This window comes from Hyla sarda, chromosome 6, assembly GCF_029499605.1.
Source record: "Hyla sarda isolate aHylSar1 chromosome 6, aHylSar1.hap1, whole genome shotgun sequence".
Taxonomy (NCBI): domain Eukaryota; kingdom Metazoa; phylum Chordata; class Amphibia; order Anura; family Hylidae; genus Hyla; species Hyla sarda.
Genome location: NC_079194.1, coordinates 135,071,146 through 135,215,324, shown reverse-complemented (window position 1 = coordinate 135,215,324; position 144,179 = coordinate 135,071,146). Strand labels below are relative to the sequence as shown.

The 144,179-nt window shown below is 42.8% G+C and overlaps 3 protein-coding genes across 8 annotated transcripts in view; 2 read left to right on the top strand and 1 right to left on the bottom strand.

Moving 5' to 3' along the window:
* Positions 1–45,214, top strand: part of GRM2 (glutamate metabotropic receptor 2) — a 54,922-nt gene extending 9,708 nt beyond the window's left edge. Inside the window, exons 2-6 of one of the 2 annotated variants that reach the window (XM_056525128.1) lie at positions 18,826–19,446; positions 21,313–22,150; positions 24,692–25,755; positions 27,237–27,405; positions 45,092–45,214. In XM_056525128.1, the coding sequence (XP_056381103.1) occupies positions 18,997–19,446; positions 21,313–22,150; positions 24,692–25,755; positions 27,237–27,405; positions 45,092–45,111 (2,541 nt within the window). In that variant the 5' untranslated portion in view covers positions 18,826–18,996 and the 3' untranslated portion in view covers positions 45,112–45,214. Of the gene's footprint in view, positions 1–18,825; positions 19,447–21,312; positions 22,151–24,691; positions 25,756–27,236; positions 27,406–30,395; positions 31,376–45,091 lie in introns of those variants that run through there. The other variant, XM_056525127.1, reaches the window with a different exon arrangement.
* Positions 45,215–97,008: 51,794 nt separating this feature from the next.
* RRP9 (ribosomal RNA processing 9, U3 small nucleolar RNA binding protein) lies at positions 97,009–109,526 on the bottom strand. The gene is made up of 15 exons (XM_056525124.1): positions 109,317–109,526; positions 107,486–107,568; positions 107,297–107,406; positions 107,152–107,213; positions 107,013–107,054; positions 106,364–106,490; positions 105,399–105,523; positions 105,226–105,318; positions 105,049–105,149; positions 104,803–104,937; positions 104,453–104,515; positions 104,183–104,328; positions 98,751–98,830; positions 97,991–98,064; positions 97,009–97,900 (listed from the first exon to the last, which is right to left on the bottom strand). Exons 1-15 carry the CDS (start codon positions 109,374–109,376, stop codon positions 97,810–97,812), a joined length of 1,392 nt encoding a protein of 463 aa, XP_056381099.1. The 5' UTR covers positions 109,377–109,526; the 3' UTR covers positions 97,009–97,809.
* Positions 109,527–109,536: 10 nt separating this feature from the next.
* Positions 109,537–143,856, top strand: PARP3 (poly(ADP-ribose) polymerase family member 3). 5 transcript variants are annotated; one of them, XM_056525118.1, is made up of 11 exons: positions 109,552–109,673; positions 112,778–112,906; positions 125,843–126,071; positions 126,610–126,744; positions 127,133–127,330; positions 127,601–127,727; positions 127,861–128,243; positions 130,711–130,797; positions 132,271–132,448; positions 133,266–133,412; positions 141,958–143,856. In XM_056525118.1, exons 2-11 carry the CDS (start codon positions 112,881–112,883, stop codon positions 142,125–142,127), a joined length of 1,680 nt encoding a protein of 559 aa, XP_056381093.1. In that variant the 5' UTR covers positions 109,552–109,673; positions 112,778–112,880; the 3' UTR covers positions 142,128–143,856. The 5 variants fall into 5 exon arrangements, with proteins under 5 accessions (XP_056381098.1, XP_056381093.1, XP_056381097.1 ...); XM_056525123.1 differs by lacking the exon at positions 112,778–112,906 and having other exon boundaries at positions 109,537–109,673; XM_056525122.1 differs by lacking the exon at positions 109,552–109,673 and having other exon boundaries at positions 112,743–112,906; positions 125,838–126,071.
* Positions 143,857–144,179: the final 323 nt, after the last annotated feature.

The window sequence follows — 144,179 nt, the reverse complement described above, 5'->3', positions numbered from 1 at the left end:
AGATGGAGGAGGACCCCAGGTACCTTCTTGCATGTGTTCTAGGAATGCAGTTTAATTGTGGGATATTGGTCTATGGTCCAATCTACCAATAAAGAAGGCCTTGCGGTCCATTTAACTCCATTCCATTTCCTCCTAAACATAATAATGAGAAACCTCAGGAACAGCTTTGCCAGGATACTTTTCCACATGTTGACTCCTTGCCTCCTTCCTAAACTAACTATTTAGCATTAGTGATTAATACAATATGGAATTCTTGACTGCTCATTTAGGCAATACATTTAGATGACACCTAGTCCCTTTGGGACACTTTCTGGGAAAACAGAACATATCTTTCCCCCTCTTCCTGCTGGTACAGAGCGCATGGAAGTTCTCCCCCTTATCCCCTTTTTCTTTTAACCTCCTTAAACCTGTTCATATTCTCCTTCTTTTCTTTACTCCCCTTTTTTTCTTCTTTTTTGTTCCCTCATATTTCTACCCCCTCTACTGCTACATCTTATGAGAGGCCCTTTTTACTTTCCCTGCAGGTTGCCATGTGTTGATCCTTGTGTCTACTAAATGATCTCCAGTAGACCATTGTTTTGCCTAGCACATTTATGGGTACCTGTTAAATTGGGGGAGTGCAAAGACTGTGTACTAGCGAAGCTGTGGATTTGTTATGTCTCTGCACTAAAGGCTGTGATACAACTGAAGCTAGTATTGTTTGATATGTGAACTAAAGCTTATTAAGGCATAAACGTGATTAGCTTATTTTGGCATAAACGTGATTAGCTTATTTTATGACGTTCATGGGATACAGGGTAAGAGACCTCTGACACGGAGACTTAAACAATGGTTTGGTCCATATTTTTTAACTGGGCTGCCATTGCTGTTTAATGTTTGTTTATTTTTATAGTTTGTTTATTATTATTATTAATAATAATAATAATGATGATAATATAATTATAAACAAAAACTATGGCACTCTCTGGTAGAGAAAGTGGTCATGGTGAACTCACTTGCAATATTACAGGTAAAAGTCATTAGATTCTGGAAAGGGTCATTGATCCAGGGATTTATTCTGATTGTCAGATGTGGAGTCAGAATGGAATTGTCTTTCTAAGAAGAGGACGATTTGCTTCTACCTCGTTGCTTTTTTTATTGCCTTTTTCTGAATCAACATTGCAGGTTAATGTCTTTATTCAGCATTACAAACTATGTTACCATAAAAAGGGATGAAAAGGGGATTAAGTGGCCATGTAATAGTCAATGCCTGATCCCTGTATCCATAATGCTAATAGCTCCCACACTGTAACATGCTGACCAATACATTGTTGTTGCTGGAAGGGGAAGAGTAGGACCCCAGGGAGTCAAGAGCCTTGAAGCGCATACTTCTTACTTATTTGGTATAGAAGTCATTTACTAATCCCGTTTTTTTACTGTAATTTTTTTTAAGTTTCACAATAAAGTAAAATACAAAATAATTCAAGCCAAACAATAACTGGCACATTAAGTAAATAGCAATGCAAGTAAAATATTAAGGAAAAAGGAAACAAATTACTGATTTATTTCTAAATACAAATTTATGGTCACAGTTCTGTTTTCATGATATAGAGCTCAATATTCCCCCAGAGAGCAACATAATGACATTCTATCAGCCTGCAGCAGCCACTAGAGGGAGCTAACTGCAATATCTGTATACAATGGACACAAAACTAGATCTGTAAACTCCTAACCTTTTCCTAGAGGTAATTGCAGACAAAAAATTATGTAATTTAGCTGTAAATAGCTAAATAAATATAAAAGAAAGAGACCTAACAGAACATAACAATTTTGAATGCACAATTGTCTGTTTTGCGCCAGTCAAATGCACAATGATCATCCTATTAACATGCTATTGGCTCAAGTGGGCCAAGATGTGCAAGATGAGGGTGTCTGGATGTTCTGCCATCCTGTTGCCAGTGTTCCTATAAGTTATGACAGCCACGGTCTCTTAACAGCTGCTGTAGCTTGATCCAGGCAGCAGCTCTGGAATGATGGACAAAAGAGGGAAGTGGAGGGAGTCTGCAGAAAGGCTTCGTCCTCTTCTTACCATAGCTCCATCTTTACTGCTGAGTTGTGAGAGCTCTGCGGGAATGTTAAAAAATGAAATGTGTGTATATGAGATATGCAGGGCTGTTTTTAGGATTCAAAAAGATAAGGGGCATGAGCCCCAAGGCATTTGTTTTGTACTGTACCAAAAAATATTAATGCCATTTAGTATATCTATAAAAACAATAAAACAAATTGTATGATGCAACAGACTTGTCATGAGACCTGTCAACTTAGCACCCTTCACACCATAGTTATGCCCCCACTTGCTAATGGTGTTCTCTTAGTGCCTCCTCCTTAGTACCTCAATTAAATAATAATGCCCCTTAATACCCCCTGAAATGAAGCCCCCTCAGTACCCCAAGCAGTAATAATGCCTCTTAGCACCCCCCCCCCACACACACACACACTTGGTATTTTAGCCCTCTTAGTCTCTCCACTCAGTATCATTGTCCCTTATAATGTCCTTCAGTGCCTCACATAGCAATAATGCCCCCTTTTGCACCCACTTAGTACTGATACCCTCCTTACTTGCCCCACATTGTAATAATGACCCCTAAGTGCCGCCACTGAGTATTGTTGCCTCCTTTGTTCCCCCACCTAATAAGGCTCCTGTCACATCAGGCAGGGATAGAGTGCAGCCCTAAACTTGACCACACCCTTTGTCCCTGCCTACTTGCATGGGTCCCCAACCATGAGGACGGTCCCTACCTAACTACGTGCACGGACTGTCGGAGTCAAAATAATAAAATACAATACTGTAGATGTCGGGAACAGCTGGAGGCACACAAAACTAACAGAAACAAAACCAAACATACACACACAGAAATCGTAGTCACACAGGCTGGTTCAGAAACAGATAGAAAGCAAGGTACATGTGCAATCCTTGAACAGCAGTTTGAGGGTGCATACTGCTGTGCAAGATGTGTGCGAGTTGTTCCTTTGGAATTCTAGATCCTGGATCTAGCGGAGCAACTGGCAAAACTGAGAAGTATTGACAACTTGGAGAGGAGTCTCCTGCTCCCTGAGCAAGTACTCTCGGGGGTAGGGGGGGGGGTGGAGGATAGTGGGATGGAGGTGCAAGACAGTCAGGCAGCTAGCTGGGTTACAGTTAGAAAACAGGGTAGAGGGAAAAGTGTCAGGGAATGCTAGTCCTGATCTGGCACACCCCAACAAGTTTGCCCGGTTGGCAGATGAGGGGGATGCCATTTCAAAGCAAGATACTGCCTCTGACTGCCAGGGGGTGTCTGCTCCCGTAAGGAAAGAAGGAGGAGTGCAGGGCAGGCCAGACAGGCACTGGTAGTGGGGGACTCTATTATTAGGGGGACAGACAGGGCGATCTGTCACAAAGACCGGGATCGCCGAACAGTGTGTTGTCTTCCTGGCCCTAAAGTTTGGCACATTGCGGATCGGGTTGACAGGTTGCTGGGTGGGGCTGGAGAGTACCCAGCAGTCATGGTACATATTGGCACCAATGACAAAGTAAGAGGTAGGTGGATTGTCCTTAAAAATGATTTCAGGGACTTAGGCTGCAAGCTTAAGGCAGGAACCTCCAAGGTAATATTTTCTGAAATATTACCTGTACCACAAGCCACACCAGAGAGGCAGCTAGAGATTAGGGAGGTAAACAACTGTCTCAGAAGCTGGTGTAGGAAGGAGGGGTTTGGGTTCATGGAGAACTGGACCGACTTTTTTGTCGGATACTGGCTCTACCGTAGGGACGGGCTGAACCTCAATGGGGAGGGTGCAGCTGTGCTTGGGGAGAAGAGGGATAGAAGGGTGGAGAAGTGTTTAAACTAGGGAATGGGGCGGAGGGAACCTACAACATAGAGGGGGAAGATAGTGTAGATAGAGAGGGGGGACTTATTAATGTACCTGGGGGTGGAGCAGAGGAAGGGGTTAGAATAGTTAATAGGGATAGGCTTCATAGGAAAAAGAAGCATACACCATTGAATTGCATGTTGACTAATGCCAGAGGTCTGACCAATAAAACTGACGAACTGGAGTTGATAATGTCTGAGAAGAATTATGACATAGTGGGTATAACAGAGATTTGGTTGGATGATACCTGTGACTGGGCGGTCAACATACAGGGTTATAGTCTATTCAGGAAGGATCGGACAAAACGGAAAGGGGGAGGAGTCTGTCTTTATGTAAAGTCCAGTCTGAAGGCCGCACTTCAGGAGGATATACGGGAGGGAAACGATAATGTGAAGTCATTTTGGGTAGAATTACATGGAGATAAAAATAAAAAAAATTCTGATAGGGGTTTGCTGTAAGCCACCAAATATAATGGAAGAGGCAGAAGATCAATTACTGAGGCAAATAAACAAGGCAGCAAATCAGAATGATGTGATAATAATTGGGGACTTTAACTATCCTGATATAAACTGGGAGACTGAGTCCTGTGAATCTCATAAAGGAAACAGGTTTCTGACTATAACTAAAGACAATTATCTGTCCCAAATGGTGCAGGGCCCGACCAGAGGGGGCGCCCTACTAGACTTAATATTAACCAACAGACCTGACAGAGTAACTAATGTGCAAGTAGAAGGACACCTGGGAAATAGTGATCATAATATAATACATTATAACTTGTTCTGCAATAAGGTAATTTATCGAGGGGCCACAAAAATGCTAAACTTTAGGAAGACAAAGTTTGATCAACTCACAGAAGCCCTTAACAATATAAATTGGGATAATGTCCTCAAAAACAAGAATTCTGACACTAAATGGGAGACTTTTAAAAATATCTTAAATTCTCACTGTAAGACCTTATGGGAATAAAAGGGTCAGAAATAAAAGAAAACCAATATGAATGAATAAAAATGTTAAGGGGGCAATAAATGACAAAAATAAAGCATTTAAACTACTAAAACAGGACGGCAGTGAAGAAGCATTAAAAAGATATAGAGAAAAATGTGAAATGTGTAAAAAAGAGATAAAAGCCACAAAAATAGAGACAGAAAGACTCATTGCCAAAGAGAAAAACTAACCACAAAATGTTCTTTAACTATATACATAGTGAAAAGGTCAAAAATGAAAGTGTAGGCCCTTTAAAAAAATGATGAGGAGGAAATTATAAACGGGGATCAGGAAAAGGCAAATATATTAAACAAATTCTTCTCCATTGTATTCACCGAGGAAAATGAAATGCCAGGTGAAATACAGCGAGATAAGGTAAACTCCCCTTTACAGGTCACCTGTCTAACCCAGGAAGAAGTACAGTGCCACCTACAAAAAAATCAAAATAGACAAATCGCCAGGTCCAGATGGCATTCACCCCCGTGTTCTAAAGCAATTAAGTAATGTAATAGACAGACCCCTATTTTTAATATTCAGGGACTCTTTAATGACAGGGAAGGTTCCCCAGGACTGAAGCATGGCAAATGTGGTGCCAATATTTAAAAAGGGGTCAATAGGTGACCCTGGGAATTATAGATCTGTTAGTTTAACCTCTGTTGTATATACATTGTTTGAGGGTTTTCTGAGAGATGCTATTTTGGAGTATCTTGATACAAATAAATGTATGACTCCATATCAGCATGGCTTTATGAGGGATCGGTCCTGTCAATGTTTTGCTATACATATGTTTATTCCCTTTGTGTATATTGGAACTAAGCCAAAAAAGGGAGGGGAAAAAAAAGCAAATTGGACATAATGTCACACCAAACTACTCCAAAAATGGGCTGGACAAAATTATTGTCACCCTTTCAAAATTGTGGAAAAATAAGATTGTTTCAAGCATGTGATGCTCCTTTAAACTCACCTGGGGCAAGTAACAGGTGTGGGAAATATAAAATTTACACTTGAAAGCAGATAAAAAGGAGAGAAGTTCACTTAGTCTTTGCATTGTGTGTCTGTGTGTGCCACACTAAGCATGGACAACAGAAAGAGGAGAAGAGAACTGTCTGAGGACTTGAGAACCAAAATTGTGGAAAAATATCAACAATCTCAAGGTTACAAGTCCATCTCCAGAGATCTAGATTTGCCTTTGTCCACAGAGCGCGACATTATCAAGAAGTTTGCAACCCATGGCACTGCAGCTTATCTCCCTGGGCATGTACGGAAGAGAAAAATTGATAAAAGGTGTCAACGCAGAATAGACTGGATGGTGGATAAACAGCCCCAAACAAGTTCCAAAGATATTCAAGCTGTCCTGCAGGCTCAGGGAGCATCAGTGTCAGCGCATACTATCCGTAGACATTTAAATGAAATGAAACGCTATGGCAGGAGGCCCAGGAGGACCCCACTGCTGACACAGAGACATTTAGAAAGCAAGACTACATTTTGCCAAAATGGTGTGCAACCAAATATTAAATTAAGGGTGCCAATAATTTTGTCCAGCCCATTTTTGGAGTTTGGTGTGACATCATGTCCAATTTGCTTTTTTCCTCCCTTTTTTGGTTTAGTTCCAATACACACAAAGGGAATAAACATGTGTATAGCAAAACATGTGTTATTGCAATCCTTTTCTGTGAGAAATACTTCATTTTCTTGAAATATTTCAGGGGTGCCAACATTTACGGCCATGACTGTAAATGGGAGAACACTTGGGACGACTGACATGGAAAAGGACTTGGGAGTCTTAGTTAACAGTAAATTTAGCTGTAGTGACCAGTGTCGGGCAGCTGCTGCCAAGGCAAATAAAATCATGGTTTGCATCAATAGGGGCATAGATGCCCACGACAAGGAAATAATTCTACCGCTGTACAAATCACTAGTCAGACCACACATGGAATACTGTGTACAGTACTGGGCACCAGTGTACAAGAAAGATATAGGGCAGCTGGAGAGGGTTCAAAGACAGGCAACCAGAGTAATACAGGGAATGGGAGGACTACAGTACCCAGAAAGATTATCAGAATTAGGGTTATTTAGTTTAGAAAAAAGAAGGCTTAGAGGAGACCTAATAACTATGTATAAATATATCAGGGGACAGTACAGAGATCTCTCCCATGATCTATTTATACCCAGGACTGTATCTATAACAAGGGGGCATCCTCTACGTCTAGAGGAAAGAAGGTTTCTACACCAGCACAGACAGGGGTTCTTTACTGTAAGAGCAGTGAGACTGTGGAATTCTCTCCCGGAGGAGGTGGTCATGGTGAACTCCATAAAAGAGTTCAAAAGGGGCTGGATACATTTTTGGAGACTAATAACATCGCTGGTTATGTATACTGGATTTATAGGGACAGAACGTTGATCCAGGGATTTATTCTGATTGCCATATTTGGAGTCGGGAAGGAATTTTTACCTCTAGTATGAGGGTTTTTTGCCTTCCTCTGGATCAACTCAGTAGGGACTCATTAGGGATGTAGGTTGAACTTGATGGACTCTGGTCTTTTTTTAACCTCATGAACTATGTTACTATGTTACCGATACACAGATGCAGAAGAGAGGTCACTAAGCAGAGCCGAGATCAATAGCCAAAAATTCAGAGAACAATAATGCTGGTTACTGGAAACAAGTTTCTTTCACTGGCAACTAAAAACAGAGTGAGGCTGGGTTCACAACATGTTTTTGCAACAGAGTTCGAGTATCAGGTTTTTGATTTAAAAAAAAGGATTCCTCAAAACCTGACTAAACTGTATAAAAACATGTGTACAAATTTTTATCCATATACGGTTTGAAAAATGATGTCCGGTTGCATCCGTTTTTTAAGAAAAAAACGTATATGTTTTTAACTTTTCATTCCATTATGAATAAACTTTCACTTGTTTGATTGAAATTCCAAGAAAAAAACTGTGCAAAGTCAAAAACCATATGGGGAAAACCAGATGGAACCGTACGCACATACGGGTCTGTTTGGTTCCCATTGACTCCCATGTTAAAAAACGTATACGTTTCAATACGGTTTTTCACCCAGACCAAAAACAGTGGTAGGCTACGGTTTTGGGCACAAGAAAAAAACTGACAAAACCATACAGAAGGCAAAACATCTTTTGGCATATGGTTTTCAATGGAGAGTCAATGCATACGGTTTTCAAATTGAAAACGTAGACGGGAACTGTATTGCAAAAACGTGGTGTGAACCAGGCCTGAGCTGGACTTAAAGGGGTACTCCGGTGTTTTTAAATGAACTGGTGGCAGAAAGTTAAACAGATTTGTAAATTACTTCCATAAAAAAAATCTTAATCCTTGCAGTACTTTTAAGGGGCTGTATGCTACAGAGGAAATTTTTACTTTTTGAATTTCTTTTTTGTGTTGTCCACAGTGCTCTCTGCTGACACCTCTGTCCGTGTCAGGAACTGTCCAGAGCAGCATAGGTTTGCTATGGGGATTTTCTCCTGTTCTGGACAGTTCCTGATACGAGCATCAGGTGTCAGCAGAGAGCACTGTGGACAAGACAAAAAAGAAATTCAAAAAGTATAGAATTTCCTCTGTAGCATACAGCTGTTAAAAAGTATTGAAAGGACTAAGATTTTTTTATAGAAGTAATTTATAAATCTGTTTAACTTTCTGGCACCAGTTTATTTAAAAAAAAGTTTTCCACTGGAGTACCCCTTTAAGTAGCAAGCCCACAGGTGCAGGCTCAGCCGGGTAACTGCTCACAGCCCGGATTGGTTAAGGTGTAGCCAAGTAACTAGGCCAAGCCAAAGCTTGGAAAAGGTTAACCCTTCAAGTTCTTACAGCTCCCATTGCTAATATTGCCCCCATGTTGTTCTCCTCCTGGTAATAACCTATGGATAATATGTGAGGTGTAGGATTCTCCTGGGGGTGCTCCTCACTTGAACAAACTTCAACCAGAGATGTAGAGGGCACTCACCCGGTCCTAGAGCGCTATATCCCGGGATCCACGATTGCGAGTCCCGCAGGAAGGAGCAACGGCTTGAACCTTGAACCTCCACCATATTTCACTGTAGGTACTGTGTTATTTTCTTTGTAGGCCTCATTCCATTTTTGGTAAACAGTAGAATGATGTGCTCTACCAAAAAGCTCTATCTTGGTCTCATCTGTCCACAAGAGGTTTTCCCAAAAGGATTTTGGCTTACTTAAGTTCATTTTGGCAAAATGTAATCTTGCTTTTTTATGTCTCTGTGTCAGCAGTGGGGTCCTCCTGGGTCTTCTGCTATAGCGTTTCATTTCATTTAAATGTTGACAGATAGTTCGTGCTGGGTTGCAAACTGTCACAGCAAGCGCTCCAGTCATCGCCTCCGGACCGGAGCGCCTGCTGCCTCAGTCCTCAGCCCCGGGGTCCCGGCGTCTCTCGGTCAATCGCGCTGACCGGGAGCGCGGGTTCCTCAGCTTCAGAAACGCGGCTGGTGTGGCGGCTGGTCCCCGCTCACGCGCTGCATCCCTGCCCGGCTCACCTGGTTCTCGGCGCGCTGCTCCCTGCGCTCCTGCATCCCGGCGCGTGCGGCCCCGCTCTCTAGGGTGCACGCGCGCCGGCTTCAGTAAATTTCAAGGGCCAGTGCACCGGTAATTGGTGCGCTGGTTCCTCACCTCCTACTGTGTCCTCCTTATATAAACTACCTCCCCTTCCTGCCTTGCTGGATCTTTGTGCCTTGTGCCTCTGAGAAAGCGTTCCTTACTGTGTTATTGCCTTGCCAGTTGCCGAACCCGTTGCTACCGTATACTCGCCTGTGAACCCTTGCCGCCTGCCCTGACCTCTGCTACGTCTGACTACGCTCTTGCCTACTCCCTGTGTACCACGCTATATCAGCTGCCAGAGAGGTTGTGTTGTTACTGGGGGATGCGACCTGGTAGTTACCACCGCAGCAAATCCATCCCGCTTTGCGGCGGGCTCTGGTGAAGACCAATAACTGCTTAGAACTGGTCCTCCAGTACAACCCGCCTCATCGCCTCTCTGGTCCAGAGGATCCACAACCTGTCCTGCAGGTTTGTGACAGTAAGATCCGGCCATGGATCCCGCTGATGTTCCCCTGCCAAGTCTAGTTGACCTCACCACCATTGTGGCCCAGCAGGGTCAACAGCTGGCCCAGTTGACTACTATGTTGCAGCAGCTCCTGCCTTCTCAGCAATAGCCAGCTCCTCCGTCTGCAACTGCTGCATCACCTCCGCCTGCAGTTGCCACTGGTTCCAGAATCCGTTTGTTCCTACCAGACAAATACGACGGAGATCCTAAGTTGTGTCGAGGGTTCCTGTCTCAGTACTCTCTTCACCTCGAGCTACTGTCTGACCAGTTTCCGTCTGAGCGAGCCAAGGTAGCCTTCATCCTCAGTCTGCTCTCCGGGAGGGCCCTGGCCTGGGCTACACCGCTGTGGGACTGCGCTGATCCAGCCACCGCATCTGTCCAGAGTTTTTGTCAGGAGTTTCGTAATGTTTTCGAGGAACCTGCCCGGGTCACCTCTGCAGAGACTGCTTTGCTGAACTTGTCCCAAGGAAGTTCCACCGTGGGTGACTATGCCATCCAGTTCCGCATCCTTGCCTCGGAGCTGAACTGGAACAATGAAGCTCTTTGTGAAACTTTTAAGAAGGGACTTAACTGTGACATTAAGGACGTCCTTGCTGCACGTGACCTGCCTACTACCCTGAGTGACCTCATCTTGCTGGCCACAAGGATCGATAAACGTTTCTCCGAAAGACAAGAGGAACTCCATCTTGAGAAGGAAAAAGCTTGTCCTAAACGCTGCCCTCGTCTGGCTCCTGCGTTCCAGCGTCCACCTCTACCTGTCTATGGGTCTTCCGCTGTGGAGGCCATGCAGGTGGACCGGTCTCGCCTGACCCCGCAAGAATGGAGCCGCCGTAGAGACGAGAACCTGTGTTTGTACTGTGCTAGTACCTAGCACTTCCTTAAGGACTGTCCTCCACATTCGGGAAACGCTCGCACCTAGTGAATGTGGGAGAGGCATTACTAGGTGTGGATTCTTCCTCTCCACATCTCATTATATCCGTGCAGTTGTTCCTTTCGTCCAAGTCCTTCTTCTCTGCTGCAGCCTTCCTGGACTCCACGCCTCCTTGGTCGACAAGTATCAAATTCCTATTGTCCGTCTGCCCAAGCCTTTCCTCATTTCTACGGTCAACGGGGAGAGACTCTCTGCTACGGTACAATACCGTACCCAGCCCCTGCGGATGGACATTGGGATGTTCCATACAGAGACTCTGGAATTTCTTGTTCTTCCTTTTTGCTCTTCCGAACTAATGTTGGGTTTACTGTGGTTGCAACGCCATTGTCCTGTCTTGAATTGGTCCACCGGTGAGATTCTGCATTGGGGCCCTTTCTGCTCTGACCGGTGCCTCAAGCCTCCTCCTATCAAACGGGACCTGACAGTTCCTCCGCCACCAGGTCTCCCCAAGCCTTACCACCATTTTGCGGATGTCTTCTGTAAAAAGCAAGCGGAGACTCTTCCTCCTCACAGGCCTTATGATTGTCTTATTGACCTGTTACCTGGCTCTACTCCTCCTCGGGGCAGAATTTATCCTCTCTCCCCTCTGGAGACTCAGGCCATGTCTGACTATGTACGTGAGAATTTACAGAGAGGGTTTATTAGGAAGTCTTCTTCTCCTGCTGGAGCCAGTTTTTTCTTTGTGTCTAAAAAGGATGCCTCTCTCCGACCCTGCATTGATTATAGAGGACTAAATAAAATTACCATTAAAAACCGTTACCCTCTGCCTCTAATCTCTGAGCTGTTGGACCGTCTTAGAGGAGTCAAGATTTTTACCAAGTTGAATCTCCGCGGGGCCTATAATTTGATTCGTATTCGGAAGGGAGACGAGTGGAAGACCACTTTCAACACCCGGGACGGTCACTTTGAATACTTAATGATGCCTTTTGGACTATGTAACGCACCTCCAATCTTCCAGGAGTTTGTTAACGACATCTTCCGAGGCCTTCTTTACACTTGTGTAGTAGTATACCTGGATGATATCCTTATTTTTTCCCCTAATTTGGAGCAACATCGAGTCCATGTCCGACAAGTTCTCACCCATCTCGGAAGCAACCGCCTCTATGCCAAGATTGAGAAATGTCTGTTTGAGCGTTCCTCCTTGCCCTTCCTGGGGTACATCATCTCAGCCCAAGGACTTCAAATGGATCCTGCCAAACTTTCTGCGGTTCTGAACTGGCCACGCCTCTCTGGGTTTTGCCAATTACTACAGACAATGTATTCCTCATTATTCCACCCTGGTGGCTCCTCTTGTGGCTTTGACTAGTAAGGATGCTAATCCTAAAATCTGGCCTCCTCACGCTGAAGAGGCCTTCCAGTCCCTGAAAGCCGCCTTTGCTTCCGCATCTGTTCTTTCCCGGACAGATTCTTCCAAGCCATTTTATCTTGAAGTGGATGCATCCTCAGTGGGAGCTGGAGCTGTGCTAATTCAGAAGTCATCCAGAGGCAAGACCTTAACTTGTGGCTTCTTCTCTAAAACCTTTTCTTCCGCCGAGAAGAATTATACTATTGGGGACAGAGAACTGTTGGCAATTAAATTAGCCTTGGAGGAGTGGAGACATCTTCTCGAGGGTGCTTCTCACCCTGTGACCATTTTCTCGGACCATAAGAACCTAGCCTACCTCCAGTCTGCTCAGAGACTAAATCCCTGTCAAGCCCGTTGGTCCATCTTCTTCGCCCGCTTCAATTTCCAGATTTATTTCCACCCCGCTGCCAAGAACATCAGGGCAGATGCCCTTTCTCGCTCTTCTGATGTGGTGGGCGACACACCTACTCCTCAACACATTATCCCACCAGAATGTCTCATCTCGGTTGCACCTGTGGACTTGCGGCTTCTTCCCCCGGGTAAGACCTATGTTCCCCCTCGGCAGCGGTTACAAGTTCTCAAGCGGGGTCACGCTTCCCTCTTTTCTGGTCATCCTGGGGTTAAGAAGTCTCTTCAATTAATTTCCCAAAGATATTGGTGGTTTTCACTGGAGAGAGACGTCACAGAATTCGTCCAGTCCTGTGCGATCTGCGCCCGTGACAAGACTCCTTGTCAAAAACCTGCGGGTCTTCTTCTGCCGCTTCCTGTTCCAGAAACCCCTTGGTCACACATCGCCATGGACTTTATCACTGATCTTCCCTCCTCCTATGGTATGACGGTCATTTGGGTCATGGTGGACCGATTTTCGAAGATGGCTCACTTTGTGTCCCTGCCTGGTCTCAAGTCCGCGCCTCAGTTGGCCAAACAGTTTTTTCTACACATCTTCCGCCTCCACGGCCTTCCCAGTCACATCGTCTCTGATCGTGGGGTGCAATTAGTTTCCAGATTTTGGAGGGCTCTCTGTGGTCAGCTCGGAGTCAAGCTGGACTTTTCTTCCTCGTATCACCCTCAGTTCAATGGCCAAGTAGAACGTGTGAACCAGATTCTGGGAGATTATCTACGCCATTTTGTGTCCTCCCGTCAAGATGATTGGTCTGACTTACTCCCTTGGGCAGAGTTCTCTTATAATTACAAACAATCTTCCGCCACCAATAATTCTCCATTTTTTGTGGTTTATGGTCGTCATCCTCTGCCACTTCTGCCGCGGACCTCCGTCCCCCTCTTCAGTACGAGCTGTAGAGGACCTCCTTCAAGACTTCTCTTCTATTTGGCGAGAAACCCACTCAGCCCTCCTCAAGGCCTCGGCCCATATGAAGTTCCAGGCCGATAAAAGTCATAGTGCTCATCCAGAATTCTGTCCTGGTGACAAGGTGTGGCTCTTCTCGAAGTACATCAGATTTAAGGTACCAAGTTACAAGCTGGGCCCTCGTTGCTTGGGTCCCTTCAGAGTTAAGAGCCGCATTAATCCGGTGTCCTACCAGCTCTATCTTCCTCCCTCCCTCAGAATTCATAACTCTTTCCATGTCTGCCTTCTCAAACCTGCTATCTTTAATTGCTTCTCTCCTAAACTTCCTTCTCCCACCCCTGTCACTGGTACCTCAGATATTTTTTCAGTTAAAGAAATCCTAGCTACCAAGGTCGTTTGGGGGGAAAAGATTTTTTTTTGGTCGACTGGGAGGGTTGTGGTCCTGAGGAGAGGTCTTGGGAGCCTAAGAATAACATCTTGGACCGCAGTCTCATCCTCAACTTTCTTGGTGCCAAAAAGAGGGGGAGACCTAAGGGGGGGGGGGGGGGGTACTGTCACAGCGAGCACTCCAGTCATCGCCTCCAGACCGGAGCGCCCGCTGCCTCAGTCCTCAGCCCCGGGGTCCCGGCATTTCTCGGTCAGTCACGCTGACCGGGAGCGCGGGTTCCTCGGCTTCAGAGATGCGGCTGGCGAGGCGGCTGGTCCCCGCTCACGTGCCGCGTCCCTGCCCGGCTCACCTGGTTCTCGGCGCGCAGCCCTGCTCTCTAGGGCGCGCACGCGCCGGCTTCAGTAAATTTAAAGGGCCAGCGCTCCGGTAATTGGTGTGCTGGTTCCTCACCTCCTACTGTGTCCTCCTTATATAAACTACCTCCCCCTTCCTGCCTTGCCGGATCTATGTGCCTTGTGCCTCTGAGAAAGCGTTCCCTACTGTGTTATTGCCTTGCCAGTTGCCGAACCCGTTGCTACCGTATACTCGCCTGTGAACCCTTGCCGCCTGCCCTGACCTCTGCTACGTCTGACTACGCTCTTGCCTACTCCCTGTGTACCATGCTATATCAGCTGCCAGAGAGGTCGAGTTGTTACTGGGGGACATGACCTGGTAGTTACCGCCGCAGCAAATCCATCCCGCTTTGCGGCGGGCTCTGGTGAAGACCAGTAACTGCTTAGAACCGGTCCTCCAGTACAACCCGCGTCATCGCCTCTCTGGTCCAGAGGATCCACTACCCGTCCTGCCGCTTCTTGATCATGTTGCGCACTGTGGACAAAGGCAAATCTAGATTTCTGGAGATGGACTTGTAACCTTGAGATTGTTGATATTCTTCCACAATTTTGGTTATCATGTCCTCAGACAGTTCTCTTCTCCTCTTTCTGTTGTCCATGCTTAGTGTGACACACACAGACACACAATGCAAAGACTAAGTGAACTTCTCTCCTTTTTTTATCTGAGTTCAGGTGTTATTTTTTTTATATTGCCCACACCTGTTATTTGCCCCAGGTGAGTTTAAAGGAGCATCACATGCTTGAAACAATCTTATTTTTCCACAATTTCGAAAAGGCGCCAATAATTTTGTCCAGCCCATTTTTGGAGTTTGGTGTGACATTGTGGCCAATTTGCTTTTTTTCCTCCCTTTTTTGGTTTAGTTCCAATACACACAAAGGGAATAAACATGTGTATAGCAAAAATTGTGTTACTGCAATCCTTTTCTGTGAGAAATACTTCATTTTCTTGAAAAAATTTCAGGGGTGCCAACATTTACGGCCATAACTATATATATATATATATATATATATATATATATATATATATATATATATGAATAATACTCAATTAGCTCTGCTCCCACAATGAACAAAGCTCCTGTATCCCCAGGCCTGCAGTCTATAAAATTCTGGGAAGGTTCCTTCGGCAGCTGTAGTGGCATCATAGGATCATGTCGGCCTGGGCTGAAATCCTAACCAAGCTTCTTATAAGCTGCAGGCTAATGAGAGTGAGTGGAGGAGAAGGAGTCTGACAGCTCCCAGCTCCGCTGTTTTTAAGTACATCTGTGTCTGGAGAACCCATATACAATTGAAGGTGGAGGTCACCCGGATGCTCGTTGCTAGATGTCCCTAGTGTGATGTGTATATATGTGTATGTAATGTGTCTGGTATGTAAATTCATATGTGTGTAATGTGAATGTAAATGTGTAATCAAGGACGCACATAACATAGTAGCAGACCATGCGGCTGCTATGGGGCACTTGGAGAGAGGGTTCATCCCATTCCTTTTTCTATTGGAAAGAAACTGTACAGAACTCCTTTCTCCATGGAACTGCATTAATGGATGGGGTATTAACCAACGGGTAATGGAGAGCAAGGGAAAATAAACAGCAGAGGACCATCTTGATATTTGCTAGGGGCCTTACTATACTTGTGTGCAGTATGGTAGTAATATGTTTACGTAAGATATAGAAATACTCTGAATGTATTTGGTATGGTGGTATGTTGATAAGTTTAAGGTGTATATGTGTGCGCATGTATACACAGTAGGGTAGGAAACACTGAATCTATGCCTTGGGTGAAGGAATGTCTAGCTACAACTCTGGTGTGACGCTAAGACGTTACGAGTCACAGCAATCCTGTCACATATAACAAATTCAGATATGAGGAAATATACACAGGAGACAAGTGATGGAGCGAATGGGGGGCAGGGATTGTCAGCCAGATGGATGTGAGGTAAATAAAGAGAGCAGCAGATTACAGCGCAGTATATACAGTAGAGTCTTCTGTGAATGGTTGCTCTATACTGTGCAGGACAAAGGTTTCCAGGCTGCCAGTGTCCCTGGGTGAAGGTCTGGCCTCAAAAGCATTGCAGGGCATCCTTGGGAATTTTAGCTGAACCTAGAAGCAATGTGTGGGAGTCAGAGAAAAGAAGGGGAAGCTGAGTCCTTTCACTATATGGGATTTATGCCAAACACTGCACAAATGTGGATAAAGTCAGTAACCTGTTCATAGGAAAAAATCACCCAGGGACACCCAAGCTGCTCAGTCCTTTGATCGGAGGACCCCATCACTATGTTGGTGTGCCTCTCACTCACTATCACGCACGTCTACAAGAAAGTTTGTAGCCTCTCATGTCCTTCTACAAGTCTGACCCAACATTTGAATGTACTTGCCGTGGTGACTTATAGCCCTGGTTAGTGTTATGGTACTGGTTAGTGTTTCAGCAGATGGGTTTGCTCATCTTATTAGAAGCCTAGAAACAGTGTTTAAAGGGGTACTCCAGTGACCCAGCGTTCGGAACATTTTATTAAGATGTCACGTCACACCCCCTCAATGCAAGTCTATGGGAGGGGGCATGGTGGCTGACACGTCCCCTCCCATAGACTTACATTGAGGGGGCGTGACATGACCTCACAAGGGGCAACGTCATCCTCCAGGCAGTCTACAGTGTTTGTACTATATTATACTATATGTTGTATTCAGTGGGGGGGGGGGGGGGGGGGGGGGGGCTGAATGATCACAAGTCATCTGTTTGCCAAGTTTGGTTGGAGGAAAACATTCAGTTTATATCTCTTCCGACTCACATGAGACAGGTCAGCAGATAGTGAAGCCTGTTTGTTCATTGTGGGAACAGAGGCCACAATACATGGGAAGAGAGCACTGGGGAAGGGAGGCATTATTACCAAGTGAAGGGCAACATGGGGGATATCATTGTAAATGGGAGCATGGGAGCCTTATTAAGTGGGGGAACCAAGGGGCCTTATTACTAAGTGTGCACCCACAGAGTACTGATGCCCCCTAACTTTCCCCAGGGGCATTACTGCTATGTGGGGCACAAAGGAGCATTATCACTAAGAGGTGCATTAAAGGACATTATAGCTGAGGGGTGAGCACTAAGGGTGTCCTATTACTGAGTGGGGGCACTAAGAGGGCTCCAATACTAAGTTGGGGGGGCACAAAGGGAGAGAGATTGACTAAAGGAAGCAGAGCTGAGTGTGCAGGACCCATTATTTATATCTAGTGTGGGACGAGATTATGCTGTATTATTTTTAGTTTCATTTTGCTGTTATTTTATGTACTATCTGTCATAATTGATGCCCTGTGCATTCACCTATACGCATTCCCATGTGACAACAAAGTGACCATTATCAGTGCTTAGATGTCATTGTAAGCAATGTAGGCATTGAAAGTACTGCTTCTCTGTCTATAAGCAGTATTCCCTTTTGTTTATTGGTTGTCAGCTGTGGTAACAATGAAAGTATACTTATTTGATATGCCAGGTTTTTGTGGATTGTTAAAGAGGGTTATCTAGAATTAGAAACACAAAACTGATTTATTCGTATAACAGCACCACACCTTTTCAAATGTTGTATGTGGTATTGCAGCTCAGTTGCATTGAAGTGAATCGAGCCACGTTTTAATACCACACAAACCTGAGGACAGGTGTGGTGCTGTTTTTGGAAGAAATAAGTTCTATTTTTCTATGCCTGGATAACCCCTTTTCTTTTATGCATCTGAATGTGAGCAGGAATGCTATGCACATACATTTGCCCATAAGTATAGGCTGGGTTAAACCCTAGAAGGTGGGATATCTCTTGCTTAAACCCAGTCTTTCTCTCCCCTGAGGAAGCATAGAGTAGCCTGTGGAAGTGGGTGGAGCAACTTAGCTCCCCCTTCTTTAAGTAGGCCTCAGACCACTGGGTATACTTAGTGCTGATGCCCCTGTGAAGTATTGAAAATACCAAGGTCACTCTGTTCACTTCTAAAGGGATACTACAAAGAAAGAGTAATAAAGCATCCGTCTAACCACTTGGTATAAGCTGAACAGAAGACTTATTGCAAGTCTACGATCCATAGGGATTCAGGCTGGGCCAAGGCTATAGGTGTAGGTGTAGCTCCGTGTCTATAGAAGCTACACCTCTATTTACCTGCATCCTATAGATGTAGTTATGTGTTGGTCACACCCTATTGGATGGCACTTGGTCTGATGCAGTGCTCGCGAAAGGGATTCATTCCAAGTAGGTAGAAGAAAGTTTCGGGACACACTTCTCTACAATGCTTTGTTTTTTTAGTATAGATCAAAAAAGATAGACACAGCATGCCTTTTGCTGGAAAGCCTTTGTCAGCTGCAGCTGTCTATGTAATTTGATTTATACTATTAAAGATAAAGTAGTCTAAAGAAGCGCTCTTCCCACACACCCTATATTTGCTTCCATTATAATATATGAGATAAAGAAATCACAATTTTTCTTGTGTTCTTCACCTCTCATCACCTGTATCTTTATCTGTCTCACTCTCTCTTTCTCTCCACTCAGGATAAAGGCTCAGAAGTCTTCCTCTGGGTTCTCTATGCCTCCCCTATTCCTGCCTATTGCTCTGTCTGGTCATTTCACACAGTCCCCTGGGTGCCACGTTCTTTTCTACAGCAACCCTTGAAGTGACTTTTCATTATCTGGTTCTTACATCAGATCAACTTGGTTAAGCCAATGGCTAATCTCTTCTGGACGCTGTTCTTGCTTCCCATCTATACCACTGAGAAAAGCAGCAAATCTCTCAGACCAGAGATCCGTGTTGAAGGTGATCTGGTTATAGGAGGTCTCTTCCCGGTCCATGAGAAAGGGGGCCCTGGATATGAGTGTGGACGTATGAATGAGCACCGAGGTTTGCAGCGGTTGGAGGCCATGCTTTTTGCTTTAGATGCCATTAACAAGGACCCAAAAATTCTTCCAGGAGTTAAACTGGGAGCTCACATCCTGGACACCTGCTCAAAAGATACTTATGCTCTGGAGCAAGCCTTGGAGTTGGTGCGAGGATCTTTGACTCGGGGTGATGGACCTCAGTACCTTTGCCCAGATGGATCCTATGCTATCCATGGGGAGACACTCACAGCGATCAGTGGAGTAATTGGAGGGTCTTATAGTGATGTCTCTATACAGGTAACAGTATGGAAGAACATATGCGCTGACACATTCCATTAGGCAGGGGCTCAGAGAGATCTCTTCATTGTCTGCTAAACCTATAGTCAAAGTCTATCATTGAGGACCCTCATTTAATAGCCAGAGTACAGAGTAGAGTAGGGAGCAACTATCGAGGATGCCTCTGGTACATGCATAAATAAAGGGACAGGCCACTATTTCCAATAGACACCATGTAATACTTAATTTTTTTTCACAGATTATGGCTTATTATTGGGTTTGCAGCAGAACACTGGGTGGTCACCTTTCATCTGGGAAACCTTTTAACTAACATAAATGACCCATAGTTGAAAACCCCCTTTAATATGGAAAAAAATCCTTTCATTCTACTTCATACAGTTGAACTTCCAGGTTAATACTTATAAGTTCAATACAATCGTTAAAACATGACACGAGGGAGTGTAGTGGGAAGATCCCCCTGACACTGAGCTTCTACACTCATCTTTGTCAATGTCTTCATTTTTTTTTTTTTAATCTTGGGATTTATTTAAGGTCTAGAGAAAAGTCTTAAATGAAAATCCATAGAAATGCAATTTGCGGTGAAATTCACTTTCCTCATCAATGACATGATCAGCATTGAATTTGTATTTGAGAGTTTTTTAACAGACATATTTATTCATCAATGTAAACAAGGGATACATGACTTATTTACGCAGATGGAAAGAATTTGTCTTTTTGATATATATATATATATATATATATATATATATATATATATATTGTGTTCACAGACAACTAGTTTTTCATAGACTTACATAGAGCACATTAATATTATAAAGACAGAGATATAGTTTCTGCGATTTTACAGACACATTTTTATGAAATGAAATATGCAATTATTTTAAATAAAATATAAAACATGTGATTGAAGCACGGTCTTATCAATTATTTGTCATGTACCAGTAATTAGTGGACCTGTCCTAGAGGTTTGGGTGATCTGTTTATATATTTTCTAGTGTAAGCATGCCCCCTCAGCTCTCTTCACCACTTCCTAAGCAGACGGAGCAGTGCAATGATACAGGCCAAGCCCAGGCTGTCAATCACACTGAGGGGGCATGGTTACAGACAAAGAAGACGGGACTAGGTGAGTATAGCTCCCTGGCCTGGTGACTACTTTTGGGCCGGCAGGGGAGACTTTCTAACTTCACATCCTCACCATACCTGCTGGCAAAAATATTTCCCGGGGATGGTGAGGAAGAAGATTTTACCAAATATAATGCATTGCCACGCGTTATATATGGTAAAATCTATTGATAGGTTCCCTTTAATCAGAAACAACCTCTCCTTTTTTGTGGCAGTAGTACTATAGTGACAGACAGGAGTGGTAGATCCAAAACATAGATCCCACAGAGGCTTAGAGGGTATTCTATACAGGGTGCAGAGAAAGCAGCCTTGGCCTAGTACCTGAGGGGACAAAAATCTCCACTGCTGCTTAAGAAAACATTAGTATTATAAATGCCCAGTAGAACAGTAAATGGGGGCATGTTACGGATTTTGCATTATAACCCTAGAGCTTCAAGATATGTCTCTACAAATGTTCCCCACTTACATAAACATAAACAATTACAATAAACATAAAGCTGAAATCAGGTCTTCTTTTGTGGCTACGTAAGCTGTATATGAAGAGTAACCGCCCTTGCCCATGGATTGGCAATACTTAGGTTGATTTCTTTCCACTTTCTCCATAGAAAGGCACAAAATAATATTTATATGATTATATAGGCCACAGGATATGACATAACCAATCCTTATGACATCTAACCTCTTTAATGATATATCTTACCTCTATGTTATAAATCGTACCTCATATTTTCTCCATTCTCCTAGGTTGCCAACCTTTTGAGGCTTTTCCAGATCCCACAGATCAGTTATGCCTCTACAAGTGCCAAGCTGAGTGATAAGACCCGCTATGATTTTTTTGCCCGCACTGTGCCTCCTGACTTTTACCAAGCCAAGGCTATGGCAGAGATCCTACGATTTTTCAACTGGACTTATGTGTCTACTGTGGCATCTGAAGGGGATTATGGTGAAACTGGCATTGAGGCCTTTGAGCAGGAAGCAAGGGCTCGTAATATTTGCATAGCTACCTCTGAAAAGGTTGGACGCTCCATGACCAAGAAAACATTTGCCAGTGTCATCAGAGCCCTCCAGCAGAAACCTAGTGCCCGGGTGGTCGTGCTCTTCACCAAAATTGAGGATGCCCGGGAACTTTTGGCTGCTGCCCAGCAACTCAACGTTTCCTTTATGTGGGTGGCAAGTGATGGCTGGGGAGCACTGGAAAGTGTTGTATCAGGTAGTGAAGAGGTAGCTGAAGGGGCCATTACTATTGAGTTGGCATCTTACCCATTGTTTGAGTTCTCAAGATATTTCCAACTTTTACACCCCTTCAATAACACACGAAATCCATTCTTCAGAGAATTTTGGGAAAATAAGTTTCATTGTCGGCTTAATTCTTCTGACTGTACTAAGCATTCCCTGCAAGATGTGAAGTTTGAACAAGAATCCAAGATTATGTTTGTGGTGAATGCTGTTTTTGCCATGGCTCATGCACTGCACGACATGCAGCAGAACCTGTGTCCTAATGCCAGCAGTCTCTGTCCTGCTATGAACCCAATAAATGGACGTCGCTTCTACCGTGACTACATCTTGAATGTGAAATTTGATGGTGAGTTGATTATATTCTAGGAAACTGTTTTAATTCAAAGGGGTTATATGATCACAAAAATAAGTTTATACATTGCTCAAAAAAAATAAAGGGAACACTAAGATAACACATCCGAGATCTGAATGAATGAACTAATCGTATGAAATACTTTCGTCTTTACATAGTTGAATGTGCTGACAACAAAATCACACAAAAATTATCAATGGAATTCAAGTTTATCAACCCATGGAGGTCTGGATATGGAGTCACTCAAAATCAAAGTGGAAAACCACACTACAGGCTGATCCAACTTTGATGTAATGTCCTTAAAACAAGTCAAAATGAGGCTCAGTAGTGTGTGTGGCCTCCACGTGCCCGTATGACCTCCCTACAATGCCTGGGCATGCTCCTTATGAGGTGGTGGATGTCCTCCCAGAACTGGACTAAAGCATCCGACAACTCCTGGACAGTCTGTTGTGCAACGTGGTGTTGGTGGATGGAGCGAGACTTGATGTCCCAGATGTGCTTAATTTGATTCAGTTCTGGGGCATGGGTGGGCTAGTCCATAGCATCAATGCCTTCCTCTTGCAGGAACTGCTGACACACTCCAGCCATATGAGGTCTAGTATTGTCTTGCATTAGGAGGAACCCAGGACCAACCGCACCAGCATATGGTCTCACAAGGGGTCTGAGGATCTCATCTTGGTACCTAATGGTCGTCAGGCTACCTCTGGCTAGCACTTGGAGGGATGTGCGGCCCCCCTAAGAAATGCCACCCCACACCATGACTGACCCACTGCCAAACCGGTCATGCTGGAGGATGTTGCAGGCAGCAGAACGTTCTCCACAGCGTCTACAGACTCTGTCATGTCTGTCACATGTGCTCAGTGTGAACCTGCTTTCATCTGTGAAGAGCACAGGGCGCCAGTGGCAAATTTGCCAATCTTGGTGTTCTCTGGCAAGTGTCAAACATCCTGCACAGGGTTGGGCTGTAAGCACATCCCCACCCTGTGGACGTTGGGCTCTCATACCACCCTCATGGAGTCTGTTTCTGACCGTTTGAGTGGACACATGCACATTTGTGGCCTACTGGAGGTCATTTTGCAGGGCTCTGGCAGTGCTCCTCCTTCTCCTCCTTGCACAAAGGCAGAGGTAGCGGTCCTACTGCTGGGTTGTTGCCCTCCTACAGCGTCCTCCACATCTCCTGATGTACTGGCCTGTCTCCTGGTAGTGCCTCCATGCTCTGGACACTATGCTGACAATCACAGCAAACCTTCTTGCCACAGCGTGCATTGATGTGCCATCCTGGATGAGCTGCACTACCTGAGCCACTTGTGTGGGTTGTAGACTCCGTCTCATGCTACCACTAGAGTGAAAGCACCGCCAGCATTCACAAGTGACCAAAACATCAGCCAGGAAGCATAGGAACTGAGAAGTGGTCTTTGGTCAACACCGACAGAACCACTCCTTTATTGGGGGTGTCTTGCTAATTGCCAATAATTTCCACCTGCTGTCTGTTCCATTTGCACAACAGCATGTGAAATTGATTGTCAATCAGTGTTGCTTCCTGAGTGGACAGTGTGATTTCATAGAAGTGTGATTGACTTGGAGTTACATTGTGTTAAGTGTTCCCTTTATATTTTTTTTGAGCAGTGTATTTGAACCTGGCATGAAAAAAATAAAAACATACTCACCTACTTTAGTACCTTGCAGCTCCTGGTATGGCTGCATCTAGTCCACTACTCATCATGCTACTGCCCACTTCAGGACTCAATTACTGACTGAAGCGAGGGTCTACCTAAGTCAGTGACTGGTTGAGCAGGCCATAACTTCAAGACAAGTAGCAGGGTGAGCGGAGGACTAAATAACATCACACTAGGGCAAAGACTGAGGTAGGTGTTTGCAGAAAAACCTCTGAGAATATCAACCAAAATTGCATTGAAAAGTGGTCTTCTAAAAAAAAAAAAAAAAATGGGCACTATGCATAATGCATGTATTATAAGGACATGAAGCACTGAGGGGGGAATAAATAAAAACAGTTTGAGGCAAAAACAAATTTTCCCATAGCAACCAATCACAGCTCAGCCTTTCAAAATGCGCTGTTAACTTAGAAGCTGAGCTCTGATTGGTTGCTATGGGCAACAAATCAGACAGTTTTTATCTCAAGTTCTTTAAGATGTTTTTATGTATGACAGCAAAGTGCAATGTTGGAATGCACTACTACTATGGCATTACTCCTCCAGCACATCTTCAGTAGAGAGTTCTTTAACCCGTGACTCCCCAGCTGTTGCAAATGTATCACGTCCTGTATACCTTGACAACCTGCAGCTGTCAGGAGATGTTATAGTTTTGCAACAGCTGGGGGGTCACAGGTTGGAGAATATTGTCCTGGGAAGTATTGTGAAGTGCAGACTATTCAGCTGCTGTGACATCATAGACCTGTCTTAGTATTGGGAATCTGATCATTGCATATTGTATCTCTAGATCACACCTAGTTTCTAGTTCAGATCCTAATTGGCAATTGCAATATGGATTTCTAATTATTCTTCCTTTTGCCTTTAGCTCCTTTCCCTCCCCCAGACACTCGGAGCATTGTGAGATTCGACAAGTTTGGTGATGGAATAGGTCGTTACAACATTTTCACCTTCCTGAAAACAAATGGACTTTACCACTACCAGAAAGTTGGATACTGGGCTGAAGAGCTGACGCTCAATACCAGCCTGATTCCATGGGCACGCAGTTCGGTGCCTGTGTCTCAGTGTAGTGACCCATGCAAGAAAAATGAGGTAAAGAGCATGCAGCCTGGAGACGTTTGTTGCTGGATCTGCATACCCTGCCAGCCACATGAGTACCTTCTTGATGAGTTCACTTGTAAAGACTGTGGTCTGGGATATTGGCCCAATGTGGACCTTAAGGACTGTTTCGAGCTTCCTCAGGAGTACATCCGCTGGAGTGATGCCTGGGCTCTGGGTCCCGTGTGCCTCTCCTGCCTGGGTCTACTTTCCACCCTGTTTGTCATCTGGGTGTTTGTTCAGAACAATAATACACCGATTGTGAAGGCCTCAGGCCGTGAGCTCTGTTACATCCTGCTGATTGGAGTGCTGCTCTGCTATGCTATGACCTTCATCTTCATTGCCAAGCCATCCACTGGGGTTTGCACCCTTCGTCGTCTAGGCCTTGGCACATCCTTTGCTATTTGCTACTCAGCATTATTAACTAAGACCAACCGAATTGCTCGTATCTTCAATGGTGCACGAGATGGGGTCCAGAGACCTCGGTTTATAAGTCCGGCCTCCCAGGTTGGGATTTGCATTGCTCTCATCTCCTGCCAGCTCCTTGTAGTGTTGGTTTGGCTTCTCCTAGAGCCTGCTGGGACTCGTAAGGACACGGCCCCAGATAAGCGATACGTGGTGACACTGAAGTGTAACAGTCCTGATGGAAGCATGCTGGTGTCCCTTTCATACAACGTTCTTCTAGTTCTGTTGTGCACCCTGTATGCATTTAAGACAAGAAAGTGTCCTGAGAACTTTAATGAAGCCAAATTCATTGGTTTTACCATGTACACCACCTGCATCATCTGGCTGGCCTTCCTGCCCATCTTCTATGTCACCTCAAGTGATTACAGGGTGAGAACCAAGCTCTTATTTCAGGGGGCAGGGCGGCATTTGAGATATGAGATACAAATGGCAAATCTTTACAGGAATTGTCATTTTATTACTGTATAGCATGTGATATCACTGAAAGATGCTGGACCCAGTTACAAAATCTATAACAGCCCATCCTCTTACCTTATGTCATTGATTATACTGATGTTACAAAGGAGACCCCTTAGCCAAAGGGTCCAACTCTATCATCTGTTATGGTGATAGAATATTTATAAGATGCCTTGTTTGAAACACGCAAGGATGTGCTACTTCCTAGGGGTCTCCACACAACAGGTTGGGAAGGGGGGGGGGGGGGGTCACATAGTCTAAGTTATAGCAATAAAAGTGTCTTGAATGTGAGAATATGATCCCTTTTAAAAAAAACAGCTGAAGGAACCATGCTAGTCAGCATAAAGGCCCTGATTTACTAAAAGTGTTGGGTTTTTATTGTTTCGGACTTGCAGGATTCTTTACTATGGGGACACCCAAGTCGGGAGATTTCTAACCAGCGTTTTCTTGGTGGGAATTTCCAGCTATTAGCTCATACTGCTAAAACGTGAACTTCCTCTTCATCTTCAGCCTGAACGTTTTGTGCCAAAATTGGCTGGTATTTATATTTGTTCATATTTCCCTCCAACCTGTAAAGGCCCCGGTCCCAGCTATTAAATAAAAAAAATAAAAATAAAAACTCCCCAAAGCATGATGCTGCCACCACCAGGCTTCACTTTAGGTATAGTGTTCTTTGGGTGATGTGCACAAATCCACTATCCAAAGGATAGGGGATAAGATGTATGATTGCAGGGGTCCCGCCGCTGGGGACCACCGCCATCTCGGTGCAGCCCCAGGCATTCTGTGACCGGCACTGCTTCCGAGACGAGGATGCCCCTTAGAGACGTCACGCCATGCCCCCTCCATTCATGTCTATGGGGCTGCACCGAGATTGCAGGGGTCCCCAGCGGCGGGACCCCTGTGATCATACATCTTATCCCTTATCCTTTGCATAGGGGATAAGATGTATAAGCCCGGAATACCCCTTTAATTCTGCACACAGCTATATCCCCAGTTATAATAGTTTGTGCAAGCATACAACCAGGTTATAGTGTGTTATTATTTTTCTTTCCCCCTCAAAGATTTTAGTTTGTTTTGCAATTGATTTGTTCACATTGTAGGTCACAGTAAAGGTTGACAAAGTTCCGACATGATTCATATTTCTCTCAATTTTTTTTAACATCACAAGAACCTGGCATTTTGAAGGGTGTGTAGACTTTTTATATCCACTGTAGGTGGGAGAACTGTGCAAAGTTTATTTTTATATTTCTTGCTTATAGGTCTTTTATTTGGTTTATACCGGTAGTTTACTCTTCTGTATGATACTAGGAGGATTATAAAAGTTTTATATGTATCTGTTATAATCAGAATGACCAGAGTCCCCTGACTTTCCTCCATATTTTCGTTGATTTCAGGTTCAGACAACCACCCTGTGCGTGTCAGTCAGTCTCAGTGGCTCTGTGGTCCTAGGATGTCTCTTTACTCCTAAACTCCATGTCATCATGTTTCAGCCACAGAAAAATGTTACAAGCCACCGCAGTGCCACCAACCGCTTCAGTGCCACAGGGGCAGGAGGGTCACAAGGTAAGTATGAGGGCTGAGCATTCACAAAGCTGATTAAGTTTAAATCCTGAATTTTGACAGAGAACCCAAAATTATTGAAGACCCCAGATTTGACCCAAAATGCAGACCCCATAATTTATTCCTCAGACCATACTCTATAATTCAGACACCAAATCCTGTAATTCATATCCCAGCCAAGACCCCAATATTTAGACCTCACACCATTTTCCAGACTGGACCCCTATATTAGGACACCAGACTCAATAATTCAGACCTCAGATCCCAGAATTTAGTACATATTTCGGAACGCTTTACTAAGAGATCAATCTGTATATTCTGTAAAGGGGAAAGAGGGGACACTATCAAAACCTTTAAAGGGGTACTCCGGCGCTAAGACATCTTATCCCCTATCCAAAGGATAGGGGATAAGATGCCTGACCGCGGGGGTCCCTCCGCTGGGGACCCCCGTGATCTTCCACGCCGCACGCCGTTAGCATCAGCCCCCAGAGCGTGCTCTCTCCGGGTCTGATTACTAGCGATCACAAGGACGGAGCACAGTGATGTCACACGGGGGCGGAGCCGTGACGTCACTATGCTCTATCCCTGTGATCGCTAGTAATCAGACCCGGAGCGAGCACGCTCCGGGGGCTGATGCTAACTGGGTGCGGCGTGGAAGATCACGGGGGTCCCCAGCGGCGGGACCCCCGCGGTCAGGCATCTTATCCCCTATCCTTTGGATAGGGGATAAGATGTCTTAGCGCCAGAGTACCCCTTTAAATATGTTTAAGTGTTAAGGTTCAGAAGGAAGGTGTTTTTAACAAAAAATAAGAACAAGGGGTGAAAATCTGTGGAGGAAGATGCATACACAATGCAAGAAAATGTCATTTTACTGTAGGACATGCTTGAAACTAATTTTCAGCAGATGTGATTGGTAAATCCACAGTATGTCAATATTCACCTCCCTGGGATAAACACATATCCATCCTAAGATAAAAATAATGGGCAGATTTGATGGACCAGGTGTTTTGTTTTTTGTTACTGTTACTCTACAGTCTTCATTATTTCTATACACTGTTGTGCATTCTAATATAGGCAAAAATCTGCCAGCTCTTTCCAGCACTCTGCGGGACCTCCAGTGACTATAGGGGGCCAGCCCCACACTAAGGCCCAGACACCACTCACCCAGTCACCTCTGGGGTTGCCACCTTTCATGCAAAAAAAATAGAATCCATGCAAATTTGCATAATTAATTATATATGTGTAACATCTCAGGATACACATATGCGGGGGAAATTTTGTCCTATTCTGACCCCTATAACTTCTTTATTTCTCCTTATATGGGCCTGTATGAGGGATCCTTTTTGCCCCCCCCCCCCCCGATCTGTAGTTTTTAACAGTACCATTTTTGTTTTGATGTGACTTTTTGATAGCTTTTTTTTTAAATTAAATTTGGGAGTTGCAGTTTGTTACTTACTACAACTCCCAGCATGCCCTGATACAGCCTGTGGCTCAGCAGCTGCCCCAAACGAAAACTACAACTCCCAGCGTGTTGGACTATATAGTAGTATATAGTATAAGTCAGTGTTTCCCAACCAGGGGTGCCTCCAGCTGTTGCAAAATACAACTCCCAGTATGCCCGGACAGCCAACGGCTGTCCGGGCATGCTGTGAGTTGTAATTTTGCAACAGCTGGAGTCGCTCTGGTTGGGAAACACTGGTAGAGGTTATGGTGCAACATTCCGGGAGTTGGAAGATTGGTTGGATAAATACCGGCCATTGCATTGCTGGTGTTTTTAATATAAAAATACTGGCAGTGTGGCCAAAATACCGGCCGTGCCTGTAAAATCCCGGCCAGGTGGCAACCCTAGTCACCTCTAGCAGAGTATCTATAGAACTTGCTGTATACAGAGGCCAGAGTTAGGGTGCATTCACACCACAGAGGGAGAATTTAGGGGTCGGGAAGGAATTTTTCCTCTTTCATAGGGCAATTGGTATCAGCCTTATGTGTTTTTTTTTCCTTCCTCTGGAACAACACAGTAGGGTTTTAGGTTGAACTTGATATTGATCTTTTTTTTAACCTTACAAACTATGTATGTATGAATATATCAGCCCTAAAGCCATGCTGTTCACATACTATTTTACTATACTATTACAGTTGCTTGGCTCCCTACATGGCAGTTGTCACCCAGCTTTTCATAGACCTTGAAAGGCATGGATATACACATATATATATATATATATATATATATATATATATATGGAGATACATTGCTGCCAGATATTTGTGACCTGAATTTGAAACTTTATGTTTTGAACATAAGATGTTTTGGATCCTTGCAGGCAGATTGGGAATTAGGTGTTGGTAGCAGGGCATGCTGAGACTAGTGGTGACAAAACAACTAGGGACACAGTTTTGCCTGAGCTTGTCTTAATGAATCACTTGAATGGGAGACATGACAATTGAATAGGATGAGTCGCTCCCCCCCCCCCCCCACACCTCCCCCACCCATCACCCCACTTACCCGTGAATACACTGCATTAGCTCTTACCAGGAAAAAGCTGAAAGCGCTTCATTATTCAGTTAGTGAGCAGAGAGAGAATCACTATAGAAAAGTTCCCATATGTTGCTGCCATTAACTACAGTTCAGAGTGAAGAAATGCAGACTGAGGACCACAAGCCCCTTTCCTATTGTCATATGCTCTCTGCTCCTCCTGCCCATGATGCCCCAGGGGCTCTTTTAATGGGTTGATTTAAAGTCATGTCCCTACATAAGCCGCTGGCGTCCCATTAACCTGCAGAGACTTAGAATCATCTCTAACAAGGGAGTTAACAAACTGCTCATTAATGCTGCTCCTACCCCCTACAGTAGAACTTGTGAGCCCCTGCACCCCAACAGTAACCAAGCGAACCTGTAAAAAAAACCATAGAAAATGTATAAAAACACTGGTCAACCCCCATAAAAACTCTGGAGAGGGTCCTGGGTCACAGGAATAATTGAGTTGTATTTGCAGGTTCCACTATACAGTATGTCCCCACAGTGTGCAATGGGCGTGAAGTAGTTGACTCTACAACTTCATCCCTCTGATGAGAGAAGGCTGGAGCTGATGATGTAATGATGACATCATGGAAGATCAGGCCTCATCTGGATCCTACAAGAGGTGTCTAAGGAGGCATCTGTAGTGACCATCAGGAATGGTTGCTCAGATTTATTGGTCTTGTAGGACTCAACACCCTCTCCTTATATCTTCTTGCACAAAACTTTTTTTGTTGGCTATAAAACTACACAGGCCATGAGACAAATAAGGGCCATAAGGACATCCTCAGAACTATGGCCTCCCAGCCAATTAAGGAGAAGATGAGGCCACAAGAAAGCATCCAGCTCCTTACAATGGAAATATGTACAGAACAAATAGTGGCTGAGACGTTCCAAAGGAGGGGGAGCACTAGACATGTAAAGTGTGTATCTACAACAACGGAAGTATATGGTAGAACTCCATATGTGGCCACCAACTGGTGCAAGCAATCTTTCTAGGTGACATGGGGGTGACTACCAGAGCAGGTGAAGCAGCTGAGGTGCACCAATGATCACTGAGAAATGGCAGAAGACTCTCGAGGCCACAGGAAGGAAAAGACACTGGAAAATGAGTGGAGACCATCATATCCAGAAAATTTTTATGTGCTAAACTCGCTCACTGCCAATGCTAATCATGGTGGAGAGGGCCCCAATGTAAGGCCCCTTTCACACTATAAAACTCATCTGTTAAAATTTCCGTTATAAACGTCTGTTAGAAAAGCTTTAAAAATGGATGTTAAACGTCTGTTACAAAATCCCTTTCAAGTCTATGGGATTTTTTGATTATCCGTTATGACCCGTTATAGCCCGTCATGAATAATGGACATTAGTTGTGATGGAAGAAAAAAAGGCACATGCACAAATTTTTCTTCTGTCACAAAAAACTGGTAAATTAACGGCCGTTATTTTTAACATTGAAATCTACAGATGATCCTTTATGTCATCCGTTTGCACCTGGTTTATAATATCTGTTATTACTTCTGAGCATGCTCAGAAGAGGTGACATCAGCAGACTCCTGCAGTGCTGAGGGACTACCACTACTACTACTCCCATCGTGGAACAGACTTGTTTCCATGATGGAAGTAGTAATTCCCCGGCTGCGGGAGTCTCCCGGTGGCTGGGGAGGCAACATTAGTGTTTGTACTACAACCCCAATCATGCAACATACTCTGTTCCATGTACAGGGGCTGAGGGATTGATTGCGCTGGGTCTCACTTCTGAGACCCGATGCGATTAGAAGTTATTAAACAGGGGAGCGGGCGGCATGCTCTACTCCCCTGCGATGTACAATGTATTTGCTTTCATTTTTAAATCCCCTGCCAGGAGCCCTGAATGGCCGATACTGAGGAGCCATTCAGGGCTCCTGGTGGGGCTTTCAAATTGAAGCGCTGTGGTGGGGAAAGATATATAGAATCGCTGGGTGGGGGGTATATGTCTGGCCCCCACAGTGCTTCTATATATCTTGCCCCACGCAGAGCATTTATATATGGTCCCCCTGCAGCACTGTCATAAGCCCCCTGCAGCGCTATGAATGAAAAGTATTCTACAGCAGCCCATCTGGCCGGCGGGATGTGCTGCTGAAAGAATACTTGTCATTCATAGCGCTGCAGCGGCATCTGTATATAGATGCGCTGCAGGGGTCAGACATATATCCATACGTCTGGCCCCCACAGCGCTTCTATAATCATATGCCTTCGCAGCGCATATGGCTGGCGCGATGCGCTGCTGAAAGAATACTTTTCATTCATAGCGCTGCAATGGCATACGATTATAGAAGCGCTGTGGGGGCCAGACATATGGATATATGTCTGTCCCCTGCAGCGCATTTATATACAGGTTCCGCTGCAGCGCTATGAATGACAACTATTCTTTCAGCAGCGCATCGTGCCGGCCAGATACGCTGCTGTAGAATACTTTTCATTCATAGCGCTGCCGTGGGGCTTATGATAGCGCTGCGGAGGGAACATATATAAATGCGCTGTGGTGGGAACATATATAAATGCGCTGCAGGGAGAACATATATAAATGCGCTGCAGGGGGCAAGATATATAGAAGCGCTGTGGGGGCCAGATATATTACCCCCCCCCCCCACGATTCTATATATCTTTCCCCACTGCAGCGCTTCTATTTGAAAACTCCTCAGTAACGGCCATTCAGGGCTCCCAGCGGGGAATTTAAATGAAAGTAAATACATCGTACATCGCAGGGGAGTGGAGCATGCCACCCACTCCCATGTTTAATAACTTCTAATCACATCGGGTCTCAGAAGTGAGACCCGGTGCGATCAATCCCTCAGCGACTGTACTACAACCCCCATCATGGAACAGAGTCTGTTCAATGATGGGGGTTGTAGTACAAGCCCTAATGTAGCCTCCCCAGCCACCGGCAGACTACCGCAGCTACAAATTTGTTCCATGATGGGAGTAGTAGTAGTCCTGGCTGTGGGAGTCTTTAGGCAGAGGTGTTAAAATGGCCATACAGTGGGGATCAAAAGTTTGGGCACCCCAGGTAAAAATTTGTATTGATGTGCATAAAGAAGTTACAGATTAGACATTCTTATAATATGTCAACAAAAGTTAGATTTTATTTCCATCCTTTACAATTTCAAAATAACAGAAAACAAAAAAATGGTGTCTGCAAAAGTTTGGGCACCCTGCAGAGTTAATATCTTGTACTGCCCCCTTTGGCAAGTATCACAGTCTGTAAACGCTTTTTGCAGCCAGCCAAGAGTCTTTCAATTCCTGTTTGAGGTATCTTTGCCCATTCTTCCTTACAAAAGTCTTCCAGTTCTTTGACATTTCTAGGCTGTCTGTCACGTTGTTACGCCGAGCGCTCCGGGTCCCCGCTCCTCCCCGGAGCGCTCGCTACACTCTCTCCGCTGCAGCGCTCCGGTCAGATCCACTGACCCGGGGCGCTGCGATTCTGCTGCCAGCCGGGATGCGATTCACGATGCGGGTAGCGCCCGCTCGCGATGCGCACCCCGGCTCCCATACCTGACTCGCTCTCCCTCGGTCCTGTCCCGGCGCGCGCGGCCCCGCTCCCTAGGGCGCGCGCGCGCTGGGTCTTTGCGATTTAAAGGGCCACTGCGCCGCTGATTGGCGCAGTGATTCCAATTAGTGTCTTCACCTGTGCACTTCCCTATATCACCTCACTTCCCCTGCACTTCCCTGCCGGATCTTGTTGCCATTGTGCCAGTGAAAGCGTTCCTTGTATGTTCCTAGCCTGTGTTCCAGACCTCCTGCCGTTGCCCCTGACTACGATCCTTGCTGCCTGCCCCGACCTTCTGCTACGTCCGACCTTGCTTCTGTCTACTCCCTTGTACCGCGCCTATCTTCAGCAGCCAGAGAGGTTGAGCCGTTGCTAGTGGATACGACCTGGTCACTACCGCCGCAGCAAGACCATCCCGCTTTGCGGCGGGCTCTGGTGAAAACCAGTAGTGACTTAGAACCGATCCACTAGCACGGTCCACGCCAATCCCTCTCTGGCACAGAGGATCCACTACCTGCCAGCCGGCATCGTGACAGTAGATCCGGCCATGGATCCCGCTGAAGTTCCTCTGCCAGTTGTCGCTGACCTCACCACGGTGGTCGCCCAGCAGTCACAACAGATAGCGCAACAAGGCCAACAGCTGTCTCAACTGACCGTTATGCTACAACAGTTACTACCACAGCTTCAGCAGTCATCTCCTCCGCCAGCTCCTGCACCTCCTCCGCAGCGAGTGGCCGCTCCTGGGCTACGCCTATCCTTGCCGGATAAATTTGACGGGGACTCTAAGTTTTGCCGTGGCTTTCTTTCCCAATGTTCCCTGCATCTGGAGATGATGTCGGACCTGTTTCCCACTGAAAGGTCTAAGGTGGCTTTCGTAGTCAGCCTTCTGTCCGGAAAAGCCCTGTCATGGGCCACACCGCTCTGGGACCGCAATGATCCTGTCACTGCCTCTGTACACTCCTTCTTCTCGGAAGTCCGAAGTGTCTTTGAGGAACCTGCCCGAGCCTCTTCTGCTGAGACTGCCCTGTTGAACCTGGTCCAGGGTAATTCTTCCGTTGGCGAGTATGCCGTACAATTCCGTACTCTTGCTTCAGAATTGTCCTGGAATAATGAGGCCCTCTGCGCGACCTTTAAAAAAGGCCTATCCAGCAACATTAAAGATGTTCTGGCCGCACGAGAAATTCCTGCTAATCTACATGAACTTATTCACCTAGCCACTCGCATTGACATGCGTTTTTCCGAAAGGCGTCAGGAGCTCCGCCAAGATATGGACTCTGTTCGCACGAGGCGTTTCTTCTCCTCGGCTCCTTTCTCCTCTGGTCCCCTGCAATCTGTTCCTGTGCCTCCCGCCGTGGAGGCTATGCAGGTCGACCGGTCTCGCCTGACACCTCAAGAGAGGACACGACGCCGCATGGAGAACCTCTGCCTGTACTGTGCTAGTACCGAACACTTCCTGAGGGATTGTCCTATCCGTCCTCCCCGCCTGGAAAGACGTCCGCTGACTCCGCACAAAGGAGAGACAGTCCTTGATGTCTACTCTGCTTCTCCACGTCTTACTGTGCCTGTGCGGATGTCTGCCTCTGCCTTCTCCTTCTCTACCGTGGCCTTCTTGGACTCTGGATCTGCAGGAAATTTTATTTTGGCCTCTCTCGTCAACAGGTTCAACATCCCAGTGACCAGTCTCGCCAGACCCCTTTACATCAATTGTGTAAACAATGAAAGATTGGACTGTACCATACGCTTCCGCACGGAGCCCCTTCTAATGAGCATCGGATCTCATCACGAGAGGATTGAACTTTTGGTCCTCCCCAATTGCACCTCGGAAATTCTCCTTGGACTTCCCTGGCTTCAACTTCATTCCCCAACCCTGGATTGGTCCACTGGGGAGATCAAGAGTTGGGGGCCCTCTTGTTCCAAGGACTGTCTAAGACCGGTTCCCAGTAACCCTTGCCGTGACTCTGTGGTTCCCTCAGTAACCGGTCTCCCTAAGGCCTATATGGACTTCGCGGATGTTTTCTGCAAAAAACAAGCTGAGACTCTACCTCCTCACAGGCCTTATGATTGCCCTATCGACCTCCTCCCGGGTACTACTCCACCCCGGGGCAGAATTTATCCTCTCTCTGCCCCAGAGACTCTTGCCATGTCTGAGTATGTGTTACGCCGAGCGCTCCGGGTCCCCGCTCCTCCCCGGAGCGCTCGCTTCACTCCCTCCGCTGCAGCGCTCCGGTCACGTCCTCTGACCCGGGGCGCTGCGATCCTGCTGCCAGCCGGGATGCGATTCGCGATGCGGGTAGCGCCCGCTCGCGATGCGCACCCCGGCTCCCCTACCTGACTCGCTCCCCGTCTGTTCTGTCCCGGCGCGCGCGGCCCCGCTCCCTAGGGCGCGCGCGCGCCGGGTCTCTGCGATTTAAAGGGCCACTGCGCCGCTGATTGGCGCAGTGGTTCCAATTAGGGTTTTCACCTGTGCACTTCCCTATATTACCTCACTTCCCTTGCACTCCCTTGCCGGATCTTGTTGCCTTAGTGCCAGTGAAAGCGTTCCTTGTGTGTTCCTTGCCTGTGTTTCCAGACCTTCTGCCGTTGCCCCTGACTACGATCCTTGCTGCCTGCCCCGACCTTCTGCTACGTCCGACCTTGCTTCTGCCTACTCCCTTGTACCGCGCCTATCTTCAGCAGCCAGAGAGGTGAGCCGTTGCTAGTGGATACGACCTGGTCACTACCGCCGCAGCAAGACCATCCCGCTTTGCGGCGGGCTCTGGTGAAAACCAGTAGTGGCTTAGAACCGGTCCACTAGCACGGTCCACGCCAATCCCTCTCTGGCACAGAGGGTCCACTACCTGCCAGCCGGCATCGTGACAGTAGATCCGGCCATGGATCCCGCTGAAGTTCCTCTGCCAGTTGTCGCTGACCTCACCACGGTGGTCGCCCAGCAGTCACAACAGATAGCGCAACAAGGCCAACAGCTGTCTCAACTGACCGTTATGCTACAACAGTTGCTACCACAGCTTCAGCAGTCATCTCCTCCGCCAGCTCCTGCACCTCCTCCGCAGCGAGTGGCCGCTCCTGGGATACGCTTATCCTTGCCGGATAAATTTGATGGGGACTCTAAGTTTTGCCGTGGCTTTCTTTCCCAATGTTCCCTGCATCTGGAGATGATGTCGGACCTGTTTCCCACTGAAAGGTCTAAGGTGGCTTTCGTAGTCAGTCTTCTGTCCGGAAAAGCCCTGTCATGGGCCACACCGCTCTGGGACCGCAATGACCCCGTCACTGCCTCTGTACACTCCTTCTTCTCGGAAATCCGAAGTGTCTTTGAGGAACCTGCCCGAGCCTCTTCTGCTGAGACTGCCCTGTTGAACCTGGTCCAGGGTAATTCTTCCGTTGGCGAGTATGCCGTACAATTCCGTACACTTGCTTCAGAATTGTCCTGGAATAATGAGGCCCTCTGCGCGACCTTCAAAAAAGGCCTATCCAGCAACATTAAAGATGTTCTGGCCGCACGAGAAATTCCTGCTAATCTACATGAACTTATTCACCTAGCCACTCGCATTGACATGCGTTTTTCTGAAAGGCGTCAGGAACTCCACCCCGGGGCAGAATTTATCCTCTCTCTGCCCCAGAGACTCTTGCCATGTCCGAATACGTCCAGGAGAATCTAAAAAAGGGCTTTATCCGTAAATCCTCCTCTCCTGCCGGAGCCGGATTTTTCTTTGTGTCCAAAAAAGATGGCTCCCTACGTCCTTGCATTGACTACCGCGGTCTTAATAAAATCACGGTTAAGAACCGCTACCCCTTACCCCTCATCTCTGAACTCTTTGATCGCCTCCAAGGTGCCCACATCTTCACTAAATTGGACTTAAGAGGCGCCTATAACCTCATCCGCATCAGAGAGGGGGACGAGTGGAAAACGGCATTTAACACCAGAGATGGACACTTTGAGTATCTGGTCATGCCCTTTGGACTGTGCAATGCCCCTGCCGTCTTCCAAGACTTTGTCAATGAAATTTTTCGTGATCTGTTATACTCCTGTGTTGTGGTATATCTGGACGATATCCTAATTTTTTCTGCCAATCTAGAAGAACACCGCCAGCATGTCCGTATGGTTCTTCAGAGACTTCGTGACAACCAACTCTATGCCAAAATTGAGAAATGTCTGTTTGAATGCCAATCTCTTCCTTTTCTAGGATATTTGGTCTCTGGCCAGGGACTACAGATGGATCCAGACAAACTCTCTGCCGTCTTAAATTGGCCACGCCCCTCCGGACTCCGTGCTATCCAACGCTTTTTGGGGTTCGCCAATTATTACAGGCAATTTATTCCACATTTTTCTACCATTGTGGCTCCTATCGTGGCTTTAACCAAGAAAAATGCTGATCCCAAGTCCTGGCCTCCTCAAGCAGAAGACTCCTTTAAACGACTCAAGTCTGCCTTTTCTTCGGCTCCCGTGCTCTCCAGACCTGACCCTTCCAAACCCTTCCTATTGGAGGTTGATGCCTCCTCAGTAGGAGCTGGAGCTGTTCTTCTACAAAAAAATCCTTCCGGGCATGCTGTCACTTGTGGTTTTTTCTCTAGGACCTTCTCTCCAGCGGAGAGGAACTACTCCATCGGGGATCGAGAGCTTCTAGCCATTAAATTAGCACTTGAGGAATGGAGGCATCTGCTGGAGGGATCAAGATTTCCTGTTATTATCTACACCGACCACAAGAACCTCTCCTACCTCCAGTCGGCCCAACGGCTGAATCCTCGCCAGGCCCGGTGGTCTCTGTTCTTTGCCCGATTTAATTTTGAGATTCACTTTCGTCCTGCCGATAAGAACATTAGGGCCGATGCTCTCTCTCGTTCCTCGGATGCCTCAGAAGTTGATCTCCCTCCGCAACACATCATTCCACCTGACTGCCTGATCTCCACTTCTCCTGCCTCCATCAGGCAGACTCCTCCAGGAAAGACCTTTGTTTCTCCACGCCAACGCCTCGGAATCCTCAAATGGGGTCACTCCTCCCATCTCGCAGGTCATGCGGGCATCAAGAAATCTGTGCAACTCATCTCCCGCTTCTATTGGTGGCCGACTCTGGAGACGGATGTTGGGGACTTTGTGCGAGCCTGCACTATCTGTGCCCGGGATAAGACTCCTCGCCAGAAGCCCGCTGGTTTTCTTCATCCTCTGCCTGTCCCCGAACAGCCTTGGTCTCTGATTGGTATGGATTTTATTACTGATTTACCCCCTTCCCGTGGCAACACCGTTATTTGGGTGGTCGTTGATCGATTCTCCAAAATGGCACATTTCATCCCTCTTCCTGGTCTTCCTTCTGCGCCTCAGTTGGCTAAACAATTTTTTGTACACATTTTTCGTCTTCACGGGTTGCCTACGCAGATTGTCTCGGATAGAGGGGTCCAATTCGTGTCTAAATTCTGGAGGGCTCTCTGTAAACAACTCAAGATTAAATTAAATTTTTCCTCTGCATATCATCCCCAGTCCAATGGACAAGTAGAAAGAATTAACCAGATCCTGGGTGATTATTTGCGACATTTTGTTTCCTCCCGCCAGGATGACTGGGCAGATCTCCTTCCATGGGCCGAATTTTCGTATAACTTCAGGGTCTCTGAATCTTCCTCCAAATCCCCATTTTTCGTGGTGTACGGCCGTCACCCTCTTCCCCCCCTCCCTACCCCCTTGCCCTCTGGTCTGCCCGCTGTGGATGAAATTTCTCGTGACCTTTCCATTATATGGAGAGAGACCCAAAATTCTCTCTTACAGGCTTCTTCACGCATGAAGAGGTTCGCGGATAAGAAAAGAAGAGCTCCCCCCGTTTTTTCCCCTGGAGACAAGGTATGGCTCTCCGCTAAATATGTCCGCTTCCGTGTCCCTAGCTACAAGTTGGGACCACGCTATCTTGGTCCTTTCAAAATTTTGTGTCAAATTAATCCTGTCTCTTATAAACTTCTTCTTCCTCCTTCTCTTCGTATCCCTAATGCCTTTCACGTCTCTCTTCTCAAACCACTCATCCTCAACCGTTTTTCTCCCAAATCTGTTCCTCCCACTCCTGTTTCCGGCTCCTCGGACGTCTTCTCGGTCAAGGAAATTTTGGCTGCCAAAAAGGTCAGAGGAAAAAATTTTTTTTTAGTAGACTGGGAGGGTTGTGGTCCTGAAGAGAGATCCTGGGAACCTGAGGACAACATCCTTGACAAAAGTCTGCTCCTCAGGTTCTCAGGCTCCAAGAAGAGGGGGAGACCCAAGGGGGGGGGTACTGTTACGCCGAGCGCTCCGGGTCCCCGCTCCTCCCCGGAGCGCTCGCTTCACTCCCTCCGCTGCAGCGCTCCGGTCACGTCCTCTGACCCGGGGCGCTGCGATCCTGCTGCCAGCCGGGATGCGATTCGCGATGCGGGTAGCGCCCGCTCGCGATGCGCACCCCGGCTCCCCTACCTGACTCGCTCCCCGTCTGTTCTGTCCCGGCGCGCGCGGCCCCGCTCCCTAGGGCGCGCGCGCGCCGGGTCTCTGCGATTTAAAGGGCCACTGCGCCGCTGATTGGCGCAGTGGTTCCAATTAGGGTTTTCACCTGTGCACTTCCCTATATTACCTCACTTCCCTTGCACTCCCTTGCCGGATCTTGTTGCCTTAGTGCCAGTGAAAGCGTTCCTTGTGTGTTCCTTGCCTGTGTTTCCAGACCTTCTGCCGTTGCCCCTGACTACGATCCTTGCTGCCTGCCCCGACCTTCTGCTACGTCCGACCTTGCTTCTGCCTACTCCCTTGTACCGCGCCTATCTTCAGCAGCCAGAGAGGTGAGCCGTTGCTAGTGGATACGACCTGGTCACTACCGCCGCAGCAAGACCATCCCGCTTTGCGGCGGGCTCTGGTGAAAACCAGTAGTGGCTTAGAACCGGTCCACTAGCACGGTCCACGCCAATCCCTCTCTGGCACAGAGGGTCCACTACCTGCCAGCCGGCATCGTGACAGTATGTCCAGGAAAATTTAAAAAAGGGCTTTATCCGTAAATCCTCCTCTCCTGCCGGAGCTGGATTTTTCTTTGTGTCCAAAAAAGATGGCTCCCTACGTCCTTGCATTGACTACCGCGGTCTTAATAAAATCACGGTTAAGAACCGCTACCCCCTACCCCTCATCTCTGAACTCTTTGATCGCCTCCAAGGTGCCCACATCTTTACTAAATTGGACTTAAGAGGCGCCTATAACCTCATCCGCATCAGAGAGGGGGATGAGTGGAAAACGGCGTTTAACACCAGAGATGGACACTTTGAGTATCTGGTCATGCCCTTTGGCCTGTGCAACGCCCCTGCTGTCTTCCAAGACTTTGTCAATGAAATTTTTCGTGATCTGTTATACTCCTGTGTTGTTGTATATCTGGACGATATCCTAATTTTTTCTGCCAATCTAGAAGAACACCGCCAGCATGTCCGTATGGTTCTTCAGAGACTTCGTGACAATCAACTCTATGCCAAAATTGAGAAATGTCTGTTTGAATGCCAATCTCTTCCTTTTCTAGGATATTTGGTCTCTGGCCAGGGACTACAAATGGATCCAGACAAACTCTCTGCCGTCTTAGATTGGCCACGCCCCTCCGGACTCCGTGCTATCCAACGCTTTTTGGGGTTCGCCAATTATTACAGGCAATTTATTCCACATTTTTCTACCGTTGTGGCTCCTATCGTGGCTTTAACCAAAAAAAATGCCGATCCCAAGTCGTGGCCTCCTCAAGCGGAAGACGCCTTTAAACGACTCAAGTCTGCCTTTTCTTCGGCTCCCGTGCTCTCCAGACCTGACCCTTCCAAACCCTTCCTATTGGAGGTTGATGCCTCCTCAGTGGGAGCTGGAGCTGTTCTTTTACAAAAAAATTCTTCCGGGCATGCTGTCACTTGTGGTTTTTTTTCTAGGACCTTCTCTCCGGCGGAGAGGAACTACTCCATCGGGGATCGAGAGCTTCTAGCCATTAAATTAGCACTTGAGGAATGGAGGCATCTGCTGGAGGGATCAAGATTTCCAGTTATTATTTACACCGACCACAAGAACCTCTCCTACCTCCAGTCTGCCCAACGGCTGAATCCTCGCCAGGCCCGGTGGTCTCTGTTCTTTGCCCGATTTAATTTTGAGATTCACTTTCGTCCTGCCGATAAGAACATTAGGGCCGATGCTCTCTCTCGTTCCTCGGATACCTCAGAAGTTGAACTCTCTCCGCAACACATCATTCCACCTGACTGCCTGATCTCCACTTCTCCAGCCTCCATCAGGCAAACTCCTCCAGGAAAGACCTTTGTTTCTCCACGCCAACGCCTCGGAATCCTCAAATGGGGTCACTCCTCCCATCTCGCTGGTCATGGGGGCATCAAGAAATCTGTGCAACTCATCTCCCGCTTCTATTGGTGGCCGACTCTGGAGACGGATGTTGTGGACTTTGTGCGAGCCTGCACTATCTGTGCCCGGGATAAGACTCCTCGCCAGAAGCCCGCTGGTTTTCTTCATCCCCTGCCTGTCCCCGAACAGCCTTGGTCTCTGATTGGTATGGATTTTATTACTGATTTACCCCCTTCCCGTGGCAACACTGTTATTTGGGTGGTCGTTGATCGATTCTCCAAAATGGCACATTTCATCCCTCTTCCTGGTCTTCCTTCAGCGCCTCAGTTGGCTAAACAATTTTTTGTACACATTTTTCGTCTTCACGGGTTGCCTACGCAGATCGTCTCGGATAGAGGCGTCCAATTTGTGTCTAAATTCTGGAGGGCTCTCTGTAAACAACTCAAGATTAAATTAAATTTTTCTTCTGCATATCATCCCCAGTCCAATGGACAAGTAGAAAGAATTAACCAAGTCTTGGGTGATTATTTGCGACATTTTGTTTCCTCCCGCCAGGATGACTGGGCAGATCTCCTTCCATGGGCCGAATTCTCGTATAACTTCAGAGTCTCTGAATCTTCCTCCAAATCCCCATTTTTCGTGGTGTACGGCCGTCACCCTCTTCCCCCCCTCCCTACCCCCTTGCCCTCTGGTCTGCCCGCTGTGGATGAAATTTCTCGTGACCTTTCCATTATATGGAGAGAGACCCAAAATTCTCTCTTACAGGCTTCTTCACGCATGAAGAGGTTCGCGGATAAGAAAAGAAGAGCTCCTCCCGTTTTTTCCCCTGGAGACAAGGTATGGCTCTCCGCTAAATATGTCCGCTTCCGTGTCCCTAGCTACAAGTTGGGACCACGCTATCTTGGTCCTTTCAAAATTTTGTGTCAAATTAATCCTGTCTCTTACAAACTTCTTCTTCCTCCTTCTCTTCGTATCCCTAATGCCTTTCACGTCTCTCTTCTTAAACCACTCATCCTCAACCGTTTTTCTCCCAAATCTGTTCCTCCCACTCCTGTTTCCGGCTCCTCGGACATCTTCTCTGTCAAAGAGATCTTAGCCTCTAAAAAGGTCAGAGGGAAAACTTTTTTTTTAGTGGACTGGGAGGGTTGTGGTCCTGAAGAGAGATCCTGGGAACCTGAGGACAACATCCTAGATAAAAGTCTGCTCCTCAGGTTCTCAGGCCCTAAAAAGAGGGGGAGACCCAAGGGGGGGGGTACTGTTACGCCGAGCGCTCCGGGTCCCCGCTCCTCCCCGGAGCGCTCGCTACACTCTCTCCACTGCAGCGCTCCGGTCAGATCCACTGACCCGGGGCGCTGCGATTCTGCTGCCAGCCGGGATGCGATTCACGATGCGGGTAGCGCCCGCTCGCGATGCGCACCCCGGCTCCCGTACCTGACTCGCTCTCCCTCGGTCCTGTCCCGGCGCGCGCGGCCCCGCTCCCTAGGGCGCGCGCGCGCTGGGTCTTTGCGATTTAAAGGGCCACTTCGCCGCTGATTGGCGCAGTGATTCCAATTAGTGTCTTCACCTGTGCACTTCCCTATATCACCTCACTTCCCCTGCACTTCCCTGCCGGATCTTGTTGCCATTGTGCCAGTGAAAGCGTTCCTTGTATGTTCCTAGCCTGTGTTCCAGACCTCCTGCCGTTGCCCCTGACTACGATCCTTGCTGCCTGCCCCGACCTTCTGCTACGTCCGACCTTGCTTCTGTCTACTCCCTTGTACCGCGCCTATCTTCAGCAGCCAGAGAGGTTGAGCCGTTGCTAGTGGATACGACCTGGTCACTACCGCCGCAGCAAGACCATCCCGCTTTGCGGCGGGCTCTGGTGAAAACCAGTAGTGACTTAGAACCGATCCACTAGCACGGTCCACGCCAATCCCTCTCTGGCACAGAGGATCCACTACCTGCCAGCCGGCATCGTGACACACGTACTGCTCTTTTAAGGTCTATCCATAGTTTTTCAATTATGTTGAGGTCAGGAGATTGTGAAGGCCATGGCAAAACCTTCAGTTTACGCCTCTTGATGTAATCCCCCGTGGATTTCAAGGTTTGTTTAGGATAATTATCCATTTGTAGAAGCCATCCTCTCTTTAACTTCAGCTTTTTCACAGATGGCATCAAGTTAGCATCCAAAATTTGCTGACATTTTATTGAATCCATTTTTCCTTCTACTCGTGAGATGTTCCCTATGCCACTGGCTGCAATACAACCCCAAAGCATGATTGATCCACCCCCCATGCTTAACAGTTGGACAGAGGTTCTTTTCATTAAATTCTGTTCCCCTTCTTCTCCAAACGTACCTTTGCTCATTCTGGCCAAAAAGATCAATTTTAACCTCATCGGTCCACAGAAGTTTCCAAAATGCATCGGGCTTGTCTATATACTCATTTGCAAAGTTCAAACGCAGATTTTTGTGGTGAGAACGTAAAAGAGGTTTTCTTCTGACGACTCTTCCATGAAGACCATATTTGTACAAGTATCTCTTTATAGTGGAATAGTGTACCACAACTCCAGTGTCTGCCAGATCTTTCTGGAGGGATTGTGCAGTCAAACGTGGGTTTTGAATAGTTTTTCTCACAATCCTGCGAGCTGTTCTGTCTGATCTTCTTATAGCCTTCTCCAGCTTTGTGAGCGTCAACTATTTTCAGTTTCAGATTTCTAGACAACTGCTTAGAACCCATGGTGCTGATTGTTGGGGCAAGGTCAGATGAGTCTGGGCATTTAAAACCTTTGAGATTGACATCATCTGGTCTTCCCAAATGATGATTGAGAACAATCCATGACACTGGCAGGTCTCAGATTTGCAAAGGGGGCAGTGCATGCTATAAATTCTGCAGGGTGCCCAAACTTTTGCAGACGCCATATTTTTGTTTTCTGTTATTTTGAAAGTGTAAATGATGGAAATAAAATCTAACTTTTGTTGACATATTATAAGAATGTCTAATCTGTAATTTGATGCCTTTTGGTGATTTTTCCATCTTTCCTTGTCTTCTTTATGCACATTAATACAAATTTGTACCTGGGGTGTCCAAATTTTGATCCCCACTGTACATAAGGCATGTTATAACGGGTCTTAAGGGATGAATATGCCCGTAATTTTGACGGACATTATTCAGCCGTTAGCACCCATTCTTTCATCCGTTATTGCAAAGAAAACGGATGTTTAAGAACAGATGAATGCTCATAGTGTGAAAGGAGCCTAAGCTGTGTGGCCCCAAGGTGACTCATTAGGCCCCCGCTCAGTGAGACACGCTGCAGATAATGTTTGATAATGAGACAATGTATTTTCCCCTTTTCTTTATTGCACTAGATCAAAGAGATCAGAATTAACTGATGAACTGTAAAGGCCAACAAGGAGAAGCGCAGGACGAAACCTTCTCCATGTACCAGATGTAACCATCAGTGTTATGTAAATAAAATGTCTATTAATCGACTTAGTAATTTCTGCCTTTCACATACCCAGACTCTTGTGTCACATGGGGTTCTTCAGGACTGAATACCGGATGGCCCATTCTTAGGGCCCTTCTACAAGGCCGATTGTTGGGCAAATGAATGTTTCTAGGAGCACTCATTCTGGATAGTCGGTCCAGGTAAAAAGACCAACAATTAGCCGGAAACGCTCATTTGTCGGCTAATAAAAGTGCGGCCAATGAAATCAATGCTATCGGCTGCACATCGCTCTGTGTAAAACCACATAATTGATCGAGTCTTGTGATGGCTCAGTAAGCCGAGAGCAGCAAACATTTTCATGTAAAAGGGCCTTTAGGATAGGTTATCAATACATGGTTTCTAGTCTGCCTACCAGCTGAATGAAGGGGCTGTGGCACCCCTTACTTTCAGTACAGGACAGGCCTGCTATTACAGCTCATTGCTATTAACTTAAATAAGAATGAGTAATATTAGTCACTTACACTACTAAAAGTATAAAACTATGCCTGATACAGTGACCCCTCGACCTACGATGGCCCCCACATACGATAATTTCAACATGCGATGGCCTCTCAGAGGCCATCACATGTTGAAGGCAGCATCAACATACAATGCTTTTTTTATGTCGGGGCCATCGCATAAACGGCTATCCGGCAGCGCAGACTGCTTCAGCTGCCACCAGATAGCCGTTTACGGTGCCCCATGTGCTGCGGTGATGGTCACTCACCTGTCCACGGGGCTCTGGCGCGTCCTCTTCGGGATCCCCTGCATCGTCGGCGCTCTCCATCGACGCCGTCACATCGCTGCGCACGCCGTCCTGTCATCCAATAGGAGCGGCGTGCGTAGCAACGTGATGGCGGCGACGGAGAGCACGGTTGCCGTGGAAGCAGAGGCCTTGCAGGAGCGTCGGGGACACCCCGGTGACGCGGCGACAGCAATGGAACACGACATCCCGGGCAACGGTGACGAGCGGTGACAGTCCGGAGCAGCGGGGACAGGTAAGTACAACTTTCTCTAACAGTGGTCTACAACCTGCGGACCTCTAGATGTTGCAAAACTACAACTCCCAGCATGCCCGGACAGCCAACGGCTGGGTGTTGTAGTTTTGCAACATCTGGAGGTCTGCAGGTTGTAGACCACTGTCCTATACTTTACATTGCACAGATCCCTCAACATACGATGGTTTCAACAAACGATGGTCTGTTTGGAACGGATTACCATCGTATGATGAGGGACCACTGTATTGAATATAATTAAGGAGTTAAGAGTTGGATCCTGAGTAGTCTGACCACTTCTAAGGTCCAGGAAAACCCTGTTTGATATAGCTTCACCCTGGCACCCAATTATACAGGTGACAGATCACATGAATGTCCGTAACAGTGGAGTCACTGGCCCAGATTTATCAAACTGTGTGAGAGAAATAATAGAGTGATTTTACAGCAGCAACCAATCACAGCTCAGGTTTCACTTTACCACAGCTCGTTAGCTGAGCTGTGATTGGTTGCTGTGGGGAAATCACTCTATTATTTCTCTCACACAGTTTGATAAATCTGGGCCACTGTGTACTTATATAAATAATTTACTTTTACTGATCCTGAGCTATGGCCTATATGATACTTCAGAGCTGCGCGTTCGCTATTCTTTTGTTAGCCATTGGGGGAGACTTATCATAACTTGTGCAAAAGAACAGTAGCACAGTTTTCACTTTTTATTTGTCTGAGGCCTTCATAAAAATCAAAGAAGTAATCTTTGTGGTTGCTATGGGCAACCACTCCACCGTTTCTCTAGACAAGGTTGATAAATCTGTGTTTAGATATTGCATTATTTATCCTCTACTGATCCTGAGTTACATCATGGATAATACTTCAGAGCAGCACTCGCTATTCTGCTGGTGGTGTTATTGTGCATATATATAACTTATTATGTACTGATTCTGAGTTACAGTCTGGATTACGATCACCTACAGGTAGAAGACTTAGGTTAGTTGCACCACAAGTTTGATACGCTACAGGTGATCAGTCAGTATTTCACAATTTTGATAGAGGACTCTTATGAAGCAGAGCTGTGTTATGGCCATGGTGTCTCATAGCTCCTGTATGGCCGGGATCAGCCTCTGGATCATGTTCTCTATCTGGGTCCCTGATGTAGGTCAGAGCTGCAAAATCTTCATCTTGTGCAGAGGAGATGGTCGCTGCCGGGTGCTTGTCCCTCACTCAGTAGTTGGAGGTCAAACTGTAGCTGGAAGCAGAACTCAGCTCATCCTACTCATAAAACAGCAGAGGTTGCACAGCCCAACAGCCATTAGATAAGACATACTATCTTCCTACATATTTAAAAAATAATAATAATAATATATATATATATATATATATATCTTTATAATCCTTCCCCACTCTAATGTGACACTGACTTAATATTAGAAAAAATAAAAATAAAAACAGGCAAATACAAAATGCAGTGTTTAAATTATTTTCATGCTGTTTAGACTTATCTGACCCCATGTGAAAAAGTTATTGCCCGCCCCCCCCCTTAGCTTAGCTATCAACCAGTTACCATATTGACTTGACAATTGGGTTAATTTCACAAGACCCATCCAGGCATAATTCCTGCCTAATTAGAAAAAAGAAAAACCAGCTCACCACCCTGTAGATTTCTTTTAAAGAGGAACTTCAGATATCCTGTATGAAGCACGGAACTAATCCAAACCGCATACTTGGTGTGAACAGATCCTAGGAAAATTAGTAGATTCCAGCTCCCAAAAAATTATATGGAAATTAAAAGTCCAAAATTTATTTCACATGATTAAAATCTAGAAAAAATGAAAACCAATAAGGTGAATTATAAAAGCATAGAAGAAACGCCGACGCGTTTCGAACCATATGGTTTGAAATGCGTCAGAATTTCTGCTAAGCTTTTATAATTTACCTTATTGGTTTTCATTTTTCCTACATTTTAATCATGTGAAATAAATTTGGGACTTTTAATCTCCATATAATTTTTTGGGGAGCTGGAATCTACTAATTTTCTTAGGATTCCTGCCTGTTGGACCTGTTGAATCATATAAGGGGAGATTCATCATTGCATTTAGAGTTTTTTTTTTTCCCTTACGGTTGCACAAAATGTTGCACATTCGCCTGAGCGAAGCTTTTTTTGGGGGACTTTTGTAGGTACACAGAAAGTACCAAACAGCCTTACCTAAGCAACTTTCAGTTTTCACTTTGCTGTGGTCTCGAATTTATGAACTGTGAATGTCACATTTAGGCATAAAAAGAAAAAATTGCAAACCCCTCCAAAAAGTCGTAAACCTAAGCCAGGCCAGACCTGGCTTACAAAACTGCCTTTGAAGGGAACTTTTAAAAAGTCACGAAAAAAATTGTCTAAGAAGAGAGGAGGAACCTCAACAAAATGATGTTATGAAATGATTTATTGCGACAAATTTATCAACCTCCCTTGATAGTATGATAAATGTGCATGAATGTATAGCTAATTCACATCAATGGAATTCCTGCAGCGGACATTCTGCTGTGTGAATGGGACAGCAGAATCCCATTTAACACGTACCTGTCGTAGTGCAAAAAAAAAAAAGAAAAAAAGTGAAATGTTACTCAAGACCCAATCCTGATCATGTGCATATAATTTTTATGTGTCTCGGACCTATATATCCAGAGATATAAGCATTTATCTGCTGGTGAGTTACTTTTTCATTGTGCAGGCTGGAGGGGGCGTGTCAGTCTGTCTCCCTCACAGGAGCAAGCCTGGGCAGTCAGCCAATCCGTACTCTCTATTCTGTAACGCTTTCCTCTCTGTTTTCATGCTGTACATGTTAAACAGAGGAAGATACTTGGAGCTTGCCTGCAGTAATCAGAAGACATTATGGTGAATTCATCACAGGATAAAATGTATAAATATAAGAATAGATCTTTATAAAATTAGTGCAAAATTAGATTTTTTTGATAAAAGTACAGCATTTTTCTGAATACATGTTCTATCTATTTTATCTTCTCCTAGTAAAGCTGGATGCTAATCAGCATAGCTGTCACTATGTGTGTCATTCATCTTTCACAGACTCCTGAATGTCTGATCAACTTCTTTGTCATTCAGGAGTCCGAGAAAGCTTTGACTATTTCAGCATGCTGGGAGTTGTAGTTTAGTAACAACTGAAGCTGCAGTGTTTGAAAATAACTGTGTTAGAGCAGTGTTGCCTCCAGCTCTTGTAAAACTACAGCTCCCAGCATGTCCACACATCCTTTATCTGTAGTTTTGCATACACTCAATAGAAATCTCCTATACTGGATACCGGTATGCTTTACAGCCGGTATCCAGTATGCTGTAAAATCTAGACTAGTCTGTCTGGCTAAAAGACAGGCAACCCCTAGTGGCAGCTATTTTGAGCTTGAATTTCAGGTGAAAATTTAAATTTTTTTTAACAGGTGTATATTGTGAAATGTCATATAATAATGAGTCCTGCAATATAGGAAAAGTTTTTAACAATGACAGTGCCTTTAAGTGTATTGGCTATAAATTCATGCCGAATTTTCATGCAGAATTCCATGCAGAATTCTGTACAGAAATTATGTTGTGTAAACATAACACATAACCTAAGGAAGACACCGAGCACTAATGACATCCATAGAAGATTCGCAAGGCACAAAATACTGCGGACCAAAATGAACCCAAAGGTTTGTCATGTATTTGCCAGAAAAACATCTAGATGACCCCAGGACTTTTGGGACAATATTGTTTGGTAAAAAGCTTCCACAATAAGGACATCATTGCAACAGCCAGACATAGTGGTGGTAATATAATGGTCTGGGGCTGCCTTGCTTCTGCAAGACCCAGACAACTTGTCATAATGGAGGGAACAACGAATTCTGCTCTGTCAGATGATCCTGAAGAAAATATCCACCCATCTGCTCGGGTGTAGTTAGGTAATGCAGCAGGAGAAAAATCTGAAGCATTTAAAGCAAGTACAACTCTGAAAGGCTAAAAACAAACAAAATTGAGGTTATCGAGCGGCTGAGTCATCCTGCCACAGTATCCCATTGAGGTGCTGTGGCAGGACATTCATCAGAGAGTTAATGCTCTAAAACTCTCCAATACAGGGTGATTTAAAAAGAATGGTACAAAAGTAAAGATCTGTAGTGAAAGGGGTACTGCAGTGGAAACAAATGTTTTTAAATCAACTGGTGCCAGAAAGATAAACAGATTTGTAAATTACTTCTATTTAAAAAAAAATCTTAATCCTTCCAGTACTTATCAGCTGCTGTATACTACAGAGGAAGTTGTTTATCTGTTTAACTTTCTGGCACCAGTTGATTAAAAAATATTTTTTTCAACAGAATACCCCTTTAAATAGGCACTGTCAGATTCAAAAACGTTTTCTATGTTGTGCATCTTGGCAAAACATTAACTTTTCTAAAATACTTCATAAGAAAATTGTATTTCCTTTTTATAGAAATCACAGCTTTGTCCATGCTTAAGCACAGGCATGGGAAAAGTCAAGGAAATGAGGGTGGGCTAGCACTCCTCTGTTCTCTCCCCTGTCTTATAGTACTTCTCTGTGCTGTCTCCTGTCTGATAGAACTTCTCTGTGCTGTCTCCTGTCTGATAGCACTCCTCTGTGCTCTCTCCTGTCTGATAACACTCCTCTGTGTTCTCTCTTGTCTTTTAGTACTCCTTTGTGCTCTCCCCTGTCTCATAGTACTCCCCTGTGCTCTCCCCTGTCTCTTAGCACTTCTCTGTACTCTCTCCTGTCTGATAGGATTCCTCTGTGCTCTCTCCTGTCTGATGGGACTCCTCTGTGCTCTCTCCTGTCTGATAGTACTCCTCTGTGCTCTCTCCTGTCTGATAGCACTCCTCTGTGCTTTCTCCTGTCTGATAGGACTCCTCTGTGCTTTCTCCTGTCTGATAGCACTCCTCTGTGCTCTCTTCTGTCCTATCAGACAGAAGAGAGCACAGAGGAGTGCTAGCCCATCCTTTGTCCATGCCTGTGCTTCAGCTTGGACAAAGCCAGGATTTTATCAGCCATGATTTCTATAAAAAGGAAATAACATTTTCTTATGAAGTATATAAGATGTACAACATATAAAAAGTTTTTTTTTATCTGACAATGCCATTTAAAGTAACATCATTAGTAAATAAACGGATCCCTCCAAGGAACAGCCCAGGATAGAGGCAGCGCACAAGACTTCAAAGGTAAAATGGTTTATTTACCCAGCATGCAACGCGTTTCGCTGGATAACCAGCTTCATCAGGCATGGATCCGTTTATTTGCTTCGCCTGTGTGTCCAGGAGCAGCTGCCGTTCTTCGCCCGTTGCAGGGTCACTTCACGCCTTCACCATAGTTGTACTTGGTCGCAGTACAACTATACTTGGTGAGCAAGTTTTCTTGTTTGTTCATATTCTCTTTGCACTACGGTATCACACTAGGAGCGCTCTCCTTGTTTGTACATCATTAGTAAATGACCAGTGACTGGAAATCAAAGAAAAACAAAGGACCTGACTTTCTGTCAGGAGCAGGTGCCGCAGGAGGCTCCATTTATTTCTATGGAAGCACCGAAAAGACTTGAGTATACGGTGTCCATTTTAGGACATCGTCAGACGTACCTCCGTCCTCCATCAGGCAAAACAGCGTCCCGCCTCCTCCCTCGGACCAGTCTTCGTCAGGCGTCAGCCGTAACTCCTTCCTCCCTCCTTTTTCATCCTAAAGGCCCTCATCCAAAACTCTTTCATCCCTCAGACGAAAAACCTTCCTGCCATGTAGCAGAGCCGAGTCAGTGTCGGCTCTCTGCTATACGGGTTCTGCTGTACATGCTATTCAATGTCTGCTCTGCTATACAGTGCTGTGCAATGTCGGCTCTGCTATGCGGCAGGAAGTTGCGTCTGAGGGAGATTCGTCTGAGGCATGACAGTGTTTTGGATGAGGGACTTTCGGATGAGGGAGTTGCGGCTGAAGACTGACGGCGATTGGTCCTAGGGAGGAGGCAGGACGCTGCTTTGCCTGACGGAGGACGGAGTTGCGGCTGACGACTGACGGCGATTGGTCTGAGGGAGGAGGTGGGACACCGTTTCACCTGAGGGAGGACAGAGTTGCAGCTGACGACTGACGGCAATTGGTCCGAGGGAGGAGGCAGGACGGCGTTTCACCTGACGACTGACGATGTCCTAAAATGGACAACATACGAGTACAGCACTTGGTCATCTCCGGCGCTCCCATGGAAATTAATGGAGCATGCGCCATCTACCGGTAGACGACACGTGCTCCTTCACTGACAAACGGGGTCCTGTTCCACAGATCGCAGGGGATCTGACTGCTGTGACAGGGGATAAGTTAGTTTTGGCTGGAGTTCTCCTTTAAGTCTATATGGATCCTGTTTTGATTACTTTGGACACTGCAGACTGACTGTCAAACATTTATCAGCTTCTTCACTTAGTGCAGGTCAGGTGTAATCTCACAACAAACTAATAGACATAAAGTGTCATGAAAACTTTATAGGCTCCTCTTTCTCACCATTTTCAAGATTTTTCCTTGTTGTCAGTAAAAGGTGTTAGCCTCTGGACAGAAGTGTTTCCATTCTCTGATAGCAGGCAGAGATCTTGAAAATGGTGAGGCACTGAAACACAACGACTTTTGAGAAAGATGCAGAACATTTTTTTTTTGTGTGTGAATTAGTCCCTAACAAAGTTGCAGCAAACAATATTTTTGCTACTTTTTCAGCAGTTTGTACTCATCACTGCATTTATATGAACCCTAGAAGCTTTTTTTTTTTCAGTGGCCATTGATTTATTCAGCATAAATGGACCACAATATTTCCAGTCATCATTACCACTGATGCTTTTGCATACAAATTATGAAAGGCCATGTGACTTTTTAATAAATTATTCCCCGCCATGTCAAATACACCACAAGGAAAAAACATGTACATCACACACACTATGATAAATTCCCACCCCCATCATATTACATTAAACACCAGTCAGAAGATACCATGTGATAACTATAGTGGGGGTCACACCCCGCCCCCTCCCATAGACTTGCATTACGGGGGCGGGGTGTGATGTCACACAGGGGCGGAGTCGTGACGTCATGATACTCCGGCCCTGTAGTCGTAACCCGGCAGACTCCGAGACTGTAGCGCTGCATGCAGCTCCCAGAGGTGGGTGCTGCATGCGAGATAGGGGGACCCCCACGATCAGACATCTTGTCCCCCATCCTTTGGATAGGGGATAAGATGTCTTATGGCCCAAATACCCCTTTAACTTTTAAATGTGGTTGAAAATCTCTATGATTACAAATGGAGATCTCTAGTGGATAAGAAGGAGCATAGCAACTTCTACGTAATGATGGCAAACTGGTATCAGCCTCACACTACAATTCAGATGAAGAAGCAGCACTCGCAGAGATAAAAGCAGACATGGTTTAATTTATTCGACTAGTGTCATAGAAATGCAATGTTCCTGCAGATCATTGGAGTAATTTTCAAGGCATGTGGAGACATCTATTGGACGCATTGGAAAACAGTCACTTCTACCATAATGATGGGAAACTGATAGCAATCTGCCACATGCCTCACTGCTTCCCTTTTTAGATGCCACACTGTCTCTCCTACTACCCTTTCAGATACCTCACTGTCCCTCCTGCTACCTTTCTACCTAGCAGGGATTTTGTCTATACAAATAAGTGTTTGTGTGTGTGTGTGTGTGTGTGTGTGTGTGTGTGAGCGAGGGAGGGGGGTGGGGGGTCCCAACTACATAATGGGGAGGCTGTATCTACCCAAGTAAAAATAGTGTAATGGGGGCATTATTAAATGGGAAGGAAGACCCACATGTAGGTAACTGTGCAAATTTATATACACCATATAAAAATATAAATTTTGTAGTATCTGTCAAAAAAAAAAAACAATACACAAAGATCCTCAATTTCTACTGGGTGAACAAAAAGAAATAGACTCAGCTGGCAGAAGATGACAGATGCACACTTAAAGGAGTATTCCAGGACTGGAAAAACATATCCCCTATTCTAAGGATAGGGGATAAGTTTCAGATCGCGGGGGGTCTGACTGCTGAGGCCGCCTGCGATCTCTCATACAGGGCCCCGGCAGTCTGTGGGAAGGGGGTGTGTCGACCACAGCACGAAGCAGCAGCTGACACACCTCCTCAATACAACTCTATGGGTGAGCCGGAGCGTTGCCTTCAGCAATCTCCGGCTCTGCCATAGCGTTGTATTGAGGGGGTGTGTCAGCCGCCGCTTTGTGCTGTGGTCAACAACGCTATCTCGCCGGAGAGCCGGGCCCCCATATGGGAGATCGCTGGGGGTCCCAGCGGTTGGACCCCCCGCGATCTGAAACTTATCCCCTATCCTTAGGATAGGGGATATGTTTTTCAATACTGGACTACCCCTTTAAGACATGAGGCTTATAAACCTGGGTTTCCCAAATCATTGCATGATGTGGTTGATCTGACTGGTCTTTGCAAAGTGGAGTAACAAATGGTAAAGGTATGTGCACATGTTCAGGTATTAAATTGCAGTTACTAAATACACAGCCAGGAACAGATCACAAATGAAGGGCACCAATAAAGGAAAGATTGAGACTTCATCCCTTTAAAATTCATATCTGGCTTTGTATTCAATAACTTTATTGAATACACACTAAACACACACACTAAAAGACATGGGTCCTGATTCAGGAGAACTGACTGAATCTCATCCTTTTCTTAGTTAGGAGGCCGCATGGCTGGCATCTACAGCCGCCACGCGCTCCTTCATTCATGTATATGGGAGGAGGCGTGGCGGCTACGTACTAGCCATCACGCCCCCTCCCATAGACATGAATGGAGGGGGCGTGTCATGGAGTCACGTCACGAACACGGAAACTCCAAGCTTCCGTGTTCCAGATGCCGCCGCCGCCACTGCCAGCCAGCGACGGGACCTCTGCGATTAGACATCTTATTCCCTTTTCCTTCGGATAGGGGATAAGATGTTTTTCGGCAAAGTACCCCTTTAAGGACACATTTGATTTTATTTTTGCATTTTGTTTTTTTCATCCTCGCTTTTAAAAATCATAACTCTTTTATACTTTCATCCACAGACCAATATGAGGGCTTGTTTTTTGTGTGACCAATTGTCCTTTGTAATGACATCACTCGTTTTACCATAAAACCAACAAATCCGCAATTTAGCAAATTTTGGAATGTTTCGTTTTCACGCTGTACACGGTAAAAATAACATATTTTCTTTATTCCTTGGGCCAATACGATCAAAATGATACCTATGTTTAGTTACATTTCTATTATTGTACTACTTAAAAAAAAAAAAAAAAAACAATGTAACGTTTTTTTTACAACATAAATATATGTTGACAATTTCCCGAATTTGACCACCTATAAATCTCTAATTTTTCTGTATACAGGGCGGTATGAGGGCTCATTTTTTGCATTGCGATCTATAGTTTTTATCGGTACCATATATGGGACTTTTGAATCTCTGTTGGAATGTGATAAGACAAAAAGCAACAATTTTGGACATTTTTTTTACGTTTATGCCGTTCACCATACGGGATCATTAACATTATATTTTGATAGTTCAGACATTTACAATGGGAAAAAGGGGCCATTTAAATTATAACTGTGGGAGGAGCTTTTACACATTTTTTTTAAACTTTTTTTTTACTATTTATTTTACAGTTTTTATGTCCCTATATGCGACTATTTATAGCAATCATTAAATTACTAATACTGTTCAGTACTATGGATAGGCATAGCAATGATCAGTATTATCGGCGATCTTCTCTGGTCTGCTAGAAGGCAGACCTGAGAAGAAGACCCCGGGATGACAACTGGAGCAGGTGAGGGGACCTCTGTCTGCCATCTGGGATGATTGGATACCTGCAGGCCATCCGATCATCCATTAGATTGCCTGCACTGCCACAGATGCTGTGATCTGTGTTGATCACGGCATCTGAGGGGTTAATGGCGGACATCAGTGCGATCGGTGATGTCTGCCATTACTGGCGGGTCCCTGACTGCTGATAGCAGCCGGACCTGCCGTGCATCATGCGAGCACCGCTCCATGCTCGTGTTATGTATAGGACGTAAATGTACGTCCTGGTGCATTGAAGGGGTACTCCACTGGAAACCATTTTTTTTCAACTGGGGCCAGAAAGTTAAACAGATTTGTAAATGAGAAGAAAAGGAAAAAAGGGGTGCAAGTGCAGCTCACAATTAATGTGTAGGCACTGCCTGAGGTCAACAGGGCATGCAACTATACCACAGCTGCAAAAAATAACAAAATATGTATAGAAAAATATTGCCCGGACCTTCCAAGGTAGTGTGATTTGATTGAATAAACAATAGATAACTGGGTCGTACTCCAATAATAATTCAATGGTTATTTATTTAAAATGTATAGTGCATTACTCCTCACAGGGCCCTTGTGAGAAAAAACACATATAATAGATATACAAAATTAGATATACAAGATTAGACGATCTTGAAATGTAAAAATATTATAAAAATATATCACTGGCATATAAAATAGCTCTATATAGACAAATTCATATAACGTCTTTAGGATATTGTAAAGGTATGGTATAAATGTCCTTTTATGTGGCAATTATAAATCAAAGTGGATACTCTGTTACCGGTCCTGAATGATGTGGCTCTGTCAGCTCCCGTGCCCAGATAGCGGTCAGCGATCTTAGATAGTGCTGTGGCTTTAACTCTCAAGGTCCAGGTGTTATGCGGTAGTGGTCGTCCCAGGCTGGTGGCACTGGCAGGCGCCGATGGTGAATTCGCCGGGAGGCCGTGCGCTAGCAAGCGCCGATGGAAGATTTGTCAGGAGACCAAGCGCTGGCAGGCGCTGATGGTATCGATCTCCTCACCGCTGGACTTGGAAGCCGGAGACTACACGCTGGGTAGATGGAGCTTGCCTCGTGTAGATGGCGTGTGACGTCAACTTGAGCCGGAGCTGACCAGGTAAAATCAGGACCGGACACTAGTCAAGATCGACTAATGCGTAGGAGATCCACAATGTGATGTATTTGCTCCGTGAGCTAGAGCTTAAGTTCATGGGGAGCATAAATGCCAGTGAGCAAGATTAGTGCATAAGACTAGACGCGTTTCAGGGTTCTCAAATACGACCCTTTCCTCAGTAGTCATGATGGTTAAAAACAATGCTTGTCAATTTATAGGAGTACGAATCCCATGATTCAACAGTATTCTAAGTGATAACAAAAACATGAAATGGATAATCAAAAAGAATTACCTAGAGAGCAAAAGTATATGTGAATACCGTCAGAAGACGGGAAATGGACATATTGGATTACGTGTATGGGTGAAACTGACTAAACTATTTGTAGAATTGCAATTGAATGTCTTTCCCACAATTGCAATGAAAGTAAACATTATTAATAGAATGGAAATGTAAATAAAATATAAAAATAAAAATAAAAGTGAGGGTAAAATTAAAAATAAAAATGAGAATAAAAATAAAATAAAAATATAAAGATAAAAAATAAAAAAGAAATTAGATAAAATTGAATGAAAACTAAAAGATAAATAAATGAATCAATGATAATAAAATGAATATAAATGGAAATAAAAAATAATAAAAAATAATACTAAAAAAATAATAATAAAAAATAAATAAAAATATAAGTGCGAAATAAAAAGAAAATGTGATGAAGTGAAAATTAAAATGTATAGGTAAGATGTCATTGTAGAGGATGGAGTCAGTCCATGGGGCACCCCCCCAAAAACACTACAGGGGTGATCCCATGGGCCAAGTGCATCCCCTACAGAAATCCAAATAGTTCAAAACTGGAGTTGAGTCCCCCTGGTTCTAAAGTAGCAAATTCAAAGATCTTCTTACTTTCAGCCTTGGACATCTTAAGCAGATAACTGCCACCACGCCAATCTTGTTTGACTAGTTGGAAACCAGTGAAGGAGAGAGAAGACATATCGCTGTTATGGATGGTAGAAAAGTGAGCTGATAACGGATGTTTTAAGTTTTTATTTTTGATGTTATTGAGGTGTTCAGCTATCCTCATCTTAAGGGCCCTTTTGGTACGACCCACATACTGCTTTTTACAGCCGCATTCGATTATATATAGTACACCTTTTGAATTACAGGTAATTAGCTCTTCTATTTTCCATTTGAACGTGTTAATTTTAGAACAAATCTCTAGAACTTTTTTAGGGCCCTTAATTTTTATACAATTAGCACATGTTCCACACCTTACAAATCCCTTTGTGTTTAACCAGGTAGTGTTCTGTTTCCTTGGGGGAGCTTTTATGGATGGTGCAACGGTAAGGCCCAAATTTGGGGCCCGAGTATATACTATCGGGGGACGTGATGGTAAGAGTGCCCCCACCTCACGGTCTTGTTGTAACAAATGCCAGTGTTTCCGTATTATTTTTTCTACTTTTTTATAGGAATTGTTAAAGGGAATTACCAATTTTCCTCCAAAATCGGCTTCTTTTTTTTCCCTAGTGTTTTCAAAAAAAGTGGTTCTGTCTAATAGTTTAATATTTTCAAGAGATTGTTCCAGGAGCTGATCGGGATAGTGTTTCTCCTTAAATTGATTTGTAAGGAGGTTGGCCTCGACCAAAAATTGGTCATCTGAGGTACAATTTCTTTTTAACCTTCGATATTGTCCCTTTGGGACGTTCATTAGCCACCTAGGTAGGTGGCAACTCGAAAACCCTATATAGCTATTTTTAGCCGTTGGTTTATAATAAGTCTTGCAAGTAAGACCATCCCGATCAGCGCTGATAACAATATCCAAAAAATTGATGGATTCCCTGCTAATTGTGGATGTGAAGTGTAAATTATAATCTTGTGTGTTTAAACCTAAGATGAAGTGCTCTAAACTAATCTTGTCACCCTCCCAAATTAAAATAATATCATCAATGTACCGCTTCCAGAGCACCAGGCCTGCGCCAAGATGGGGTATGATGTTACTTTCCTCCCAAGCTGCCATAAAGAGATTGGCATAACTTGGCGCAAACCTGGTGCCCATAGCGGTACCAATTAATTGTAAATAATAATCCCCTTCAAAATAAAAATAATTATGTGTCAAAATAAATCGGATGGCTGAAGTGATAAAATTAATCTGTGATGATTTAATGTGCCCATGTTTCAAAAAGTGTTCGACTGCTGCTATTCCTAAGTCATGTCGAATAATCGTATAAAGTGAAGAAACGTCCAAAGTGGCTAATATGTATTTATTGGACCACTCAAATTTTTCAATGATGTCAACAACTTGAGTGGTGTCCTTAAGGTATGTGTGAGTTTTTTGCACAAATGGTTGAAGGAATCTGTCTACATATTGGGACAGGTTCGAGGTGATTGAGCCTATCCCTGACACAATGGGACGCCCAGGGGGATTGATCAGGCACTTATGTGTCTTCGGGAGACAGTAAAAAATCGGCAAACGGTCTAGGGTCCCTATTATAAATTGATGTTCCTTCTCATTGAGGATACCATCTTCCACTGCCTCCTTACAAAGTAACTGTAATTGTTGACTAAATTCCTGAGTGGGATCGTGTTTTAGTTTTTGGTATGTGCTAGAATCATTTAACTGTTTTTTACATTCTCGTATGTAATCTGTAGTATTGAGAATGACAACTGCACCCCCTTTGTCGGCGGGGCAGATTGTAACTGTGTCTAATGATTGTAATTCTTTCAAAGCTACTCTTTCTTTCTGAGAAATATTATCCTTCGGGTATTTAGTCTTTTGTATTTTTCTCAAATCATTTTCTACTAATTTTTTAAAAGTGGTAACATCGGGGCCCATAAGGTGTTTAGGATAGAACCATGATTTAGGTCTACACTCGGTATGTATATACTCTGTCTCAGTCGTTAATCGTTGTAGTGGTGTTTTTAGAAAATGTTTTTTTAAACAAATGTTACGAATGTATTTTTCCAAACCAATATAGGTCTGGAACTTGTCCAGTGTGTGGGATGGGGCATATTTCAATCCCTTGTTCAAAAGAGTTTCTTGTGCCGAAGTTAATGTATGGTTACTCAGATTTATAATGGGTGTATTCCCTGATGGGGTTTGACTATTTTTTGTGGAGGTAGAATGGCATGGTCTAGCTCTATATCTTCTACGTAACCTCTTTTTTTGTTTGGGGTCCCTAGTGTTTGTTGTGTGGGAGGGGCTTGATGCACTTCTGCTGATACTGTATGAGTCTTTAATGGAACTTTGATTGGTTGAGTTTCCCTGTGTGTTATTTGATGTTTTTGTTGATACCTGTTTTGATATGATTGGTGTTTGTAATAATTTGGACGGAAATTGTAAGGACTGTTTGTGTGATTTGTATATGGTCTGTAGTTGTTTCCCTGAGGGGGATTCCTGTAATATGATTCTTCCCTTGTATGGTGTGGTTTCTTGTAATGTGGGTTTGCCTCTAAAAAATCACCACTCTCCAAGAGAGGAGCGTAGTGGTTCCTCACAGGCACGTTATATTGATCATTATATGTGGTAGCATTTTGTTTTTGAGTCTGCCAATGTAATTTCTTATTTTTTCTATTCATTATTTCCATCTCTAATTTGTCTAATTTTTTGCAAATATATTCCTGTTGTTTGAAATACTCTGCGTTCTGCTCGAACTTGTCTATTTCAATTTTTAACTGGCTTATTTGTAAGTCACAGTTGTTTAAAAGTTCGTGTCTTCGTTCTATGACAAGTTGGACCAGACCTCTAGAGTATTCCTTTAGGGTTTTATTCCATTTATTGTTAAAAGTCTCTCCTTCAAGGTCACCTGCGGGAGTTTTTGATAAAGTAAGTCCTTTAGGAACAATGCCTAATTCTAACAAATGAGACAAACTTTTAATCTCCCATTGGTTCCTTAAACGCTTGGACATGGTCAACTCCAATTTTTTGAACATCTGGATTAATGCTAAATCATTTTGTTCACTTGGTGATTCAAATTGTGAATTATTAAAATTATATCTATCAATGGATTCTTTTTTGCTCTCTAGGTGTGTCCATATATTCATACTGAGAATTATGATTGGAGCACGTTCACTATTTTGGTATATAAAATCAGAAGAAAAGGAAAAAAGGGGTGCAAGTGCAGCTCACAATTAATGTGTAGGCACTGCCTGAGGTCAACAGGGCATGCAACTATACCACAGCTGCAAAAAATAACAAAATATGTATAGAAAAATATTGCCCGGACCTTCCAAGGTAGTGTGATTTGATTGAATAAACAATAGATAACTGGGTCGTACTCCAATAATAATTCAATGGTTATTTATTTAAAATGTATAGTGCATTACTCCTCACAGGGCCCTTGTGAGAAAAAACACATATAATAGATATACAAAATTAGATATACAAGATTAGACGATCTTGAAATGTAAAAATATTATAAAAATATATCACTGGCATATAAAATAGCTCTATATAGACAAATTCATATAACGTCTTTAGGATATTGTAAAGGTATGGTATAAATGTCCTTTTATGTGGCAATTATAAATCAAAGTGGATACTCTGTTACCGGTCCTGAATGATGTGGCTCTGTCAGCTCCCGTGCCCAGATAGCGGTCAGCGATCTTAGATAGTGCTGTGGCTTTAACTCTCAAGGTCCAGGTGTTATGCGGTAGTGGTCGTCCCAGGCTGGTGGCACTGGCAGGCGCCGATGGTGAATTCGCCGGGAGGCCGTGCGCTAGCAAGCGCCGATGGAAGATTTGTCAGGAGACCAAGCGCTGGCAGGCGCTGATGGTATCGATCTCCTCACCGCTGGACTTGGAAGCCGGAGACTACACGCTGGGTAGATGGAGCTTGCCTCGTGTAGATGGCGTGTGACGTCAACTTGAGCCGGAGCTGACCAGGTAAAATCAGGACCGGACACTAGTCAAGATCGACTAATGCGTAGGAGATCCACAATGTGATGTATTTGCTCCGTGAGCTAGAGCTTAAGTTCATGGGGAGCATAAATGCCAGTGAGCAAGATTAGTGCATAAGACTAGACGCGTTTCAGGGTTCTCAAATACGACCCTTTCCTCAGTAGTCATGATGGTTAAAAACAATGCTTGTCAATTTATAGGAGTACGAATCCCATGATTCAACAGTATTCTAAGTGATAACAAAAACATGAAATGGATAATCAAAAAGAATTACCTAGAGAGCAAAAGTATATGTGAATACCGTCAGAAGACGGGAAATGGACATATTGGATTACGTGTATGGGTGAAACTGACTAAACTATTTGTAGAATTGCAATTGAATGTCTTTCCCACAATTGCAATGAAAGTAAACATTATTAATAGAATGGAAATGTAAATAAAATATAAAAATAAAAATAAAAGTGAGGGTAAAATTAAAAATAAAAATGAGAATAAAAATAAAATAAAAATATAAAGATAAAAAATAAAAAAGAAATTAGATAAAATTGAATGAAAACTAAAAGATAAATAAATGAATCAATGATAATAAAATGAATATAAATGGAAATAAAAAATAATAAAAAATAATACTAAAAAAATAATAATAAAAAATAAATAAAAATATAAGTGCGAAATAAAAAGAAAATGTGATGAAGTGAAAATTAAAATGTATAGGTAAGATGTCATTGTAGAGGATGGAGTCAGTCCATGGGGCACCCCCCCAAAAACACTACAGGGGTGATCCCATGGGCCAAGTGCATCCCCTACAGAAATCCAAATAGTTCAAAACTGGAGTTGAGTCCCCCTGGTTCTAAAGTAGCAAATTCAAAGATCTTCTTACTTTCAGCCTTGGACATCTTAAGCAGATAACTGCCACCACGCCAATCTTGTTTGACTAGTTGGAAACCAGTGAAGGAGAGAGAAGACATATCGCTGTTATGGATGGTAGAAAAGTGAGCTGATAACGGATGTTTTAAGTTTTTATTTTTGATGTTATTGAGGTGTTCAGCTATCCTCATCTTAAGGGCCCTTTTGGTACGACCCACATACTGCTTTTTACAGCCGCATTCGATTATATATAGTACACCTTTTGAATTACAGGTAATTAGCTCTTCTATTTTCCATTTGAACGTGTTAATTTTAGAACAAATCTCTAGAACTTTTTTAGGGCCCTTAATTTTTATACAATTAGCACATGTTCCACACCTTACAAATCCCTTTGTGTTTAACCAGGTAGTGTTCTGTTTCCTTGGGGGAGCTTTTATGGATGGTGCAACGGTAAGGCCCAAATTTGGGGCCCGAGTATATACTATCGGGGGACGTGATGGTAAGAGTGCCCCCACCTCACGGTCTTGTTGTAACAAATGCCAGTGTTTCCGTATTATTTTTTCTACTTTTTTATAGGAATTGTTAAAGGGAATTACCAATTTTCCTCCAAAATCGGCTTCTTTTTTTTCCCTAGTGTTTTCAAAAAAAGTGGTTCTGTCTAATAGTTTAATATTTTCAAGAGATTGTTCCAGGAGCTGATCGGGATAGTGTTTCTCCTTAAATTGATTTGTAAGGAGGTTGGCCTCGACCAAAAATTGGTCATCTGAGGTACAATTTCTTTTTAACCTTCGATATTGTCCCTTTGGGACGTTCATTAGCCACCTAGGTAGGTGGCAACTCGAAAACCCTATATAGCTATTTTTAGCCGTTGGTTTATAATAAGTCTTGCAAGTAAGACCATCCCGATCAGCGCTGATAACAATATCCAAAAAATTGATGGATTCCCTGCTAATTGTGGATGTGAAGTGTAAATTATAATCTTGTGTGTTTAAACCTAAGATGAAGTGCTCTAAACTAATCTTGTCACCCTCCCAAATTAAAATAATATCATCAATGTACCGCTTCCAGAGCACCAGGCCTGCGCCAAGATGGGGTATGATGTTACTTTCCTCCCAAGCTGCCATAAAGAGATTGGCATAACTTGGCGCAAACCTGGTGCCCATAGCGGTACCAATTAATTGTAAATAATAATCCCCTTCAAAATAAAAATAATTATGTGTCAAAATAAATCGGATGGCTGAAGTGATAAAATTAATCTGTGATGATTTAATGTGCCCATGTTTCAAAAAGTGTTCGACTGCTGCTATTCCTAAGTCATGTCGAATAATCGTATAAAGTGAAGAAACGTCCAAAGTGGCTAATATGTATTTATTGGACCACTCAAATTTTTCAATGATGTCAACAACTTGAGTGGTGTCCTTAAGGTATGTGTGAGTTTTTTGCACAAATGGTTGAAGGAATCTGTCTACATATTGGGACAGGTTCGAGGTGATTGAGCCTATCCCTGACACAATGGGACGCCCAGGGGGATTGATCAGGCACTTATGTGTCTTCGGGAGACAGTAAAAAATCGGCAAACGGTCTAGGGTCCCTATTATAAATTGATGTTCCTTCTCATTGAGGATACCATCTTCCACTGCCTCCTTACAAAGTAACTGTAATTGTTGACTAAATTCCTGAGTGGGATCGTGTTTTAGTTTTTGGTATGTGCTAGAATCATTTAACTGTTTTTTACATTCTCGTATGTAATCTGTAGTATTGAGAATGACAACTGCACCCCCTTTGTCGGCGGGGCAGATTGTAACTGTGTCTAATGATTGTAATTCTTTCAAAGCTACTCTTTCTTTCTGAGAAATATTATCCTTCGGGTATTTAGTCTTTTGTATTTTTCTCAAATCATTTTCTACTAATTTTTTAAAAGTGGTAACATCGGGGCCCATAAGGTGTTTAGGATAGAACCATGATTTAGGTCTACACTCGGTATGTATATACTCTGTCTCAGTCGTTAATCGTTGTAGTGGTGTTTTTAGAAAATGTTTTTTTAAACAAATGTTACGAATGTATTTTTCCAAACCAATATAGGTCTGGAACTTGTCCAGTGTGTGGGATGGGGCATATTTCAATCCCTTGTTCAAAAGAGTTTCTTGTGCCGAAGTTAATGTATGGTTACTCAGATTTATAATGGGTGTATTCCCTGATGGGGTTTGACTATTTTTTGTGGAGGTAGAATGGCATGGTCTAGCTCTATATCTTCTACGTAACCTCTTTTTTTGTTTGGGGTCCCTAGTGTTTGTTGTGTGGGAGGGGCTTGATGCACTTCTGCTGATACTGTATGAGTCTTTAATGGAACTTTGATTGGTTGAGTTTCCCTGTGTGTTATTTGATGTTTTTGTTGATACCTGTTTTGATATGATTGGTGTTTGTAATAATTTGGACGGAAATTGTAAGGACTGTTTGTGTGATTTGTATATGGTCTGTAGTTGTTTCCCTGAGGGGGATTCCTGTAATATGATTCTTCCCTTGTATGGTGTGGTTTCTTGTAATGTGGGTTTGCCTCTAAAAAATCACCACTCTCCAAGAGAGGAGCGTAGTGGTTCCTCACAGGCACGTTATATTGATCATTATATGTGGTAGCATTTTGTTTTTGAGTCTGCCAATGTAATTTCTTATTTTTTCTATTCATTATTTCCATCTCTAATTTGTCTAATTTTTTGCAAATATATTCCTGTTGTTTGAAATACTCTGCGTTCTGCTCGAACTTGTCTATTTCAATTTTTAACTGGCTTATTTGTAAGTCACAGTTGTTTAAAAGTTCGTGTCTTCGTTCTATGACAAGTTGGACCAGACCTCTAGAGTATTCCTTTAGGGTTTTATTCCATTTATTGTTAAAAGTCTCTCCTTCAAGGTCACCTGCGGGAGTTTTTGATAAAGTAAGTCCTTTAGGAACAATGCCTAATTCTAACAAATGAGACAAACTTTTAATCTCCCATTGGTTCCTTAAACGCTTGGACATGGTCAACTCCAATTTTTTGAACATCTGGATTAATGCTAAATCATTTTGTTCACTTGGTGATTCAAATTGTGAATTATTAAAATTATATCTATCAATGGATTCTTTTTTGCTCTCTAGGTGTGTCCATATATTCATACTGAGAATTATGATTGGAGCACGTTCACTATTTTGGTATATAAAATCAGAAGAAAAGGAAAAAAGGGGTGCAAGTGCAGCTCACAATTAATGTGTAGGCACTGCCTGAGGTCAACAGGGCATGCAACTATACCACAGCTGCAAAAAATAACAAAATATGTATAGAAAAATATTGCCCGGACCTTCCAAGGTAGTGTGATTTGATTGAATAAACAATAGATAACTGGGTCGTACTCCAATAATAATTCAATGGTTATTTATTTAAAATGTATAGTGCATTACTCCTCACAGGGCCCTTGTGAGAAAAAACACATATAATAGATATACAAAATTAGATATACAGGATTAGACGATCTTGAAATGTAAAAATATTATAAAAATATATCACTGGCATATAAAATAGCTCTATATAGACAAATTCATATAACGTCTTTAGGATATTGTAAAGGTATGGTATAAATGTCCTTTTATGTGGCAATTATAAATCAAAGTGGATACTCTGTTACCGGTCCTGAATGATGTGGCTCTGTCAGCTCCCGTGCCCAGATAGCGGTCAGCGATCTTAGATAGTGCTGTGGCTTTAACTCTCAAGGTCCAGGTGTTATGCGGTAGTGGTCGTCCCAGGCTGGTGGCACTGGCAGGCGCCGATGGTGAATTCGCCGGGAGGCCGTGCGCTAGCAAGCGCCGATGGAAGATTTGTCAGGAGACCAAGCGCTGGCAGGCGCTGATGGTATCGATCTCCTCACCGCTGGACTTGGAAGCCGGAGACTACACGCTGGGTAGATGGAGCTTGCCTCGTGTAGATGGCGTGTGACGTCAACTTGAGCCGGAGCTGACCAGGTAAAATCAGGACCGGACACTAGTCAAGATCGACTAATGCGTAGGAGATCCACAATGTGATGTATTTGCTCCGTGAGCTAGAGCTTAAGTTCATGGGGAGCATAAATGCCAGTGAGCAAGATTAGTGCATAAGACTAGACGCGTTTCAGGGTTCTCAAATACGACCCTTTCCTCAGTAGTCATGATGGTTAAAAACAATGCTTGTCAATTTATAGGAGTACGAATCCCATGATTCAACAGTATTCTAAGTGATAACAAAAACATGAAATGGATAATCAAAAAGAATTACCTAGAGAGCAAAAGTATATGTGAATACCGTCAGAAGACGGGAAATGGACATATTGGATTACGTGTATGGGTGAAACTGACTAAACTATTTGTAGAATTGCAATTGAATGTCTTTCCCACAATTGCAATGAAAGTAAACATTATTAATAGAATGGAAATGTAAATAAAATATAAAAATAAAAATAAAAGTGAGGGTAAAATTAAAAATAAAAATGAGAATAAAAATAAAATAAAAATATAAAGATAAAAAATAAAAAAGAAATTAGATAAAATTGAATGAAAACTAAAAGATAAATAAATGAATCAATGATAATAAAATGAATATAAATGGAAATAAAAAATAATAAAAAATAATACTAAAAAAATAATAATAAAAAATAAATAAAAATATAAGTGCGAAATAAAAAGAAAATGTGATGAAGTGAAAATTAAAATGTATAGGTAAGATGTCATTGTAGAGGATGGAGTCAGTCCATGGGGCACCCCCCCAAAAACACTACAGGGGTGATCCCATGGGCCAAGTGCATCCCCTACAGAAATCCAAATAGTTCAAAACTGGAGTTGAGTCCCCCTGGTTCTAAAGTAGCAAATTCAAAGATCTTCTTACTTTCAGCCTTGGACATCTTAAGCAGATAACTGCCACCACGCCAATCTTGTTTGACTAGTTGGAAACCAGTGAAGGAGAGAGAAGACATATCGCTGTTATGGATGGTAGAAAAGTGAGCTGATAACGGATGTTTTAAGTTTTTATTTTTGATGTTATTGAGGTGTTCAGCTATCCTCATCTTAAGGGCCCTTTTGGTACGACCCACATACTGCTTTTTACAGCCGCATTCGATTATATATAGTACACCTTTTGAATTACAGGTAATTAGCTCTTCTATTTTCCATTTGAACGTGTTAATTTTAGAACAAATCTCTAGAACTTTTTTAGGGCCCTTAATTTTTATACAATTAGCACATGTTCCACACCTTACAAATCCCTTTGTGTTTAACCAGGTAGTGTTCTGTTTCCTTGGGGGAGCTTTTATGGATGGTGCAACGGTAAGGCCCAAATTTGGGGCCCGAGTATATACTATCGGGGGACGTGATGGTAAGAGTGCCCCCACCTCACGGTCTTGTTGTAACAAATGCCAGTGTTTCCGTATTATTTTTTCTACTTTTTTATAGGAATTGTTAAAGGGAATTACCAATTTTCCTCCAAAATCGGCTTCTTTTTTTTCCCTAGTGTTTTCAAAAAAAGTGGTTCTGTCTAATAGTTTAATATTTTCAAGAGATTGTTCCAGGAGCTGATCGGGATAGTGTTTCTCCTTAAATTGATTTGTAAGGAGGTTGGCCTCGACCAAAAATTGGTCATCTGAGGTACAATTTCTTTTTAACCTTCGATATTGTCCCTTTGGGACGTTCATTAGCCACCTAGGTAGGTGGCAACTCGAAAACCCTATATAGCTATTTTTAGCCGTTGGTTTATAATAAGTCTTGCAAGTAAGACCATCCCGATCAGCGCTGATAACAATATCCAAAAAATTGATGGATTCCCTGCTAATTGTGGATGTGAAGTGTAAATTATAATCTTGTGTGTTTAAACCTAAGATGAAGTGCTCTAAACTAATCTTGTCACCCTCCCAAATTAAAATAATATCATCAATGTACCGCTTCCAGAGCACCAGGCCTGCGCCAAGATGGGGTATGATGTTACTTTCCTCCCAAGCTGCCATAAAGAGATTGGCATAACTTGGCGCAAACCTGGTGCCCATAGCGGTACCAATTAATTGTAAATAATAATCCCCTTCAAAATAAAAATAATTATGTGTCAAAATAAATCGGATGGCTGAAGTGATAAAATTAATCTGTGATGATTTAATGTGCCCATGTTTCAAAAAGTGTTCGACTGCTGCTATTCCTAAGTCATGTCGAATAATCGTATAAAGTGAAGAAACGTCCAAAGTGGCTAATATGTATTTATTGGACCACTCAAATTTTTCAATGATGTCAACAACTTGAGTGGTGTCCTTAAGGTATGTGTGAGTTTTTTGCACAAATGGTTGAAGGAATCTGTCTACATATTGGGACAGGTTCGAGGTGATTGAGCCTATCCCTGACACAATGGGACGCCCAGGGGGATTGATCAGGCACTTATGTGTCTTCGGGAGACAGTAAAAAATCGGCAAACGGTCTAGGGTCCCTATTATAAATTGATGTTCCTTCTCATTGAGGATACCATCTTCCACTGCCTCCTTACAAAGTAACTGTAATTGTTGACTAAATTCCTGAGTGGGATCGTGTTTTAGTTTTTGGTATGTGCTAGAATCATTTAACTGTTTTTTACATTCTCGTATGTAATCTGTAGTATTGAGAATGACAACTGCACCCCCTTTGTCGGCGGGGCAGATTGTAACTGTGTCTAATGATTGTAATTCTTTCAAAGCTACTCTTTCTTTCTGAGAAATATTATCCTTCGGGTATTTAGTCTTTTGTATTTTTCTCAAATCATTTTCTACTAATTTTTTAAAAGTGGTAACATCGGGGCCCATAAGGTGTTTAGGATAGAACCATGATTTAGGTCTACACTCGGTATGTATATACTCTGTCTCAGTCGTTAATCGTTGTAGTGGTGTTTTTAGAAAATGTTTTTTTAAACAAATGTTACGAATGTATTTTTCCAAACCAATATAGGTCTGGAACTTGTCCAGTGTGTGGGATGGGGCATATTTCAATCCCTTGTTCAAAAGAGTTTCTTGTGCCGAAGTTAATGTATGGTTACTCAGATTTATAATGGGTGTATTCCCTGATGGGGTTTGACTATTTTTTGTGGAGGTAGAATGGCATGGTCTAGCTCTATATCTTCTACGTAACCTCTTTTTTTGTTTGGGGTCCCTAGTGTTTGTTGTGTGGGAGGGGCTTGATGCACTTCTGCTGATACTGTATGAGTCTTTAATGGAACTTTGATTGGTTGAGTTTCCCTGTGTGTTATTTGATGTTTTTGTTGATACCTGTTTTGATATGATTGGTGTTTGTAATAATTTGGACGGAAATTGTAAGGACTGTTTGTGTGATTTGTATATGGTCTGTAGTTGTTTCCCTGAGGGGGATTCCTGTAATATGATTCTTCCCTTGTATGGTGTGGTTTCTTGTAATGTGGGTTTGCCTCTAAAAAATCACCACTCTCCAAGAGAGGAGCGTAGTGGTTCCTCACAGGCACGTTATATTGATCATTATATGTGGTAGCATTTTGTTTTTGAGTCTGCCAATGTAATTTCTTATTTTTTCTATTCATTATTTCCATCTCTAATTTGTCTAATTTTTTGCAAATATATTCCTGTTGTTTGAAATACTCTGCGTTCTGCTCGAACTTGTCTATTTCAATTTTTAACTGGCTTATTTGTAAGTCACAGTTGTTTAAAAGTTCGTGTCTTCGTTCTATGACAAGTTGGACCAGACCTCTAGAGTATTCCTTTAGGGTTTTATTCCATTTATTGTTAAAAGTCTCTCCTTCAAGGTCACCTGCGGGAGTTTTTGATAAAGTAAGTCCTTTAGGAACAATGCCTAATTCTAACAAATGAGACAAACTTTTAATCTCCCATTGGTTCCTTAAACGCTTGGACATGGTCAACTCCAATTTTTTGAACATCTGGATTAATGCTAAATCATTTTGTTCACTTGGTGATTCAAATTGTGAATTATTAAAATTATATCTATCAATGGATTCTTTTTTGCTCTCTAGGTGTGTCCATATATTCATACTGAGAATTATGATTGGAGCACGTTCACTATTTTGGTATATAAAATCAGAAGAAAAGGAAAAAAGGGGTGCAAGTGCAGCTCACAATTAATGTGTAGGCACTGCCTGAGGTCAACAGGGCATGCAACTATACCACAGCTGCAAAAAATAACAAAATATGTATAGAAAAATATTGCCCGGACCTTCCAAGGTAGTGTGATTTGATTGAATAAACAATAGATAACTGGGTCGTACTCCAATAATAATTCAATGGTTATTTATTTAAAATGTATAGTGCATTACTCCTCACAGGGCCCTTGTGAGAAAAAACACATATAATAGATATACAAAATTAGATATACAGGATTAGACGATCTTGAAATGTAAAAATATTATAAAAATATATCACTGGCATATAAAATAGCTCTATATAGACAAATTCATATAACGTCTTTAGGATATTGTAAAGGTATGGTATAAATGTCCTTTTATGTGGCAATTATAAATCAAAGTGGATACTCTGTTACCGGTCCTGAATGATGTGGCTCTGTCAGCTCCCGTGCCCAGATAGCGGTCAGCGATCTTAGATAGTGCTGTGGCTTTAACTCTCAAGGTCCAGGTGTTATGCGGTAGTGGTCGTCCCAGGCTGGTGGCACTGGCAGGCGCCGATGGTGAATTCGCCGGGAGGCCGTGCGCTAGCAAGCGCCGATGGAAGATTTGTCAGGAGACCAAGCGCTGGCAGGCGCTGATGGTATCGATCTCCTCACCGCTGGACTTGGAAGCCGGAGACTACACGCTGGGTAGATGGAGCTTGCCTCGTGTAGATGGCGTGTGACGTCAACTTGAGCCGGAGCTGACCAGGTAAAATCAGGACCGGACACTAGTCAAGATCGACTAATGCGTAGGAGATCCACAATGTGATGTATTTGCTCCGTGAGCTAGAGCTTAAGTTCATGGGGAGCATAAATGCCAGTGAGCAAGATTAGTGCATAAGACTAGACGCGTTTCAGGGTTCTCAAATACGACCCTTTCCTCAGTAGTCATGATGGTTAAAAACAATGCTTGTCAATTTATAGGAGTACGAATCCCATGATTCAACAGTATTCTAAGTGATAACAAAAACATGAAATGGATAATCAAAAAGAATTACCTAGAGAGCAAAAGTATATGTGAATACCGTCAGAAGACGGGAAATGGACATATTGGATTACGTGTATGGGTGAAACTGACTAAACTATTTGTAGAATTGCAATTGAATGTCTTTCCCACAATTGCAATGAAAGTAAACATTATTAATAGAATGGAAATGTAAATAAAATATAAAAATAAAAATAAAAGTGAGGGTAAAATTAAAAATAAAAATGAGAATAAAAATAAAATAAAAATATAAAGATAAAAAATAAAAAAGAAATTAGATAAAATTGAATGAAAACTAAAAGATAAATAAATGAATCAATGATAATAAAATGAATATAAATGGAAATAAAAAATAATAAAAAATAATAATAAAAAAATAATAATAAAAAATAAATAAAAATATAAGTGCGAAATAAAAAGAAAATGTGATGAAGTGAAAATTTGATGAAGTGAAAATTAAAAAATCTTACCTATACATTTTAATTTTCACTTCATCACATTTTCTTTTTATTTCGCACTTATATTTTTATTTATTTTTTATTATTATTTTTTTATTATTATTTTTTATTATTTTTTATTTCCATTTATATTCATTTTATTATCATTGATTCATTTATTTATCTTTTAGTTTTCATTCAATTTTATCTAATTTCTTTTTTATTTTTTATCTTTATATTTTTATTTTATTTTTATTCTCATTTTTATTTTTAATTTTACCCTCACTTTTATTTTTATTTTTATATTTTATTTACATTTCCATTCTATTAATAATGTTTACTTTCATTGCAATTGTGGGAAAGACATTCAATTGCAATTCTACAAATAGTTTAGTCAGTTTCACCCATACACGTAATCCAATATGTCCATTTCCCGTCTTCTGACGGTATTCACATATACTTTTGCTCTCTAGGTAATTCTTTTTGATTATCCATTTCATGTTTTTGTTATCACTTAGAATACTGTTGAATCATGGGATTCGTACTCCTATAAATTGACAAGCATTGTTTTTAACCATCATGACTACTGAGGAAAGGGTCGTATTTGAGAACCCTGAAACGCGTCTAGTCTTATGCACTAATCTTGCTCACTGGCATTTATGCTCCCCATGAACTTAAGCTCTAGCTCACGGAGCAAATACATCACATTGTGGATCTCCTACGCATTAGTCGATCTTGACTAGTGTCCGGTCCTGATTTTACCTGGTCAGCTCCGGCTCAAGTTGACGTCACACGCCATCTACACGAGGCAAGCTCCATCTACCCAGCGTGTAGTCTCCGGCTTCCAAGTCCAGCGGTGAGGAGATCGATACCATCAGCGCCTGCCAGCGCTTGGTCTCCTGACAAATCTTCCATCGGCGCTTGCTAGCGCACGGCCTCCCGGCGAATTCACCATCGGCGCCTGCCAGTGCCACCAGCCTGGGACGACCACTACCGCATAACACCTGGACCTTGAGAGTTAAAGCCACAGCACTATCTAAGATCGCTGACCGCTATCTGGGCACGGGAGCTGACAGAGCCACATCATTCAGGACCGGTAACAGAGTATCCACTTTGATTTATAATTGCCACATAAAAGGACATTTATACCATACCTTTACAATATCCTAAAGACGTTATATGAATTTGTCTATATAGAGCTATTTTATATGCCAGTGATATATTTTTATAATATTTTTACATTTCAAGATCGTCTAATCTTGTATATCTAATTTTGTATATCTTTTATATGTGTTTTTTCTCACAAGGGCCCTGTGAGGAGTAATGCACTATACATTTTAAATAAATAACCATTGAATTATTATTGGAGTACGACCCAGTTATCTATTGTTTATTCAATCAAATCACACTACCTTGGAAGGTCCGGGCAATATTTTTCTATACAGATTTGTAAATGACTTCTATTTAAAAATCTTAATCCTTCCAGTACTTATCAGCTGCTGTATGTTCCAGAGGAAGTTCCTTTCTTTTTGAATTTCCTTTCTGTCTGAGCACAGTGTTCTCTGCTGACACATCTGTCCATTTTAGAAACTGTCCAGAGTAGAAGCAAATCCCCATAGCAAACCTCTCCTGCTCTGGACAGTTCCTAAAATGGACAGAGGTGTCAGCAGAGAGCACGGTGGTCAGACAGAAAGGAATTTAAAAAAGAAAATAACTTCCTCTGTAGCACATCCCTAATGATAAGGATTTATGTCCTTTGTGTTTCCCTGAAAACAAAATAGAGAGGGCCTAAAAAGAAGGATGACATAATAAGGCTAGAAATCCACTCAGCCACAAATGCACAGAAAAATGCCCATTCTGCCGCACAGCGTTTTTTCATTGAAAATAATGTATTTTAATTATGTGTTTTACGAAGTGTGTTTGATTTTTACTACTTTTAAACTTTTCTCTTTATTTTAGACATTATTTAGGTATTACTACTACTCCCAGCATGGAACAGACTGTTACATGCTGGGAGCTGTAGTACCTGCACTAACAGACAGATTGCAATGGGCTTCACTCCTGACCCCCGTTGGGATCGTCCTTTATAATCCAGAGAAGTGGGCTGCCGGCTGCAGTTCTCCGCTCACCTGCCTGGCACCTACAGACTCTTCACATCACAGATACATATTTGGTGCTGAGAGATGTGATTGGCCAATGGAAGTTCAACATGGCACCTGAGGGCAAAGAACTCTTTGGGGATCTGAAAAAAACGAAATCTTGATCCAGCACTGAAAAAATGTCCACGCTTATTGGAATCCTTTAAAACAAAATGTAATGGATACAACAAACCACCGTGCTACACACACCTAAGCTAGAATGGAGGCATTTGCACTCCTGATCCCCCTGAGTGAACCCGTTGGGCAGAAGTTGCTGCTGGAGGGACAGAGGAGAGGAGGAGGCAGGGCAGCTGAGTTTAAAGGGGTACTCCACTGGAAAACATTTTTTTTTAATCAACTGGTGCCAGAAAGTTAAACAGATTTATAAATGACTTCTATTTGAAAATATTAATCCTTCCAGTACTTATAAGCTACTGTATAATACAGAGGAAGTTATTTTCTTTTTTTCATTTCCTTCCTGCCTGACCACAGTGCTCTCTGCTGACACCTACAGACGCTAATAAGTACTGGAAGGATTAAGATTTTTAAATAGAAGTAATTTACAAATCTTTTTAACTTTATGACACCAGTTGATAAAAAATAAATAAAAATGTTTTCCAGTGGAGTACCCCTTGAAAGAAACTCTGGAGGGGTGAGAGGGGCTCAGCACCAAACTAGAACTCATATGCAAAAAGGTGTATAATTACCTTTAATTTGTACATGTGAGATATAGGCTCATTATTGGGTTCCTATTATTGCACTATTATCACAGTATTGAGGCCCCTGCATTGGACTGTTGCTATTGACTTTCAATGACTTTTCACTATTCCGGTTTAAATGCTTCTATAGATTCTCTGCTATAACTTAATTGCTGCTACAAATCATTTGTTGCCATAAAGTGTTGAGGTTCTTGCCTTTAGTAGTCAATTGTTACTATCGGTTTTGTGAGCTATTAGGGTTCTTCTCTATTATAATCTAACCGCTGCTATTGTACTAAGGTTTTTTTGTTAGTGGGAAACAAATGCTGCTATCGATTTTGCAGGCTACTCATGTTTTCTACTACTATGTACCAATTGCTGCTATTATATTAAGGTCTTTTGCTATTGTAAAGTAACTGCTGCTATTGATCCTTTTAGCTACTATGGTTTACAACTATTACAAAAGAATTGTGGTTACTGGGTTAAGATCTACTGCAATTGTAACTATTTCCATCCTGTAACATATTATTATATATTATCCTGCTATTATTAATAGCTGGTATTGTACTAAGGTTTCCTGTTTTTGTGAGGGCCTTCTGTGAATATACATTAAGCACTGCTAAGGATATCATAAAGTTCTGTGATCATATTCTAATGGCTGTTACGTGCATTGCAAATTAGTATTGTATCCTGGGTGGTGGCTGTATAGTACAGAGAGTATTTGGGGACTCCTGTTATTGTAATGGGGGGTAGTAGAGGTGTAGGATCAAGGGAGTTGAGGTAGGAAAAGGCAGCAGGACAAAGGTTGGAAGGGAAAATGTCCGTCCAAAAGAGAAATTGGAGGGAACTCCGGTGGAAAATAAATTTTTTCTGCTGGCAAAAAGTTAAACAGATTTGTAAATACATTTTATTTAAAGGGTACCTCTCATCAAAAAAAACTTTTGATATATTATAGATTAATGTATGCAGAATAACTTTACGATTGCATGTTATTAAAAAATATGCTTCTTTCTATTTAATTTTCCACTTTGAAGAAATGACCACTAGGGGTCTCCCTACCAGTCCTGGCAGCAAGCATTTCAGACTCATGCTGGAGTCCTAAACACTACGAGCTGCCAGTCTGCTTTGTTCACAAAGGAGAACACTCAGAGCTGCCAGCCTGCTTTGTTCACAGCCTGTTTGGCTGTGAACAAAGCAGGCTGGCAGCTCTGAGTGTTTAGGACTCCAGCATGAGTCAGAAATGCTTGCTGACAGGACTGATCGGGAAAGATGCAATAGAAAGAAGCATATTTTTCATTAACATGCTATTGGAAAGTTATTCAACATTCATTATTCTAAAATATATCAAAAGTTTATTTGATGAGAGGTACCCTTTAAAAATATAAATCTTTCCAGTACTTATCAGCTGCTGTATACTCCAGAGGAAGTTGTATAGTTCTTTTCTGTCTGACCACAGTGCTCTCTGCTGACACCTCTGTCCATGTCAGGAACTGTCCATAGCAGTAGAGGTTTGTTATGGGGGTTTGCTCTGGACAGTTCCTGACATGAACAGAGGTGTCAGCATAGAGCACTGTGGTCAGACTGAAAAGAACTATACAACTTACAAAAATTGTTTTTATGGTATAAATGTAATCAGCCCAAAAAAAGTATGTACATTTGCTATTGCCATAATCATCGACCTGCAGAGTAAGGGTGACATGCCATTTATACCGCACGAAGAACAATGTTAAAAAAAAAATGTTTCCAAGACAGCCACAGAATTGGTTTTGTTTACTACTACCACCACATCAGTGTCACATGTACCCCAGAATGGTACCAATGAAAATGTCAACTTGCCTCCCAAAAATATTTTGGCACCCAAAAACTTCTGAAACGTACAATACCAACAACATAGCCTAACAAAAAGGAGGCCACAAAATCCACACTGTACTCCTTCATGTCTGAGGCCAGTGTGGGAGTCACATAGCACAGAAGGACCACATATGGGATATTTCTAAATATGTCACAATTACAGGAATATGTATTGAAAGAATTACATTTTTAAATTCCGCCTCCACTTTGCTTTCATTTCTGTGAAATGCCTAAATGTCATTCAGAATACTTTGAGGGGTGTAGTTTTTAAAATAGGGTAATTTATGGAGTTAAATAACCTACAGGCCCCTCAAATCCACTTCAAACTGAACTGGTCCCTAAAATTTCAGATTTAAAACTTTTCCTGAAAACATGGAAAATTGCTGCTAAATTTATGAACCTTCTAACATCCTTTAAAAGTAAAAGTATGTTTAACAAATGATGCCAACATAAAGGAGACATATTGTAGATGTGAATTAACAATTGATTTATTTGGCATGATTATTTCTCGCACAAGCAGAAAATGTTAAATCTACAAAAATGAAAATGTTTAAATTTTTCCCAAATTTTGTAGTTTAAAAAAAAAAAAAAAACTACAGGATGTATCAACCAAAATTTACCACTAATATAAGGATCAAATTCTTAATCACCGAAATTTCTTCTTTCATTGAGTCACGAGGCACACTGGGGTTAATCTTTTTCCTTTTCTCCTACTGGACAGAAGAATGAACCATTAATCACAATTAATTAAGCAAACACCTGGATAGACCAGCCCCCTTTAGGGCATAGATACCCCCAAAGAACAGAGAAACAACGTGTGGTAAGCAGCAATACTAATTTTACTAGGGACTTATGGAAAGAAGACATTTCGGAGAGTAAATTTAATGCTTCTAATTCTTCCCTCGGCAGCAAACAAAGGGATATACAAAGCAATGAAAATAAAGGGAGGTATAAAGTTGTTGCAACTCCCAACACTTTTCTGCCAAAGGATGCCTCTCTGTTGGGTACAATATCCAGCTTGCAATGCTTGATAAAGGTGTCTGCGATGCCCAAGTCGCTGCTCTGCAAATTTGACCGGTAAAACTTGAGCGAGGTTAACCCATGAAGTAGAAACTGTTCTAGTGAAATGAGCTCAAACTTCCACCGCACATTGTTAACCTAGGATGAAGAAGGCAAGAGTTGTCGTGAAAGTGGAGAAAATGTGAAAGAAGAGTGAAAAAAAGTCAGAGGGAAAAACTATTTGGGTTTGGCACCAACTAACATCGGGTTGCGGCATTTGTTGCCATGCAGCGAATAAGGCAGGTTTCCTTTCTGCTTCTGCTTGGCAGTGTTTTGGAAAATTACCCTTACAGTTCCAGAATCCACTTCTGGCTTTAGCTTAAAAACTGTAGTGGAAGTTTTCCAAAAAGTGGAATAATAATCATACCAAATAAATTAATAATTAACTCACATCTACAATATGTCTCCTTTATGTAGGCATCATTTGTTAAACATCCTTTTACTTTTTAAAGGAGATCTGCAGCCATAGACACTTATATATGTGTTTGATCGCAGGGGGTCCAAACGCTGGGGACCTGGCTCTCGTGTGCAGGAAGCGTGTTGGCCTACATGCCCCCTCTATGTATCTCTATGGGAGAGACGGAGATGCAGAGTTCGTGCATCCCCACCTCTCCCATAGAGCTGTATGGAGGGGGCGTGTCTGCCGACCTCAAATAAAGTTCAAAATCTGAACTTTTTAGGGACCAGTTCAGTTTCACATGGATTTGAAAGGCCTGTAGGTTAGATAACTCCATAAATTACTCCATAAAAAAAAATGCATCCCTCTCTCTAACCAGGAAAACTTTAACCCTTCTGGATTATTATCATGGCAATCGGCCCATGTGGAAAAAGTTCCAAGTGGAAAAATGCACTGCTATTATAGGTTTTACTATTTTGGATAGAAAGCATTCAGAAAACAATAATTCTTTGTATGTTTTTGTAATTTCTCTGGTGATGTCATTGGGCTCATGCCAAAGTCCTGAGCAGCTCCAGCTTAAAAGTAACGGGGCAAGGAGTCAATGGCTGCTTCATCATAGCCTTCAATTGCATGGTGTTCTAAGGATGCACCTACACTTATTTCCCATGGGATATGGGGAAATTGTCCTTTATTCCACTAAGTCAACGATCACCAGGCTGGGTAGACTGTGGCAACCAAGGCAAATGCCTGTCCGTGGCCCCGGTCCTGGGGACACCATACAGTTAAAAAGTGCAGAAGGGGGGAGTAGACTCTCTTGTGTATGTCCCTGGAAAGGTATGTGATAAGGGGAATCCTTGTTGCTGAAGTATATTGCTATTTTCCAGAAGTCAGAACTATTAGAAGTCAAGGACTTCACCCCAAAACCCAACCCCCGCATCAGATATTTAGTTTTTTTTATGACTTATCCTATCAAGATCCCATCACTGTTGTCTTAATAAGCCTGTATGGTTGTCTCTAAAGGTAATTGCCACATTTCATATGACAGCCTCATAGTGTGCTGACTGATGGAGTCATTGAATGTTACTATACGGCGGATATAAACCATTTCACTAATCTTTAACTTCCCAGGTGCAGAATGATTAAGGGTTTCATTCTTTATAAATGTGCATTTTCAGAATCATTCAGTTCGTTTTTCCTCTGGGATTGGAGCCAAGCTAGGTAAATTGTTATTTTAGTACTTCTTTATACTTTATTTTGTAAACCTTTACCTTATCTCTTACACTTTTATGCTGCAATAAATCTTTCATTCATCTTTGCAGTGGCTTGGTTTTGAGGTATTGATTTATTATGGTCATTGAGAACCATTCAGTGTTATAATACTCAAGAGCTGCAATGGGGGAGATTTATCAAAACCTGTGCGGAGAAAAAGTTGACCAGTTGCCCATAAAAACAAATCAGATCCAGTCTTGTATTTTTCAGAGACCTTTTTAACCCCTTCAAGACCAAGCCCATTTTATTTTAGCATTTTCATTTTTTTCCTCCTCGCCTTCTAAAAATCATAACTATCTTATATTTCCATGCACAGACCCATATGAGGGCTTGTTTTTTGTGTGACCAATTGTACTTTGCAATGATATCACTCATTTTACCATAAAATGTATGGTCCAACCAAAAAAATATTATTTATTTGGGAAAATTGAAAAGAAAACCGCAGTTTAGGGAATTTTGGATGGTTTAATTTTACGCTGTATACTTTTTGGTAAAAATGAAGTTTTTATTATTCTGTGGGTCAATACGATTAAAATGATACCCATGTTACATGCTTTTCTATTATTGTAATGCTTTTAAAAAATCTCAAACTTTTTTAACAAAATTAGTATGTTTAAAATTGCCCGACTTTATTGGTTCTTCCACTTATCCTTATATTTAACTTTTTAATTGCTTTTAATTATTTTTTGGGGGAATACAATGTGACAAAAAAAAAAGCTGCAATTTTGGACCCATTTTTTTTTTTGTTTATGTTCACGCCATTCACCGTACGGGATCTTTTACATTATATTTTGATAGTTCGGACATTTACGCATGGGGCGATACCAAATATGTTTTTTAATTAATTTTGTAAATAAAATAGGAAAAAGCATCCATTTACATTTTTATTGGGGAGTGCCTGTTTTAAATGTATGTGAACTTTTTTTTTTCACTATTTTTCTTTTACACTTTTATAGTCCCCATGGGGGACTATCTATAGCAATCACTAGATTGCAGATACTGAACTGATACTGATAGCAGGTAAGGAGAACTCCGGCCGCCATGTTGGATGATCGGATCCCTGCGGCAACGCTGTGGGTGATCTAATCATCCATTTAAATGTCTGCATTGCCGCAGATGCCATGATCTGTACTGATCACAGCACCTGAGGGGTTAATGGTGGACATCACCGCAATCACTGATGTCCACCATTATCGGTGGGTCCCTGGCTGCTGACAGCAGCCAGGACCTGCCATGCATGATGCGAGCATCGGTTCGGTGCTCGCGTCATGTACAGGATGTAAATGTATGTCCTGGTGTGTTAAGTACCAGCGCATCAGGACATACATTTATGTCCATTGTCCTTTAAGGGGTTAAAAATTAAAGAAGCAGGCTGATTGGTTGTTATCGGCAACTTGGCAACTTTTCCTCTGCACAGTTCTTGATAAATCTCCCCCAATATTCTGTTGGTGGAGCTCTATGTACATACATCAGATTATTTATCCTGTACTGGTACCGAGTTATTTTCTGTAGTTCCTTTATTTAACAACTTGGGGATGCAGGGCGTACACGTATGCCCCAGTTCCCTAGTCCTTAAGGACTTAGGGTGTACCTGTGTACCTATACGCCTTGAGTCGCCTTAAAGCGTTCTCACGAGCGGAGAGCGCTTCAAACCCCATGGGTCCCGTCTGCTATCAGCAACACAGACCCAGGGTTAATGCCGGGCACCACCGATCGAGCCGATGCCCGGCATTAACCCTTTAGACTCCGCTGTCAAAGTTCATTGTGGCGTCTAAAATTAAAGTAAAAGTGTGCCAGCTGCTCAGCAGAGCTGATCGGGACTATCTCGATGAAATCGCAATGTCCCGATCAGCTAAGAGGACAGTGGGAGGGTACTTTCCTCCATTCTCGCTGTCCAATCGGTTCTCTATTGCTCCAAGCCTGCGATGCAGGCTGGAGCAGCAGAGCACTGATAACACTGATCAATGCTATGCTATGGCATAGCATTGATAAGAATATGCAATCAGAAGACTGCATGGTCTAGCCCCCTATGGGGGCTAAAAAAAAAATTAAAAAGTGGGAATTTTTTTTTTTTTTATAAATGTGAATAAGCCCCTCCCCTAATAAAAGTTTGAATCCCCCCATTTCCCATTTTTAAAATATAATAAAAATAATCATATGTGGTACCACTGCGTGTGTAAATGTCCGAACTATTAAAATATAAGGGTAGCTAAACTGAACGGTCGATGGCGTACACGTAAAAAAAATACCAAAGTCTAAATTGTGCATTTTTGGTTACTTCATATACCATAGAAATATTAATAAAAAGTGATCAAAAAGTTCCATCAAAACAAAAATGGTACCAATAAAAACTGAGCCCTAATATAGCCCTGTATGAAGAAAAAAAAAAAAGGTATAAGGATCAGAATATGACAATTGAAAAAAAAAAAAAAAATTTTGGTGCATGTATTTATAATTTTAAGTAGTAAAATAAAACCTTCATAAATTAGGTATCCTTGTGACCGTATGGACCTACAGAATAATGTCATTTTTTAACGAAAAGTGCACTGCATAGAAACGGAAGCTCTAAAAAGTAGCATAATGGCGTTTTTTTTTTTTATTTCACCCCACAAACATTTTTGTTTCGCCGCATATTATGTTATAAAATAAGTGATGTCATTACAAAGTACAATTGGTGACGCAAAAAACAAGCCCTTATATGTGTTGAATCTGTTATGATTTTTAGAAGGGAAGGAGGAAAAAACAAAAGTGCAAAAACGAAAAAAAAATTTGAGTCCTTAAGGTGAAAATGGGTCCTTAAGGGGTTAAAAATATAAAAAAACATTACATAACAACAAACATTAACATAACAATAAAACAAACATATGGGACAACATGACAGTTTGGTGTAACATGGTGTCCCCCCCTATAATCTATAATCCAATACAGTGGTCCCTCAACAAACGATATTAATTGGTACCAGGAGGACCATTGTATGTTGAAACCATCATATGAGTACATATATCTATGGGAAAACTGGTATTTGGTTCCGGGACGACCATTGTATGTTGAGTGTGTATAGGTCCATACGATTAAAATGATACCCAACTTATATAGGTTTGATTTTGTTTTACTTCTGTTAAACAATTATAACTGTTTGCACTAAAATTAGTATGCTTAAAAATGTCATCTTCTGACCCCTATAACTTTTTATATTTTTCTGTATACGGGGATGTGTGAGGGCTGATATTTGGCGCTGTAGTCTGTGGTTTTTATTAGTACCATTTTTGTTTTGATCAGACTTTTTGATTGCTTTTTATAAAGTTCAGACATTTGCGCACGCAGCGTTACCACATATGTTTATTTTTATTATGTTTACATATTTTTTATCTGGAATTTAGGAAAAGGGGGTTGATTAAAACTTTTAATAAGGAAGGCATTAATGTGTTTTTTTTTTTTGTTTTTTTTTTTTTACACTTTATTAGTCCCCTTAGGGGACTTTTAGGAGGAATCATTAGATTGCATAGAACTGCATTGGTTTGTGTGCTCTGTGCTCATTTGGCTGACCAAAAAGAAAATATGGAGTCATTTCAGTACTTTATAAAAATTTATATTTTTAACATATCCTATTAAAAACATTAAACAGTACATTAAATACACAAGGGAAAAACTCCCACTGGGGAGACAGACAAGAAAGGGTGACACAACCTGCTCACACATATAACTAATCAAAGTTCTTGTTATATCAGGGATAACCAATACCTATATTCTCCATTAATATCAAGAGTGATAACACTTCGTCCAGGACGAAGGACCGTACCGCAACGTATGTTGGGGTGGCACCGCTCCTTCTCCACAAGTCTGTTAAGTGTTATCCTCTCTTTGGTATGTATAACCTTACCTAGTCCCCTCTCTTTTATTATCCATGTGAAGTGTTATCACTCTTGATATTAATGGAGAATATAGGTATTGGTTATCCCTAATAATAGTCCCTTTGATTAGTTATATGTGTGAGCAGGTTGTGTTGCCCTTTCTTGTCTGTCTCCCTAGTGGGAGTTTTTCCCTTGTGTTTTTAATGTACTGTTTAATGTTTTAATATAATATAATAAAAATATGAAATTTCATAATGTACTGAAATGACTCTACAGTTTCTTTGAGGTGTTCCATATATAGGAGTTCATATATGAAGCCTTCCCAGAGTTATAGCTTAGTATAATATCATTAGCATTTGCTTTTATATAATCTAGATGCATAACTCTGGACATTTTGCTTTGTGCTCATTTGGTTGAGCCTAGTCCAGCCAGGCTCAATCAAATGAAAAGCCACGGACCAGCATGGAAGCAGTGGTAAGCCCTCCGGCTACCTCCACAGTGGATCACCCCCCTGCACCACTGGACCACCAGGGAGTGTTTTAAGGTCCCTTAAGATGCCGCTGCCAGCTTTGACAGCGGCGATCTAAAGGGTTAATAGCCGGCCGTAGCAATCACCGCGTGTCGGCTATTAACCCCGGTCCCCAGCCACAGGAATCAGATGAGGGCCGGCCGGTTAAATGGCTATTCGGTGGCTGCTGAAGCTACGGATAGCTGTTTTAGTGATGGCTCCAACACACAGCAGCATCGTATGTTGATGCTGCCTTCAACATACGATGGGCTATGAGAGGCCATCGTATGTTGAAACTATAGTATGTCGGGGCCATCGTATGTCGGGGGACCACTGAATATACAAAATTCGTCCAGAAGCTAATTGACAAGTTAAGCCTTATTCTTTTTTTGTCCATCCTGCATTAAAGTGGTACTCCGGCAGAAAGTTAAACAGATTTTAAAATTACATCTATTAATAAATCTAAATCCTTCCAGTACTGCTGCTGTATAATACAAAGGAATTTATTTTCTGTCTGTCCACGGTGCTCTCTGCTGACACCTCTGTCCATGTCAGCAACTGTCCAGAGCAGGATAGGTTTGCTATGGGGAATTCTTCTTGCTCTGGACAGTTCCTGACATGGACAGAGGTGTCAGCAGAGAGCACTATGGACAGACAGAAAAGAAAGCCCAAAAGAAATTAACTTCCTCTGTATTATACAGAAGCTGATAAGTACTGGAAGAATTAGATTTGTCAATGACTTCTATTTAAAAATCTTGTTTAACTTTCTGGCACCAGTTAATTAAAAAAAAAATCTTTTCCACTGGAGTACCCCTTTAAGTTGCATACAGACAACTTTTTCGGTCAACATCAGGCTGTCTTTCAGCAAAATGTAAAAAAAAAAGAGATGGTGAAGTACAGAACAATGCAATGAAGGACCCATACACTTGACTAGGCTGGATGCAGTGTAATTGCGACTATCTTCAGCCCATTTCCTGAATGTATAGACTATCTGTGTGAGACTCGAGTCAAAAACACTACCAAAGCTATTTAAAAAAACTGAAGTTGAGCTCTTGACGGATGGGTTTGTTTCTATGGGCATCTAAAACAGTTTTTCTTTTAGAAAGGGCTTACTAATTCTGTTTAGACAAAGTAAATTTAGCCCAGCAACTCTAAAAATGAGGCTCATTTAGGGTACGTTCCCACACGGCGTATTTTGCTGCGTATTTGCTGCGTATTTTCCTACCCATTGACTTCAACAGAGAAAATAAAATGCGCAGCAGCAAATACGCAGCAAATACGCCATGTGGGAATGTACCCTTAATCTGTAAATTCTGTGGTCTAGCTTTAAATGTATGAGTTGGCTTACTTTATGCCAATATTTAGTACCAAAATTTTAGCACACAGAATTGTTTTAAAAGTTATGCCCCTCCCAGAATCTGGTGACTGTTGGTGACTTTTCAGTTTCAGACATATGATATGATACCTGGAAAGAATGAATGCACGACTTTAGTGCAAAACCAAATCTGGCAGCTACTAGGAGCCATAAACACAGATTCATAGATTCCTCTTTCAATAATATTAAGAATGTGCAAGAAATACCATCCCAAAAATGGGAATAGAACCATAGTAGCAAACATTGAGGTAGGCAATTTAGGTAAAAGGTAAACCAGAGAACCAAGCCGTGTACAGACTTCTTATACATCCGTACACTGCATGATCTGCTCTTAAACAAAAAAAAAAAAAAAGAAATTGTACAACATGCACACAAGTCATACAAGGCTGCAGGGTTCTTCCTTTTGTTTGGGCAGGGTTTGCCATTGCCTTCTTGTAGCCCATAGTCTAATAACTATAGTCAGTCCTCAGATGGGATGATAACAGTAGTTATAAGGTGGCTTAATGGAGTTAAGAGGTTGTGGTTACTAATGCAAAGGGTTCAGTAGTCTAAAATCAAGACAAACATTCCCAAGATTTGCCCAGTAGAATAAAAAAAAATAAAAAAAAGAACTATATTTAGTACCTTGTCATGTTATAAAAAAAAATATGTTCTGTGAGGCCACACTGCCATCTTTTCCAATCACACATCCATATTTCAGAGAGAGTAAACGCTTCACGGAGCTCTGCCTCCATCCAGAACACAAAGTTGGATTGAATAGAAAATATGATATTTCTATGGATAAGTTGATAGGTGCCAACAATCTTTGTGTTCTACTGTGACCAGTTGTGTTAACTCTGAAGCTGGCCCAGGTTGGAAATAGACTGTGGCTGTAATACACAATCATCACATAGTAGTCTCTCAACCATGTTACCATCTCTTCTGCATCCAGGACCTGGAAGACTTCATTTTTCTCTGTGCAGCCAGTCTTCCCCTGACACCTCCGGAATCACTGTTTTGGGCAGTTATCCTGATTGGGATTGAACAGAAGGGTTTTCTGTTACTCCTTGTTTAACTACTCCATTTGTGGGGTCTTGTCTATAAACCATCTGTTCCAGAATCTAAGCCAGTTGTGGATGGAATACTAAGAAGAACAGAAGACACTTGTCTTCTTTCACTTGACCATGAATTCAGCCATAAGACCAGCTGTTACATAATTTTTCTTTATAAAATTATAAAAAAAAAAAAAAAATATATATATATATATATATATATATATATATATTAATATTACTCCCAGTTAAAGGGAACTTGTCAAGTCAATTAAGCCCTTAAATGGGCACTGTCATTTTATATTATTATTATTTTTTGCATATGGTTCAGCAGGTAAAATAAATAAGATTTGTAATTTACTCTGTGTAAAAAAAATTATTTTTCTGTCACTTTCATGGCTGTATAAATCTGGCCACTAGGGGTCTTCCTTCTGGTCCAGACCACATTCCACCTGCTCAAAAGCACAGACAGCTGGACTGGCAGGAGACCAAACTCAGGAAGTGCGGTCTAGCCATAGGCAGTGAATAACACTTGCACTCTGCCTGTGTATGAAACAGGGAAAGCGAGTGCTATTCACTGCCTATGGCCAGACAGCACTTCCTGAGTTTAGTTAAGTAGGGCCACCACCTCTACAAAGAGTCCTGGTTGTTACAATTTTCTTCCATTAAAGAATCATATCGGCCACTGCGCTCTTGGGAACATGCATAGTAGCAGAAAATCTTTGTACCTTTCTCCAGATCTGTGCCTCCACACAATACATTCTCAAAGCTCTACAGGTAGTTCTGTCCCCCTCATGGCTTGATTTTTGCTCTGATATACATTGTCAGCTGTGAGACCTTATACAGACAGGGTGTTTCATTCCATATCACGTCCAATCATCTGAATTTACCACAGGTGACTCCAATCAATGTGATGATGAGTAAAAGAAATGGGAGTCCCCCAGAGCTAAATGTCAAGTGTCCTAGCAAAGGGTCTGAATACTCATGTCCATGTGAAATTATAGTTTTTCCTATTAACAAATTTGCAAAACTTCCTAAAATTTCTATTTTCACATTCCTATTATGAGGTATTAGGTCACAACAAAATGTCACAACAAAATGTAAAAATAAAGGTGCTTCAATAGGTAGTTTCCCCATCATCTACAGTAGGTGCTCAAGTAGGTTTATTCCCAGTATACAGGTATCCCAGTAGATGTTACCCGTGTAGATGAGACACATCACCAAAATAAAAAAAAAATAAAAGAAAAATACCTTGTCCCAGCGCTCTCACAGTAAAATGCATTTTCTCATTCCTTCTTTTTAGTAGCTGGTAGTTTCATGCCTGTAGCCACTAGAAGCTTTGAATGTTTTTCCTGGGAAAGCAGACACATGGAATGAGTGATCATACGCAAGTGCGTCCTGAGGGGAAAGACACTCCAGGCCTCTAGTGGTTGCAGGATAGAAGCTGCCTACGACCTAGAAGATAAGTGATTACGGTAGTATTTTAATTGTAAGCATATCCTTATGCACTTATAGTCAAAAGTGCTGCTCACCCATATAGTATTCCATAACCAGCAGCACAAGTGAGGTGTTTCTTCTCTGTGGAGCTAGCAGGACAGGTGGAATATTACTGAATAAATTCTGAGCCAAATATTTTGAAATAAAGTTTTTTTTAAATTGTTTTCTAATACAAAATCCAGTAATCCAGAGTGACAGTAAAACAGGCATGCGTATTGCAGTAGCGACTTACATATTAACACCAGATGAATTGTTACGAGTGTCTTCAGCAACAAGTGACTCGCTATCGAAGTACCAGGCAAATAAACAGACTCTAGAAATGGTGGACAGCTTAGTCCAAGTACTTAATGAAGGAGTCCTAGGGACTCCTAAAGACAGAAGCAGTGTCCTTAGGCTATCAAACAAGTAGATAAACAATCAAACAGAGAACGAACCAGACAAAAGCACAAACAGACACCGCACTGGTGTCCAAGTTAGTGAGGTAATATCCAGGATTGATATACTATGAAGATGGAATGTGTGCGGGGGTAAGGATGAAGGAAGGGGGGATTCCCAGCTGAACTCCTCAAGGAACCTTCAGAGCTCCTAATGATCCTGCTAAAGATTCTAGAGCGTACCACTGTGTGCTAACAAATGGACGCATTATAGTGATCCGGTCTACCTGGGTATAATAATGAGTGAGAAATAGTTTCCATTTAACAATGAATTTTTTCCCCATTCGTTCCTAATATAAAAGGACTTCCCATTTTTCTAAAGTGAACAGATGCTTTAAGGTCTCTTTCAATTGGGAGAGGGTGGGTAGCGTGGGAGACAACCATTCACGGAGAAGGCCTAATTTTGCTAGTATGAAAGCTGAGTGAGCAATCGGGGGGAGATGTGAATATGAGTAGGCACTCTGTAACCCAGAAACCATGATATGAAATAGCGTTTCATAGTGCGACAAGTCGCCCCTAAACGTTCTTATTTTATTAATATGGGTCGAGTCTTGGTGCCAGTAGTGTAGTACTCGTGGACACTGCCAGATGCTGTGGTAAAGGTTCGCCTTAGGAACACTACATTTTGGGCATTTATCTATTCTATGAGGGTTGCCAGGTGAAGGGGGTAAAGTAAATGTGTAAATTGCGTTATGTATTAGTTTCAACTGAGTCTCACGCCATCGCTCATTACCAACACGAGTCCTAAAATCAATCACCACACCCAGCCATGACCAACTTACATTATCAAAAGCCTTTTCGGCATCTAGTGTTAATAAGGCAGGACAATCAGGTTGGCTGGGGCGGTGATGGACCGCATCAAGGACTGTTAGCACCGTGCAGAGATTTAATACTGACAAGAGGTTCTTAATAAATCCAAAACAATTCTAAACAATAAATGGGAGCTCAACATAAAACATGTATTACCAAGCCGAGGATACTGTGTTGCACATAAACCCAATGTGCCAAAAGGATAACCAACAATAAATATAGGAAAACTAGTATTCCATCCTACTAGGCTAGGGATGAAGGTAAAAATATAAGAATGTAAAAGAGAATAAGAGGAATAAAAGAGAGTAAGAATGAAGTAAAGAGATGGTGTCCAATGAAAAAATAATATTTAATAGGTACATGCACAGTCTTCAGCAGGGCCCTTGCCTCAGACTGTCAATAAATAAAAATGCTATAAAATAAGCTAAAAGATTAATGCCAAAATATTTATACTGTATTTCTCATATAAGAATGTTTATGCAATACTAGGGGCTACCCCTTGGGACAGGTCAGGGAAAACAGGACATTCGGCAATTTAGGCAATTAAAGTGCTGCAGGTGCTGGAGTTAGTATAGTCTTTCCACAATTAAAAGTCACTTGGTATAGTCATTGTTTCATCTGCAAAGACAGCTGTGTGTCTGGATTGTAATAATATCAGTTGAAAGTATTTGGTGGCAGAATTTTTGCAGAGCTGGAGGCCCCCTTTTTGAGCCCACTTTACCCTGTCAGCACAGGGCTAGGTGTAAGCAGTCTCAAAGCTGGGGGTTTACTGTTGTATAATCGGATGCTCTGTTTAATAGCCTCAGAACCTCGCTACCACCGACGGCGCGGGGACCAATGTGCGGGGTTCTGAGCGCAATGATGTTGGACACAATAACACAGAGAGTTCACAATTTGTAATCCTTCGGAACCTCGCTAGTGCCCGGCGGCATGGGGACAAGTGCGTGGGGTTCCGAATGAGCTCTGATGTGGCACTATGTGCCTCTTACCGGCTTCTTCGCTGTAGCTAGCCAGCGGAGCGGGGGATGGTTCCTGATGAATTTTGGAATCCGTGCAGAAGATTCCTAGGTTCAAAGTCCTCCTTTGTGTCCACAAGTAGGGGTGAGGGTAAGAGTGTTCTCGGGCTAGACGCGTTTCAGGGAGCCTTGTCCCCTTTTTCAATAGCAGTGAGAACTGAAAGTCTTAGTAAGAATAACCGGGAAATTGAGGTGTTTTATAACATGTGAGGTGATTACATCATTAAGGTAATAGGTAAACCCTGGATGGGATTTCTGTGAGCTTGATAACATCTATGGGTATATTGTCATTGATCAAAACCTGGAAAATGTAGACAGCAGCAATGGATAAAAGTACTAAGACATAGAGAAAAGATACAGATGCAGATAGATAAATAAGTAGAAATGAATATAGAAGTAAGAGATAACAAATGAACATAGGGATAAAGGGATTTGAAAGTGTGAATTGTAATAAAAATATAAGATATTTACTAAAATCAGTGATTAGTATGTTGTGTGCAGTCTGTGAGGTGTTAAACTGCAAACAAAAAAATAAAAATAAAAAAAAATGTAAAAATAAAAAAAACGGATGGTAGAATGCTGTGTTAGATATTGATTTCTATATTTGCCACTCCAGATGTAGTTTTTAATATAAATATTGTGAGTGAAGAATATGGACCTGATGGTGGATAATACAGTGGTCCCTCGAGTTACGATGGCCCCGAAATACGTTTTTTTCGACATACGATGGCCTCTCAGAGGCCATCGTATGTTGAAGTAAGTATCGACATAGGAAACTTTTTGCGTATTTTAACACCATTGTTTTTTGGCAGGAATTATTACAATGTCAGTGTTAAAAATTCAAAATTTGCCTTTTTTCACAAATGCATCATTTGTGGGGCATATTTTTTGTACATCACTTCTGATATTGCAAGAAATGCACCCTATATTTTATTGAGCTGCTCGGCCCGTGTTTGGAAATACGGCTTAGGCCATATTTGGTTCCTTGGCCGCGTGGTAGGACCCTAAAGGAGAGAAGCCCCCTTTGGCTTTCAGGGCATCATTATACGAATAGTCCCCATTCATACTGCGTTTCTGCAGTATCGGTGTCCGTTGTCATGTCAAAAAAGGGATGCCGATGTATACTGTAGCAGCCAGAAATGACTGGAGCTGCTACAGTATACGTCAGCATCACTCTTTTTGACATGATGCTGACGGATACCTCTAGCACTGCGGAAACGCAGTATGAATGGGACGCAGTGTAGGGTCACATAGAGCGCATACGCAGCATATTTCACACCGCGGATGCCCCGGCAGTCACAAGGGCGAGATCACTGCTGTGGCTGGGTAGCTCAGTGTGTCTGCTCATGACTGCCGGCGGAAAATTCCGCCGCTATTAGTGGACACACAAAGCTACCCAGCCGCAGCAGAGAGCTCATTATTGTGACTGTTGGCCGGCATCCGCAGCATGTAATATGCTGCGGATGTGTGCTGTGTGATCCTACACATTATACATTTTTATTTTTTACTATATTTATTTAATAAATTTTTTTTTTATTTTTACACTTTTTGCACACTTTTTTTTATACTTCTTGTTTTTATACACTTTTATTCATTTGATTTATTTTTTCCCTTTTTTTTATGCTTTGGAATACTTAGTATTCCAAAGCATTGCAGATATATGCTGCCTGCTAGTCTTACACTAGCAGGCAGCATATGAGGACCTGCCTCTGGCACGTCCTCACAGGCAATAACCGGGGCAGACCTGGGGGTCCTTGTAAAGACCCCCGGCTGCCCAGGTAAGCAGCAGCACCCTCCCTCTGTCAAAACTCCTTACAGCTCGCGGTCGCTTCCGACCGCGGCTGTAAGGGTTAAACTCTCCCCCTACTGTTTTTTTCAGAATCGGATCTGCCAGAATTTGGGATGTGAGTGAAGAGAAAAAAATCCAAATTATGTGCGTTAGGGCCGTAAATGTTATATATATGAAGAGTGCCACTACGTGAGTCGAGCAGCAATGAATGCAGCCGATGATCAGAGTCATGATCGGAATGTAGGACTGTGTGCCGAAGATGTTTGCTGAGTAGAGTACTGACACCAGCTTTCCTTTCAATAGATGGTGAGCCCAGAACAGCGCCAACCCACAATTTTTCATACTCACATTTTGGCAGATGCGTCTCCTGTAACAGCCCTACATCATCTTTCAATTCACGTAAATGGCGTAACACCATCATACGTTTTTGTGGGGAGCGTAACCCTTTAACATTACATGAGATAACTCTCATAAAGAGAATAGTGTGAAAGATGCAATACCTCCCGGCAAAAAAAATTTAGAAAAGTTACAGGAGGACTAGGTGCATTTACCCAGTATATTAAAATAACATCAAACTAGATAGATGAAGAGAGTGCTAACCACTTGCATATCATGAGCCAAATATCACTCAAACATGAGAACAGTGTCCCTTACTAGAGTACAGGGATCAGGAGAGACCATGACACATGCCAATCAAAATAAACATATAGCAGACTATCACGGTCAAGTAGGTGGTTTCTGTGCAGCTCGATCACAGGCAATGGAGGAGAACGAATTGGAAGCATCTTGTGACTATCCTGTAGGAAGCCACTGGAAGGAAGGTGGGTTAGCTAGGAAGGAGGACTTGTTGCGTCTGCGTCATTTCTTTTCCGGACTGACAAAAGCAGGAGGCTGATATAGGGTCCATCAGAGCAGAGTCATCCTCAGAGGGGACAACAATGTCTCCAGGTAAGCGTAGTAGAGAGGCCGCTTCCGATGGTGTTTGAAATGTCCCTGTAGAACCATCTGGCAGGTAAACATGTAGAATTGCTGGATACTGTAAGCGGAACTTGACCCCTTGCTTAAATAGAGGTACAAATAGATCCAAATGCCCTTCTTTTCTTCATGACTTCCATCGAGAATAGGATCACTTTGTAGCCTCTGATCAATAAAAGCTCTCTGCGGGTTGTGAAGGTGCGCAATATTTCTTCTTTATCATTGTAATCCAGGTAGCGCATAATAACCTGCCGTGGGTGCAGATCAGATTGGGAGCGTTGGTCCACAGGTTGTTTGAGGGGGGCCTACTCTGTGGGCCCTCTCGACTCTCATCGGGTGCTTTAGACCTAGTGTCTCCGGGAGCTCAGATTCGCACAGTTGCTGGGATTTAATGGACTCTGGAAGCCCCACCAGATGCAGCTTATTGCGCCTGGATCTATTTTCCAGGTCTCGCAGCATAGCATTGTCTTTTAGCAAAAACATAAAGGCAGGCACGGATGCCGTGGTGGTGTCCTCCACAGACTGTACCCTATTTTCTAGGTCAGATACTTTTTGTGTGGTGTCCGTGACCTCCTTCTGGAGGGCTTGTAAGGTCTAAATTCTGGTTTCCTGCAAGCTTGGGAACTCTGCGACTATAATGGCCAGTTGTTTAAAGTCAACAGAGTCCACTGTATGCATAGAAATACCTCCCATGCCCGAGGGCTGGTTGTCAGTACATCATCCGGAGACAACTGGGTAAGTCAGAACATCTCCAGAGTAGTGGGGAGTGTAACCTCCATCTCCACAGGGGGTAGCGCTGGCATGGATGGTGCCTGCGGGGGGAGGGGAGCACCTTCTCCTTCTTGCTCCCTCACAGCAGTCGCCATCTTGGATACTGCAGTATCTATGGGAGCTTGCGAGGCCGTAGTTAACTGAGGAAATTTTTACCTGCGGGTCTTGTTCTTTTTGCAAGTTCAATGGCAAGCACAAATAAGCAAAACTAGGAGGTTATGATATTAACATCAATTAGTAGTTCACATGCAGAACCTCATTTGTTGTGTACTGCCTCATATGTACCTGTGGATATTTCTACATAGGGAAAACAATACGGCCCCTTTTCCATCGAGTGAGAGGGCATCTGAGATCCCTTAGAACAGGGATAGGAGCTCCACGTCTCATTTTCCATATGTAAGAGATCCACAACAATAACCCTGAGGCATAAAAATTCTTTGCTCTAGAAAGGATAGAAACTCCAGAGCATGGCAATACCAGACACCAAGAATTGCTAAGAAAGGAGACACGCTGGATCCTCCGAACAAATGCCACTGGCCCGCTCAGCTTAAATGACAAGTTTGAACTTAGTGCCCTTATTTAAATAACATCTTCTATAATCTAGTAGATAGAGGTAATATATAAGTAATTCCCTATGTACCTTATCAAGGATAGATTCGCAAGTAAGAGGTTTGGTTTTAAATGTGTTTTATGTACTGACTTCTTGTCTGTATATATACGGTTTTGCACGTCAGTTAAGGTGTCTACGGTTTGTTGATAGCTGTATCCATAACAACCCTTACCTGTTATAAAAAAAAAAACCTCTTCCCCCACGTCATCAAGCCTGGCCTGACGAAGCGCTCCGGCGCGCGATCGGTCAGTCTCCAGCTTGCTTACCCCCGCGTCTGATCCATCTGCTCCCTTGCATGTTACCCGATTGTATACTTCAAGAAGCCACTGATCTGCATACCTGGTGAGTGCTCCGCATTCTTCTTGTACGTTGTTAGGCCCCTTTTACACTAAAGGTCTCATCCTGCTTTTTTACTGCCGTTATTTTACGATAACTGGTAATAACGGATGACCATCATCCGTTATTTTTAATGGTTATTCTCTTTAAAAACCTGATGTTGTTCATCCGTTATTACCAGTTACATCCGGGTTTTTATCAGGTTTTTAACCCCTTTATTGTAAATCTGTACTGAGCATGCTCAGTACAAAAAAACGGATGTTAAAAGACCTGACAATAACTGATGATGTTTTTTTGAACATTCGGTTCCCATAGACATCAATGTTAAATTTTAACGTCCGGTTTTTCACAAAAAATTTTTGCCAGACCAAAAATTAGTGCATGCACCGTCTTTGTGCCAGCAAAAATAACTGACATTAGTAAAAACGGACATGCCTGATGCAAAAGGATGTTCAAATAATCCCAGTTGATTTAAAAAATAAATACATTTTTTTTTCCATTGGAGTACCTCTTTAACCCCTTAAGGACGCAGGACGTAAATGTACGTCCTGGTGAGGTGGTACTTAACACACCAGGACGAACATTTACGTCCTAAGCATAACCACGGGCATCGGAGCGATGCCCGTGTCATGCGCGGCTGATCCCGGCTGCTGATCGCAGCCAGGGACCCGTCGGCAATGGCCGACGCCCGCGATCTCGCGGGCATCCGCCATTAACCCCTCAGGTGCCGGGATCAATACAGATCCCGGCATCTGCGGCAGTTCGCCATTTAAATGAACGATCGGATCGCCCGCAGCGCTGCTGCGGGGATCCGATCATTCATAACGCCGCACGGAGGTCCCCTCTCCTTCCTCCGTGCGGCTCCCGGCGTCTCCTGCTCTGGTCTGTGATCGAGCAGACCAGAGCAGGAGATGACCGATAATACTGATCTGTTCTATGTCCTATACATAGAACAGATCAGTATTAGCAATCATGGTATTGCTATGAATAGTCCCCTATGGGGACTATTCAAGTGTAAAAAAAAAAATGTAAAAAAATGTAAAAGTTAAAAAAAAGTGAAAAATCCCCTCCCCCAATAAAAAAGTAAAACGTCCGTTTTTTCCTATTTTACCCCCAAAAAGCTAAAAAACATTTATAGACATATTTGGTATCGCCGCATGCGTAAATGTCCGAACTATTAAAATAAAATGTTAATGATCCCGTACGGTGAACGGCGTGAACGAAAAAAAATTAAAAAAGTCCAAAATTCCTACTTTAATACATTTTATAAAAAAAAAAAATTATAAAAAATGTATTAAAAGTTTTTTATATGCAAATGTGGTATCAAAAAAAAGTACAGATCATGGCGCAAAAAATGAGCCCCCATACCGCCACTTATACGGAAAAATTAAAAAGTTAGAGGTCATCAAAATAAAGGGATTATAAACGTACTAATTTGGTTAAAAAGTTTGTGATTTTTTTTAAGCGCAACAATAATATAAAAGTATATAATAATGGGTATCATTTTAATCGTATTGACCCTCAGAATAAAGAACACATGTCATTTTTACCATAAATTGTACGGCGTGAAAACAAAACCTTCCAAAATTAGCAAAATTGCGTTTTTCGTTTTAATTTCCCCACAAAAATAGTGTTTTTTGGTTGCGCCATACATTTTATGATATAATGAGTGATGTCATTACAAAGGACAACTGGTCGCGCAAAAAACAAGCCCTCATACTAGTCTGTGGATGAAAATATAAAAGTTATGATTTTTAGAAGGCGAGGAGGAAAAAATGAAAACGTAAAAATTAAATTGTCTGAGTCCTTAAGGCCAAAATGGGCTGAGTCCTTAAGGGGTTAAACAGGTGAATTTGTATCTCTGGCGCTCCCATAAACAATGCATGGAACGGATTCTAATCCCATTGATCCATGAACAGGGAGAGCCAGGGCTCTCAGTCTGACACAGGCTGTAACTATGAATCAGGGCCAAAAAAAAAAAAAGTAAACACATTTATAAAAATGATGTATGTGAAATTGTATCCGTAAGTTAACAATCCCTTTAACTTGTCTGTAAGATAAAAGTTGTAATAATGTAACAAGTTTATTGTACATTTTAAATACATAGAAACTTGGTTCTGAAAATGAACACACAGAGACTGAATGTGTTGAAAGAGTTTTCTGGGATAAGATTATTGATGGCCTATACTAGAGTTTTCCAATTAGGGTGCCTCTAGCTGTTGCAAAACTACAACTTGCTGCATTTCCGAACAGCCAGTATGCTGGGAAATGTACTTTTGCAACACCTGGAGGCAGCCGGGTTGGGAAAGACTTTGGCTCTCCACAGGACACTGGACATCCTACCGATCAGCTGTTGAGGCGCCAGAAGTAAACGATGTATCGGAGCCCGAATCCTCAGCTCTGTACACTGGGGTAGTGGTAGCCAAGCTTACTGCAGTAAAACTCCCATTATAGAATGGGAGCTGCTTGTAATAACCTAGCATCACCACTACACAGTGAACAAATCCAAGACCTCCGGTTCCCGTACCTAGTTAACTGCCTGCGTCGCTGGCTTGTCAGGTGATGTCACTCTGGCGATCAGCTATTGGTGGCTAATCCTCAGGCTAGGCCATTAATAATTGTACCCTGGAAAACACTTAATCATTAGGGAAAGCCATGAAGGACCCTACTGCATAGGTGTATGGTCTGGCTTAACCCCAAGAGAAGCAGGCCTACCCATAACGCATCAGGGTGCCACTTAGCTAATGAACACATAACTTAAATCCTGATGGTAATAGTTAGAAACATCAACTTTTATCAGTCTTAGATTTACATATATATAAAAAATTTGAATATGAAACAAAAGTCACAAGAGTCGGTCAGTAGCTGAAGAATAGATGGCAGGGGACTCAGGAGCCTTCAGCAAGTGTCTGCTTCTTTTTGAATGGAATTATGTACAGTCCATTCTTTGCTTCTTTTATTCTCCACCAGCGCCCGAGTCTTAAAGTGAAAAACAAAAAAAAACCACACATTTATGTATGTAAAGGAAAATGAGTGACAATTTATTAATGTAAATGTCCCAGATCTCACCTGTGTTCTTGTCCTACTCCAGCAATTAGAAAATCAGCTGAGCTTGAAAACTGTAAACTGTTCACAAACCCGACCTGCTCAGGACACAGAATGCGAGAATGTAACCTACACAAAGGATAAGCAGCGATTTCCCTAGCAACAGCCACTAAGCACAACTTTATTTTGTAGAGGATGCAGACTGAACCTCAATGGGGGCAAAACTGTACAAAGGTCTACGGTTCATACAGGAAGAGAACCTTTAAAAGGGATTGTACATGATGGCTGCTATCTTCCAAAAGTAATGCCGCGCCCCCCCCCCCCCCGCCTCTCCACAGGGTACAGCCCCATATGGTAAAGGTTTTCTAAGCCTGGACAACCACAATATGTTCAAAAAAAAAAAAATAAATAACCTTTCTTGATTTTAGGAGCAGTTTATTAACATGGTTTTCCATCATTCATCACCAGAGGCGCACTGCTGAGTCCGTAACATTATAATGGTGATGAAGTCCTGTCATTTCTGCTGGGATGGAGAAGAGTCTGAACAGAGCAGCAGTTGTGTATATATTGCCATCTCTCTATTTGAGTGCACTCAGACACTGAAGGGAGCACCAGGGTGCATGCTGGACCACAGCTCCATTCAGACTTCTCCTTACTGTGGTCACACAATGAGGAGTAACATAAGTCCACGGATCCACATACTATTGATTGGCAAGAGTCTCAATGATCAAATAGTTCTCATCTATTGTGGGTTTCACAGAGACCTCAAAAACAAACCACTCACCAGGGGAATTGTGCAGAGGGGCTGCAGACCCCGAAAGCCTTGTGCACACTGCCAGAGCCGCACGTTGCCATCATGTGACCCTAGAGAACAAAAGGACCAATCTTAATAGAGAAAGTCTAGATAACATGTAATATTACACAAAAATTATTGCACAGCTATCAGCCATAACATTAAAGGGGAAGTGCACTACTTAAAAGTTTATCCCCTATCCACAGAATAAGGAAAAAGTGATTGATCAACGGGGTGGCGGGGTCTGACTGATGGGACCCCAGAGATCTCCTGCCCGACGCCCATGCTTGAAGCAGTGATCAACACACCCCCTCCATGCATCTCTATGGGAGAACCTGACACAGCGCTCATGTAACTCCTGCTATGTGATACAGATGCATAAAAAGAGGCATGACAACAACCGCTCCATGCCTGGGGAGAGCGCGATAGCGAGCGAACGAGAGCGAGAGAGCAAAAACGAGAGAGAGCGAGAGAGCAAAAACGAGAGAGCGAGAGAGCAAAAACGAGAGAGCGAGAGAGAATGCACATGATCTGCAGCAATGTTTATGCAATTGGTACAAATTAGAGGTAACATCCACAAAAATTAGGACCCAATGATTTTGCAAAGACCTAAAGTCCCTGCTCTGTGCAGCTGAGCGAGATGCAGGGATGAGGAGACTGTTGTGTGCGAGAAAACAAAGATACACAACTGCACAGTCCGCATCTACCTCCCTGAACCCTAGAGGAGTAGGAAACTGAATGATTATGGGATTTTCATGCCATTTCCATGTTTCTGGCTGGGGTGATATATGGAGGTCACATTACAGGTGATATAACCGCAATAAATTTCTTCCTCAGCAGTTTGCTTGCTAATGGCCATGGGGTATTGCAGGGGAACAGTCCATTCAAATAAACTGCTTCTAGCTAAAGTTAGTTTGTAAATCGCAGGGACTTACAAGTCTGGGTATTTTTGGCTACTTGGTGGCCACTCTTTTGGGATTACACCCTGAGAGAAGTTGCCAGGTGGCGACGGAACAAGTGGGATCCTCTGTGGCCCCGGTCCTTAGTTTGACAACAACTATCACGGATTCCTCCAGTCTGGGACACTTGCCTCTTGCAGGGATTAGTATTTGGCAGAACCAAATGGATCGAGTGATTACTTTTCAGACACTGCACTTTATATTGGGGGACTGCAATTCTTTTGTTTATATCCAATATATTTTTTTACGATTATTATTCTTTAGGGATGTGTGCAATTATTGTGTTATCTGCACTGGTCAATCACCCCATTAGTGTATTATATGCTCACTCATATCTGCTTGCCTACATGTTTTTCTTTGTTTGGTCTTTATACTGGCTGGAGTGTCTAGATTCACATATACAGATCTTCTAAGGGCGGGTGCTTATCTTTAGGGGAAGGGGTTCATGGCCTCTCTCCTGAGTTGTGCTTTGGCTCTCATGGGCCAGTTTTAACTGTTTTTAAAACACATCCAATAGATTAAATTACAATGTATTTAAAATATACTAAGATGCAGGGCCCTTGCATCAGACATAAGTTAAAAATAAAAACTAAAGTAATAAAAAAAGGTGTACTAAAAATGATAATATGCAGACTTGTTAAAATTGCTTGCAGAAATTACTTATTTGGCATACAGTCTTACTGGGAGGGCTTAGAGACTCTCCACTTGATATTAGTTTATTGTACGGATACAGTAATGGGATGATGATTTTCTCCGCACTATGATGTTATACAGTGATAAACCATTGTGATGGCTCGGGCGGCGCCGTGCTGTGTTAGGAACCGAAAGTAAAGTTAGTGGCTGCCAGAATGTGCGCTCAGCAGTGCTGCAGTACCCCTATTTCCATCCCACTCTACCCTGATGGTGAAGGGCTATGTGCAGTTGTGTATTTGAGTGGGATGGGAATTAGGTAAACGTGCCAGTCAGGTGCGCTATGCAGCCTTGGAGTCCCCCTGATGCTCTCCCACTTTACCCTGACAGCACAGGGATAATGTGATACAGGCTCCAAGTGGGGTAGGGGGTTGGCACCAGGTGCTTCTTACCGGTATCAGGTAACTCCCCCCCCAGATGCGTTTCACTGTTGGCTGGTCATCGGAGTAGATGAAGTCTGTGGAGTGCGCGCTCAGCTGTCCATAGACTTCATCTACTGACCAGCCAACACTAAAGCGCATCCAGAGGAGACTTACCTGATACCGGTAAGAGGCACCTGGTGCCAACCCCAAGTCTGCATATTATTATCATTTTACCACTTTATTTTTAACCCCTCAAGGACGCAGGGTTTTTTACGATTTTGCATTTTCACTTCGCACCACCTTCTAAAAATAAGAACGCTTTCCCTTTTGCACCTAATATTCCATATTATGGCTTATTTTTTTGGCGCCACCAATTCTACTTTGCAAAATATCAAAATATCCATGGCAAAGCTGTAAAAAAAAATCATTGTGCGACAAAATTGAAGAAAAAATTCCATTTTGTAAATTTTGGGGGTTTCCGTTTCTACGCAGTGCATATTTCGGTAAAAATTACATCTTATCTTCATTCTGTAGGTCCATACGGTTAAAATGATACCCTACTTATATAGGTTTGATTTTGTATTGCTTCTAAAAAAAAAAAAAAAAAAAATCATGACTACATGCAGGAAAATGTATACGTTTAAAATTGTCATCTTCTGACCCCTATAAGTTTAACCCCTTAAGGACCAAGGACGTACCGGTACGTCCTTGGTCCTGCTCTCCTGATATAACGCGGGGTTACACGGTAACCCCGCATCATATCACGGCGGGCCCGGCGTCGTAGTGAAGCCGGGACCCGCCGCTAATAGCGCGCAGCGCCGATCGCGGCGCCGCACGCTATTAACCCTGTAGCCGCGCGCTCAGAGCTGAGCCGCGCGGCTAAAACTGAAAGCTGCCGGTTAACTCAGTGGGCTGTTCGGGATAGCCGCGGCGAAATCGCGGCATCCCGAACAGCTTACAGGACAGCGGGAGGGCCCCTACCTGCCTCCTCGCTGTCCGATCGCCGAATGACTGCTCAGTGCCTGAGATCCAGGCATGAGCAGTCATGCGGCAGAATCGTCGATCACTGGTTTCCTATGAGAAACCAGTGATCAATGATGAAGATCAGTGTGTGCAGTGTTATAGGTCCCTATGGGAGCTATAACGCTGCAAAGGAAAAAAGTGAAAAAGAAAGTGAATGAATATCATTTAACCCCTCCCCTATTAAAAGTTTGAATCACCCCTTTTCCCATAAAAAAAAAAAAAAAAAAAAAAATGTGTAAATAAAAACAAACATATATGTATCACCGCGTGCGGAAATGTCCGAATTATCAAAATATATCATTCATTAAACCGCTCGGTCAATGGCGTGCGCGCAAAAAAATTCCAAAGTCCAAAATAGTGCATTTTTGGTCACTTTTTATATCATTTAAAAATGAATAAAAAGCAATCAATAAGTCCCATCAATGCAAAAATGGTACCGTTAAAAACTTCAGATCACAGCGCAAAAAATTAGCCCTCATACCGCCCCATACACGGAAAAATAAAAAAAAGTTATAGGGGTCAGAAGATGACAATTTTAAACTTATTAATTTTCCTGCATGTAGTTATGATTTTTTCCAGAAGTCCGACAAAATCAAACCTATATAAGTAGGGTATCATTTTAATCGTATGGACCTACAGAATAAATATCAGGTGTCATTTTTACCGAAAAATTTACTACGTAGAAACAGAAGCCCCCAAAACTTAGAAAACGGCGGGTTTTTTTTACATTTTGTCGCACAATGATTTTTTTTTCCGTTTCACCGTAGATTTTTGGGCAAAATGACTGAAGTCATTACAAAGTAGAATTGGTGGTGCAAAAAATAAGCCATCATATGGATTTTTAGGTGCAAAATTGAAAGAGTTGTGATTTTTTAAAAGCAAGGAGCAAAAAACGAAAATGCAAAAACGGAAAACCCCCGGTCCTTAAGGGGTTAATTTTTCCACGTACGGGCCGATATGATGGCTAATTTTTTTGCGCCGTGATCTGAAGTTTTTAGCGGTACCATTTTTATATTGATTGGACATTTTGATCGCTTTTTATTCATTTTTTCATGATATAAAAAAGTGACCAAAAATACCCTATTTTGGACTTTGGAATTTTTTGCACGTACGCCATTTACCGTGTGGTTTAATTAACAATATATTTTTATAGTTCGGACATTTCTGCATGCGGCGATACCACATGTTTATTTCTATTTACACAGTTTTTTTTTTTATGGGAAAAGGGGGGTGATTCTTACTTTTAATTAGGGATAGGGGTTCAATGATCTTTATTAACTTTTTTTTTTCCACACTTTTTGCAGTGGTATAGCTCCCCTAGTGGCTATTACACTGAACATACTGATCTCATACACAGATCATTGCCGGCAAAGATCAGTGTTATTAGGGGCCGATTGCTCAAGCAGGAATTTCAGGCTTGGAACAATCAACCGCCGAACGGACGTGACAGAGGCAAGTAAGGGGACCTCCGCTCGTGCTCTAGCTGATCGGGACATCGCGATGGTCTCGATCAGCCCGACTGAGCTGTCGGGAAGCCTTTACTTTCATTTTAGACACGGCGATCAACTTTGAACACCGCGTCTAAAGGGTTAATAGTGCACGGCAGAACGATCGGTGCCGCATGCTATTAGCCACCGGGACCGACCTGGTATGACTGTGTGACCCCACGTTATATACCAGGGCAGGGCGCAGCTCGCACAGGTACGCCCTGCATCCTTAAGAGGTTAACTTATGTCTGATGCAAGGGCCATGCAAAAGACATCATAGTAGATTTTAAATAAATTGTAATTTAATCTATTGGACATATTTCCCCATGCCTTTTCTTTCTTCCTTCCATTTTCATATCCTTAACCTAGCAGGACTTTTGTAACCCGAATTTTTTCTCTTTTGTCCTGGGCACATAGGGTAATGTGTATCACAGTATCCTTGGTTTAGGATGCTCTTTATGTAGAGCTCCCAATACATTGTTTCTTTGTTTTTCAACACCCTCTGTGTTTGTGTTTAGTATATAAGAATTTAGTTCAATAAAGATCACTTGAATTGGATATTATTGGTGTGCTATTATACTTCATTGTTGCTTTCTGTCCATTCTTTTGGGATGTGACCGGGCGTGAACGTGTAAATTCAGACTAATGGGATGATGTGAACGTATGAATTAAGACCAAGACTAGGTTTCCACAGGTTTTTCTCTGGCATTTTCTGAAAAGCTGCCACTGCAATTTTTGAGCCACAGGCAGAAGTGTATTCAGAAGGGATATGAAATATAAGGGAAGAACTTCTACTTCTCCTGTCTGCTGGATCCACTTTTGACTTTGGCTCAAAAACTGAAGTGGCAAACTAGCCTTAAAGTTATGACATAAAAAAATGATTTAAAATATTTATAACATACCTGATACAACCACATCACTATTCAAGGCTGCAGCCACAGCTGACACCCAGTATGGCTGCTCCAGACCTGCCTCTCCATTTCTGCCATGGGCAGCCTTTATCCGTGCAAGAGGTTTCTTTTTAGACACATTCCATATCGCCAGAGACCTGTGCAAAGAGTGAAAGATTTACATTGCCGTTATCATCTAAAGCAGGGTCCAGTTACAGCTATCAGGAACCTCCCCAATGGAATGGAACCTAGTTGTCTTTCGCACCTTCAAGGGGAACTCACCCGTCATCTGCTCCAGACACCATATGCTCTTCATTTATGAGCCGTATGCAATCTATCGATCCACTGGAGGAATAAAACCATGTAACAAACAATTAAATAATCCAACCTCTACCTATAGAACATCTTTCATATGCTACAAAACAGAATACAATTTCTGAGCTAGAAGTAGTGGTAGCCAACCTGTGGCTCTTAAGCTGTGGTGAAACTACAATTACCAGCATGTCCTGACAACCAGAGAGCGGTTGGAGACTACAGAGATTAAAATATTCTGTGCATCAAAACGTGCACACCCCAAAAACGCAACTACAATTCCTGACATCACTCACATCCATACGCACAGCTCTACTCACTCATGTCCGCTGAACACAAGCTGTGTCTCCTCAGCAATCTTCCACACTCTTACTGTTCCGTCCCTGCCCCCAGATGTGACACAACGTTCTCGACTTAGACTGTCCAGACCAGTGATACAATCCTGGTGGCCAAAACTGAGGAATAAGAAAAGTGGTCACACAAGTATTTACTGACATGTAATATATAGAGGTCCCCTCTTCATATGTCACAATCACTGTCATACAATGATTTAAGTATGGACTCACAGCGTCTCTATATAGGAGTTCTCGGCAACATTCCAAACCTTGACTGAACGATCGTGGGAAACACTGAAAAGCTGGTATGTTCCCTTTTGGAAGGAGAGCCCCTGTAAGGATACAAATGATGAACAGATGAGTAAAGGCAAAGAAAAACCTAATAAAAGAAAAGAAGAACAGACTTACAGACACAGCGTCCCGGTGCCCCTGGAACTTATGGAGGTTTTCACAGGTCTCTGCATTCCAGATAAAGATTAGTTTATTCCGATCTCCTGACGCCTGGAGGGGAATACAGACACAGGGGTCACAACTAGTCATAACCTCTCACTGCTTATGCTACAGCAACCTCTGGACCTCACCAGGTATTTCCCATCTGACGACAGCGCCATACACAGAACATGGGTAGTATGCCCTACATGTCGGTCCTCGCAGCCCTTCCGACCCCCTGGGATCTTATGGACCTTTTTTCCATCAGATATGGACCCTACAGGGCACAAGATGTTCCAATGATATTATATTTATTCAGTGTATTATTTATGGGTCTAAGCAGAATAAAGTGCATCTCTGGAGTATAAAATAGAAAGTAATTCAGGATCATTAGAAGATAAGCAATAAATATTTATGAACACTTATTGACAAAAATAAATGCACCCAGACCCACTCAGCATGCAGTTATGTAAATGATTAAGGTGTGGTCTGAATTGAAACTAGGTCTTGCTGCAAGAAGGCCGAAAGGGATACTACGCCCCTAGAAATCTTATCCCCTATCCAAAGTATAGGGGATAAGATGTCTGATCGCAGGGGTCCTGCCGCTGGGGATCTCCGTGCTGCACCCGCCATTCATTTAGAGAGTCGTGTGAAACGCCGAAGGCTCGTGACATCACGGCCACGTCCCCTCAACGCAAGTATATGGGAGGGGGCGTGACGGCCGATGGCCGTAACATCACGAGCTGGGTGTGACCGTGAGGTCACGAGCATCCGCCCCACATCATCAGTCATCTGACACAAAGCTAAGTTCGCTCCATGCAATGGATTTCTGGAGTGCCACAGCCGAGATCACGGGGGGGACCCTCGCGATCAGGCATCTTATACCCTGTCCTATGGATAGGGAATAAGATGTCTAGGGGCGTAGTACCCCTCTAAAAGTGCTTTCACTGAAGCCCTATAAAAAAGGGCTACTTTTGGGTACCTCTTGTTAAGAGATAGTCGACTGCTAGACATGCATCTACAATGCACATAAACTCCCCCTTTAGTGATTAATCCTTTCAGGAGCACAGTTTTCCCAGTAAACGTATCCTTTTACTCTAATATTGTAATAACTCACATTTAATAATGGAGCAGTCTTTGGATCCCGAGAAGACATGTTTATCATCTGGTGTGATAACTAGGCAAGTAACTGGTCCTTGGTGGCCTCGTAGGAGACGGATCTCTGCGGGTTCTGGAGGAATTAACTGAAAAGGAAAAAGTTTTTTAGGGAAAAATAAAAATGATAAATAACATTTGTATATTTCCATTTGATTCTTATGTACACGAAAAAATACACCACATTGAAAATTTCTAATCTTCTAAATTAGTGGGAGGATGCACATAATGAGAATGTAAGGAGCACACCCAGTGCTGTTTTTTTAACAAGTGTTTGAAAAGATTTAACACTGAAAATAATAGGTTTTATAATAATGTAAAGTTTTGCTTGCTCTGGGGTTGCCATGGCAGCAGTAACCGACTAGCTCTTCTATGCATAAATTTCATTTGATCTGAAGAATTATTAGGGTATAGTCACACAATGAGGATTTGCTCGAAAACTGTTTTAGATTTTGTTGTACAGTAAACGGAGGGAAAAAAAAAAGAAGAAGAAAAAGAAGAATAGGCCACAGGGTTATATTCCCTGTTAAACAGCTGACAATCATACACAGCCAGACAGATCATGTACAAGACAGTGGGGACATCACAAGTGTAGTATTGAGAACAGTCACCTCCTTGGCCAGGGGACGCTGCAGTTTCCCTCGCTGTTCCAGCTATGGAGGAAAGAGAAATGTAATGATTAACAATACCCCAGTGATAGGAAGTGACTATGACACCCGCGCCCCCAAAGTGACCATAATACCCACTCACCACACTCTCTTGCAGCCTATGGGCTATGACGTCCTCGCTTTCATCTTCCAACCTCTCCTCCTCTACATGTGGAGAAAGATGTTTTTCTATCGCAAAGATCCAAAATCAGGAAAGGGTCACTAGCAAATCAAACTCCTGTCCATACCTTGTTCCTGTAGCTGCCGCAGGTATTCCTTAGCCAACCGCAGCTTCTTCTCCTGAGCCGTCTCATCCAGCTCCTCCTCTTCATCCTCTTTCCTCCTGCGAGTAGGGGCTCTGCATGCGGGGAACGGAAAATTATTACAAGGAAGAACTAAAGGGACAACGGGCAGCAGGAGGCCGAAAGGATACTCACACTTCAGTGTCCGAGTCACTCTCAATCTCCTCCCTCAGATTCACTGTTTTCTTCTTTTTCTTTTTGTCTGCTGCATCTTTCACCTGAAATTATTCAGTTAGAGCAATAGAAGAGACTAACCAAGAGGGCCAGAGGTCAAACCGATTAATTTTACATATTCCTGTGCCCAGGCTGCAAAATTAAACTTTGACTCACCTTCCTACATTCCCCCGTTATCAGCCTCACTGTTCTCTGCTGCGATCTTCATGCTGCTTCCTGGGGACGGGAATGTCACAGAGCTTTCAGCGTATCACCGGCCGCAGCGATGTCCCGCCTCAGTCAATGATAAGCTGAGCGCACGGTCATGTAAGGAGTCGGCCGGCTCCTTACATGACATGATAGGCTGAGCGCACTGTCATGTAAGAAGCCGGCTTCTTACATGACAGTGCGCTCAGCCTATCACCGGCCGAGGCGGGACATCGCTGCGGCCGGTGATACGCTGACTGCTCTGTGACGTTCCCGTCCCAAGAAGCAGCATGAAGATCGCAGCGGAGAACAGTGAGGCCGATACCGGGGGAACAAAGGAAAGGGAGTCAAAGTTTATTTTGTAGCCTGGGCACAGGAATGTGTAAAATTAATCAGTACAGATTTCCTTTATTAATCATTTCCAGCGCCGTGGCACGCAACTCATTCATTTAAAGTGCCGGCGGCTCACAGGAGGACAGGGGGAGCAGTGCCCACGGGTCACATATGATTAGTTCCCCAGCGTGTGTGTGTGTGTGTGTGTGTGTGGGGGGGGGGGGGGGGGGGAATACCGTTAAATACCGTTAAATACCGTAGAACCGCTATAACTACAAAAAAATACACAGTGATATGCATTTTTGGTCAAACCGCCCAGCACTAGTTGACACGCCCCTATGATGCAGAGAGCCGGGGCCCTATACAGGAGATCCCGGGGGGGGGGGGGGGGGGGGGGGGGGGGGAATACAGCGGTCGGACACCCCCCCCCCCCCCCCCCCCCGATCTGGCACTTATCCCCTATCTTTAGGAAAGGGGATAAGTTACTAAATCCCAGAGATCTCCTTTAATTTTACATCATCTGCCCTAGCCAAGTTGTTAGGGGTTGTCTGCCCATCAGTACGGGATAAGTAATGTATAAACACAGTGACTCCAACAATAGTATAGTGAGTGCAGCTCTGGAGTATAATACAGGTTGTAACTTTACAGAATACATAACATATGTAGACAATGGTCCAGGTATTTATATACAGTGAGTAAAATAAAATGTAACATGGGGTTCATCTTGTCAGCTGCTAGTAGCATTATAGTCATTTATGTACTTACACTAATGAATAACACTATGGCCACCCTCCTGGTTTATGTAGAATTTACTGCACCTCTACAGTCTACATCAGCATTTCCTAACCAGTGTGCCTCCAGCTGTTGCAAAACTACAACTCCCAGTATGCCTGGACAGCCAAAGGCTGTCCAGGCATGCTGGGAGTTGTAGGTTTGCAACAGCTGGAGGCACACTGGTTGGGAAACACTGGCCTACATTAACCCTCCCAGCACTATAGTGTTAACTGCATGGGCAGAGAGGTCATCATCAGAGCTCAGGAGGGGCGATGGCTGCCCCATACAGAAGATCTGTATACTCTGAATGGGACTACAGATAAGGATCTTCAGGAGATTGGAAAGAAACAATAAGAACTGATGAGACGGAACAGATCTCTGAATGCCACCTACTCTGTACTCTTAGAACCTCAGCCGGGGCATGCTGGGAGTTATAGTTCACAATCTACTTTGCTTAAGTGGAGTTAAGTGCACCATCCCCAATCTGCCCGGTACTGACCTCCCCCCGCCGCTTCTTCCCGGGCCCCTCCGGTCTCTTCTTGATAAACAGGCTGGACATGATCAGAGAGCACCGGACCCACGTGTGAACCTCTGCATGCCTTCCGGTTGCAAAAACCTCTACGCTCCGCCCAACGGGCGCTTAGTTGGGATTGGCTGGAGAGGAAACTAGTGATGACGTCACTCTGTAGCGCCGTTCTTCCCGACTTCACTGGAGCGTCGCGCCTGTGGTATCCAAGCAACTGAATTAACAGTGTCATGTGACCCGCACCGCTACGTTGTAACAAATATGACTATTTCTAACAGTGCGGTGATCCGGAAATGATTACACTGTAATAGCAGATCACGTGTCATCCATGTCAGTATATTAATTACCAAACTGATATAGGAATTTTACTTTAACTTGTACTAGGATGGCGCAATAAAAACACTTTTATCAAATAAAAATAAATGTTGCCGTGTTCCAAGGCCCATAGGTTACTTATTTCCCCCCCCCCCCCTGAGGAATCACTATCTTTTCTGCCATTTTGCACAGTGTTCACCATACAAAATAAATAAATGATATACTTTTTATAGCCCGGGCTGTTATGGAGGTGGCAATACCAAATATTTGTACGGTTTAAAAAAAATGCATGCAAATGTTTTAAAAATTATTATTTTTTAACTTTTTCCACTCATATAACACTACAGTGGTCCCTCAAGTTACAATATTAATTGGTTCCAGGACGACCATTGTATGTTGAAACCATTGTATGTTGAGACCAGAACTCTATGGAAACCTGGTAATTGGTTCTGAAGCCCCAAAATGTCATCCAAAAATAGGAAAAAGTGAGGATTAAAGAAAAATAAGTAGATAACTAATACAGATAAAGCAAATCCTTATATATAAAAGTAATAAAGATCTGCTGGGAGCTGTAATCACTGTCTATGTAGAGGACAGAAGCTTCTTCAGGGTCCTTTACAGTACACACAGTGTCCCAAAAAAGTAGAATGGAGTCGCCCCTATTTTGTGTCCAAAGGAGCAGCTAACCGAGGTACAGGTTGAGTTGCACAGTACATGTAATACCTCAGTGTACTGTAGGGGGCACTACCAGACAGGAATTCAGTGCATACGCTTCAATAAAGAGGTACTCCGGTGGAAAACTTTTTTTTTTCTTTTTTTATCAACTAGTGCCAGAAAGTTAAACAGATTTGTAAATTACTTCTATTAAAAAATCTTAATCCTTCCAGTGCTTATTAGCTGTTGAATACTACAGGGGAAATTCTTTACTTTTTTGAATACAGAGCTCTCTGCTGACATCATGACCACAGTGCTCTCTGCTGACACCTCGGGCCATGTTAAGAACTGTCCAGAGTAGGAGAAAATCCCCATAGAAAACATATGCTGCTCTGGACAGTTCCTAAAATGGACAGAGATGTCAGCAGAGAGCACTGTGGTCATGATGTCAGCAGAGAGCTCTGTGTTCCAAAAAGTAAAGAATTTTCTCTGTGGTATTCAGGAGCTCATAAGTACTGGAAGGATTAAGATTTTTTAATAGAAGTAATTTACAAATCTGTTTAACTTTCTGGCACCAGTTGATTTAAAAAAAAAAAAAAACAGGTGTTTTACCAGTGAATGCCTGTTCTGATTGGTCAGTTCTTCCAGCCATTGACATGTTTCACAGATCTGAACTGTCTGTAGCACTGTATGTTGAGTCTGGTTTCAAGTTACAATGGTCCAGAAAAGACAATTGTATGTTGAAACTATTGTGTGTTGAGGCCATTGTAAGTTGAAGGATCACTGTATACTACTACTGTAGAGCAGTGTATTATGCCTGGGGGCCTTCAAAAGGCCCTTGACTGCAATCGAATCCCATCAGCACCCAGCCATCATGTCATGTGGCTGCCAACGGTGTCACAGAGCCCCACAGATCCCTTATACCAGTGGTCTCAAAATATGGCCCTCCAGAAGTTGCAAAACTTGAACTCCCAGCATGCCTGGACAGCCATTGGCTGTCCGGGCATGCTGGGAGTTCAAGTTTTGCAACATCTGGAAGGCCACAGTTTGACACCACTGCCATACACACTGTGGCAATGATTTAACCATTTGAACAAATGAGTCATAGCCCCTTGGCACAAACAAACAGAGACAGGTTATTAAGTTACAAATCAATTAAATTGAATCTTTGAGTTCTACACTATGCTCAGAGCTCAAGTGTCAAGGAGGAAGGGCCAGGCTGTAGCATGCATGCCTCCAACCTCCCCCACCCTTCCCTGCCTTGACTGATTGACATAGTTGAGCCCTGTACATCAATCAGATAAACAGTACCTGTCACAAAAAAACTGTTCTAAACTAACTCAGGCTTTGTTCCCTAACTACTTCTAACACCCCTCCCACCTTTCGAAAAAAAATCAGAGCTTCAAAAAGCTGTGTATCATACCTTTCTTCTTGCTCACGTAGTGAAATCTCCCAGCAGAAGAAAGTGGGCGTTTCCCAGCAGGCATGACATCACGGAAGTCTGCTGGGGGAACCACTTCTGCCCTCACATGGTTGCAGTGCTGTGATGAATAGAAGACCTCAAGCTCTGTGTAGCAGCTTTCATTCTGTGTATGGCTGGGTTCACACCACGTTTTTGCAATACAGTTCCAGCATATGTTTTCAATTTGAAAAGCGTACGGAACCATACTGAAAACCGTATGCCAAAAGATTCATCCGCTTGTGTCTGTTTTGCATCCTGTACGGTTTTGGGAGTCTCTTTCCCATACCCAAAACCGTAGCTTACCACAGTTTTTGGTCCGGGCGAAAAACCGTATCCGTTTATTTTTTTTAACATTGGAGTCAAAGGGAAAAGTACAGAACCGTATGTGTGTACCGTTCCATCCGGTTTTCACCATATGGTTTTTGACTTTCCTAATTGTTTTTTCTTGGAATTTCAATCAAACAAGTGAAACTTTATTCATAATGGAATGAAACGTTAAAAACTTAAAGGGGTACTCCGGGGAAGTTAATAAAAATAAAAATGCCCCAAAGCCATCACAATACCTGTTATGTGTCCCCTGTAGTTATTCATGTGATTTTGGCAGTTCCTTTGGCCCCTGATGTCTCCTAAATACTTTTTTTCCTTACCTGCATAGACTACAACTCCCAGAATTCAGCTCTGTGTAATGGCTGCCAGCCAACTGCTTTCACCATCTGTGTGCAGGCTTCCACTGCAGCTCTCTCTCTCTCACACACACACAGCAACCAGCTAACAAGCTGAGGTAAAGTGAAAGCCGAGCTGTGATTGGCTGCATATGGGGAAATCTCTCCACTTTTTCTCTCACACAGTTTGATAAATCTGGGCCACTGTACAAGTCTTTTCTTTTATGCCACCTCCTGCTATGAATTTTTCTGTGTTCTGAATGGCAGCATATTCAAAAGAAAAACAGCAGCTATGTGCTCAGTTGTGACTAAGAATCTTCACTGCTTTTTCTCTCACACAGGGAGGGGAGGTGTGTCTGTACAGCCAGAGCTCTAGCCCAATCAGAAATCAGACAGAAATCAGGTGATGTTGTCCTCACTGAGGAGACAACGTGGATCTAAAAAATGAATTTTTCTCTCACTTCCTGCATGTAAGTGACAGCTGAAAGAGGAAAACTGTTGTATATAGCTAATGAATGATATTTAGACAAATGCATAGGTTGGTGAGAGGGAAAGAATGGGCTATGGATTTAGTTCCCTGGAGTACCTCTTTAAATGTTTTTTCTTACAAAACGGATGCAATCGGACCTAATTTTTCAAACCATATACGGTTTTCAACCGTATATGGATTAAAATTTGTACACATGTTTTGATACAGTTTAGTCAGGTTTTAGTTAGGTTTTGAGGAATCCGTTTTTTTTTATCAAAAACCTGATACGGGAACTGTATTGCAAAAACGTGGTGGGAATCCAGCTTATCTTTCAGTGAGGCTCTTTGCAGCTTTCAGTCTGTGCAGCTTTTAGTCTGTGCAGCTGTCAGTGAGGCTCTGTGCAGCTGTCAACCAAGCTCAATGCAGAGAAATACTTCCTGAGTTTGGTCTCCTGCCATTACAAGCAGGAGACCAAAATCTGAGATTTTGACCAGATGGAATGTGCTCTGTCCAAGAAGGGAGATCCCTGGTGGCCAAAAGTATACAGCAGAAAAACTTTTTTTTTTTTTTTAAATGGTAGCCAATTACAAAAGTTATTTATTTTGCATAAGGTATCAAATATTAAAAATCATGTTTAATGACAGTGCCCATTTAAGGCAGAGAAGGGTGGGGGAGGTTGGAGACATGCATGTTGATGCTTAGTGCCTTAGTGCTCAGTTCATCTAACATCCTGTGACTGCTAAATTGTATATTCTTTTGATAAAGGATTTGAAAATGTGGGTGCAGTTACACATGACTCTAAGATAAGGCTCCTTGTATAAGACTGCTTACAATTCATAGATGCATTTTATAGATGTCATTGCAAGGATAGAGATGGATTTTAGCAGGGCAGGGCTTAAAGGGGTATTTCAAGAAAAAACTTTTTTTATATATCAACTGGCTCCAGAAAGTTAAACAGATTTGTAAATTACTTCTATTAAAAAATCTTAATCCTTCCAATAATTATCAACTGCTGAAGTTGAGTTGTTCTTTTCTGTCTGGCAAGAGTACTCTCTGCTGACATCTCTGTTTGTCTCGGGAACTGCACAGAGTAGAAGAGGTTTGCTATGGGGATTTGCTTCTACTCTGGACAGTTCCCGAGACAGGTGTCATCAGAGAGCACTTAGACAGAAAAGAACAACTCAACTTCAGCACCTCATAAATACTGAAAGGATTAAGATTTTTTAATAGAAGTAATTTACAAATCTGTTTATCTTTCTGGAGCCAGTTGATAGATAAAAAATTTTTTTTCCCCTGGATAACCCCTTTAACGTCCCTCCATTTGACAGCCTATGTGATTTTTTCACTTATTTGTAAATCTCTACAGTTATAAAAAAAATTACTCCTTACCCCAGAAGACAACTCTGCATTATGACCACAAGGTGTATAACTTCCCCATTATCTACTGTCCGCTGCCTGTTGAAGGCAAAAAACTTTTCCCCTATCCGCAGCATAAGGGATAAGTTTTAGATCGCAGGGGGTCCAACTGCTGGGACCCCTGCGATCTCCTTTATGGAGCTTTATGGGAGAGCCGAAGATAGCAGAATGGCTCTCCCATAGAGATATATGGAGGGGGCAGAGGTCATGTGGTGCCGCTGTGGAGAAGAGTAGTGTTGAGCGGCATAGGCCATATTCGAATTCGCGATATTTTGCGAATATATGGATGAATATTCGTCATATATTCGCTAAATTCGCATATTCGTAATATTCGCGTTTTATTTTCGCATATGCGAAAATTCGCACGCCAGTCTCACACAGTAGTATTAGAGCCTTCTTTAGACCACACAAGCTGGAAGCAGAGATGGATGATCACTGTGATGTGTACTGTGAACAAAAAAACGAATATTCGTAATTACGAATATATAGTGCTATATTCGCGAATATGCGATATTCGCAAATAAAATTTGCATTGCGAATATTCGCGAGCAACACTAGAGGTTCCATACAGCAACAATTTAGTAAAGGGAGGCTCAACTGATATATAAATCCAGTACGGGGGTGCAACTCCAGTGAAAAAACATACACAACCACTAGACACAAAAGAAATTCATGGAAATGAGCGCACACTACCAATATATTATATGATATACATATATTATACACAATATATTCCATACAGGAGATCGTGGGGGGCCCCAGCGGTCAGACCCCAGTGATCTAAATCTTATCCTCTATCCTGCTGAAAAGGGATACGTTTTGTTTCCACAACACTTCTCCTTTAACCCCTTAACCCCTTAAGGACCAGGCCATTTTACACCTTAAGGACCAGAGCGTTTTTTGCAATTCTGATCACTGTCACTTTAAACATTAATAACTCTGGAATGCTTTTAGTTATCATTCTGATTCCGAGATTGTTTTTTCGTGACATATTCTACTTTAACTTAGTGGTAAAATTTTATGGTAACTTGCATCCTTTCTTGGTGAAAAATCCCAAAATTTGATGAAAAAAATGAAAATTTAGCATTTTTCTAACTTTGAAGCTCTCTGCTTGTAAGGAAAATGGATATTCCAAATAAAACATTTTTGGGTTCACATATACAATATGTCTACTTTATGTTTGCATCATAAAATTTATGAGTTTTTACTTTTGGAAGACACCAGAGGGCTTCAAAGTTCAGCAGCAATTTGGAAATTTTTCACAAAATTTTCAAACTCGCTATTTTTCATGGACCAGTTCAGGTTTGAAGTGGATTTGAAGGGTCTTCATATTAGAAATACCCCATAAATGACCCCATTATAAAAACTACACCCCCCAAAGTATTCAAAATGACATTCAATAAGTGTATTAACCCTTTAGGTGTTTCACAGGAATAGCAGAAAAGTGAAGGAGAAAATTCACAATCTTCATTTCTTACACTCGCATGTTCTTGTAGACCCAATTTTTGAATTTTTGCAAGGGGTAAAAGGAGAAAATTTTTACTTGTATTTGAAACCCAATTTCTCTCGAGTAAGCACATACCTCATATGTCTATGTTAATTGTTCGGCGGGCGCAGTAGAGGGCTCAGAAGGGAAGGAGCATCAAATGGTTTTTGGGGGGCATGTCACCTTTAGGAAGCCCCTATGGTGCCAGGACAGCAGAAAAACCCCACATGGCATACCATTTTGGAAACTAGACCCCTCAGGGAACGTAACAAGGGGTAAAGTGAACCTTAATACCCCACAGGTGATTCACGACTTTTGCATATGTAAAAAAAAAAAAAAAATGTTTTACCTAAAATGCTTGGTTTCCCAAAAATGTTACATTTTTAAAAAGGATAATAGCAGAAAATACCCCCCAAAATTTGAAGCCCAATTTCTCCCGATTCAGAAAACACCCCATATGGGGTGAAAAGTGCTCTGCTGGCGCACTACAGGTCTCAGAAGAGAAGGAGTCACATTTGGCTTTTTGAAAGCAAATTTTGCTCTAGGGGCATGCCGCATTTAGGAAGCCCCTATGGTGCCAGAACCGCAAAAAAAACCCACATGGCATACCATTTTGGAAACCAGACCCCTCGGGGAACGTAAAAAGGGGTAAAGTGAACCTTAATACCCTACAGGTGTTTCACGACTTTTGCATATGTTAAAAAAATTTTTTTTTTTACCTAAAATGCTTGGTTTCCCAAAATTTTTAGATTTTTAAAAAGGGTAATAGCAGAAAATACCCCCCAAAATTTGAAGCTCAATTTCTCCCGATTCAGAAAACACCCCATATGTGACCCTAAACTGTTGCCTTGAAATACGACAGGGCTCCAAAGTGAGAGCGCCATGCGCATTTGAGGCCTGAATTAGGGACTTGCATAGGGGTGGACATAGGGGTATTCTACGCCAGTGATTCCCAAATAGGGTGCCTCCAGCTGTTGTAAAAGTCCCAGCATGCCTGGACAGTCAGTGGCTGTCTGGTAATACTGGGAGTAGTTGTTTTGCAACAGCTGGAGGCTCCGTTTTGGAAACAGTGGCGTACCAGACGTTTTTCATTTTTATTGGGCAGGGGAGGGGGGCTGTGTAGGGGTATGTGTATATGTAATGTTTTTTACTTTTTATTTTATTTTGTGTTAGTGTAGTGTTTTTAGGGTACAGTCGCACGGGCGGGGGGTTCACAGTAGTTTCTCGCTGGCAGTTTGAGCAGCGGCAGAAAATTTGCCTCGGCTCAAACTTGCAGCCGGATACTTACTGTAATCCTCCGCCCATGTGAGTGTACCCTGTACGTTCACATTGGGGGGGGGGGGGGGACGGAGAAACATCCAGCTGTTGCAAAACTACAACTCCCAGCATGTAGGGTCTATAAGTGCATGCTGGGAGTTGTAGTTTTGCAACAGCTGGAGGCTCCGTTTTGGAAACGGTGGCGTACCAGACGTTTTTCATTTTTATTGTAGGGGTATGTGTATATGTAGTGTTTTTTTACTTTTTATTTTATTTTGTGTTAGTGTAGTGTTTTTAGGGTACAGTCACATGGGCGGGGGGTTCACAGTAGTTTCTCGCTGGCAGCTTGAGCTGCAGCAGAAGATTTGCTGCAGCTCAAACTTGCAGCCGGATACTTACTGTAATCCTCCGCCCATGTGAGTGTACCCTGTACATTCACATTGGGGGGGGGGGAACATCCAGCTGTTGCAAAACTACAACTCCCAGCATGTACGGTCTATCAGTGCATGCTGGGAGTTGTAGTTTTGCAACAGCTGGAGACACACAGGTTGTGAAACACCGAGTTTGGCAACAAACTCAGTGTTTTGCAACCAGTGTGCCTTCAGCTGTTGCAAAAGCTACAACCCCCAGCATGTACGGACAGCGGAAGGGCATGCTGGGTGTTGTAGTTATGCAACAGCGGGAGGCATACTACTTTGGCTGGGGATGCTGGGGATTGTAGTTATGCAACAGCTGGAGACACACTGGTTTGCTACTTAACTCAGTGTGCCTTCAGCTGTTGCAAAACTACAACTCTCAGCAGTCACCGACAGCCAACGGGCATGCTGGGAGTTGTAGTTATGCAACCAGCAGATGCACCACTACAACTCCCAGCATGCACTTAAGCTGTTTGTGCAAGCTGGGAGTTGTAGTTACACAACAGCTGAAGGTACACTTTTCCATAGAAAGAATGTGCCTCCAGCTGTTGCAAAACCATAAGTCCCAGCATGCCCATAAGTGCATGCTGGGAGTTGTGGTGGTCTGCCTCCTCCTGTTGCATAACTACAGCTCCCAGCATGCCCTTTTTGCATGCTGGGAGCTGTTGCTAAGCAACAGCAGGAGGCTGTCACTCACCTCCTGCTGCTGCTTGATCGCCGCACAGGTCAGTCCCGCCGCCGCCGTCGTCGTTGCTCCTGGGGCCCCGATCCCAACATTAATGCCGGGGATCGGGGTCCCCAGCACCAGGGGTGCACGTCCCGCACCCGCTCACGTCCTCCGGAAGAGGGGCGGAGCGGGTGCGGGATTGACACCCGCAGCAGGCGCCCTGATTGGTCGGCCGGTAATCCGCCCGACGAATCAGGGCGATCGTGAGGTGGCACCAGTGCCACCTCACCCCTGCAGGCTCTGGCTGTTCGGGGCCGTTTCTGACGGCCCCGATCAGCCAGTAATTCCGGGTCACCGGGTCACTGGAGACCCGATTGACCCGGAATCGCCGCAGATCGCTGGACTGAATTTTCCATGGCATAATGACCCCCCTGGGCGATATGCGGCGATGCCTGCTGAACGATTACAGCAGGCATCGGGCACCGGCTCCCCTCCGGCTAGCGGCGGGGGGCCGGGAAAGGACAGGACGTACTCCTACGTCCTCGGTCCTTAAGGACTCGGAAACGGGGGCGTAGGAGTACGTCCATTGTCCTTAAGGGGTTAAGGACCGAGGACGTACCGGTACGTCCTTGGTCCTGCACCCGTGATATAACGCGGGGTTACACGGTAACCCCGCATCATACCACGGCGGGCCTGGCGTCATAGTGAAGCCGGGACCCGCCGCTAATAGCGCGCAGCGCCGATCGCGGCGCCGCACGTTATTAACCCTTTAGCCGCGCGCTCAGAGCTGAGCCACGCGGCTAAAAGTGAAAGTAAAAACTGCCGGTTAGCTCAGTCGGGCTGTTCGGGATAGCCGCGGCTAATCGCAGCATCCCGAACAGCTTACAGGACAGCGGGAGGGCCCCTTCCTGCCTCCTCGCTGTCCGATCGCCGAATGACTGCTCAGTGCCTGAGATCCAGACATGAGCAGTCATGCGGCAGAATCATCGATCACTGGTTTCCTATGAGAAACCAGTGATCAATGATGAAGATCAGTGTGTGCAGTGTTATAGGTCCCTATGGGACCTATAACACTGCAAAAAAAAAAAAAAAAAAAAAAGTGAATAAAGATCATTTAACCCCTCCCCTATTAAAAGTTTGAATCACCCCCCTTTTCCCATAAAAAACAAAAACAAAGTGTAAATAAAAATAAACATATATGGTATCACCGCGTGCGGAAATGTCCGAATTATAAAAATATATCGTTAATTAAACTGCTCGGTCAATGGCGTACGCGCAAAAAAATTCCAAAGTCCAAAATAGTGCATTTTTGGTCACTTTTTATATCAATAAGTCCTATCAATGCAAAAATGGTACCGTTAAAAACTTCAGATCACGGCGCAAAAAATGAGCCCTCATACCGCCCCATACACGGAAAAATAAAAAAGTTATAGGGGTCAGAAGATGACAATTTTAAACGTATTAATTTTCCTGCATGTAGTTATGATTTTTTCCAGAAGTACGACAAAATCAAACATATATATGTAGGGTATCATTTTAATCGTATGGACCTACAGAATAAAGATAAGGTGTAATTTTTACCGAAAAATTTACTACGTAGAAACGGAAGCCCCCAAAAGTTACAAAACAGCATTTTTTTCCAATTTTGTCGCACAATGATTTTTTTTCCGTTTCACCGTAGATTTTTCGGCAAAATGACTGACGTCATTACAAAGTAGAATTGGTGGCGCAAAAAATAAGCAATCATATGGATTTTTAGGTGCAAAATTGAAAGAGTTATGATTTTTTAAAGGCAAGGAGCAAAAAACGAAAATGCAAAAACGGAAACCCCCCCGGTCCTTAAGGGGTTAAGGGAATTTCATCTCTAGCAGCAGAAACCAAGACGTAACACAGAAAGTGGAGACATGGCTTAAGAATAGTTAGGGAATATAATCTGAGTTAGTTTCAAAAATATGGTTTGATGACAGGTACTCTTTAAACATGGTTTAAACTGTATGCATGCAAGCTGAGCCTATTTTTCTTCCCCAGAATGTCTGCACTATGTCTGCAAGGTAAATCAAGGCTTCCCTCTTATCTCTGACCACCCATAAAGTTCTGGTCAATTGTCACTTGAGTATTCTTACTATAAACTCTGTGCTGCCATCTTAAATGTATTCTCCTCTTTCCTCACCTTTTAGCATCTCGGAAGCAGCAGCAGTTCACTGCTTAGTCCAGGGCTGCTTTTGTGATGTTACCTTTTCCTCACTACTGTTTAGTCATCATTATATCAGCAGCAAATCTTTTTTTTAATCAGGGCTGCTTTTGTGATGTAACAATTTCTTTGCTAGGATCCTTTCTGAATATCTGGTTATGGGCAGGATTATACTGTCAGGGGGTATGTATTAATCATAAACACTGCTCAATGTACAACATTCATGCACCCTGAATGTATAATCCCACCTACCAACTGATATTCACTCCCGTTTATAGACTTAAAGGGGTACTCCGGCTCTGAGACATCTTATCCCCTATCCAAAGGATAGGGGTTAAGATGTCTCATCACGGGGGTCCCGCCCCTGGGGACCCCCGCAATCTTGTATTCCCCACCCACCTGTTTGAGCTGCACGCCGCGGTGCCAGCTCACAAACAGCCGGGTGGCGACCACAGGGCCAGAGTATCATGACATCACGACTCCGCCCCCGTGTGATGTCACCCCCCCGCTATGCAAGTCTATGGGAGGGGGCTTGAGTGGGGGGGCAGAGTTGTAGAACATTTTATTATAAAAAAAACAGAAGACCCCTTTAACATCCTGCAGTAATTCGCCCTGACATTCTACCCGCATTTCCCAACCAGGGTGCCTTCAGCAGTTGCAAACTTAAAACTTCCAGCATGCTGGGAGTTGTAGTTTTGCAACAGCTGGAGGCATCATGGTTGGGAAACACTGCCTTATACACTGTGGGGGAGATTTATCAAAACCTGTCCAGAGGAAAAGTGCTGAGTTGCCCATAGCAACCAATCAGATCGCTTCTTTAATTTTTGAAAAGGCCTCTGAGAAATGAAAGAAGCGATCTGATTGGTTGCTATGGGCAACTGGTCAACTTTTCCTCTGGACAGATTTTGATACATTTTCCTCTGTAAGTTTTGAAGGATGTGTAACTTTAATGTTGCGTGGATGTGATGTGTGCAGCTTCCAGTAGGTGGAGGGCAGGCTTTGGGATGGATGACTGTGCAGGAAGGAAGAGGAGCGGCCAGGCTTGTACTGACTTGCCTTGCTGATTGTATTTCTGAGCTGCAGGCCCAGCGTGTGACACTTACCTCCAGCTGAGACGCCTCACCTGTCGCCAGGTAAGTCCAGTTATAGATACCGAGTCTATGGAGCACAGGTGAGGCATAGCAGCTCTTATCTGCAGGAGTACACAAAAGACTTGGGTGTTTCAAACTTTTCTAAGCAGTGAGGAACTACAAGTTCCAGCCCACCCTACTTACGCTAAATGACAGGGATGCAGTAGGTAAGATCTGATACAAATACAGGCTACCCATATTGGTCTTGATGATAGGATAGGTGGGCAGGTCATCCAGGGACTTGTAGTTATCCACCTGTTAAGATCTGATTGATATGAGTAATGTGATAAAAGGGGGTCGAACGAGGCGGCATTTACTGTATAGTGCCCCCCTATGAGAAGGCCCCCCCCCCCTTTGTGACGGGAGAAAATAAAGGGAGGAATAGTGCATGCACTATTTCTTCCGTTCTTTCTCCTGTCACAAAATAACATCCGTTATTAATAACGGGCTATGACGGGATAAAACGGATAATGTAAAAATCCCATAAACTATAATGGGATTTTGTAAAGGCCGATTTTCAGGGTTTTCATTACAGAACATATAACAATTTAAAAATGGATGAATGTATAGTGTGAAAGGTTAAAACACAAAGAGAAAAAGAAACATAGCCGCACATCCACAATTTGTATTTTGATCTAATTGCTTCTCGGCATAAATTCAAAAGCTAACAGGCAAAAAGTACAAGCCCACTCGCCACGTCAAGGGTGGGAAAGGGGCCATACAGTCTGTGGCAGTATTATGTTCAGGGGTACAGTATGAGGCAGTATTATTTTCAGGGGTACAGGAGGCAGCGGTATTATTTTTAGGGGTACAGTACGAGACAGTATTTTCAGGGGTACAGTAGGCAGTGGTATTTTTAGGGGTACAGTATGCAGCAGTGTTATTTTCAGGGGTACATGAAGCAACAGTATTATTTATAGGGGTACAGTATGCGGCAGTATTATTTTCAGGGGTACAGTAGGCAGCAGTATAATTTTTAGGGGTAGAGTATGTGGCAGTATTCAGAAAATACAGGAAACAGTACATTTACATCCTCCAGAGTTCAGTCATTTTACCTATATCCTTCATGGCACTGCGGCCACTAGGTGTGAACCAGGCCTTAGCGCGGACCTTTACCAGTGACAGACCTGGATGAGCGGACCCTCACTAAAAATAGTTGAGAACCCCTGATATATAGCTTCAGGTATGTAACAGGTATGTGATGTGCCCCGCATTCTGCTTTATGCTCATGGGAAGGACATTGGTTAGAAGGACAAGTATTGTCATAGCTGCAGACAAAGGTTGCAGGTCCAGCAGAAGTGACAGGTGAGATGGGAGTGACAGGTGGTCATGTGACCAGGTGGCTTGTTGGGGAAGTGGGTGCAGCACTGGGACCTGTCACTATATATGTAGAAAAGTCTCACTTCCCCTAAGAAGAGTCGGAAGGGAAGTCACGTGTCCAGGTGGGTTGTGGGGCAGCAGGTGCAGCATTGGGAGATGGTACTATAATGTAAGGCTTAAGCGCTTTGAGAAGTGTAATAATGGGGGGGGAGGAGGTGTTACCTGCAGCTTTATCTGCTATGCAAATCACAAAACCAGTCCAGTAACAAGCCTACCCTTGTAGGAGTAAACCCTTCCCAGCAGCATCTTCCATTTGTGACTGTTGGACCTTACTGCAAACATTGACAGAAGACGTCAAACTGTACAGGAGGAATCATTGTTCAGTATAATAAGATAACGCCATGTGTACAGTCTGGCGTTACTGCTCCTTCTGATATGCATTTCCTGGAAGTCTGGGGGAGTTTGGAAGTTCCATAATGTGACTGCTCTTACAGTGGAGAGCTCCATAATGAATGACTGCTCTTACAGTAGAGAGCTCCATAGTGTGACTGCTCTTACAGTAGAGAGCTCCATAGTGTGACTGCTCTTACAGTACAGCTCCATAGTGTGACTGCTCTTACAGTAGAGAGCTCCATAGTGTGACTGCTCTTACAGTAGAGAGCTCCATAATAAATGACTGCTCTTACAGTAGCGGGCTCCATAGTGTGACTGCTCTTACAGTGGAGAGCTCCATAATGAATGACTGCTCTTACAGTAGAGAGCTCCATAGTGTGACTGCTCTTACAGTAGAGAGCTCCATAGTGTGACTGCTCTTACAGTAGAGAGCTCCATAATGACTGCTCTTACAGTAGAGAGCTCCATAATCACTGCTCTTACAGTAGAGAGCTCCATAATGACTGCTCTTATAGTAGAGAGCTCCATAATCACTGCTCTTACAGTAGAGAGCTCCATAGTGTGACTGCTCTTACAGTAAAGAGCTCCATAGTGTGACTGCTCTTACAGTAGAGAGCTCCATAGTGTGACTGCTCTTACAGTAGAGAGTTCCATAGTGTGACTGCTCTTACAGTAGAGAGCTCCATAGTGTGACTGCTCTTACAGTAGAGGGCTCCATAGTGTGACTTCTCTTACAGTAGAGAGTTCCATAGTGTGACTGCTCTTACAATAGAGAGCTCCATAGTGTGACTGCTCTTACAGTAGAGGGCTCCATAGTGTGACTGCTCTTACAGTAGAGGGCTCCATAATGACTGCTCTTACAGTAGAGAGCTCCATAATGACTGCTCTTACAGTAGAGCGCTCCATAATGACTGCTCTTATAGTAGAGAGCTCCATAATCACTGCTCTTACAGTAGAGAGCTCCATAGTGTGACTGCTCTTACAGTAAAGAGCTCCATAGTGTGACTGCTCTTACAGTAGAGAGCTCCATAGTGTGACTGCTCTTACAGTAGAGAGTTCCATAGTGTGACTGCTCTTACAGTAGAGAGCTCCATAGTGTGACTGCTCTTACAGTAGAGAGCTCCATAGTGTGACTGCTCTTACAGTAGAGGGCTCCATAGTGTGACTGCTCTTACAGTAGAGGGCTCCATAGTGTGAGTGCTCTTACAGTAGAGGGCTCCATAGTGTGACTGCTCTTACAGTAGAGGGCTCCATAGTGTGACTGCTCTTACAGTAGAGGGCTCCATAGTGTGACTGCTCTTACAGTAGAGGGCTCCATAGTGTGACTGCTCTTACAGTAGAGGGCTCCATAATGTGACTGCTCTTACAGTAGAGAGCTCTATAGTGTGACTGCTCTTACAGTAGAGAGTTCCATAGTGTGACTGCTCTTACAGTAGAGGGCTCCATAGTGTGACTGCTCTTACAGTAGAGGGCTCCATAGTGTGACTGCTCTTACAGTAGAGGGCTCCATAGTGTGACTGCTCTTACAGTAGAGGGCTCCATAGTGTGACTGCTCTTACAGTAGAGAGTTCCATAGTGTGACTGCTTTTATAGTAGAGAGCTCCATAGAGTGACTGCTCTTACAGTAGAGCCTCGAGTCCTTTGACAAAGTCAAAAAAGCGCCCCCTAGTGGTGTTGTGGTGTCCCGGTACAGGACCTGGTCCTGTCCCTGTCTAAAGTCCCCTCAGCCAGAGTCCCTTCGTTCCCATAGGGCTCTCCTGCAGGGCATACCCCTGGTCGCCTCATATAAATTGTGTATTATTTAATGTATATACATAGGTATTATAAATGTATAGGACCTTAGCAGGTCATGTGATTATAATTATGGTTGTACTATTGTTCAAGGAACTTCCAGGGTCATGTGATGTACCCAGAGTTCACTGGGATTCAGGACTTACAGGTTTGCTGACCAATGAGCTTAGTCCATCCCCCTATTATATAAAGGGCTGTAGTCAATCAATTCACTCTCTTGTTCCTGCACTACAAAGCCAAGCACAAATATCTCAGCAGAAATCTCAATTCATCTAGGCCAAAGCCTAAGAACCTGCAGCCACTAAACCGTGAGTTACAAAGCTCAGTCTATCAAATCCTGTGTGACTACTACCAGCTAAAATATTATGATTAGTAGCACAGTGGCCTGCATCAAAGCTCATTGCTTCAAAGTCCCAGCAAAATCTGTGAGGAACTTGCAAGAGACTGTTATGTATAGAGACTGTTGCATAAAATCTTTAAGTAAAGTTCTTCAGTTTATTCATAAAATCTGCTGTGGACATTCCGTTATTTTCCCTGCCGTTTCTGGGACGGTTGGCGGTAGGTCCCTTAACACTAAGGAAACCGCACCCTGGCATCACGACATCTAAGGGTTAATACCACCAGACCCTGCACTAGCATCGCCGCAAAACCCCAGACACCCCAACTCTCCTGGTTCACCACAGTGTGAACCAATTGTCATTAGTGAGCATCCCTGCACATACCTACCACCCGTTGTCCTGCTTTTGTTTCACTCATTGTCCTTGTGAAATAAAAAGTTGAAGATAGCTACAAGATATGTGTAGAGAAAATGAATCATCTGTATGATAAGATATAATCAATATAATATAATGTATTATCCCATCAGTACAGTGGTCATAAAATGGCTCCAAAGAGAAAAGCAGCAACTCAGACCAAGGCCCCCAGCAAGGGGAAGAAAGTGAAGGTGAAGGAGGAGATTAAGGAAGAGGAGAAGGAGGAGATCATTAAAGCTCCAGACCGTTTCCAGAGCGCTGTCCAGGCTCTTAAAGGTGCAACGGGGAAGAAAGGAAAGGCGAAAAAAGACTCAGCCTGCCCACTTAACTGTCAAGGCGACATAGAGGTGGGTATAGAACTGCATGTGACTGCTATGGATCTGTAGCGCAAGCCTACAGGGGTAACAACCAAATTTCTAATGTGAGTATGGACGAACACATAATGTGGGTTCTGATAGCAGGGTAAGGCTATGTTCGAGTGGTCCTAGCAGCGGCATGTTATGAGATACTGAGCGGCCATTGCACTGATGACACTAGGACCGCTCGTAATTGTAAACCGTCTCATAGACTGCAATACCTTTTCTTGTGGAGTCCATAGAAAGAATAGACATGTCTTTTCTTTCTGCAGACACCAGAATTTAAATTTCCGTGCCAGATGTTTCCAACGCAGAAATTCTGCCATGTGAACAGCACAACATAATCCTATTGGAATTAATGGCACTCTGCTGCTGTGGAATCTCTGTGCGGAATTCCAATGTGGAATTGCACATGGAAATTCCGACGTGTGAACATAGCCTAAGGGAACGGGTGTTAATTTGATAAACTGGAACCTCTGGGACCTTTGGGTTCTTTTTTACCATCACCTTATTGTTTTCATGTTATCAGGTATACGAGGACTATGATTGTATGCTGAACCAAACGAACATTGGAAACAACAACAATAAGTTTTACATCATCCAACTCCTTCACAGCACGAGCAGCAAGAATACATACTACTGCTGGAACCGCTGGGGCCGAGTGGTAGGAACACTAAACACTTTTGGAGCTGCATGTACATTTCTTTTGGTTTACTATTAGCATAGCTTCACTACGATCTTTAGCTTATGAGCCTAAGGGTGAACACATACAATCCAATTGTGTTGCAGTTGGCCATATGCAGTAACTTCCTAGTTTTAGCAAATACACCCTAACTGCTAAATAGCAAAGTCAACTATTTAAAAAATGCAGGTTAACAACAACATTTCAGAAGCAGTTACTGCATGCAAAAAAAAAAACTGCATTGTAACTGCATCACAAGCGGCTCGTATGGTTTCACCCTTTTCTGTAAAGAGCCTTTGCCATCACAGAGTAGTGTCAGCTGATTTCTGAAGGTTTCTATTGATGTTTTTCCTTACCTTGTGCCCTGTAGGGAGAGGTGGGTCAGAGCAAGTTAACCAATTTCAGTGATATCAATTCTGTTAAGAAAGACTTTGAAAAGAAGTTTAAAGATAAAACAAAGAACAATTGGTCAGATAGAGAGAACTTTACTCCACATCCTGGAAAGTACACGATGATTGAAGTGGAGCATGATGATGATGAAGAAGAAACTGGCGAAGCAGTGGTCAAGGTAAGAGAGATAGTAAAACTTCATCTATATGGTCTGGGGGGGGGGAGTAATCTCCAACCCAGCTCCCACTTCTTAATTTGTCACTCACCCGATGTGCCCACTTCAGAGATCATACCTGTCTTTCTCCTGGGCTGTCTTTTGACACTGGAAGTGGCCATCTCAAAATGACACCTTGGAACCCTGGACATAAGGAATTATTTTCTTCATCAGGGAATGAGAAGCAATAAAATGATGAATGTTAATGAGCGCTCTTTCCATATTCCTCCATAGGTGGACACTGTAGATGGAGTGTGTAAAAAGGTCCGGCCCTGCTCTTTGGACAAACCCACCCAAGACCTGGTGTCTCTGATATTCAACACTGACATGTTCAAAGACGCCATGCAGACCATGAACCTAGGTATTTCTATAATGTCACTGACTGGGGAAGGATTGTAAAGCATGTGTTCCATCTGGTATAAGCAGAGCTATGGTGGGGTAATAAAGGGGTTAGTGCACATGACAATGATCTTCAGCTAGATTTTGTATTTCAGATATAAAGAAGATGCCATTAGGGAAGTTGAGTAAAGCGCAAATCGCGAAGGGGTTTGATGCATTAGAAGAACTGCAGGCTGCATTGGACAGAAATGCAAACAAGAAGGAGCTCAGTGAACTGTCCTCTAAATTCTTTACCATCATCCCTCACAACTTTGGACGTCAGACACCCCCTGTCATTGACAGTCAGGAGGTGTTACAAGCCAAGAAGGACATGTTACTGGTCCTTGCAGACATCGAGCTAGCTCAGACCCTCCAAGCAGACAAAGTTAAGCAGGAGCAGAAAGTAGAGCTGACTGAGGTCCCCCACCCCCTGGATGTAGATTATGAGCTCCTCAAGTGTCAACTCAGCCTTCTGGACACAAAGTCTAAAGAATTTAAGGTAATCCTTAAACTGCAGGGGACAGAGCACCCATACATGATACATAGGAATAAGCACTATTTTCACTCATGTACTGGTTGGATTGCTAATACCAGAAAACAGCTGCAGTGTAAGGGCTCGTTCACACAGCCATCTGCCCCCGTAAATTCATGCCCGTTCTGCAATCCGTTTGATAAATTTTAAACGGCTTGCAAAAAGCTGTAAAATAATCCCATTGATGTCAATGGGATTTTTTTACAATCTTTTATCACCCGTTTGCACCTGTTTCCTTCCTGTTCCGTTTTTCTTGACGGGGAAAAGACGTTGCATGCAGTATTTTTTCTCCCGTCAAAAATTATGGAATAGATACGGTTATTAAACATTCAGCATTGAAGTCTATGGCAAACGGATGAGCATATAATGTCATCCGTTTGCACCTAGTTTTTAATATCTATTTTTCAACTGTTATTACTTCTGAGCATGCTCAGAAAGAGTGAAATCAACAAACTCTTGCTGGGCTAAGGTCATTAGCGAGGATTGTAATGTTGCACTACACTGGCGGCAGGGGAAGCATTATGCTGTGTTCCCCGGCTGCCCTGATGCGCTGAAGGAGGGCAAGATCTATAGGTAGTGCAGATATATATATAGCGCTAAATGTCTGGCCCGCCGCTGCGCTAGCTATGTATAATGCCCTTCGCAGCGCTTACATATGTCCCCCCAGCGAGCGCATACATAAATCCCTCGCAGAGCTATCTGTGAATAGTATACTATCTGCAGCACATCATGCTGCTGGCTGGGGAAGGCAGCGCAATGCCGCCCGCTTCCCGGACAAGCAGAAGCGCTGCAGGGGACAGATATATATCACTATATATCTGTCCCCCTGCAGTGCTTCTATACACATATGTCCCTCGCAGCGCTATCTGTGAATAGTATGCTATAGTATACTATTCACAGATAGCGCTGTGAGGGATTTATGTATGCGCTAGCTGGGGGGACATATGTAAGCGATGCGGTGGGCACTATACATAGCTAGCGCAGCGCGGGGCCAGACATTTAGCACTATGTGTGGCCCCCTATATGTCTAGCTATATATATTGCACACTGCTGCGCTACCTATAGATCTTGCCCTCCTGCAGCGCATCAGGGCAGCCAGGGAACCAGCGCAATGCTTCCCCTACCACCAGTGTAGTGCAACATTACAATCCTCACTAATGACCTTAAAAACCCAGCCGGGAGCCCTGAATGGCCCCTCGGTGCTGGCCATTCAGGGCTCCCGGCGGAGTATTTGAAAATGAAAGTAAAACACGATCTACATCGCAGGGTTGCGGAACATGCCACCCGCTCCCCTGGTTAATAACTTTTGATTGCATTGGGTCTCAGAAGTGAGACTTGGTGCGATCAATCCCTCAGCCCCTGTACTACTACCACACCAACATGGAACAGAATTTGTTCCTTAATGGAGGTAGTAGTACAAGCACTTATCTAGCCTCCCAGCCACCTGCAGACTCCCGCAGCCAGGGAAATACTGTTTCCATCATAAAAAGAAGTATGTTCCATGATGGGAGTAGTAGTAGTCCTGGCTGCAGGAGTCTGTAGACGGCTGATAATAATTGATGAAAAACTGATGCGAACGGATGGCACTAAATAGCATCCCTTTGCATCAGTTTTCACCCGTTAATAGAATGGTCCTTTTTAGGAGGCAATAATGGACAAAATCTAGACGGGGGACAATGGCTGTGTGAACGTAGCTTAAATTATGGTGTCTAACTGTAATAAATAATGCAGTTAAGGCCTTGTTCACATCACCGCTGAGCTCCATTACAGGGAGCTCTATTACAAAAAGACAGGAGTTGACATTTTTTTTCTTAATCAACTGATGCCAGAGAGTTAAACAAATTTGTAAATTACTTCTATTAAAAAATCTTAATCCTTTCAGTACTTATTAGCTGCTACATACTACAGAGAAAGTTCTTTTCTTTTTGGATTTTTTTTCCCTGTCTACGGTGCTCTCTGTTGACACCTCTGTCCATATCAGGAACTGTCCAGAACAGGAGAAAATCCCTAAAGCAAACCTATGCTGCTCTGGACAGTTCCTGATACAGACAGAGGTGTCAGCAGAGAGCACTGTGGACAGGGAAAAAAAAGGAATCCAAAAACAAAAGAACTTTCTCTGTAATATAAAGTCGCCAATAAGTACTGGAAGGATGAAGATTTTTTAATAGAAGTAATTTACAAATCTGTTTAACTTTCTGGCACCAGTTGATTAAAAAAAATGTTTAAGCTGTAGTTACAGATCTTATAGTAGCTGTGCTCAATTGGAGCAACACTACAATGGAAGGCACAGGGGAATTTCAGACTAGTTTAAACTCCAAAAGACAATGCATCTTATCCAGAGAAATGTATTATTGCTGGTATCACCCCAAGGAAGGAACACCTTTTTGTTATCAAGTTTTTTTTATTTCAGGATCTTCATTAATGTGTGTTGCAGGTTATTGACACATATGTGAAGCACACGGGACCAACCTACCGTCACCTGAAGATCCTGAATGTCTGGCGTGTGGACCGAGAGCATGAGGTCAGTCATAAAATACCATTCACTGAGAACTAAATGTGGCATGCTTGTAAGTCTCTGCCCTCCTATCAGATCATGACAGCTCCATCTCAGCACCTCTGCTAAACACTCTGGTGACTGCACAGGAGCTCTATGAGACGACAGACGTATTGTCAATGTAAAGCTTGCAACATAAAGCAACTGCTGCATTAAGAATTTCACACAGTTCGCCTAGACATATCCTTTGCCATTCATATATCTATGCTAAGGTGTGTGGCAGTGACCAAGTATCCTTGGCAATGTGTTATCTCTTTCCGGACAAGGAAAATTTAAAGGGGTACTCCGGTATAAAAAAAAAAAATGTAAATCAACTGGTGCCAGAAAGTTAAACAGATTTGTAAATTATATTATTAAATTGGCAAGCGCTGAATCAGACACATATCGATTTAAGCTATGTAGTAAGAACTAACCTGGGCATTTGCAGGTTAGTTCTTACTACATAGCTTAAATTGATATGTGTCTGATTCAGCGCTTGCCAATTTAATAATATTTTTTGCTATATCCACTATATATTGGTGTGCATTAACAGGGGAGCACATCTATTGGCTAAGCAGCAGTCCAGCCACTGATCATATCCAAACCCATCCAGCGCTAGTGAATTTTTCTAATCAGTTGCTCAGATTTGTAAATTACTTCTATTAAAAAATCTTAATCCTTCCAGTACTTGTCAGCTGCTGTATGCTACAGAGGAAGTTCTTTTCTCTTTTGAATTTATTTTCTGTCTGACCACAGTGCTCTCTGCTGACACCTCTGTCCATGTCAGGAACTGTCCAGAGCAGGAGCAAATCCCCATAGCAAACCTCTCCTGCTCTGAACAGTTCCTGACATGGACAGAGGTGTCAGCAGAGAGCACTGTGGTCAGACAGAAATGAAATTCAAAAAGAAAAGAACTTCCTGTGGTGCATACAGCAGCTGACAAGTACTGGAAGGGTTGAGATTTTTAAATAGAAGTCATTTACAAATCTTTTTAACTTTCTGGCACCAGTTGATTTAAAAAAAAAAATGTTTTTCACTGGAGTACCCCTTTAAGGTGTCCAGCAGCCACTTATCTTTCTTGATAATGATTAAGCAATATGGATGAGTGGCTGGATCGATGTATTGCCATTATCCTTTAGTAACCAGTGGAGTTTATTGGATCAGTGGTTACACTCACTCAATGGGCATTGTATTAATATCAGTAATATGACTTAGACTTGGTGAACAACTATGCAACAAAGATGCATCTCAAGATGCAGTTGTAGTCACATATAAGTTACCTTGAATTCTAACTGTCCATAATGTTAGCTATTCTACAAAATTAGCAGAAACTCTGAACCCAAGAATATGGTTCTAATAGTGCAGAGCAGAAACCTCTAGGTGGCGGTCACACGTTGTATCATTGTTTACTTTAATGTGGTTACCCCATTACTCCCTGATCATTGTGTCTCCTTATCTCAGGAAGAACGACTCAAAGCCCATGAGGACATTGATAATCGACGCTTGCTGTGGCATGGCACCAACGTTGCTGTAGTGGCTGCTATCCTAAAAAGTGGCCTGCGCATTATGCCCCACTCAGGGGGACGTGTAGGCAGAGGGATATATTTTGCTTCTGAGAACAGCAAATCTGCCGGATACGGTAAGATGAGGTGCAACAAGAACATTACAACTCTAGATTTCTATTTATACAAAAAAAAAAAATCCAAAAAAGTAGGTTAAAGGGGTACTCCGGTGGAAAACTTTTTTTTTTTATTCAACTGGTGCCAGAAAGTTAAACAGATTTGTAAATTACTTCTATTAAAAAAAAATCTTTATCCTTCCAGTACAGTACTTATTAGCAGCTGTGTATTACGGAGAAAGTTCTTTTGTTTTTGGGTTTCTTTTTTTTCCCCCTGTCCACAGTGCTCTCTGCTGACACCTCTGCCTGTATCAGGAACTGTCTAGAGCAGCATAGGTTTGCTATGGGGATTTGCTCCTGTTCTGGACCGTTCCTGATACAGACAGAAGTGTCAGCAGAGAGCACTGTGAAAAAAATAAAAATAAATAAAAACTCCAAAAAGAAAAGGACTTTCTCTATAGTATATAACAGCTAATAAGTACTGGAAGGATAAAGATTTTTTTATAGTAGTAATTTCCAAATCTGTTTAACTTTCTGGTACCAGTTGATTAAAAAATATATATTTTCCACTGGAGTACCCCTTTAAGTAACTTTTTATCACCTCTCCACAGTACCAGTACTGATCTTTAGTATGAGGGTCCTGTGCCCCCAATTCCTGTTCATGCTCCCACTCTTTGAAAGTTATGCAAACTGTTGAGTGCGGTGATGTTTCGAGTGGCAAAATGAACAAGAATATAACACAATATATATACAATAATAATATATACTGCCACCTATGGAGAAGAATAGATTAATATTTGTTTTACATCTACACCCCTGTATGTTTGTCTTCTTGCAGTTGGTACCACGTCCAGTGACCTTGGAATCATGTTCTTGAATGAAGTGGCTTTGGGGAAGGAGCATCATATCACGCAGGATAATTCCTCTTTGAAAAGTGCTCCAAAGGGCTATGACAGCGTTGTGGCACGTGGACTGACAGAGCCAGGTGTGGACATTATAGGGCACATAGCCACTAATACTTCCAAATGGGCAGGTTTATACACTGGTTCATCGGTTTCCCACAGACATTACCTGTTTTATACCCCAGAGCTGCTTTCACAATTCTGCAGCTTCAGAGCTAAAATCCCCCAGCATTCCCTTCTCGTTTAGGCTGGGTTCACACCACGTTTTGTTAAATACGGTTCCCGTATACAGCTGGGAGGAGGGGGCGGGGCTTAATTGCAGCGCCCGCACTCAGCCGTATACGGGAACCGTATTTAATGCATGTCTATGAGCCGACCGGAGTGAACCGCAGCCTTCGGTCGGGTTCGTTTTCGGCCAGAATTAGGTGGAGGCAGAGATCTGGAGAAGGGTATGAAAACATTTCTGTTACACTGAAATTTCCCAAGAGCACAGTGACCTCCATAATTGTAAAATAAGCTTATATAGCACAGCATCGGCTCTTATTAGAGAATAATGTAGAGATTTTTGTGTAAGCCTTGTGCTTACCTGTTGTAGCTGATGTGGCAGGCATGAGTTAGGCTCCATTTTAGATGTAAATTAATAACAGAAATAATTTTGTAATGCTGCAAAAAACCTGAAGTGCTTCTTTAAATGGAGGAAATTTAAATCAACCAGGTCTCATCCTAGAGTTAGCTGCCCCAACAAAGTAATTGGAGTAGGGCCTTGGTAAGAGAGATGACCAATCACTCAATGGTCACTGGTTGAGCTTCTAAGATCCTGTGTTCAGATGAGAGAAACTTCCAAAAGGTCAACCCTCACTACAGCACTCCACTAACCTGGGCTTCATGGCCAAGGAAAAAAGGCTCTCCTCAGTAAAGTTATTAACATTTGACCGCTAAGCGGTCACTAAGACCCTAAATTTCCCACCCAATATAAAACTTAACGTTTAATGAGCCAAGATTAAAATAACCTCACACATATTGATCCATAGTGCATTGATTGGCATGACACTGCATGCTATAGTAAGTGAAATGAAAAGATAGATTGTGGCTGCAGTCCACAATCTATAGTGTGAGACAATTAAAAATCTAACACATTGCCCGCCCGCCCGACGTTTCGCCACAGGCTGTGGCTTTATCAAGGGCTAAGAGGCAAATGGCGTGCAAACAAGCCTTGCAGGGGTTTAAATAACCTCCTGTCTCTGACGTCATTGAAACATGTGACTTCCTGTATTAACATGACATCTCATTGGTTACAATCCCGTGCAGACTATTGATTGATCGCTTCCTGGCCAATGAAATTTAGACCAGGATGCATCCTGCTATATTCATTTGATTGACAGCATCCTTGACCAACCAGCTGAGTCCATTCATACTTCTGAACTCCTCATTGGTGCCGGAAGCTGTACACGTATGTGCGCCATTAGTCCTGCGCTAACTGATAGATTCCCGAACCTCCGGTATGGACGCATGCGCAGTGCGGATGCGCAAAGGAACGTGCGCGAGTACTTAGTCATATACAGCCACTGCCGGGAAGCTGCGCGACAGACATATGCGCCGGCACTTAGCCGATTTATTGCATATGGTTCACACATGGCTGTTGTTATAGAAACTGTAATACACAATACAACCACTCATGTGAACAAACGACTGCGCAGCAGAAATACACTAAACTAATTCGAGAACACTAAGTAAGTTACTATCTGGCAATATGGGGCAACTAACCTAGCAACGATGGTATAACATCAAGTCAAGGGAGTATTATTCATAATACCGCTGAAATCGTGTAATCAATAGTAAAGGGGGGGAGCTAATACTCATCTTGTTCTGCATGGGTATAGTCATAATTAATTCATATCATCAACGGAAGTTAATCATGAGTGTAATTAGTAAAAGGCTCATAAAGGCTCTTCTATATAGTATCAATTGTAATAAGTGATTCCTGTCCTACAAGAAGGCTGCATAGGTGAAGCCTTCATTCAGTCCATTTGGACTTTGGGATTTTAATCTCCAAATCCATCGGGCTTCTTCTTGAAGCAGTCTGGTGTTAAGATTGCCACGTCTCGGACCCAGTTTACACTGAGTAATGCCACAGAAACGTAATTCAAAGGGAGCATCATTGTGTACAATCCTCATATGCCTAGCAATTGGCGTATCTTTGATAGGTATTAATAGTACTTATGTGTTTTGAAATGCGCCTACGCAATTGTTGGACTGTCTTTCCTACATAGACTTTAGGACAGTTGCATGTGGCTAAGTACACTACCCCCATCGTCTGACAGGTGATGAAGTCCCTAATTTGGTATTTCCGATTATCAATCGGATTAGAGAATTCTTTTGTACGTGGCATGTATTTACAAAAATTGCACCGTCCACATGGATGGTTATCAGTTAGCGCAGGACTAATGGCGCACATACGTGTACAGCTTCCGGCACCAATGAGGAGTTCAGAAGTATGAATGGACTCAGCTGGTTGGTCAAGGATGCTGTCAATCAAATGAATATAGCAGGATGCATCCTGGTCTAAATTTCATTGGCCAGGAAGCGATCAATCAATAGTCTGCACGGGATTGTAACCAATGAGATGTCATGTTAATACAGGAAGTCACATGTTTCAATGACGTCAGAGACAGGAGGTTATTTAAACCCCTGCAAGGCTTGTTTGCACGCCATTTGCCTCTTAGCCCTTGATAAAGCCACAGCCTGTGGCGAAACGTCGGGCGGGCGGGCAATGTGTTAGATTTTTAATTGTCTCACACTATAGATTGTGGACTGCAGCCACAATCTATCTTTTCATTTCACTTACTATAGCATGCAGTGTCATGCCAATCAATGCACTATGGATCAATATGTGTGAGGTTATTTTAATCTTGGCTCATTAAACGTTAAGTTTTATATTGGGTGGGAAATTTAGGGTCTTAGTGACCGCTTAGCGGTCAAATGTTAATAATATTGGATTCACCCTCCATCCATAGGTCCCCTTTGTTGCATTAATTAATTGGAGTTAATCACTCCTTTTTGTGGACCGTCAAGCTTATTATGCACTGATGGCTGGATTTCTGTCCAACAAACCTAATTTAGAGCACTCTAAAGCTGATGCTGCTCATGTCTTTTCACTTCAGAATCTCCCTTTTAATCAAGTTGATATAAATTCAGCTTTTAGGGATTTACAAAAAACTTATAAACAGTACTATCGGTCTTGGTGGGAGATTGCCAGTCTCGAAACATATCTCCAGCAAAAAATTGTTTACCGTGGCTTAAGAATTAATATCACTCCTAATTCACATCAAAACGAAACTGAATTTATACAAGGTTGGCAACAACTTCTAACTGAAAACTCCTTACGTATGTTACAATATTTACTAGATTTTGAGAAGGTTGCATTTACAAAAATTGGTACACAGTTGGAAACACAAATTAGTGAAATTCAAATATTCCAAACACAACCTGAGTATCCTTTATTAGAGCAAAAACTTAAAAAACATCTGGACAGTTTTTTAAGTGATATTAAAGAAAGGAAACATAGAAAATACGTACGAGACAAAAGGGATTTTGAAACAGGACAGATTTATTTAAAATCACAACAACAAGATTTTCAGGGTAACAGGTATACAGATATTTCGGATTCTGAATACTCAGGTACTGAGGATAGTGCTAACGTCCAGAGTGGCCCTAAGAGGTTTCACCCTAGATCGAGATCTAGGAGCAATAAGAGACGTCAACCCTATAGAAAAAATACTGGTACTTTTAAATCTGAGAATACCCCTAAACCACAAGGCCATTCACAACCATGCCCACCTTATACTACTCAAGGAGGTGGTCATCCCTCCATGCACTCACATGGATTTTTATCCTCTGCTATACCCAATCCTGCAGAGGTACAAATGACCCCAGTGATGCCTAGTCCTATAGCAACAACAGCTGCCCCACGGGCACCTGGCATCCCTACGATTACCCATATGGGAGGATTACCACAGAATCCCCCTCATCCTTTTTTAGAACCAGGGGTCCAATTGAGGGATCGCGACAAATGGGGATACAATCCAATTCCCAGACAATAACTGATGCTACCAGCGACCAATTGCAAATTTGTAACCTGTCATCCCTAGTTCTGAATGAACATCATTTGTCCGTATTACAAAAGGGGTTATCATTTACCCCTACACCACCTTGTAATATTTTCACTTGGACTAAAGATATAAATTTATTTGGCAGAAAGCTTGCTTTACACAAATTTCACAAAAACCTTGCTACTAACCCTGCTGTGAACAGACAACAAGATCAGCAAGTTGTTACTATGCTAGAACAGCTAGAAGAAGAAAGTGAGACAGGAATTGTCTCAGTTGAAGCTCCCTTCTCTAATCTTAAACCCAAGTCAATTTTCACACCATCCTTGTCACAATACTCTAATATTGATACTTTTGTCAAGATGGTTACACATGAGATCAGTTCCCTAAGGTCAAGGACTCCCCATATTCCATCTAACTTATCTATAGAAGAAATCCGAGCACTTGATGAAATACAACAAAATAATGAGATTGTCTGCAAACCTTCTGACAAAGGAGGAAACATCGTCCTGATGGATAAAAGTTACTATAAGGCTATGGTGATGAGATTGTTGAATGATAAAGATACTTATCGTAAACTTGACCATAACCCACTTCAGGAGTTCAATCAGAATTTACGTACAATTTTACAAGAGGCAAGAACAGACCAATTGATAACAGAAGAAGAATTCAAATATCTCTTTAATCCATCGCCAACAATAGCCACTTTTTACGCCCTTCCCAAGGTGCATAAACGGAGTTCCCCTATCCCTGGCAGACCCATTGTTTCAGGGTGTGATAATATCACACAAAATATTAGTCATTATGTAGACCAGTTCTTGACCCCCTTTGTTTCCTCCCTTCCGTCCTTTATTAAGGATACCAAGGATACTGTGAAGAAATTACAGATCACATTCCCTCCAGGTACTCTCATAGCTAGTTTGGATGTGGAATCTCTCTACACAAACATCCAACATGAACAGGGACTTAATGCTGTACAACATTTCCTAACTACTAAAGGTCTTCAGTACACAGCACACAATAAATTTGTTTTGACTCTATTACGTTTTCTACTTACTCACAATTTTTTCCTTTTTGATAGACACTTTTATTTTCAGTTGAAGGGCACTGCTATGGGCACTCCTTGTGCACCGAATTATTCTAATTTATTCTTAGGGTGGTGGGAAGACACTCACGTTTTCTCTGACACTTTTCAAGAATTTAATTCTCACATTTTATTTTGGGGTCGTTTATATAGATGATATATTGATTTTTTGGGACAGCACTACACAATTATTTCAATCCTTCGTTCAAGCACTTAACACTAATCATATTAATATGCACTTTACTTCTGAAATTCACGATAAATTTCTTCACTTTCTTGACCTCACTATCACTATCGATTCACTTGGTCACATCCACACTTCTATATATCGTAAACCTACGTCAACTAATAGTTTTCTTAATTGGAAGAGTTATCACCCTGTACCATTGAAGAGAGGTATCCCAATCAGTCAATATCTACGAGCCAAAAGGAATTGCTCTGATCCTCTTAAATTTCAAGAAGAATGTGATCTCCTGTATAGACGCTTCACCAATAGAGGTTATCCCAAGAAAGTCCTCCACAAGGCTTTTGCCAGAGCTAGGGCTACTCCAAGATCTGAATTATTACGTGATCACAATTTGGCTAAAGACAATAGTGGCCAAAAGATCATTAGGTGTATCGGAACTTTTGATCAACACAATCAAAAAATCATGAATATACTTAAGAAATATTGGTCTATATTACAGGTGGACAATGACCTTAGGGAGGTGATCTCTACTCACCCCTCTATAACCTATCGTAGAGGACCTAACATTCAAAACCAAATAGTCAGGAGTTTTTATGCAGAGGAGTCTGCATCCAGTTGGTTGAAATCATCAATCCAAGGATCACATCCATGTGGACGGTGCAATTTTTGTAAATACATGCCACGTACAAAAGAATTCTCTAATCCGATTGATAATCGGAAATACCAAATTAGGGACTTCATCACCTGTCAGACGATGGGGGTAGTGTACTTAGCCACATGCAACTGTCCTAAAGTCTATGTAGGAAAGACAGTCCAACAATTGCGTAGGCGCATTTCAAAACACATAAGTACTATTAATACCTATCAAGATACGCCAATTGCTAGGCATATGAGGATTGTACACAATGATGCTCCCTTTGAATTACGTTTCTGTGGCATTACTCAGTGTAAACTGGGTCCGAGACGTGGCAATCTTAACACCAGACTGCTTCAAGAAGAAGCCCGATGGATTTGGAGATTAAAATCCCAAAGTCCAAATGGACTGAATGAAGGCTTCACCTATGCTTCACCTAGGCTTCACCTATTTAAACCCCTGCAAGGCTTGTTTGCACGCCATTTGCCTCTTAGCCCTTGATAAAGCCACAGCCTGTGGCGAAACGTCGGGCGGGCGGGCAATGTGTTAGATTTTTAATTGTCTCACACTATAGATTGTGGACTGCAGCCACAATCTATCTTTTCATTTCACTTACTATAGCATGCAGTGTCATGCCAATCAATGCACTATGGATCAATATGTGTGAGGTTATTTTAATCTTGGCTCATTAAACGTTAAGTTTTATATTGGGTGGGAAATTTAGGGTCTTAGTGACCGCTTAGCGGTCAAATGTTAATAATATTGGATTCACCCTCCATCCATAGGTCCCCTTTGTTGCATTAATCTCCTCAGTAAAGGGCACATGAAAGCTGCCTGGAGTTTGCAAAAAAGCACTCAGACTGTGAGAAACAAGACTCTCTGCTCTTATAATACCAATATTAAAATGTCTAGCACCAATTCTGAGGCTACCTTGGAATTTCCGTGCAGAATTCCGCTGTTGAATTCAATGGGATTCTGCTGTGCTGTGCACATGGCGGAATTTCCATGCCAGATGTCTCTGGTGTGGAAATTCTGACTTCTGTGTCCGCAGAAAGAATTAACTTGTTAATTCTTTCTGGGGACTCCAGAATGTCCGCACGGATATTTTCCATGAGGACATTCCGGAGGGTGAACGTAGCCTAATTGGAAACCAGGCACTTCTAATCACCTGCCATACCATCCCTACAGCAAAGCATGGTGGTTTTTGCATCATGCTGTGGGGTGTTTTTCAGCATCTGGGACAGGGAGACTGGTCAGGGTTGAGAGAAAGCTGAACGAAGCAAAGTACAGAGATTTTCTTAGTGAAAACCTGATCCAGAGTACTCTGGACCTAAGACTGCACTGAATGTTCACCTTCTAACAAGGCAATGACCCTAAGCACACATCCAAGACAACATAAGCTAAGGGACAACTCTGTAAATGTCCTTAAAGGGGTACTCTATGAGCTTGTGACGTCATAGCCATGCCCCCTCATGACGTCATGCCCCAGCCCTCTCAATGCAAGTCTATGGGAGGGGGCGTGACGGCTTTACCCCTTTAAGTGGCCCAGCCAGAGCCCTGACTTAAACTCAGGCAAACATCTCTGGAGAGACCTAAAAATGGTTTCCACTAATGGTTCCCATCCAACCTGACCCAATCTGCAGAGAAAAATGGCAGAAAATCCCCAAACTCAGGTGTGTAAACCTTGTGACATCATAATCAAGAAGACTGGAGGCTGTAATCGCTGCCATAGGGGCTTCAACTAAGTACTGAATAAAGGGTCTGGATACTTATGTCATATGCAATATTTTAGTTTTTCCTTCAATAAATTAGCAAAGATTTCTAACATTCTGTTTTTATTTTGTCATTATAAAATATTGAGTGCAGAATTATGGGGTAAAACTAGGTTTTTTATTTTTTATGCACAAAAATGTGAAAAAAGGGTCTGAAAACTTTCTGAATGCACTGTACATACACAGCAACTCAACCAGAAGAGAAGCAAATGCAGCTCTAAAGTACAGTATAATATAGAAGCGTAGCTTTTAGCTTCGGGACCCACATACAACGGGGCCCCATATGCCAATTATTATACTGGTCTCTTATGGGGCAAATGGGCTGTGGGGCCCCCTTAGGCACCAGGGCCCCGGTGCGTCTGCTACCTCTATAGCTACGCCCCTGAATACAGGCCAAAATTCAGGATATGTACAAGATAGGTAATGTGACTCAACCTTCAGAATGCAAAATTATCAGTATCCCAAGACTCTCGACTGAGAGCAAGTTATATTGATCGGTGGACTGTGATCTTTAACTATTTGTGGAAACAATTTTAATGCATATCAAGTAATGTGGTGTTTTACAAGATACACTAGTAGTGAGGTTTAAAGATGAGTTTTTTTTACCCTGTGATCCCAGAAAGAGTCAGTCTCTCTGCGTGACTCAGGGTATAGAAGTTAATTTACCCCATTCCTACCCTGGGGTGCTGTTGTGTTTATATTAATACAGGATGTAACTCTAGGATCATTGCAGGATAAGTAATGTTATATATGTATACAGTGACATTGCTGTTTATGTGTTTCTCTAGTGTAGTCTACACTGCGGCCCATCACTTCTCCTGATATCATTGCACTTCTGTCCACAGATCCCTCCATGGACTATGAGCTGATATTGGATGGAAGGAAGATAATTGTGCCACAAGGAAAACCGATCAACATTTCTGAGTACAAGACCTCGTTCTTCTCTCAGAGCGAGTACCTAGTGTACAAAGAGAGCCAAGCAAGGATTCGCTACCTACTGTTACTGAAGTTCTAGGCTCTGCGCCCTCTCCCTAGGGTTTGTCTCAATGACACAGGTTAGGGATTGGTCACATCATGTTTTTCTCATACATTCGGGGCATACATTGGTATTCTGTCAAAAAGGTATGCCAACACATACTGTGGCTTCTGCATTAAACAGGCAATGCTTTTGAGACCTACAAAGTAAATGTATATGTGCAGAAAGTGGCCTGAATGTAGTCACATGTGAAGAATGGGGCTACTGCCAGTACACTATATGTCAGCATCCCTATTTGACAGGTGCCGATGTATATCTCAAGCATAATAGGAAAATGTGAATTGAACAGCCCCTTACTATTATGTATAGATATTCTATGAACCAGCATATTGTGATTTAAGAAGTAATGGCATGACAACTCTACAACCAGACTCTCTATTCAGAATAGACAATGAAGGCTTGAGGCTCTAGAGAAGTTCAGCCTCCAGTATAAAGTCTATTTTTAGTTTACACCTGTGTATATACTCTGGATATAGGAGCATGTACAATAGTATATCATATGCAGATATTACCATGACATTGCTGGTTTCTCCCTAGTGTCACCTATGCAGACATGAGAGCCACACACCTTACTGGCATCTCTAAATATAATACAATACTATATAATTACATTGTGATCAGACATGAGGTCCACACACCTTATACTACAGTCACATCTATTCCATCTATTACTGCTGACAACCATCCTCTATATCATGTCTGAGAGGTTGTCACAGCCCCGCCCCCATTACTGACATCACTGGATATAATTACATTGTGATCAGACATGAGATCCACACACCTTATACTACAGTCACATCTATTCCATCTATTACTGCTGTCAAATAAATCCTCCAAACCACTCAGGGTTAATTCAGGCGCAGGCAATGGAACTAGGTATATACAGCAATGCTGGTGAATGGCTTAAGGAAAGTACGCGGCTTCCGCCCCGCTCCTGGATCCCAGTTTTGCGGCGTGACGTGGGTCAACTGCCCTTAGGAATACGGTACTTTTTTGTATAAATTACATTTAATTGTATTGTTGTTATGAACCTGAGGAAGACGCCGGCTCTGGCGTTGAAACGCGTTGTTCTGCAATAAATGACCTTTGGTTATTCACATTGACCCTACTTTCCTTAAGCCATTCACCAGCATTGCTGTATATACCTAGTTCCATTGCCTGCGCCTGAATTAACCCTGAGTGGTTTGGAGGATTTATTTGATTACTGAACACCACGAGGTGGTGGAGAGGGACCGGCTGCACTTTGGACACATTTCTATACACGATCACCAGAGTTGTGCCTGCTTGTCAGCACAACTCCTTGGGTAAGCGCAATTTATTATTATATGCGGATCCCACCCATCGTTTATTGCACTACGGAGCGCTCTCTGTGTTTTTCTTTGTAGTATCTATTACTGCTGATCAGACATGACAACCAGCCTCTGTTTCATAATCCCCTTTTATAATAATATGTTTGTGCTGTTACAGACCTTGGTTATAATATTATAATTAGTATTCCATTTCAGTTACTTTTTACGGTTTACATGGGTATTCCTATCTTAGAAATCATAGATAGATAATGTATATTTATTAACTTTTGCAATCACTTTAAAGGGGTATTCCGGGCAAAAACATCTTATCCCCTATCGAAAGGATAGGGGATAAGATGTCTGATCGTGGTGGGACCCCCCGCGATCTCCCTGCAGCAGCTTTCATTCTATACGTTGCTGCGTCTGAAGTTTCGGAAACCGCCGGGCTTCCGAGACAGGGACGTGACCTCACGCCACGCCCCCTCCATTCATTTCTATGGGAGGGGGCGTAACGGCTGCAACGTCCCCTCCCATAGACATGAATGGAGGGGGCGTGACGTCACGTCCCAGTCTCGGAAGCCTGGCGGTTTCCGAAACTTCAGACTCAGCTACGCATAGAATACGGGCTGCTGCAGGGAGATCGGGGGGGGGGGTCTCAGCAGCGGGCCCCCCGCGATCAGACATCTTATCCCCTATCCTTTCGATAGGGGATAAGATGTTTTTGCACTGATACCCTTTTAAT

Coding starts and splice junctions, on each gene's coding strand:
- RRP9 (XM_056525124.1), bottom strand. CDS start 109,376: ATGTCCAGCCTGTTTATCAAGAAGAGACCGGAGGGGCCCGGGAAGAAG. Junction 98,831..104,182: donor TAGTGATGTGGTTGTATCAG/GTATGTTATAAA, acceptor TTTGTTCTCTAG/GGTCACATGATGGCAACGTG. Junction 97,901..97,990: donor GGAGTAGGACAAGAACACAG/GTGAGATCTGGG, acceptor TTTCACTTTAAG/ACTCGGGCGCTGGTGGAGAA.
- PARP3 (XM_056525118.1), top strand. CDS start 112,881: ATGAATTTTTCTCTCACTTCCTGCAT. Junction 128,244..130,710: donor CAAAGTCTAAAGAATTTAAG/GTAATCCTTAAA, acceptor TGTGTGTTGCAG/GTTATTGACACATATGTGAA. Junction 130,798..132,270: donor GTGTGGACCGAGAGCATGAG/GTCAGTCATAAA, acceptor TCCTTATCTCAG/GAAGAACGACTCAAAGCCCA.